The 144,179-nt window shown below is 44.6% G+C and overlaps 2 protein-coding genes across 3 annotated transcripts in view; one reads left to right on the top strand and one right to left on the bottom strand.

The window, feature by feature from the left end:
• The window catches only part of MARCHF4 (membrane associated ring-CH-type finger 4), a 133,897-nt gene extending 125,220 nt beyond the window's left edge, over positions 1-8,677 (bottom strand). Inside the window, exon 1 of the mRNA XM_077449649.1 lies at positions 7,621-8,677. Within this exon, the coding sequence (XP_077305775.1) occupies positions 7,621-8,055 (435 nt within the window). The 5' untranslated portion in view covers positions 8,056-8,677. The remainder of the gene's footprint in view (positions 1-7,620) is intronic.
• Positions 8,678-49,826: 41,149 nt separating this feature from the next.
• SMARCAL1 (SNF2 related chromatin remodeling annealing helicase 1) lies at positions 49,827-143,340 on the top strand. Of its 2 annotated transcripts, none has more exons than XM_077449647.1 (17): positions 49,827-49,915; positions 55,573-56,409; positions 61,578-61,628; positions 66,678-66,938; positions 74,477-74,527; positions 92,737-92,920; positions 106,001-106,151; positions 114,040-114,198; positions 114,763-114,828; positions 124,631-124,771; positions 126,940-127,158; positions 130,032-130,102; positions 132,327-132,429; positions 136,754-136,936; positions 139,229-139,329; positions 141,507-141,603; positions 143,059-143,340. In XM_077449647.1, the coding sequence occupies exons 2-17, from the start codon at positions 55,617-55,619 to the stop codon at positions 143,224-143,226; spliced, it is 2,799 nt and encodes a 932-aa protein (XP_077305773.1). In that variant the 5' UTR covers positions 49,827-49,915; positions 55,573-55,616; the 3' UTR covers positions 143,227-143,340. The 2 variants fall into 2 exon arrangements, with proteins under 2 accessions (XP_077305773.1, XP_077305774.1); XM_077449648.1 differs by having other exon boundaries at positions 49,853-49,939.
• Positions 143,341-144,179: the final 839 nt, after the last annotated feature.

The raw sequence follows: 144,179 nt of genomic DNA, 5'->3' as shown, positions 1-144,179 counted from the left end.
GTGGTAATCTGTAAAAATTTGTAAAGCATCACCTATGGAGATTTTGAGGTATCGTAGCTTGTCACCTTTCCACGAGTGTGCGTAATTTTAACGCATTACATTTTAGGTATCTATTTATTCGGCATCACATCCTGCGAAGATGTGGTGCCATTCCTGCCTGAATCGCATGCGATTTCCCTCACCGCTGCTGTGTGTGTGTATGGAAAGGGAAAAGCACCATCTAGTGGGCAGTTCACTAAATATGTTAGAACTCACATTAAAGGAGAAGTCTAGCTTGAGCTCATTTGGCTGGGCTTCTCCTAGGGGTCACAGGAGTCTAATTCGTTTTGCACTTCTGGGACTTGTTTTCAGCAGAGAGCAGAATGAAGTCCACTCTCTGCTGACGTCACTGGAATCAGTCATACCGACAATAAAGTCTGGATCCTCCAGGTGCCTGGACTGCCCCCTGGCTCAGGCTCTCAGCGAGCTGCTGAAAGCCTGAGACGGCCGCCCCCCTCCCCTCCACAGCTCAGCGCTCCAGTGAGCGTGGAAGAGCAGAGAGGAGAGCTGCTGACTGAAGGCAGCAGCAACCTGCTCGAGGAGCTGTGAGAGCTGAGCCATCGGCGGTGTTCGATCACTGGGTTCTCAGTATACAGGCGGCATCGGACAGATGCAGCATCCACCTAGATAAGCATGATGGGTAAAAAAAAAAACATACTTCTCTTTTAAGTACAATGCAAAATGCAAAATCTGCATAGGTGTCCCGGTCCCACCAACGATAGCAAATCACGGCCGCTGGAGGTGCTCACAGGGCTGGAGGAGATGTAGAGGCGGGCTTCCCCCAAGCTGACATCACTTCCGCCCTATACCCATGGGGTCCTGGAACTTCTCCACCCCGGTGAGCACCTCCAGCGGCCGGGATTTTCTATAATCTGTGGGATCGGGACACCTAATCAAATTTTGCATTTGACCAGATGATGTATTAACATGAGTTCTAACATTTAACTGCGTGCTGACCGTATACTGTATATATACGGCGGCAAGGTAGCTCTGCTGCGCAGGATCACATACCTAGTATCCTCAGCAGCTTTATACTAAGTAAGATATACAAAGGATATAGAAAAACATTTTAATTTAATGTAATCTATCGATCTATGTCACTACAATTATCACTACTAATATCACTAATATATGTGTATATTCATATATTACCATTCATTAATGCTTTTTACTTAATGTTGTACAGACATAGCACTGGATCTATCTATTTACATATCTATCTATCTTGACTGTGTCTATCTATCTATCTATCTATCTATCTATCTATCTATCTATCTAGTTGGCTCTATCTATCTATCTATCTAGTTGGCTCTATCTATCTATCTATCTATCTATCTATCTAGTTGGCTCTATCTATCTATCTATCTTGACTTAGGCCGCGTACACACGGGCGGACTGTTCGCCCAACTTAGTTCGTCAAACAATCCGACAAACAGTCCGCTCAAATTTTGCATGAACGGACTTGACCACACACGATGAACGAACAGTCCGCTGAAAACGAGCGTGATGACGTGTACAGCACGTACGACGGGACTAGAAAAACGACGTCCTATACACTGCAATGCAACCTTCGGCCGTGTAAACCCTTTCTGAGTATGCGCCATACTTAGTCCGTCCAACTTGCCTACACATGAGCGGACTGTCCGCTGAAACCAAGTTTGGACGGACAAAACCAAGTTTCAGCGGACTGTCTTACGGAAATTCCGTAAAACTTTGTTCGTCAGACTGTCCTCTGAAACTGTCCGCTGAAGCCCACACACGAGCGGACTGTCCGCTGAAACACTGTTCAGCGGACTAAGTTGGGTGAACAGTCCGCCCGTGTGTACGCGGCCTTACTCTATTTATCCATCTGCCAGTGTCTATCTATCTATCTATTACGACTCTATCTTGACTGTGTCTATGTATGCATGTATGTATCTATCGATTTATCTATTTATCTTGACTGTGTCTGTCTATCTATCTATCTATCTATCTTGACTGTGTCTATCTATCTATCTCGACTCACGTTATCTATTTATCCATCTATCTATCTAGTTAATTGCATCTATATATCTATCTAGTTGACTGTGTCTATCTATCTATCTATCTATCTATCTTGACTGCGTCTATCTGTCTATCTATCTATCTATCTATCTATCTATCTATCTATCTATCTATCTATCAATATATTTATCTTGACTGTGTCTGTCTGTCTGTTTGTCTATCTATCTATCTATCTATCTATCTATCTATCTATCTATCTATCCATCTACAGTATTTATCTATCTTCCGCTCACTATATTTCCCCTAAACATCTGTTAGAGATAAACAGCACATTATTATGCACTCCAGACAGAAAATTCTGCAGCGGTCTCCATTCAGTTAATAAAAAAAGCCCCTGGAGGGAAGTAAACTTGCTCTCGCTGGAACGCATCGTGAAGCAGCCAGCAAAGTTCCAAACTCACAACCCTCAACACTCACCTTCTGCTTGCTACAGCGAAGATCTATTTTTGTAAGAGGCAGCCTGTCCGCATGGAGCAAACACAAGCCAGCATGAAATATTTAGGCAGCAGAGAAAACTATGAATTAGAAATTAGCCGGGTTTATGGAACGAGCGGAGGAAGGAGCCCCTCACTTGCCCATCTACATTCTTGAGATCTCTATGCTGGTTTTGCTATTTTTACGTGCATTAGATATTATGGAGGGACAAAGCATTGATGGTTTGGAATGACAAGGCATAGCCTGCACAGTAACCAATGGGGGAGTTTTTGCTTACTTGATATAAAGATGTTGCAGAACAGTCAATCCTTTTTTTAGGCTTTTGGTGTATACTATTCAACTTTGGTGTTTCAGCAGACTGTAAGGCTGGGTTAACGTTATTGCTGCATGCGCTTCACAGCAGGAGTCCGCTGCGTCTCCCATTCACTGTTTCAGGTCTGATTTTATGATGGAACCAGTGTGGTGGTCATGATGGAACCAGTGTGGTGGTCATGATGGAACCAGTAGATGCTCCACGGATGGAGGGCTGGTTGGATGGCAAGGCCGGCTTGAACATGTGGTACCTCTGTATGTCTAGGCACCAGTGGATCCTCCAAGGATGGAGGGTTGACTGGCTGGCAAGGCCCACTGATGCATGTGGTACCTCCATAGATGTGCGCAGCCCATTGCATTACGGTGTGCACCCCAAAGCGCCAACACACATGCATTTAACATATTTACCGGCCTCTTCCCTGCTCTCCATCCTGAAACAATGGGAGGAAGTGGGGGCAAGGGAGCACATGAGGGACCCGGGCAACAGAAGGAAGAGGAACAGGGAATGGGGTTGTGGCATATACTAGTATTGATCCCCTATATTTTCCTCCTGTGGCAGCTAAATGTTCACAAAAATGAAAGGAGGAGAAGCCTACTTTCAGCTGCTGTAGGAGGAAACTACAGATCGCTTCCACTATATTCAACCCCCGCCTGGTTCTGAGGGTCAGCAAGGAAGGATTTCGGTTTACCTGTCACCTGCCCACCATTGACAGGTTGCCAATCACAGGATTAGGGTGTGCCCAGGCATCCCTGGCACACCCCTTGCGGGCAGCTATGTGTACCTCCGAATGTCAAGGCACCAGTAGATCCTCAACGGATGGAGGGCTGGTTGGCTGGCAAGGCCCCCTAGGGCATGTGGTACCTTTGTATGTCAAGGAGCCAGTAGATCCTCCACAGATGGAGGGTTGGTGTGTTGGCAATTTCCCCTGAGGCTCTGGGAAAGAAGGTATCCCTTCAAAACATATCAGCCAGCAGTGGTCCTTAAGTCCTGGGGAGCTGGTGCTCCCTCTTTTCTTTATTCTCTCTCTTGATTGCTAGGATACACCTATCCTGAAGGGCAGCAAGGCCAGAGGAATTATCCTTTGAACATTAGATCACCTGGACATTACGCTTATGCGCAAGAGTATTTGTTTGCTGATACCTCTGTATGTCAAAGCACCAGTAGATCCTCCACAGATGGAGGTTTGGTTGTCTGGCAAGATCCACTGGGTCTGTATGTCAAATCTCTAGGATTTGTAGTGCTTTACAGCTGTACAATGGTTGAAGAGTACCCTCAAGCACCCAAAGGACCCAACTTAAAGACTCAATCCACACAAAGCATATCTTGTGGTTATAGAAAGAGGTTGTTGGGTCTAATGCCGCTTACACACGATTCCAGCAGAATAGGTCAGACGGAATCATTCCGTCGGATAGTTTGATCGTGTGTGGAATAGTCCAATCATGTGTGGAAAATTCAGGCGGACCTAGAAATAGAACATGTTTCAAATCTGTCCGACGGACTCAATTCCTATCAGGAAAACCGTTCGTCTGTATCCTGGTCCGACAGACCAAATTACGACGCAAGGGCAGCTATTGGCTACTGGCTATTGAACTTCCTTTTCTAGTCCCGTTGTACGTCATCACGTTCAAAACGAAGGGACTTTCGAACGGACTTTAGTCCGATTGTGTGTGGACAAGTTCGTTCGTTCGGAAGTCCATCGTAACTCAGTTGAAAGTCTGCCGAAAAGACCGGTCGTGTGTACGCGGCATAACGTTTGGGTCTCTAAGCCCTTGTACACACGGTCGGAGATTCCAAAAACCAAATCCGTCGGAGTAATTCCGACGGATTAATTCCGGAAGAGGTCCGGAAGTGATGTTGCATACACACGGTCGGACTAAGTTGTCGGTAAATCCGATTGTACATAACGTGATGACGTTATTTCGTTACGACGGGACTATGTTCAGGCTAGTAGCCAATAGCTTTGGTCTAGGAATTTGATCTGAGCATGCGTGGCACTTTGTCTGTCGGAGTAGGCTACACATGATCAGAGTATGTCTGATAGGAGCATTTTGTCAGAAAATTTTACCGGCAAGTTGGAAAAATTGGTCCATCGGATATTCCGACTGAAACGGTCCGATGCAGACCACACACAGTCGGAATATCCTACAAAACGGTTCGATAGGAAACGTTCCGACGGAATCTCCGACCGTGTGTACAAGGGCTAACATGTGAAGACCCCATTGACAAGGTTTCATCACCACCAGATTTAGCCATTTGTCTCACTCCTCCTTCTGCATTCAAAGCCAAATGTGGAGACATAATTCTGTTATAATGCCTACAGTAGGAGCTAGGAAATTAGAGGTCTCAGAAATGGAGTCCCTGAAAGATAATGGATAATTCTCCATGCCCGCCATAACTGAAATTTCAATGTGGGGGGAACAAATCCATTAATGGAGGTTATTTGGCATTATTGATGAATGTTACTATAATGTATCCCTGAAATATATTTTGTACTGCGACTTTCACATTAAGGCTCAGTTCACGCCATGCAAGTGCGATGGAGAGTGCGATCATTCCTGCGTGTCGCATGTAGGGCAGTCCATTCATTTCAGTGGGCTGCCCTATGCGTGAGAAAGGAGGAAAAGAACTCCCTGACCTTTTTTTTTTTTGCAAATTGCGCACGAAAATGCACATGTTAGCAGATGTGCGGGGGGTGCCCATAAGAATGAATGGCGCCATCACGCATCTGCTAAATGGCAGCGCACGTAGGCTAATACTTGTTTGCTGTTCTATAGTTTCATTAAGCTACTTCCATTAGTTTTATGCAGACTAGTGTCTAACTTTATATATCGACACCGGAAAATATGACTGCTGAGACAAAGTCAGTTAAAAGAAAAGCCAATGTATTGCTTTAGAGGCCTTGTTCACACTGGTGTGTTGCAGTAACCGCAAAGGCACAGCAGTGCATGAACTTCGGCGTGGTACGTCACCGTTCATTTTTGAATAGCACCCCAATGCGTTGACACAACGCACTGCAGCGCATGTGTGTTTAACGTGCCAGAGCGCAACGGATGTGAATGGTCTGTGTTTTGCGGTGCATTGCGTTAAGAAAAGTATGGTATGCGGCTTCTGAGGTTTCATGCGGCCCATTCAAAGTGAAAAGGCTTCTTAATGCTACACAGGTAAAAAAATAAAAAATAAAATAAAAAACGTGCATTCAGCACAACGCACCAGTGCGAACAGACCATTAATGAGTAATTATGGGTTTGGGATGACTCATAGACTTGCACTGAGATGAGCAGAATAGAAAAAAAAAATCACTGTGCTGCACTATTTAGCAGGAAGCACAGCAGGCATAGGTAATGAGGAAACCTTCCTACCCGAGATACTTTGATTGTTACAAAGTATACCAGGTGACAAGGATTTAAATGAATATATTGTTTGTATTCATTAATTAAATATATATATATATATATATATATATATATATATATATATATATATATTAAAAAAGTATATCTATGTAAAAAGAACATTTTTAAAAATAAATAAAAAATATGTCTACAGATGTTAAAAAGGCTATAAACTCTTTTAGACCAGGGGTCTCCAAACTGCAGCCCTTTGCTTGCCCATATCCAGCCCTTGGGGCACTATTCCATCCACTGACACCAACAATCAGGAAGCATTCTTGCTCTTGACACCAACAATGGGGCTTTATTCCTCCAACTGAAACCAAAGATATGGTATTGTTTACTTCCGACTGGACAGCTGGGCATTTTCTACTCCCAATGGCCCTAGTCCAGCCCTTCTAAAGTCTGAAGGACAGTAAACTGGCCCTTTGTTTAGATAGTTTGGAGAACCCCTGCCAGGAATGCATGCAAAATCACACCGTTTCCCCGACATGATAAGAAACGCGTCGGCATTTAGCAGACATGCTGCTATTATTTGCTAATGCCGCCCCTAGGCATCTGCAACCGTGCGCAGTTTCGCGTGCACCACTGTGCATGGTGCTCATTTTTCTGGAAAATAGTCAGGGACTACTTTTCTGCATTTCTTGCCTGTAGGGGATCCCGCTGAAATAAATGGGCTGTCCTACACGCAAAGTGGGGAAATGCGCCCATGCTTGGTCACACCCAAGGCTACTGTTAGAAACCACGTGGCCCCCGTACAGGGCCCGCCCCCCCCCAAAAAAAAAACTGTTTATTGTGCTTCAGTTATGAATGAACACAGGGAGTGATTGGTCACTCATTGTGTTCTTTCAGGAAAAGAAGGGGCTGGAAAATGTGACATATTTACCCGAGCCTTCCCCTACTCTCCATCCTGAAGCTGCCGGTGGGAAGGAGAGGAGGGAAGCCAATAGCACTGCAGGGGTAGAGGGGGTCCTGGGCAGCAGGAGGAAATGTATGGTGCACATGGAGGGTGATCGGTGTGGGCGGGAGGGGGGGGGATTACTGGAACCCATCCGCTCTATGGCTCTCTCTGCAGCGGCTGAGGAGTAGAAGCCAGCTTTCAGTTGCTGCAGAGAGAGTCATATAGGGGATGGGTTCCGGTATTTGCCCCCCCCCCCCGCCATGACGATCACACTCCCTGCCCACATCCGATTCACCCAGCTGCCTGGGCCCCCCTGCTGGCCTGGGCCCCGTACAGGATGACCGGTGGTACCCTCTTATCTACGGCCCTGGTCACACCTGTAGCTGTGAAGCAAGTCTTACACTCAATGTTAACTTAGCAAACCATCACTGTCCTCAACGACCAACAGGCAAATTATTATCTTTTTTTTTTACAATTACATCCACACAAATGGGACCCACCTGTTCAGGTCCTTGGAAGCAAATCCTGCAGAGAGGTGTCCTCATGCCACTGTCCAAGCTTCCCAGAGAGTACCTGTCCTCATTTTTTCCTTTGCAAAACTCGTCCGAGGAAGTACTACTGACCACCGACGTGGGCTGGTGCTGAAGTCCCGGGGCCGTCGCAGGATAGCACCAATCCTCCTCAGGAGTCGCCCCGCCTCCCGGTACCCTCCAAGCTCGCCCCAAGGCGGTCAACGTGTTATTGTTGGCTGCCAAACCCAGATCTGTGCTGTTCATGGGCAAACTGGGCGTCTGCGGTGGGCGCCGGAGCAGGAGGACCTTCAAGTCATTGAAAAGCATGCGGCATCGGCACTTGAGGAGACCCTGATGGCGAAACATCTGTCTTGGACTCAGTAATCCACAGCACCATAAAAGCAAGACGGTTCTCAAGAACATGTGAGGGCCTTTCACTCCAAAAAAAAAAAGATAAGGGGGGAAAAAAAAGTGCCGGGGCTGGGGGGGGGGAGGAGAGGGGGCCCCCGGTCAGCACCTAAGACTGTGCAATGTAATATCCCTCAAACTTGTGCTCTGTAGGCCTTGACCCCCTCCCCCCTGACCTGGCCTAACTTTTTCGACTATCGATCAATGAAAAATGGGGTTAATCTGCCCGACAAAGAGGGTTTTTAGTTTTAAGTGTATAAAACAGAACATAAACTGCAAAAAAAAAAAAAAGGCTGTCTACCTCGTTCCTCCCCTCTAAATCTTATTCAAACCCAATAAAAAGTAGACCCCGGAGATTAAAAACGTCTTATCAAAAGGAAAATTACCGGCTGACACCTTATAGGATTTTAAGTCTAAAAAAAATTTTGTAATGGTCCCGGCGGTCCCTCCTGAAAAAAACGGGGGCGACCCTTGCATGTCGTGGATAAATACCTTAATATATATACAAAACCAAGAGGGTCAGGGGTGTGCCATCAACAAAAAAAAAAAAGATCACAACCTCTGTGGGAAATTAGGATGAGATTTCGCCTCACGTCTCCTCCATTCAACAACGTCAACCGGGAGCCAAAATTTCCGGGGGGGGGGGGGGGGGGGAATGTTAAAAAAAAATTAAATAATAAAGATGGTTCTTCTTCTTTTCGGGAGCTGTCAAGCCGGCTGCATACCTCGCGCCTTCTTCACCCCACCTCGATGCCCAGGAGCCCGTTGCCCACCGAATGCTCATGAGCCTTTCCTGTGCTGCTGTTTGTGCTCCTTCGCCTTGGCATGGCATGCGACCATCGCCTTACCGGTCTCCGAATGCGGGCAGCCCCCTTGGGTCGAGCCAGCCAGACGCTCCAGCGTCTCTCTCCCCCCCCCCCCCCCCCTAAGTCCCAGCAAGGCTCCTATCAGCACGCTGGTCCAGCTGGCGATGATGAGGACGGTGTGGATACTGCTGTTGGTTGAGCTCGCTGCTGCTGTTGCTACCTCCCTGGGATGCAAGAGGAAGAATTTCTTCCTTGCAATGTAGACGGGGCTCTGTCTCTTTTTTTTTTTTTTTTTTTCTCCCTCTCTCTTTAGAGAAGGTCTGACAGGAGCATCTCTTGGATCCCCTGGCCGCTGGCCTTCTTCTTGGGTGTAGGTATTGCAGCAAGGTGGGGGTTGGTGGAGAAAAGGGGGTATGGACTGGGCAAGGTGCTGGCAGTTTAGGCTGCTGCTGCAGTTTCAGCACTCTGTGCTGTGGACAGCTCCCTCCCAGTCTGACAACGTCACGCTGCTGGGGGGACTGACGCAGGCGGTTGGGGAGGGAGGAGGCGGTGGTAGATGAAGAGGTGGGGGGGGGGGGGGGGAGGAATGCTGGATTACTTTCCAGACAAGGGAAAGTCTTATTGACAAGAAGATCCTCTTACTATCAGCCTTCTAAGCAGCTCAATGCCAATGTAGATAATGAACAGGGAGGCAAGCTGGGCTTTTGTCTCTTTTTGCAAAAAATAAAAAAAAAAATGTTATAAAATAATAATTTAAAAAAATGTTTATGCAACAAAAAAGAATTAAAAAAAAAAGTGATAAAATAATAAAACCAAATAAATAAAACGTTTATGCAACATAATATAATAAAAAAAAAATAGTGATAAAATAATAAAAGCATAAATAAAACGTTGATGCAAAAAAATTGAATAAAATTGCGATAAAATAATAAAAACGTACAAATAAAACGTTTATGCAACAAAAAAGAATAAAAAGAAAAGTGATAAAATAATAAAAGCATATAAATAAAATGTTGATGCAAAAAAAATTTAATAAAATTGTGATAAAATAATAAAAACGTATAAATAAAACGTTTATGCAACTAAATATAATAAAAAAAAAAATTGTGATAAAATAATAAAAGCATATAAATAAAACGTTGATGCAAAAAAATTAAATAAAATTGTGATAAAATAATAAAAACGTATAAATAAAACGTTTATGCAACAAAATATAATTTAAAAAAATTGTGATTAAATAATAAAAGCATATAAATAAAACATTGATGCAAAAAAAAATTAAATAAAATTGTGATAAAATAATAAAAAAACTTATAAATAAAACGTTTATGCAACAAAAAAAATAAAAAATAAATTGTGATGAAATAATAAAACCAAATAAATAAAACGTTTATGCAACAAAATATAATTTAAAAAAATTGTGAAAAAATAATAAAAACATAAATAAAACGTTGATGCAAAAAAAATGTGCTAAAATAATAAAAACAAATAAAACATTTATGCAACTAAAATGTTTTTTTTTAAAATGTGATAAAATAATAAAACCAAATTAATAAAACATTTATGCAAAAAAAAAAAAAAAAGTGAGGGCCATCTTGCAGAAATTTAAATAAGCTACTTCACCATAGACGCAGATCCCACTAGCATAACACAAATGTGACAGCAATAATATTAATCACATCTTGAAGGACGGTATGTCGGCAGCATAGAAATTGTTTATATTTGCCTTAAAGTGTAATATTACACATACCATTATGAAAGCGTTTAAATACTTTGGACTTCTGTTCTACTATGGAAAATGTGAAAACTTGAAATAAAAACCATTGAAACAAAAAAATTTGATAAAATAATAAAACCAAATAAATAAAACGTTTATGCAACAAAAAAGAATAAAAAAAATTGTGCTAAAATATTAAAAACATATAAATAAAATGTTTATGCAAAAAAAAAAAAAAAAAAAAAGAGTTGTGCTAAAATAATAAAACCAAATAATGAAAACGTTTATACAAAAAAAAAAAAAAAAATATTGTGCTAAAATAATAAAAACAAATAAATAAAACGTTTATGAAAAAATAAAAAATAAAAAAGCAGAACACATACAGTAAATGCTTATTTAGGCAAAGAGCATATAGAAGAGCATAAATTAAAGCCACGGTTGCTACGAGTTATGGCAGCCTGTGTATCGACGCAGCAGGTCCTGGTGCTGCCACCTTAGTAAACGAACAGAACGGTTGGGTGAGGGGGGGTGGGGGGGGAATGTTTTCATGGTTGGACAGATGGCTGTCTAGAAATGACATTGCGGAAGAGCGCAAGCTGTCTGACTGAATTGCCGCTGTTCGCGGTGGCGTCGTACAGGGATGGCTCGGGAACTGCTATTCTCCCAGAAATAAGGTTATTAAAAACTGGAGATGTAACTATACTCACTAACAGTTAGCCCTTGTACACACGGTCGGACATTCCGACAACAAAATCCGTCGGATTTTTTCTGAAACTGGTGTTGCATACACACAGTCGGACAAAGTTGTCGGAAAATCCGATCGTACGTAGCGTGATGACGTTATTTTGTTAGAACGGGACTACGTTCAGGCTAGTAGCCAATAGCTTTGGTCTAGGAATTTGATCTGAGCATGTGTGGCACTTTGTCCGATTGGAATTCTCTACACACAATCAGACAAAGTCCGATCGGATCATGTTGTCGGGAAGTTTTATAGCCCAGCTCTAAAACTTTGTCCGTCGGAAACAGTCCGATGGAGCCCACACACTGTCGGATTATCCGACAACACGGTCCGATCGGACTTACATAGAAAAAGCCTTTTCTGGCACTTTTGTTTACACATTTAAATCAGTATTTTTTGCTAGAAAATTACTTATAACTCCTATATATATATATATATATATATATATATATATATATATATATATATATATATATATATATATATATATATATATTTATTTATTTATTTATTTTAGCAGAGACCCTAAGGAATAAAATGGAGATTGTTGGAATTTTTTATGTCATATGGTATTTGCATATTTGGTATTTTCGCGAGTGTAATTGTTTTGGAAAAATGGCACATAATTGTGAAGTGGAAGTAAAATTATACTTTATAAATGATTTTACAAATAAATATCTGAAAAGTGTGGGGTACATTTGTATTCAGCCCCCTTTGCTCTGATACCCCTAACTAAAATCTAGTGGAACCAATTGCCTTCAGAAGTCACTTAATTAGTAAATAGAGTCCACCTGTGTGTAATTTAATCTCAGTATAAATACAGTTGTTCTGTGAAGCCCTCAGAGGTTTGTTAGAGAACCTTAGTGAACAAACATTATCGCGAAGGCCAAGGAACACACCAGACAGGTCAGGGATAAAGTTGTGGAGAAGTATAAAGCAGGGTTAGGTTATAAAAAAATATCCCAAGCTTTGAACATCTCACGGAGCTCTGTTCAATCCATCATCGGAAAATGGAAAGAGTATGGCACAACTGCAAACCTACCGAGACATGGCCGTCCACCTAAACTGACCAGCCGGGCAAGGAGAGCATTCATCAGAGAAGCAGCCAAGAGGCCCATGGTAACTCTGGAGGAGCTGCAGAGATCCACAGCTCAGGTGGGAGAATCTGTCCACAGGACAACTATAAGCCCCTGTACACACGGTCGGACATTCTGCCAACCAAATCCGTTGGATTTTGTCCGACGGATTGTGTCCGACACTGTTGCATACACACGGTCGGACCAAGTTGTCGGAAAATCCGATAATTCAGAACGCGGTGACGTTATTTCGTTACGATGGGACTACATTCAGGCTAGTAGCCAATAGCTTTGGTGTAGGAATTTGATCTGAGCATGCGTGGCACTTTGTCCGATCGGAATTCTCTACACATGATCGGAGTATGTCCGATCGGACCAGTTTGTCGGAAAATATTTCCAACAAGTTGGAAAATTGGGTCCGACGGATATTCCGATAGTCCGATGCAGACCACACACAGTCGGATTATCCGACAACACGGTCCGATAGGACACATTCCGACGGATTCTCTGACCGTGTGTACAAGGGCTTAGACGTGCTCTCCAAAAATCTGACCTTTATGGAGGAGTGACAAGAAGAAAGACATTGTTGAAAGTCAAGAAGTCCTGTTTGCAGTTTGTGAGAAGCCATGTGGGGGACACAGCAAACATGTGAAAGAAGATTCTCTGGTCAGATGAGACCAAAATATGAACTTTTGGCCTTAAAGCGGAGCTCCACCTGAATTTCAACCGTTATGCCCTTAAGATTGTAATAGGGTGTAATTTCAATATATCCCCCATTACCTTGCTGCTACCATCTTCTGTGTTTGTTTATTTTTCTATTTCCTGTTCCTGGAGTCTCCGGATATGGGCGGTTCGGCTGCGGCTAGGGGCGGGGTTTCAGCGGCAGGTCTGCACTTCCTTTTGGCCGCACTGTCTCCTGGGATCCTTTTTTCAAGTTCCCAGGAGTCTGTGCAGCGCCCAGTTATTGTCAGCGCTCAGATTTGTTTGATCTGTGCATGAGCGAGATCGGCGCTTGAACGGGCGGTGCATGCTGGGACATCAGCAGCATAGTGTCCCGGAAGAGAATGCCTGTGGGCTTCACATGCCCACAGGCAAGATGGAAACCGTTAGGAGACAATTTTATAAAGTCTGAACACACCATCAGAATCATGTGGTGGGGATGTTTTTCTTCAGCAGGGACAGGGAAGCTGGTCAGAGTTGATGGGAAGATGGATGGAGCCAAATACAGGACAACCTTAGAAGAAAACCTGTAATGATGCGTACACACGATAGGACTATCCAGCGGACTTGGTCCGGCGGACCAGAGTCTACCAGACAATCCGCCCGGCGGACTTAGAAAGAAGTCTTGACTCAAAATTGACTCAAAATCCACCCGTCTGTGTGCTAGTCCGCTGGACTTTTGAAATGAATGGACTTGCACACACACGAGTAAAGTCCGTTCATTTTGAACGTGGCTCCATCGGCGAGATTGACACCTCACTAGCCCCTTCACCTGGTATGGATTTAAAGGGGAACCCCTACGCCGAAAAATGGCCATACCAGACCCTTATCTGAGCATGCAGCCCGGCCGGTCAGGAAAGGGGGGTGCTTTGGGGAAGGGGGCCCCCCACCCCAAAGCACCTTGTCCCCATGTTGATGAGGACAAGGGCCTCTTCCCGACAATCTTGGCTGTTGGTTGTCAGGGTCTGGGGTGGGGGGCTTATTGGAATCCGGGAGCCCCTTTAATAAGGGGCCCCCAGATTCCGGCCCCCCACCATATGTGAATGAGTATGGGGTACGATGTACCCCTACCCATTCACCTGGGGGAAAAAGTGTCAATAAAAAAACAAAGCACATGCTTTTAAAGTACTTTATTAGACAGCTCCGGGGGTCTTCTTCCATCTTCGGTGGTTTTCTCGCCGGGCTCCTCCGCTATCTTCTGCTCTTTTGCCTCTCTTTTGCTAGTGGCTTTCTTCTTCGTTGTTGCCGCTGTCCCGAGGTCTTCTTCTGACTTTGGGGGTCTTGTCCCTCTCTTCGGTTCTTCTTGCCTCTGCTATCTTCTTACAGCTCTTTTACTAGCGTTGGCCCAGTCTTGTCACTGTCGCCTTCTTCTTCTTCCTTCTTCTTCTTCTTCCTTCCGATGTTGACATGATGCTCTATTCGGCCGTAATGGCAGGGATGCGTTGTGCAGCGACTTATATAGGCATAAGGGGCGGGGTCATCGGGTGATGTCATATGGTGACCCCGCTTCTTATGATGTCACAGTCCCAGCATCCTCTGGCGGATTTTCTCCTGGACCTAGTCCGCGGAAAAGTCCGGTCGTGTGTGGGCAAGTCCGCTCGTTCGGAAACTCAGGCGGACCTCCGCTGCAAAGTCCGGTTGTCCGCCGGACTAAGTCCGCCAGATAGTCTGATCACACAACGACCCTAAACATACAGCCAGAGCTACAATGGAATGGTTTAGATCAAAGCATATTCATGTGTTAGAATGGCCCTGTCACAGTCCAGACCTAAATCACATTGAGAATCTGTGGCAAGACTTGAAAATTGCCGTTAACAGACGCTCTCCATCCAATTTGACAGAGCTTGAGCTATTTTGCAAAGAAGAATGTGCAAAAATGTCCCTCTCTAGATGTGCAAAGCTGGTAGAGACATCCCCAAAAAGACTTGCAGCTGTAATTGCAGAGAAAGGAGGATCTACAAAGTATTGACTCCGGGGGGCGCCATACAAATGTACCCCCCACACTTTTCACATATTTATTTGTAAAAAAAATTGAAAACCATTTATAATTTTCCTTCCAGTTCACAATTATGTGCCACTTTGTGTTGGTCTATCACATAAAATCCCAATAAAATACATTTACATTTTTGGTTGTAACATGACAAAATTTGGAAAATTTCAAGGGGTATGAATACTTCTTGAAGCCCCTGTAAGTGAACAAAAAAAAAAATGAAAGGGCAGTGTAAAATCAAAAAGTAAAATGAATAACAAAAAATAATAAAAAATGTAATGCGCCCCCATCCCTCCGCGCTCGCGTGCAGAAGCGAACGCATACATATGCAGACAGTATTCGAACCACACATGTGAGGTATTGTCGCAAGTGTTATACCCTGTACACACGGTTGGACTTTCCAACGGGAAATGTGCGATCGGATAGCGTTGTCAGAAAATCCCATCGTGTGTGGGCTTCATCGGACTTTTTCCGTCGGAATTTCCAACACACAAAGTTTGAGAGCTGGATATAAAATTTTCCCACAACAAAATCAGATCGTTTAAATTCCAATCGTGTGTAGACAATTCCGACGGACAAAGTTCCCCGCATGCTCAGAATAAATTACGAGACGAAAGCTATTGGCTAATGGCCTCTTTATAGTCCTGTCGTACGCGTTCTACGTCACTTCATTCTGAACGATCGCATTTTCCGACAACTTTGTGCGACCGTATGTATGCAAGACAAGTTTGGGCCAAAATCCATCTTCAAAAAATCGACAGATTTTGTCGTTGGAATGTCCGACCGTGTGTACAGGGCATTAGAGTGAGAGCAATAATTCTAGCACTAGACCTCCTCTGTAACTCTAACCAGCTAACTTGTAAAAGCATTTAAAGCGTCACCTATGGAGATTTTTAGACCCCTTTCACACTGAGCTCTCACCAGCGTCAGAGGTAAAGTATTACTATTCTTAGCTCCGCTTTACCATAATTTTAGCGGCGCTATTCAGCCGCTAGCGGGGGCGTTTTTAACCCCCTGCTAGCGGCCAAAAAGGGGTTAAATAGCCGGTGGTATTGCAGCGCTGCCCCATTGATTTCAATGGGGAGCAGCGGTGGAGGAGCGGTGAGTTTACCGCTCCAAAGAAGCTGCTGGCAGGATTTTTTCTGACGTCCTGCCAGTGCACCGCTCAAGTGTGAAAGCCCTCGGGCTTTCACACTGCAGTGAATGCAGCAGCTGTTTTAGGGCGTTTTGCAGGCGCTATTTTTAATGCTATAGCGCCTGCAAAACGCCCCCAGTGTGAAAGGGGTCTTAGACCCCTTTCACACTGGGGCATTTTTCAGGCGTTTTTCAGGTGCTTTAGCGTTAAAAAAAAGCGCTTGTAAAGCGCCTGAAAGAAGCCGCAACTGCAATCCCAATGTAAGAACCTGAGTGCTTTCACACTGAGGCGCTGCGTTGGCAGGGCGCCAAAAAAAGTCCTGCAAGCAGCTTGTTTACAGTGCTTTTGGAGTGGTGAATACACCGCTCCTAAAGCGCCCCCTCCCATTGAAATCAATGGGAAGCGCCTGCAAAGCGCCTGAAAAGCGCTTTTGGCAGCAGCATTTTGTGGGCATCTTTAACCCTTTATTTGGCCACTAGCAGGGGTTAAAAGCGCCCCAATAGCGCTCGAAAAACGCTGGTAAAGAACTGCTAGTTTAAGCGCCGCTTTACGAGCTTTTTTCGGGCGCTGACATTGTGAAAGGGCTCTTAAAGCACTCCGGCTTTCACATTGGGATTGCAGATGAGGCTTCTTTCAAGCACTTCACAGGCGCTTTTTTTAATGCTAAAGCGCCTGAAAAATGCCTGAAAAATGCCCCAGTGTGAAAGGGGTCTTAAGAAGCGCAATTTGTCGCCATTCCACGAGTGTGCGCAAATTTTAAAGCGTGACATGTTAGGTATCTATTTACTCAGCGTAACATCATTTTTCATATTTTATAAAAAAATTGGGTATATATAATGTTTTCTTTTTTAATTCTTTAAAAAAATATATTTTTTTTTAAATGTACTTTTGAAAAACGTAAATAAGCAGATACTGTGTGACATAAAAATTGCAACAATTGCCATTTTTTTCCCTAGAGTCTCTGCTTAAAAAAAAAAATAAACGTATAATGTTTGGGGGTTATAAGTAGGGATGAGCCGAACACCCCCCGGTTCGGTTCGCACCAGAACTTGCGAACGACCCCCGCGTTCGGTACGAACGTTAGAACCCCATTGAAGTCTATGGGACTCGAACGTTCGAATTGGAAAGTGCTCATTTTAACGGCTAATATGCAAGATAGTGTCCTAAAAAGGGTTTGGCGACCTGCCTCCTGCCTCAGGGGACATGGGTCACTGCAAAAAAAAGTTTTAAAAACTACCGTTTTGGCGGGAGCACTGATTTTAATGACGATTAAAGTGAAAAAAAAAAAGTGAAATATTCCTTTAAATATGGTGCCTGGGGGGTGTCTGTAGTATGCCTGTGAAGTGCCACGTGTTTCCCGTGTTTAGAACAGTCCCTGCACAAAATGACATTAAACGGAAATAACACCATTTAAAACTGCTTGCGGTTTTAATGTTATATCTGGTTCCTGCAATATGGTTGAAAATCATTGAGAAACATGGCATGGGTAGCCCTCCCTGCCCATTACCAGCCTATTTGGGTCTTGTACGCATATTAAGGGGAACCCCGTACCCATATTAAAAAAAGGAAATGCGTGTGGCCCCCAGGCCCTATATACTCAGAACAGCAGTATACAGGCGGTGCAAACAAGACAGGGACTGTGTAGGTTTGTTGTGTTAAGTTGAATCTGTTTGTCATTTTCAACCGGTACATTTTTAAAGTGTAGCTCCAGTCAAAAAAACTATCTTTAAGCTTTTTGGAAAACATAGGGAAGGGTTATCACCCCTGTATAATTTGTTTTGTCGTCCATCTTTTTTCATCTCACTTGCTGTTGTCTCCTTCCGTTTGCAAGTAGGAGATGTTTGTAAGTTGGATGTTTGAAAGTAGGGGCCTGCCCTATATTATAGCGGTATGTACTGGGTACAGAGCACGCAGACAGCACGCACTATCTCCTAACACTACTGACTGCAAGCTCTATTATTAACCACTTGTTAGCCCAATGTTTGCATAAAGTGAAAGATGAAGTTATGCTGAGTAAATAGATATCAAACATGTCACTCTTCAAAATTGCACATGCCCGTTGAATGGCGCCAAACGTCGCTACTTAAAAAATCCCCATAGGCGACGCTTTAAATATTTTTTTACTGGTTACATGTTTTGAGTTGCAGAGGAGGTCTAGGACTAGAATTATTGCTCTTGCTCTAACATTCTCGGCGATACCTCACATGTGTGGCACATGCGAGCACATGGGGACATGGGCGCTTTAATTTTTATTTTATTTTTTTATTGTTCATTTTACTTTATTTATTTTAGTTTGACATTTTTTTTCCCAAAAATATATTTTTGATCACTTTTATTCCTATTACAAGAAATGTAAACATCCCTTGTAATAGGAATATGGGGTGACAGGTCCTCTTTACAGTGAAATCTGGGGGGTCAATATGACCCCACATCTCACCTCTAGGCTGGGAAGCCTGAAATAAAAAATAAAAAAAAGATTCTGGCTTTGATCGTACTGGCGAGTTGGTAGAAGCACCGGAGGGCGGTGAGGGGTGGGGGGCGTCTATGGCTGGGTATTTCAGGGTATCACCGAGTATGGCTGGGTATCTCTGAGTATGGCTGGGTATGGCAATTTATGGCAGGGTATTACAGAGTATTGGCGGGGTATTGGCGGGGTACTACAGAGTAATAGCAGGGTACTGCACTGCAGAGTAATGGCAGGGTACTGCACTGCAGAGTAATGGCGGGGTACTGCACTGCAGAGTAATGGCAGGGTACTGCACTGCAGAGTAATGGCGGGGTACTGCAGAGTAATGGCGGGGTACTGCACTGCAGAGTAATGGCAGGGTACTGCACTGCAGAGTAATGGCGGGGTACTGCAGAGTAATGGCGGGGTACTGCACTGCAGAGTAATGGCGGGGTACTGCACTGCAGAGTAATGGCGGGGTACTGCACTGCAGAGTAATGGCGGGGTACTGCACTGCAGAGTAATGGCAGGGTACTGCACTGCAGAGTAATGGCGGGGTACTGCAGAGTAATGGCGGGGTACTGCACTGCAGAGTAATGGCAGGGTACTGCACTGCAGAGTAATGGCAGGGTACTGCACTGCAGAGTAATGGCGGGGTACTGCAGAGTAATGGTGGGGTACTGCAGAGTAATGGCGGGGTACTGCACTGCAGAGTAATGGCAGGGTACTGCACTGCAGAGTAATGGCGGGGTACTGCACTGCAGAGTAATGGCAGGGTACTGCACTGCAGAGTAATGGCGGGGTACTGCACTGCAGAGTAATGGCGGGGTACTGCACTGCAGAGTAATGGCGGGGTACTACAGAGTAATGGCAGGGTACTGCACTGCAGAGTAATGGCGGGGTACTGCAGAGTAATGGCGGGGTACTGCACTGCAGAGTAATGGCAGGGTACTGCACTGCAGAGTAATGGCGGGGTACTGCAGAGTAATGGCGGGGTACTGCAGAGTAATGGCGGGGTACTGCACTGCAGAGTAATGGCAGGGTACTGCACTGCAGAGTAATGGCGGGGTACTGCACTGCAGAGTAATGGCAGGGTACTGCACTGCAGAGTAATGGCAGGGTACTGCACTGCAGAGTAATGGCGGGGTACTGCAGAGTAATGGCGGGGTACTGCACTGCAGAGTAATGGCAGGGTACTGCACTGCAGAGTAATGGCAGGGTACTGCACTGCAGAGTAATGGCGGGGTACTGCAGAGTAATGGCGGGGTACTGCAGAGTAATGGCGGGGTACTGCAGAGTAATGGCGGGGTACTGCACTGCAGAGTAATGGCGGGGTACTGCACTGCAGAGTAATGGCGGGGTACTGCACTGCAGAGTAATGGCGGGGTACTGCACTGCAGAGTAATGGCGGGGTACTGCACTGCAGAGTAATGGCGGGGTACTACAGAGTAATGGCAGGGTACTGCACTGCAGAGTAATGGCAGCGTACTGCACTGCAGAGTAATGGCGGGGTACTGCACTGCAGAGTAATGGCGGGGTACTGCAGAGTAATGGTGGGGTACTGCAGAGTAATGGCGGGGTACTGCAGAGTAATGGCGGGGTACTGCAGAGTAATGGCAGGGTACTGCAGAGTATGCACTGGTATTGCAGAGTATTGGCAGGGAATTGAGGGGTTAAATTCGGTGAGCAGCGATGTGGGCACTGCAGATGCAGCCCACATCGCTGCTGACACCGATCTCTTTCCCCTCCGCTGTACCGATCGGTACAGAAAGGGGAGGGAGGAACAGGCGTCATAACATGACGCCGGTTTGTTTCCAAGTGATCACTCCGTCATTTGACGGAGCAATCACATGGTAAACGGCCGCTATGAGCGGCCGTTTACCGTGATGCGCCGGGTCCTATGGACCCGGCGGTCACGGATGCTCTCGAGTGCGCACACCTCGGGGCACGCGAGAGCAGAATTCTGGGAGGCCGTTAATTAATGGCCTCTCTGAGTTAAACAACCGCCCTGAAGCCGTTAATCGGCAATGGGCAGTTGTTAAGTGGTTAAAGCTAGATCACTAGCTATATAGGTGAGGTGAATATAGTGGTGTATACTGCAGTCAGGGCACAGACAACAACCACTACACAGCAGCAAGATAGGAAATCAGCCAAAAACGATTGGTGTGTACTGTGTTGAAGGTACACAGAACACCCACTGCTTCAGATGCAAAGTAACACACTACAGGAGGCCGCCTTAAAGGCGGCCTTATATAGTGTGGGGCGTGCACTACACAGCCTGAGCTATGATTGGCCACAGGCAGGATGCCTGTGGCCAATCATGGCTCTCCTCGCTGCCGGCGCTGCAATTGGCCAAGCATGCGGGGTCACAGTGCATGCTTGGCCAATCATCGGGCAGCAATGCACTGCGCCAACGCAGTGCATTGTGGTCCGCGCGCGCGTCACTCGAATTTTGACGCGAACGGCCAAAACGTTCGGAATTCGCCGAACGCCGAACGGCCAATGTTCGAGTCGAACGTACGTTCGACTCGAACACGAAGCTCATCCCTAGTTATAAGTAATTTTCTAGCATAAAATACTGATTTAGGCCAGGTTTACACGCCCGGGGTCCGGGGCGTACCTGGTCAACCGGTTCAGGTGCGAATCAGGTCCGAATTTTTGGCCTGAATTTGCACCTGAATCATACCCAAATACAATAGGACCCTTTTTAGAATGCAGACTGCAGCCGCCCCAGATGTGTGTCATGCGAATTGAATGCATTCCCTGCATTCAATGCGCATATATGTGAATCCAGCCTGAGACTTGTAAGCAAAAAGTGCCAGAAAAAGCCCGGTCTTCATGTAAACGCATGCTGTAGAATGGGCTTACTGCCCTGTGTCCATTCTCTGCCCCCACCTTGCTCCACTGTGCCCTGGGCAGCTGCCCCTCGTGCCCTGGGCAGCTGACCCTCCTGCCCATCCCTTGTCCCGGCCCTGGTCATGGGATAAAGAGGCTACAATGACAGGTACTCTTTAAAAAACGGCTTCCTGTGGTCGAAGTTTTCTGTTATTTGGCCATGCATTTACCGCTCTCCTCTCCCCACCTCCACGTTTATCTACAGACCCCGTTCCTGGAATGCCGAGCCTGGCGGTGGAAGGGAGGTTTCTTTGTTTTATAACAGGCCGGTATGGGGGCTCTGCGGGGAACATGGAGTTGTGTAACGCAGTCTGCAGACCGCTTTCATTATTCATTCATCTTCCTTCATTAATGAAAGCCTGCTGAGCCCGAGTGTGAAAACCTTGTATCATTTTCCAAAATCTCTTCCATTTATTTTAATTTTTTTTCTGCCAAGCGCATAAAAAATAATAATAATAACAAATAATAATACTCAGCGATTAGAGAAGCGCGTTTATTTCCTTTTCAATGTGGCGAAAACATATTTTTGTTCTCAGTGTCTGGGCAACGTTTGCAGTGAGTACAAAGTAAACGCACGTTCTCTGAATTAAAATGTATTTTAAAACACTGAATTAAATTGAATTCAAATTTATTTTCAACAGAGGTCCGACTCCGAACAGGCCCTTTCTTTCCATATGACAATCCATTAATTCAGAGTTCTCAGTCCCCCTCCCCCCCCACACATCACAGTTCCCCACTTACATCAGTTTCCCCTTCACAATAATGTTTTTAGGCCCCCTGCACATCACCCCCCACCCTTTACAGTAGTGTACTGAACCCCCTTCACATCACACACCCCATTTATTCACAGCAGTCCTCAACCCCACCCCCCTTCAAATAACCACCCCCGCTGCACAGTACTGTCCTCTGACGATTTCACATCACCCCCCCCCCCCAGCAGAACTGTGCCTCCTTCTCACACCCTCCGCCCTGTACTGTTCTTTGCCCCTTTACATTCCCCCCTCCCCCCACAGCACTGCTCCCCCTTTACATCTCCCCCCACAGCACTGCCCACCCCTTTACATCTCCCCCCACAGTACTACCCACCCATTTACATCTCCCCCCACAGCACTGCCCACCCCTTTACATCTCCCCCCACAGAAATGCCCCCCTTTAAATCTCCCCCAACAGCACTGCCCCCCTTTACATCTCCCCCCCACAGAACTTCCCCCCTTTAAATCTCCCCCCACAGCACTACCCCCTTTACATCTTCCCCCACAGAACTGCCCCCCTTTAAATCTCCCCCCACAGCACTGCCCCCCTTTACATCTCCCCCCACAGAACTGTCCCCCCCTTTACATCTCCCCATATCCCCCCACAGCACTGCCCCCTTTACATCTCCCCCACTGCACTGCCCCCCCTTTACATCTCCCCCCACAGCACTGCCCCACCTTTACATCTCCCCCAATAGCACTGCCCCCCTTTACATATGCTCCCACAGAACTGCCCCCCTTTACATCTCCCCCCACAGCACTGCCCCCCTTTCCACAGCACTGCCCACCCTTTACATCTCCCCCACAGAACTGCCCCCCTTTACATCTCCCCCCACAGAACTGCCCCCCTTTACATCTCCTCCCAAAGTACTGCCCCCCTTTACATCTCCCTCACAGAACTGCCCCCTTTACATCTCCCCCACAGCATGGCTCATCCCTTTACATCTCCCCCCACAGAACTGCCCCCCTTTACATCCACCCACAGCACTGCCCACCCTTTAGATCTCCCCCACAGAACTGCCCCCCTTTACATCTCCCCCACAGCACTGCCCCCCTTTACATCTCCCCCCACAGAACTGCCCCCTTTACATCCCCCCACAGAACTGCCCCTCTTTACATCTCCCCCCACAGCACTGCCCCCTTTAAATCTCCCCCCCCCACAGAACTGCCCCCCTTTACACCCCCCATAGAACTGCCCACCTTTACACCCCCCCACAGAACTGCCCCCCCTTTACATCTCCCCTACAGCACTACCCCCCTTTACATCTCCCCCCCCACAGAACTGCCCCCCCCTTACATCTCCCCCCGCAGAACTGTGTGTTTTGGTCAACCTCCCTCAACAAAACCTAAAAACAAAGTGCAAGGATTGCTTTGTGTCTCTGGACGAATGACAGTTGTGTGCCTGGCTGGGACAGGGTGACAGATGGACCACAATACTCAGCAGCTCCTACGGGGGTACCGCTACAGATAAATGATTTTAATTTTTTTTTTTACACATAAATATGTGTGGCGTGCATTTGTATTCAGCCCCCTTTACTCTGATATCCCTAACTAAAGTCTAGTGGAACCAATTGCCTTCAGAAGTCACCTAATTAGTAAATAGAGTCCACCTGTGTGTAATTTAATCTCATTATAAATACAGCTGTTCTGTGAAGCCCTCCGAGCTTTGTTAGAGAAGCTTAGTGAACAAACAGCATCCTGAAAGCCAAGGAACACACCAGACAGGTCAGGGATAAAATTGAGGAAAAGTTTAAAGCAGGGTTAAGTTATAAGAAAATATCCCAAGCTTTGAACATCTCACGGAGCTCTGTTCAATCCATCATCCGAAAATGGAAAGAGTATGTCATAACTGCAAACCTACCAAGACATGGCTGTCCACCTAAACTGACCGGCCGGGCAAGGAGAGCATTCATCAAAGAAGCAGCCAAGAGGCCCATGGTAACTCTGGAGGAGCTGCAGAGATCCACAGCTCAGGGGGGAGAATCTGTCCACAGGACAACTATTAGTCGTCTCTCCACAAATCTGCCCTTTATGGAAGAGTGACAAGAAGAAAGACATTGGTGAAGAAAACCATAAGAAGTTCCATTCACAGTTTGTGAGAGGCCATGTGGGGGACACAGCAAACATGTGGAAAAAGGTGCTCTGATCAGATGGGACCAAAATATGAACTTTTTGGCCTAAAAGCAAAACGCTATGTGTGGCGGAAAACGAACACTGCCCATCCCCCTGAACACACCATTCCCACTGTGAAACATGGTGGTGGCAGCATCATATTGTGGAGATTCTTTTCTGGGAAGATGGATGGCGCTCTCCATCCAATCTGACAGAGCTTGAGATATTTTGAAAAAGCAGAATGTTCAAAAATGTCCCTCTCTAGATGTGCAAAGCTGGTAGAGACATCCCCAAAAAGACTTGCAGCTGTAATTGCAGTGAAAGGCGGTTCTACACAGTATTGACTCCGGGGGGCGCCATACAAATGTACCCCCACACCTTTCACATATTTATTTGTATAAAAAATGTAAAACCATTTATCATTTTCCTTCCACTTCACAATTATGAGCCACTTTGTGTAGGTCTATCACATAAAATCCCAATAAAATACATTTACGTTCTTCGGTTGGAACATGACAAAATGTGGTAGCATGACTCCGTGCCCCTGGTCGTCGTGCACTTTTCCAACATGACAATGATCCAAAGCACGCATCTAATGCCGCGTACACAGGACCGGACTTTTCGACAGCAAAGGTCCGACGTAACGAATCCGTCGGACAATTCGATCGTGTGTGGGCTCCATCGGACCTTTTGTTGTCCAAAAATCTGACGGACTTTAGAAATAGAACATGTTTCAAATTTTTCCGCCGAACCCAGTTCCTATGGAGCAATCCTCTCGTCTGTATGCTAGTTCAACAGACGAAAACCGACGCTAGGGCAGCTATTGGCTACCAGCTATGAACTTCGTTATTCTAGCCCAGCCGTACCTCATCACGTTCGAATCGATTGGACCCGGGGCAAAACATTTCTTGGGGGTCCCCCCCCCCATGCAGTTTCGCTCTCCACCTGCTCTGAGACATACAATAAATAGCAGCTGGACTCAAAATCAGTTTACTGAATCAGACCAGGCAGCAATTGCGATTGGTTGCCAGAGGTTACAGTGTATCATTACCGCTCACTGACTGGTTGCTAGAGGTTACAGAACACATTAAAGCTCACTGGTTAGTTGATAGAGGTTACAGCACATGATTTCTGTGTGTTGATTGGTTGCTAGAGATTACTGTGGATATGACCTCAGGTGGGCATGATATACATATCAATGCCGCCGGCCGCCTTTATTTACATATGAATGCCGGTAATTTACATGTCAACACAGGGTCTGCAGGTGAGTCATCTGTACACAACAATAGGGCAGAGCTGGGCAGCATTAGTAGCAGCACTTCACACTGAGATATTGGGACACAGCACGGGACTAAAACCTCAAGGGTCGGAGGAATTTAAACTGGGATAGTTGGTAAGTATGAAGCAGCTGCTTTGGGCCCCACAACAATGACAGGGCTCAGGGCAGCTGCCCCTTTTGCCCTGCCTTAAAAACGGCCCTGGGTATGATTGTGTGTGGCCGTTAATGTGGAAAGTCCGTCAGAACTCCGCCCGAAAGTCCGTCGGGAAGACCGTCGGACCTAGCCTGCCGGAAAGTCCGGTCGCGTGTACGTGGCATAAGGCCGCTGTTGCATTTCTGAAGAACGGTGTGAAAGTGATCCAGTGGCCAAGTATTATAGACAGTGTAGTACCTCATAAATATTGGGATTAGGGTTTGTAAATTGGTATCCTCATCCTCATTAATTGGAATGAAAGAGAAAAAATGGGTTAACATGGGCTACTCCAGATAGGTTACCATGTAACACCAGTGGAATTGAGGACTGTCTTGATACCCAGAAATTAGGCAAAGTAAAATAAAAGTTACATACATTTTATTCAAAAAAAGTTAATTCATTAAAAACATTTGTTGGTAACCAACCATTCTACGGGTTTAACCCTTTCATGACTAAGCCTATTTTTGGCATTTGAAGTTAAAATCCATATTTTTTGCTAGAAAATTACTTGGAACCCCCAAACATTATATATATATATATATATATATTTTTAGCAGAGACTCTAGAGAATAAAATGGCGATTGTTGCAATATTTTATGTCACACGGTATTTGCGCAGCGGTGTTTTAAACGCAACTTTTTGGGAAAAGGGACACTTTCATGAATTTAAAAAAAACGAAACAGTAAAATTAGCCCAATTTTTTTGCATAATGTGAAAGATCATGTTACGCCGAGTAAATAGATACCAGACATGTCACACTTTATAATTGCACGCACTCGTGGAATGACGACAAAGTACGGTACCTAAAAATCTCAATAGGCGACGCTTTAAAATTTTTTTTACGGTTACCAGGTTAGCGTTACAGAGGAGGTCTAGTGCTAGAATTATTGCTCTCGCTCCGGCAATTGCGGCGATACCTCACATGTGTGATTTGAACACCGTTTGGGCGCGACTTCCGTATGCGTTTTCTTTGCTTCGCGAGCTCGCGGGGACGGTGGGGGCTTTAAAAAAATTTTTTTTTAATTTATTTTAAAATGAATAAATTGTTTAAAAAAAAAAAATAATTGATCACTTTTATTGCTGTCACAAGGAATGTAAACATCCCTTGTGACAGTAATAGGTGCTCTGTATGGAGGGATCGGGGGTCTAAAAGATCCCTCCTTTACACTTCAATGTATTCAGATCGCTGAAAACAGCGATTCTGAATACTGTATATTTTTTTAAAACCGGCGCCATTGGCAGCCGAGTAAACGGGAAGTGACGTCATGACGTCGCTTCCGTGTTTACTATTAGGAGGCTGAAACGAAGCCAATTACGGCTTCGTTCCAGTTCCTCCCCAGCACCGGAGGCATCAGACAGTGCATCGGTGCTCCCGATTGAACGGGAGCACCGGTAACAGCGGCAGGAGGTGGCGGGAGGGGGGGACATCCCCTCCCACTCCTCCAGCATAACAGCCGAGCGGCTTTTAGCCGCTTCGGTTGTTATGGCTGGATAGCCAATCGCCCGCTGTAAAAAACGGTACCGGGATGATGCCTGCAGGTGCGGGCATCATCCCGGTATACCCCCCGGAAGCCGAGTACGCACATCTGCATATGCTCGGCGGGAAGGGGTTATACCATCATAGCACAACCAATGTTACAATGAAGTAATGCCCTGCCCCCCATTTCAAGGAGCCAGGGATACAACAGCTTATGCTCAAGTTGATGATGTTTCTCTACTAGTTTCGCGCCAAAGTCGCTTCTTCAGGAGATCTCTTGGCGCATCTAAGGTTAAATAAATACAATCTCATGATTAAGGTTATACAAAACTAAACTTAATACAATAAGACATATTGTGGCCTTACAGAGTTGAAAACATGGAGTAATGTTACAATCATAACAGAGGGGGTAATAGCACGGCTTACCATCGAGTTCCCCAAGAGAAGCCTATAAATGGGCACGGGTGGCTCCCTAATAGGGGTCTGCCACCCCCGGGGCGGACACGGGAGGCACGTTAGGCTGTGGATAGCAATTTAAAAAGAGAATATATATAAATGCGATTAATATCTCATTTTTGCCAACACATGTGGCAAACAAATAGTTAAAATCATGAATATTAGTTAGGGTAATGAAAGGAGAGATCACCAGAAATAGGAACAGAGAAAGGGAAGGGAAGAAGAGGGGAAAAGAGGAGAAAGGGAGAGAGAAGGGGGGGGGTAGGGGGGAGGGTTAGTAGAGAGGGGGGGCGGGGGGAGGGAGGAGAAGGGAAGAAGAAGAGGAAAGAAAAAGGGGGAGGGAAAGGGGATGGTGAGGGGAGTGTAGCGTAAGGGGAATAAAACTCACTTTTGTCAAGATTTTTGGAAATTGTTCTTGTGTTCATTGAGACGTTGATTAAAATTTTACTTTTTGGTTTCAATGGTTTTTATTTCAAGTTTTCAGATTTTCCATAGCAAAACAGAAGTACAAAACAAGTAAACAATATTGTAGTGGTATTTACAGCATCATAATCTATAACAAATATAAACTTTCTATATTATGGTACTGACATTTTGCCTCCTGAGATATCATTTTTGATATTACTGCTACATTTATGTTTTTCGAGTGGGGTCTACGCCTAGGCTAAATTGGCATGCCTTCATTTCAGCATTAGGAAAAGATAATTGTACCTAAACACAGAGATAGGGATCTCCTGTTAACCACTTTCCAACCGCCGCATGTATATATACGTCAGCAGAATGGCGCGGCTGGGCAAATGGGCGTACAGGTACGTCCCTTTTGAATTTTGCCGCCGTGTGGTCACCTAAGCGCTGCCGGCGGCGTGAGCGCGCGACCCTGCCAGGAGCTTCATGAGTAGGATCATCGGTCCCGTGGACTCGATCACCGCGGGGATACCCGCGATCGTCTCACAGAGCTGAAGAATGGGGAGATGCTAATGTAAACAAGCATCTCCCCGTTCTGCCTAGTGACACTGTCACTGATCTCTGCTCCCTGTGACCGGGAGCTATGATCAGTGAAGTGTCATTCATAGCCACGCCCCCTAACAATTAGAATCACTCCCCAGGACACACTTAGCCCCTCTCTAGCCCCCTAGTGGTTAACCCCTTCACTGTCAGTAATCAATGCAATTTTACTTTCAAAATATTTTATTTTATATTAAAGGCACTTACATACGTAAAACAGTACATAAACTAGCAGCAGCAGGGAGGGCCTGCTGTCACAATGTAAGTAGAGAAAACATGAGACATTAGTGAAAAACAGACAATATCAAAAGTGTACAGTCGGCAAGCCCTTCCTTATCGAGGGGCTACATTAAAAAGAGGTAAACGGAGGGTGTCCCCCCCCGGGAGAGCCCACCAGGTAGAACTATTAGGGGAACTCCCAGGAGCCCCCATCCCGACACCCCTAATAGGGAACTTGCTGTGCCAGGATGAGGGAGTGTCCTCCCAGGCCCCTCCCTCGCAGAGGGAAAAAACAGTCGGAGGATCGTCTGCAGTGGGTACCGCAACATTAAATTGGACTGTATGGTGAACCTGTCAATTACAGCTCTGTTGAGCAAACCAAAATCTTAGAACGACTAGAAGGACCGAGAAGAGAAGAAAGGAGGAGAAGAGGAGAACAGAGGGGTCGGGGGAGGTAAGCTATGTCCTGAAAGGGTGGAAGGATATAGCGAGGGAATGTTTCGCATTCAATGTAAGAATGGGCGCTTTAGGGGTGAGGTCTGGTTCCTAGGGGAGGGCCTGGGGGTACCCCAGGCAGCAGAGAGATTCCTATGTAACGGGCCCAAGGGTCCCACACCTTTCGGAATTTAGGTGTGGTGTCTGACAGAATACCTGATAGTTTTTCTTGGGACATTATCCACGATATCTTCCTCTTAACTGCGAGGAAGGAGGGTTTGGGTTGCTTCCATGCGGAGGCAATCGCAATTTTGGCTCCTAATAGAATAAAATAAGTTAGTTTCTGAATGTTACCAGACATCAAAGGAATCGGGGTATTGAGTAACGCAACCTCTGGAGTTCTCGAAACCCGGCAGCCTGTGACTAAGTAAATCAAGTTGAAGATTTTAGTCCAGAACGAACGGAGTCTAGGGCATTCCCACCAGATGTGGATCATGGAGCCACGAAGTTGGCACCCCCTGAAACATAAGGGATTAGCCGTGGGATATATTCTGGCTAGCCTTACTGGAGTGAGGTACCACCTGGTTATCAATTTGATGCTAGCCTCCATTAGTGAGGTGTTCTGGATCCCACGAAAGGATCTGGCTAAGGCCAGCTGCCAGGATTCGAGACTCCCAGAGGTCTGGAGATCAGATTCCCAAGCCGTCATATAGGGGGATTTACCCGTTGGGGAAGTGAGAGCCGCGTAGATCACTGAAATACCACCCCTCTGCTCCCCGACTCCACCACACCAGGCTTCATATTCAGTAAAGGGAGGAGGAAGGGGTTTGTTTTTCCAAAGTGAGTTCAAGTAGTGAGATATTTGTTGGAAGCGGAACCTCTCTGTGTTTGGTAGCTCTAAGTGTTCGATACAATAAGCTAGGGAAATCAGACCCCTGGAATTAAAAAAGTGACCTATCCGGTATAGTCCCTTGTCCAACCACCATCTGAAGGCCTCAATGTTCAGACCGGGGGGGAAGTCATGATTACGGAACATGTGAGCAAGGGGTCTTATAGTGGAGACTAGGGAAGGCTCTTTGCGAAGGCCGTCCCATAGGGCACATGAGTGAGAAAGGGATGGGGACATGATGGGCGGCCTGGCTTTGGGCGGGCACCATAATAAAAAATCTAGTGTATAGGAGGGTACCGAACAGCGTTCTATGGACTGCCAGTCCGGTTTCTCATATTTGGAGTAGATCGAGGAGAGTTGGGCTAGGCGAGCTGCAAGGTAGTATTTGTGGAGGTTAGGCAGACCCAGCCCCCCTCTGCGTCTATGCAGGAAGAGCGTGTTTTGCGGTAGACGGTATCCCTTATTACCCCAAATATATTTCAGTATTTTGCTTTGCAGAGAGCAAAGGTGGTCCTTTCGAACTGGTATTGGCAGGGCTCGAAAGTAGTAAAGGATTTTGGGGAGAAGGGTCATTTTTATGGAGTTAATCCGGCCAAGCCAGGATAATTCATGTTTAGACCATGAGGAGAGGTCAGTTTCCAGCTGTCTGTATAATTTGGGGTAATTGTGGGCATATAACATCTCTATTTTAGGTGTGAGGGAGATACCCAAGTATTGAATGGCAGTGTCACTCCATTGGAACGGAAAGGATTGTTTGAGTGAGAGGACTTGGTGAGTGGGGAGAGAAACATTCAACGCCACAGACTTGGAGTAATTAACCCTCAAGCCTGAGACCTTGGCAAAGTCGTCCAATACCCGGGATAAGTTGGGTAGGGTTGTGAGGGGGGAAGTGAGGAACAACAGTATGTCGTCCGCGAAGAGTCCACATTTGTGCGTTTGACTACCGCATTGGACACCTCTAATGTCCATATTGTGGCGGACTGCGATCGCCAGTGTTTCAATGGCTATTGCAAATATGAGGGGGGACAGGGGGCACCCCTGTCTGGTCCCCCTGGTGATGGGAATTGGCTCAGAAAGGTATCCCTGCATTCGAATTTGGGCCCTCGGCTGGGAGTATAAGGCCTGTAATAAGCCAAGGAAGCGAGCCCCAAATCCCCACCTGTCAAAGAGCTGGAAGATGTACTGCCATGAGACCGAGTCGAAAGCCTTTTGAATATCTAAGGAAAGGAGGAAGCCAGATTGTCCGGATCCCCCTTCCCAATTAGACTGCAAAATGGAGATAATATCGATCGCCCTCCGAATTTGATCAGGTCCCTGTCTGCCGGGAATAAAACCAACTTGATCCTTGTGGACATAGCGTCCAATAAAGGAGGCTAACCTATTGGCCATAACTTTCGTAAGAATTTTGAGATCATTATTAATAAGGGAAATCGGTCTGTAGTTGCTGACATCTTCCAAGTTCTTGCCAGGTTTGGGGATGACCGTGATATACGCCGTGTTAAGGTGGGGATCCAGGGGGTCTCCATTAGCTTTATGGTTACCGAGATTGGCCAGGTGGGGGGCTAGTGTGTTGGCAAAGGCTTTATAGTAAGGGATCGAAAGGCCGTCGGGACCAGGGGCGGAGCTTTTTTTAAGAGTCTTAATGACTTCCAGTATCTCCTCTGTCTGGAAGGGGGCTTCCATAACTTGTTTGTGAACGTCCGATAAGGCCGGGATGGGAAGACCCTCCAAAAACTTTGGGAGGAGGTTATCTTTGGGGGGTGGGGAGCTACTGTAGAGAGAGGTGTAGAATTTCTGAAAGGCATTCAGAACTGTGACCGGATTAGACGTGGGCGGGAGTCCTGCGCTTCTGATCCGAGGGAGGGTGCTCAGCTTGGTTCTAGGGGAGAGTCTATTGGCCAGGAGAGTGCCTATTTTATCCGCCTGTGAGTAAAATTTGTGGCCAGACCACCTAACTGATTTTTCAGCTTTCGTGGTGAGGGCGAGATTTAGTTCTAAGCGAGTCCTGTCTAGTATGGCAGTGGGGGTACGGAGGGGGTCCTTTTTGTGAAGAGCTCTGAGTTTAGAGTATTCCTCTTCTAGCTTCAGGATGGTTGATTGCCTTTCCCGTTTTATTTGAGAACCCAATTGCATGAATTTTCCCCTAATATAAGCTTTGTGCGCCGCCCACAGGGTCTCGGGGGAGACATCAGGAGTCGCATTAATAGAAAAATATTCCTTCAATGCTTTGTCGAGATCTATAACTCGTGATGGCTCCGAAAGGAGGGATTCATTTAACCTCCAATGCCTAGGATGTCTCCCACTCGAGCCCCCCAGGGCCGTCACAATTACAAGTGAGTGATCCGAGATCACTGTGTCAGTGATGGAGGCTTTGAGCATCCTGGGAAGGAGCGAGGAGGGGACAAGTATGTGGTCTATGCGTGCATATGATTGGTGAGGCGCTGAGAAGTGAGTGTAGTCTCTCTTTGTGGGGTTTAATTCCCGCCAGACATCGGATAACCCATGAGCGTGTAGCAATTTGGCAATCCGTAAGCTTGCCTTTGTGGGCCTGGTTAAGCGGGGACGTGAGGGGGAGGATTTATCAAGTCCTTGATCAAAGGCGACGTTAGAGTCTCCTCCGACAATAACCGTCCCCTCTAAAAGAGGTGCTAAGGTACGTAGCATGGATTCGAAGAATTTGGCCTGACCCGTGTTCGGGGCATAGTAGGAGACCAAGGAGTAAAGTTGGTCCCCCACAGTGCCCTTTACAAGTAAAAATCTGCCCTCCGGATCCGCTTTTTCAAAACTCTTATTGAATTTGCATGTTTTGGCAATCAAAATGGCCACCCCCTTGGTCTTGGATTCCGCGTTGGCTAAGAAGAACTGAGGGAAGTGGGCATGTAGGTACTTGGGACTATACCGGATAGGAAAGTGGGTTTCCTGAAGCAGAATTATATCTAGTTTCAGGGATTTGTAGTAATCGAGGGCTTTTCTCCGTTTGATGGGGGAATTAAGACCCTGAATGTTGTGGGAGGCTATCTTAAGCCTAGCAGCCTGTGGATCAGCCATGGAGCAGAGGGGGAGCCCAGCATCTGAAGGCGACCTCACTTACCCAATCTATAGCTGGGTCCTTGGTAAGGGCATTGAGATCGGTGGCCCGAGGATGTCTCCCAGGATACCATGTCGACTGGGTTGGCTCAGCCCAACCTGAGGAGAAAAAAAATAGTGTCATGCAAACATTCAACGGGGGAAGCTTACCATCAAGGGGGAAGAGAAGGGGAGAAAGGGCAAGGAAAGAAAGGGTTCCTGAGAAGAGAAAGAGGAGATCAGGGCAGGAGACACCCCCCGAAATCCCAAGCAAACACAATGAAGACAACCGACCCATAAGGTCAGGAGTCCCGACCCTCAGACGCCTGGGAAAGGCCGAGGGAGGGAGAGTTACACATGTGGTCCCTCGCGGAACTGGGGACCCCTAGTCGGGTAACTACCCGAGCTGTGAAATCAACTTTAAATAGCAATAACATAAAAGCTGCAATATACATAAAAAGGAACTTTTCTTTTGAGGCACGGCTAAACATATTGCCTAGAAGACACTGGGGCTAAAAAATGAACGCTGTTCTTAAGGCATAAGGAAGGATGGTACATCCAGAGGGGGTGCTGAGGAATGCAGCCCCCTGGGAAATCCTCAAAGCAACCTTAGGGCCCATTTCGAGGGGATGTAAACAAAAAAAATATGCGGGGTTACGGGCAGTCCAGTAGATGGACAAAGTACTGCATAGCGTCCCGGATTATTGGAGGCAATGGGGATAAGGGTAGAACAAGGGTAGCACAAGTCCTAGGCAAGGGGAGGGCAAAAAGGGTTGGAGGGCCAAACTTTCCATGTTTGGGGAGCAGTCCTCCGGCCCTCTCCAGGACCTCGGACGGTCAGTCACAAAATGTAGAGGCTGAGAATGGGATTGGAAGTTGCTCAGGTGGGTGCATTATCCTTGACCTTCTTGGCTCTTCCGGAGGTCCACAACGGGGATTGTGGGCTGTTAGGAGTGGGTCGTTTGTTAGATCCCTGGCTAGGGTTAGAAGTGTCCATGTCAGCTTCTTGAGAGATGATTTTCAGCTTGGTGAGGAGCTTTTCCCCCTCGGGAAAAGTGGAGAAGGCAAAAGACTTCCCTTTGTCCGTGAACCTGACCGCAAAAGGGAATGCCCATTTGTATTTTATGTCTTTGTGGGACATTGCAAGCAAGAGGGGTTTTAGAGCTCTTCGTCTCTGTATCGTGGAGGGGGAGAGGTCCGCAAAGATCTGAACCTGGTGACCCTGGTAATTGACGTGTTGCAGGGATCTGGCTCTCTTCATGAATTCTTCTTTCACCGAGAAGTGATGTGGCTTGGCCAGAACATCTCGCGGGGTGCCATCCTTCCTAGGGGGGCCGAGGGTTCTATGGACCCGGTCAAGTTCAAGCTTAGTAGCTGGGATGTCAGGGATTAGCTGTTGAATGAGGTCTTGCACCGCCCTGGACACATCAGTTATTGATTCTGGAAGCCCGCGAATTCTGACGTTATATCTGCGTGACCTATTTTCGAGGTCATCTATACGGGCCATGGCTATGTCCAATTGCTCCTGTACTGAGTAAATGTGTCTGGAGTTTTGGATGGATCTGGCTATGGTATCCTCCATTTTATGTTCGATCGTTTCGATCCGGGAGCCTAGGTTAATAAAATCAGCTTTCAATTCCCCCGTGATTTGCAAGGCAGTTTGGGAGAGGCCCCTCTCTAATAATTCAGAGAATTTGCCAAACAGGGCATCCATGTGGGAGACTGGGTCTGCATGAGCAGCCTCGTGGGGGGCCATGGCGGTCTGGGTAACTCTGTAGGTCCCCGCTGGGGAGGGAGAGAACTCCTGGATGGTGCGTTCCAGCAGAGAGACCGTGGAGGCCGGGGACGGTGTGGCTTCCTTGGGGAGACCCCTGGGGTTGCCTGGGGTGGCGTGGAGAGGAGGAAAGTCTGTATCTGACCTGAAATCCACTGTGCCTGCGGATCTGTGATCCTGAGACAGGAGCTGTGCTGCGGTGGCCATCTTGGATTTCTCCCTCACGTCCAATGAAGCGAACAGCGGGCCGAGATTGCGTTTAGCCAGTCCACCGGTCATTCAGAAATGTGCCCCAACACTTCGGGATTCCGCCCCTATAGCTCGGGAAGCGGAAGGGTAGCCGTGCCGTGCGGTAGGGGTTCCGTTGTTCCGCGAGGCAGCGGAGCTTTAGATGATCGCGGCCATCTTGGAAGCCTCGCGCATGCGCACTCTCTCAATGCAATTTTATAGCACTGATCGCTGTAAAAATGACAATGGTCCCAAAAATGTGTCAAAATTGTCCGCCATAATGTCACACTCATGATAAAAATCGCAGACCACCACCATTACTAGTAAAAAAAAAAAAAATATTAACAAAAATGCCATAAAACGAACCCCTATTTTGTAGACGCTATAACTTTTGCTCAAACCAACCGCTTATTGCGATTTATTTTTACCAAAATATGTAGAAGAATATGTATCGGCATAAACTGAGGGGAAATTTTTCTTTTATATATGTTTTTGGGGGATATTTATTATAGCAAAATGTAAAAAATAATGCGTTGTTTTTTTTTTCAAAACTTTCGCATTTTTTTTGTTTATAGCGCAAAAAATTAAAACCGCAGGGGTGATCAAATACCACCAAAAGAAAGCTCTACTTGTGGGAAAAAAGGGGCATCAATTTTGTTTGGGAGCCACGTCGCACGACCGCACAATTGTCTGTTAAAGCGACACAGCGCCGAATCGCAAAAAGTGCTCTGGTCTTTGGCCAGCAAAATGGTCCAGGGGTTACGTGGTTAGGTACCGAGTCCAGGGGCTCCATATTTTTTTTTCGAACTGTTGCATTTTATCATGTAGGATCGCAGTCATTTTTTTTTTTTTTTTTTAGATATATGTTTTTATTGATTTTTCAGAAACACAACAACAATAATAATAAAAAAAAAAGAAAGACAATTACAAAAATAATATACATACAAAACAGGGTAAAAAAGAAATAAAAATAAAGAAAAAAACCCCACATACATACATACATTAGTCATACATGGTATTTATGGCAGCTTAATTTAAAAAAATAATACAGCCATTCGTTCGTTTAGCATTATCCAGGAGAGCTTGTGTTTGAGCTGATCGAATGGCACCACTGCAGATTTCCATGATTTAGCTATTGTAATTTCTACTGCTGTAAATACAAGTCTTGTAAGACGCTTTTGAGATTTCGAAGCTGAATCTATCGCGGCACCTAGCAGTGCCCGTCTTGGGGACTTAAAGTGGGGTACCCCCTAAAAAAAAAAAAAAAAAAAAAAAAAGTCAGCAGCTACAAATACTGCAGCTGTTGACTTTTAATAATCGGACACTTACCTGTCCCAGGGTCCAGCGATGCGGGGGAAAGAAGTCCCCCCCCGTTCCGTTCATGGCGACGGCATTCTTACTGTGGGCACCCAGCTGTGGCTTCACAGCCGGGTACCCACTGCGCATGCGCGCGTGGCGCCGCACGCCGTGATACGCTGCACAGTCATCTGGGACACGTGACAGGTCCCAGATGACTGTGCTTTCGCCGAGGGGAAGTGATTTCACCAGCCCGGGCACTGAAGGAGGCAGAGTACGAGGGACCCCCTAGCAACCGGCATTTAGAGGTGTGTAAAACATTTTTTTTTTTCCCAATTATTTTTTATTTATTTTTTTAATGAATTTTAAGCAATTTTTTTTTTTTGCTGGTAAATTAAGTTTACCTGGGTGAGGGTCCAGACTCATATAAATATAAATAATTACCGCTCTAAGGTAATGACTTCTCCCAAAACAGCTGTCTCCACAATCCCACAGGGTGCTGCCTCTGTTTGCAACAGGAACTGAAGTAGAAAAGATGTAGCTGGATAGCCGCACTCCGAATTATTCAACTTTATTTCAAAAATGTAATTAAAATCATAGCATCTAGGCTGGTAAACAGACTAACTGCACAGTCGCTATGACTAAGCACCGTGTTCGGTGTGAAACGGCTGTGCAGTTAGTCTGTTTACCAGCCTAGATGCTATGATTTTAATTACATTTTTTAACTAAAGTTGAATAATTCGGAGTGCGGCTATCCAGCTACATCTTTTCTACCTGGGTGAGGGTGTATATAAAATTGTATACCCTGATCCAGTAGCGTCTCCCCTTAGGGCACTGCCACCATATGTGGTACATCGTCCCCAGTTAAAATTGTACTTTTTAAAAGGGGTGTACTCATTTATGCTGAGCATTGTATGCATTGCAGTCGGCAAGTGGTTCAAAAAAAGAAAAATGTATCATCTTTAAAACATGGACTCCCCGCAAATGCACTGTAGTTTCCCTTATTGAGTAATTGGTGGTATCTGATGGGCAGAGTAGAGGTGGTAAGTCACATGTCTACTACCCACCGAACATAAAAGCCTTCTTGGTGTAGAAGATAAGACTCTCTATGAGCGGATATAATTTTCCATCTTATATATCTATGCTGTATTTGACATTTTACACATCACTAGTCATCTCTTACCACGGCATTGATCACCGGCCTGCGATCAATATTATCTCCATCAGCCGTCCGCTCCTCTGCACTGCGGGGTCACCGGGGAGCCGTCCCAGAGGGTCTGTATAACAAAATGTTCCATCTGCGTCAATGGACAGACCCTTCGTCTCTATATCACGGGTGACAGACTGACATGAAAGGCAGCGGACTGGATCTTTTTTTGATGTGATCAGCTTGTTATTGGTGAGGGTTCTAATGGGACAGAATGTGTTTGTCTGTGACTTGATAGATGCCCTAATGTACAAATCTGACATTATCATAAAATGTGGACTGAAAAAAACATTAGTTTACATCAAGCCTCTGGAATTTAAAGGACCGTTCCACTTTAGCAGTCATATTTGAGAGACTTTAGGTTTTTTTATTCACACAGAAAACTTAAAATAATTTTGTTAATTATTATTTTTATATTATTATTTTTTTTTTTTTTATTATTATTAACTTTTTAACCACTAGCCGACCAGCCTTATACCGCGGCCGTTTGGCTCGGCTGGGCAAATGGCCGTAGCTGTACGTCGCTCCTTGAAGACGTCACAGCAGGCGCCGCGTGTCCCCCGGCAGCCGATGCATGTGCCCCGCGCGGGCGAGATGTCCGCCGGGCACCCACGATCGCTCGTGACAGAGCGAGAACCGGGATCTGTGTGTGTAAACACGCAAATTCTGGTTCTCCCAGGGGAGAGGAGACAGATTGTGTGTTCATTCTAAGTCTCCTCCCCCAGTCAGTCCCATCCCCCCCCTAAAGTTAGAACACACCCAGGGAACGCAGTTAACCTCTTGACCCCAAAGATCCCCAAAGAAGCCCCAAAGATCCGATGAAGCCCACAAATAATCGAATTGTCTGACGGATTCGTTCCGTTGGACCTTTGCTGTCGAAAAAGTCCGGCCGTGTGTATGCGGCATAGCAGGTTTTCTTCTAATGCCGCGTACACACAATCGGACTTTCCGGCAGACTTGGTGTGTGGACTCCAACGGACTTTTTTTCCCCAAAAGTCAGACGGACCTAGAAATAAAACATGTTTCAAATCTATCCGACGGACTAAAAATCGGGAAAACCGTTCGTCTGTGTGCTAGTCCGATGGACCAAATACGACGCAAGGGCAGCTATTGGCTACTGGCTATTGAACTTCCTTGTTTAGTCCCGTTTATATTTTCACGTTCAAAATGAATGGACTTTCGGAAGGACTTAGTCTGGTCATGTGTGGCCAAGTCCGTTTCGTTCAGAAAGTCCATCGGACCTCTGCCGAAAGTCCGTCAGGGAGACTGTCGGACCTAGTCTGTCGAAAAGTCTGGTCGTGTGTACACGGCATCAGATTGCCCTATATTTGGCTCCATCCATCTTCCCATCAACTCTGACCAGCTTCCCTGTCCCTGCTGAAGAAAAGCATCCCCCTCCACGTGATGCTGCCACCACCATGTTTCACGGTGGGGATGGTGTGTTCAGGGTGATGTGCAGTGTTAGTTTTCCGCCACACATATCGGTTTGCTTTAAGGCCAAAATGTTCATATTTTGGTCTCATCTGACCAGAGCACCTTCTTCCACATGTTTGCTGTGTCCTCCACATGGCTTCTCACAAACTGCAAACAGGACTTCTTATGACTTTCTTTCCCCAATGTCTTTCTTCTTGTCACTCTTCCATAAAGGTGAGATTTGTGGAGAGACGACTAATAGTTGTCCTGTGGACAGATTCTCCCCCCTGAGCTGTGGATCTCTGCAGCTCCTCCAGAGTTACCATGGACCTCTTGGCTCTTCTCTGATGAATGCTCTCCTTGCCCGGCCTGTCGGTTTAGGTGGACGGCCATGTCTTGATAAATTTTCAGTTGTGCCATACTCTTTCCATTTTCAGATGATGGATTGAACAGAGCTCCGTGAGATGTTCAAAGCTTGGGATATTTTTTTTAAAACCTAACCCTGCTTTAAACTTCTCCACAACGTTATCTCTGACCTGTCTGGTGGGTTCCTTGGCCTTCATGATAATGTTTGTTCATTAAGGTTCTCTAACAAACCTCTGAGGGCTTCACAGAATAGCTGCATTTATACTGAGAATAAATTACACACAGGTGGACTCTATTTACTAATTAGGTGACTTCTGAAGGCAATTGGTTCCACTAGATTTTAGTTAGGGGTATCAGGGTAAAGGGGACTGAATACAAATGTACCCCACACTTTTCAGATATTTATTTGTAAAAACAATTGAAAACCATTTATCATTTTCCTTCCACTTCACAATTATGTGACACTTTGTGTTGGTCTATCACATAAAATCCCAATAAAATACATTTACCTTTTTGGGTGTAACATGACAATATGTGGAAAATTTCAAGGTGTATGACTACTTTTTCAAGGCACTGTAAATCTATCCCCTATCTACCCCTGTTGTAGATGCTATAACTTTTGCGCAAACCAATCAATAAACGCTTATTGCAATTAGTTTTTACCAAAAATATGTAGAAGAATACATATCGGCCTAAACTGAGGGAAAAATTTGTTTTTGTTTTTTACATTTTTATGGGATATTTATTATAGGAAAAACTACAAAATATTGTGTTTCTTGCAAAATTGTTGCTATTTTTTTGTTTATAGCGCAAAAAATAAAAAACCACGGAGGTGATCAAATACCACCAAAAGAAAGCTCTATTTGTGGGGAAAAAAAAGGGACATAAATTTTGTTTGGGTACGATTGTCAGTTAAAGCGACTCAGTGCCGTATATCAAAAAATGGCCTGGTCAGGAAGGGGGCAAATCCTTTTTCGGGCTGAAGTGGTTAAAATTGTTTTTCATTTATTATTTTTATTTATTACATTTTATTATTTCTTTGTAATATCTATATTTTATACATTTTTTTGTTTTTTTTTGTTTGTTTTTTTGGAGTCTTTTTATTTGGTGTCTATTTTATTTATTACATTTTATTATTTCTTTGTAATATTTATATTTTATTAATTTTTTTTGTTTCTTTTTTTTTTTTTTTTTTTTTGGAGTCTTTTTATTTGGCGTCTATTTGGCAGATCTCTGACATCCCTATTTCTATTACAAGGAATGCTTACATTTCTTGTAATAGGAATAAAAGTGATCCAAAAATAAATAAATAAAAAAAATTCAAAGGACAGTGAAAAAGTAAAATAAATAATAATAATAATAATAATAAATAAAAGTAAAGCGCCTCCATCCCTCTGTGCTCACGCAGAAGTGAATGCATACATAGGTCGCACACGCATATGTAAACGGTGTTCGCACCACACATGTGAGGTATTGTCGCAAACGTCAGAAGGAGAGCAATAATCCTAGCACTACACCTCTTCTGCAACTCTAAACAGGTAGCCTGTAAAGAAGTTTAAATAGTTGCCTATGGAGATTTTTAAGTACCGTAGTGTTTTTAAAAAAATAATTAAAGTGTTTTTTTTTTCCAAAAAATTGTGTTTGCAAAACCGTTGCACAAATATCGCGTGACATTAAAAAAATTGCAAGAAATTACATTTTATTCCCTAGGGTCTCTACTAAAAAAAAAAATGTATGTATATATATATATATATATATATATATATATATTATATTATATATTTGGGGGTTCAATGTAATTTTCAAGAAAAAGATACGATTTAAACAAACAGTGCCAGAAAAAGCCTGGTCGGCAAGTAAGTGATTGGCCAAGGACAGTCAGGCTGGAGAGGAAAGGGCTAGATCAGGGGGTCTCCAAACTTTCTAAACAAAGGGGCAGTTTATTGTCCTTCAGACTTTTGGGGGACCGGACTACAGCCATTGGGCATACCTCCCAACATTATGAGATGGGAATGAGGGACACCTACTAGCAAATGTATGCAGGCATAGGACACGCCCCCTGCCACACCCCCTTAAAGGAGAATTAACCCCCAAAAAAGGTTAATTAAATCCACAAGGGCTTTTTTTTTAACCACTGCTATTCCTTTGTATTGGCTTTTAACATTTACAAATGCAGCAATTTAGAATTTGAATGAAAGGTTTAGCGCTGGGAAACACTTTTTGAAAGATAAAAAGTGTATTTTATATACAGCTATATAGATCAGACCAAAATGAGGGACAAATGAGGAGGAATGAGGGAGAGAGGGACATTGCTCCAAATAAGGGACAGTCCCTCGAAATCAGGGACAGTTGGGAGTAAAAAAAAAAAACAGATGTCAGTGGGCAAAAACAATGCCCCATCTTTGGTGTCAGTGGGAGGAGTTTTTCTCCATTATTGGTGTCATGGTGAGGAATGGTACCTCTTCCTTGGGGTCAGTGGGGGGTGGGGGGGGCAGTTATACCCCATTGTTCTATTGTTGGTATCAGTGGATGAAATAGTGCCCCAAGGGCCAGATAAAAACAAGCAATAGTGCCCACCGGGCCGCAGTTTGGAGACCACTGGGCTAGATGATGCTGGCTAGCCTCCACACAGGAAATGAGATGGGGCCTTATCTGACTTGCTGCAACTTTCTAAGGCACATTGTGAGAAGCTCACAGTGTGCAGTGAAATCACAAAAGCAAATATCAGTAGGAGAGAGGAGCCGATACAACTGTGCGAGACTGAAGAGCATTTGTTCATGTTTCCAGCGCAGGGATCTCATGTCCTGGATGGGTTATATGGAGCAGCACATTAATTATGGCAGAGCCGTGCGCTCTTCTACTAATTACCCCGGTGGTTTCTGTTTCTCTGGTTCATGTTGCAATACGCAGAGAGATACAATTAGTCCTGAAAGGCCGCTTATGTAAACTTTGACGTACAGGAAAACCTATTTAGTATCAGCCCTGTTATGGCCGTCATTAGTGAACATCAATAGAACATTATCTGTGTTACATTGGAGAAAAAGTCATCAACCAAAATCCACCAACTGAGTGACTGACTCTGTCTGGAGAGGTGCGGACGGACGGTGACTCTTCATTACATTTACCAGCTCTGGCCTTCAAACTGTTGGAGCTCTACTGGCCTCCTACACTTAAAGTGGACTTTACATATGGATAGCCATATTGGGCTTCCCCTCTACATGTATATGGTACTAGTGCCTGGTTCAGAGTTCCCTAGTTTGGCTGTTGAGGATATGGTGATGACCCCCCCCCCCCCCCCCCCCCCAGTCCCATACAATTTATAAGGACCTTTCGAGCTCTACATTGCTTAACCGCTTGCTTACCGGGCACTTACAACCCCCTCCTGCCCAGACCAATTTTCAGCTTTCAGCGCTGATGCACTTTGAATGACAATTGCGCGGTCATACAACACTGTACCCAAATGAAATTTTTATAATTTTTTTCACACAAACAGAGCTTTATTTTGGTGGTATTTAATCACAGCTGTGATTTTTATTTTTTGCTAAAACAAAAAAAGATGGAAAATTTAGAAAAAAAATATATATATGTTTCATAGTTTTTTATAAAATTTTGCAAACAGGTAATTTTTCTTCTTCATTGATGTGCGCTGATGAGGCGGCACTGGTGGGCACTGATAGGCTGCAATGATAGGCACAGTTAAGGCAGCACTGATGGGGACAGATGAGGCGGTACTGATGGGCACAGATAAGGCGGCACTGATGGCCACTGATAAGATGGCACTGATGGGCCCTGATGAGTGGCAATGATGGGCACTAATAGGTACCACTGATAGATACAGCTGATCGGCACTGATAGGTGGCACTGATTGGCAGCATTGATGGGCACTGGTAGGTGACACTGATGGGCACTGATAGGCACAGTTAAAGCAGCACTGATGGGCACAGATAAGGTGGCACTGATGGGGACAGATAAGGCTGCACTGATGGGCACAGATAAGGTGGCATTGATGGCTGCTGATAAGATGGCAATGGGTGGCACTGAAAGGTACCGCTGATAGATACAGCTGACGGGCACTGATAGGTGGCACTTATGGGCACTGGTAGGTGATACTGATGGGTACTGATAGTTGGCACTGATGTGCAGCACTGTTGATGAGGTATTGAATGTAGGCACTGATAGGTGGCACTGATGGGTGGCTCTATGGGCACCGATGGGTGGCGCTGGTGGGCACTGGAAGGCGGCGCTGTTGTCTTATGTTAGGTGGCACTGGCTGGTGGCACAGGTGGGCACTGAGGCTGGCAGCAGCTCTCCGTGATCGGGACTAATGTCCCTCTCACGGCCGCCGGTGATCGCCTTTTTGCTTTCTCCTCACAGTATCAGCTTAAGGAAAAAAAATTGCCGATTACCGGCTCTGTTTACATCATGTGATCACCTGTCATTGGCTGACAGCTGATCACATGGTAAGGGGTCGGGATCGACCCCTTAGTCAGATTTGTGACCCAGCGAGTCTCATAGACTCCCTGATCACAGAAAAGTTCCAGAGAGTCCACAGAGAGTGCCGCTTGCGCCCTGCAGGGGACGGACAGGCCGCTCGGGCATGGGAGGACGTCAATAGACATACTCCCAGCAAAGCAGGGCCGCGCTGTAGCCCTCATTTGGCTATAGCGCGGATCTGAAGACATTAAGGCATTAGAAACTGTTGATTGGGGGATGATCTCGCCAGGTTTGCCTGCGTATACGGTTTCATATATCATGCACTACTGCAAGCTCCTGAAGAAGTGCATAAGGGTGCGTAACGTGTAGAGTTTTCTTCACTACGTCTCTTCCACCAGCCAGCTGCTCCTTCTATTGATATCACTTCATTTGAATCATTATTGATCGATCCGTTTCAATGTGGTAATAATTGGTTGTTTTAGGTGGTGTGAGCATCGTATAGATCAAACGCCATGTTTTGTTTTTAACATGTTATGCCAATAATGCGAATTTCAAACAAAGATAAAAGTTTATTTTGCACTTCAATACTATGGATGTGCCTCTAAAATCCATATTTCTTTCTCTTGAATAAATTTTGAGTGAATACAGTGCCTTGAAAAAGTATTCACACCCCTTGAAATGTTCCACATTTTTTCATGTTACAACCTAAAACATAAATATATTTTATTGGGATTTTATGTGATAGACCAACACAAAGTGGCACATAATTGTGAAGTGGAAGAAAAATATTAAATGGTTGTCAATTTTTTTTACAAATAAATATGTGAAAAGTGTGGGGGGCATTTTTATTCTTCCCCCTTTACTCTGATATCCCTAACTAAAATCTGGTGGAACCAATTGCCTTCAGAAGTCACCTAATTAGTAAATAGAGCCCACCTGTGTGTAATTTAATCTCAGTATAAATACAGCTGTTCTGTGAAGACCTCAGAGCTTTGTTAGAGAACCTTAGTGAACAAACAGCATCCTGAAAGCCAAGGAACACACCAGACAGGTCAGGGATAAAATTGAGGAGAAGTATAAAGCAGGGTTTGCTTATAAGAAAATCTCCCAAGCTTTGAACATCTCACAGAGCTCTATTCAATCCATCATCCGAAAATGGAAAGAGTATGGCACAACTGCAAACCTACCAAGACATGGCTGTCCACCTAAACTGACCGGCCGGGCAAGGAGAGCATTCATCAGAGAAGCAGCCAAGAGGCCCATGGTAACTCTGGAGGAGCTGCAGAGATCCACAGCTCAGGTGGGAGAATCTGTCCACAGGACAACTATTAGTCGTCTCTCCACAAATCTGCCCTTTATAGAAGAGTGACAAGAAGAAAGACATTGGGGAAAGAAAGTCATAAGAAGTCCAATTTGTAGTTTGTGAGAAGCCATGTGGGGGACACAGCAAACATGTGGAAGAAGGTGCTCTGATCAGATGAGACCAAAATTGAACTTTTTGTCCTAAAAGCAAAACGCTATGTGTGGTGGAAAACTAACACTGCACATCACCCAGAACACACCATCCCTACCGTGAAACATGGTGGTGGCAGCATCATGTTGTGAGGATGCTTTTTTTCAGCTGGGAAGCTGGTCAGAGTTGATGGGAAGATGGATGGAGCCAAATACAGGGCAATCTTAGAAGAAAACCTGTTAGAGTCTGCAAAAGACTTGAGACTGTGGCAGAAGTTCACCTTCCAGCAGGACAACGACACTAAACATACAGCCAGAGCTACAATGGATTGGTTTAGATCAAAGCATATTCATGTGTTAGAATGGCCCAATCAAAGTCCAGACCTAAATCCAATTGAGAATCTGTGGCAAGAGTTGAAAATTGCTGTTTACGAGCAGTTGCACTACGACTAAGAGTGGAAACTTTATAGCAATGATTAACCACTTGCTGACCAGGTCTTTTCTGGAACTTTTTGTTTCCAAGTTTAAATTAGTATGTTTTGCTCGAAAATTACTTAGAGCCCCCAAACATTATATATGTATATCATTTTTAGCAGAGACCCTAGAGAATAAAATGCAATATTTTATAACACTGTTTTTGCCCAGCTGTCTTTCAAATGCAATTTTCTGGGACAAAATACACTTTAATTATAAAAAAAAAAAAAAAAACAAGACACAATAGTTACCCCAATTTTTTGTATAATGTGAAAGATGATGTTACACCGAGTAAATAGATATGAAACATGTCAGGCTTTAAAATTGCATAGGCTCATGGAATGGTGACAAACTACGATACTTAAAAAATCTCCATAGGAGAGGGTTTAAAATTTGCTACAGGTAACCTGTTTAGAGTTACAGAGGAGACCCAGTGCTAGAATTATTGCTCTCGCTCTAACGATCATGGTGATACCTCACATGTGTGGTTTTTGAACATCGTTTACATATGCACATATATCGACTTACGTATGCATTTTTTTTTCTTGTTTATTTTACTTTTAAATTTTTTACACTATCCCTTTAGTTATTTATTGTTTTAATCTCCTTTATTCCTAATACAAGGAATGTAAACATTCCTTGTAATAGACAAAAGCATGACAGGACCTCTTTATTGAGAGATCTGGGGTTAAACAGACCCCAGATCTCTCATCTACCCTTAAAAGCAAAAGATTATTTTTGTTTTTGATACTTTGAAAGAAAAAAAAAAAATATATATATATATATATATATATAATAATTTCTTTAAGCCTGAGAACCAGAAGTAATGTTGGAGGTGGCTCCAGTCCTCCCAGGGCATAGAGCAGAGTGGGGGCCATCTTGCCCTGACCCGAGTTCATGCCTAGCCATCAGCCATATTGGATCGCTTCTGGGTTTACCAACGGCTCCAGTAAACCTTTTAAACGACCGGAAAGTGGTGGGTGGGGGGTTCGCCTCTCCCGGCGCCTCTAAAAGCAATCCGCCGCCGAGATCACTTTTAGCAGACACCAAATTGCCCACACAAAGAAATTATAGCGGGGTTATGGTGGCCAAGTGCCAAAGTAATGACGTCTATATACTGTGGGCAAGTGTTACCAAACACCCATAACAGTAAAATCAGTCTGTATATGCAGGAAAGCATGCTTGTTATACACACTGTGGAACGTAAGGGGTTAATCCTCCACATTCTGTAAAAAGACTGTTTTGATCAGGGGCGTAACTATAGGGGGTGCAGCAGTCGCGACCGCAACTGGGCCCTGTGATGCAGGGGGCCCATGCAGCCCCCTCTACATATGGCCGGCAGCAGCATAGGAAGCTAGCACACACTATTACATAGCCCTCCATATCCCCCTGGAGACAGGGACCCCCACCTCCCCTGGGGACAGGGACCCCTTCTCACCTGGGGGCAGTAACTTCATCTGCCCTGGAGAAAAGGACTTCATCTCTTCTGGGGACGGGGACCCAATCCTGCCTAGGGACAGTCCCCCAATGGGGCACCTAAAAATGTAAAAAAAAAAACTACTACTGATACTAGTGGTGGAGCTACAGGGCTCACAAAGGTCATACCTGTGACCACGCCCTGGAGTTCCACCGCCGGACTTGGAGGGAAGGGCCCTGGCTAGGGTTCAGGGGGGCCCTTCATGGTTTCTTGCATCAGGGCCCTGAAGGTTCTAGTTACGCCACTGGTTTTGATCTTACAGTCTCTGATCCTCCCCTTCTTCCACAGTCCCCAATCCATCTCCTGATAAGACAGAGCCTTTAGAGTCAATCTGCTCTTTCTTTCTTCCTCTCTCTCCCTCCCTTCATCCCTCTTTCTTTCTCTCTCCCTCGCTTTCTTTCTTTCTCTCTCCCTCTCTTTTTCTTTCTCTCTCCCTCCTTCTTTCTTTCTTCCTTACTCTCCCGCCTTCTCTTTCTCCCTCTATCACTCTTTCTTTCCTTCCCTCCCTCTTTTTCTTTCTTTCTTCCCATCTCTCCCTCCATCTCTTTCTTTCTCTTTCCCTCCCTCTCTTTATCTTTCTTTCCCTTCCCCCATCTTTCTCCCTCCCTCTTTCTCTCACTCTCTTTTTCTTTCTCTTCTCCCCCTGTTTCTCTCTCCATCCCTCTTCCCTCCCTCTCTTATTCTTTCTTCCTCTGTCTCCCTCCATCCCTCTTTCTTTCTTTCTCTCTCCTTCCCTCTCTCTCTTTTTCTTTCTTTCTTACTCTCACTCCCTCTTTCTTTCTCCCTCTTTCTCTAACCCTCTCACTTCCTTACTCTCTCCCCTCTCTTTTTCTTTCTTCCTCTCTCTCCCTCCCCTTTACTCTCTCCTTCCCTCCCTCTTTTTCTTTATTTCTCCCTCACTCTTTCTTCCTCTCTCTCACTCCCTCTCTCTCCCTTCATACCTCTTTCCTTCTCTCTCCCTCTCTTTCTTTCTCTCTTCCCTTCTCTTTTTCTTTCTTTCCCTCCTTCCCTCTTTCTTTCTCCCTCCTTCTTTCTCTCTATTACCCTCCTTTTTTCTTCCTCTTTCTGTCTTCCTCCATCCCTCTTTCTCTCTCCCTCCTTCTATACTTCTTTCTTTCTCCCTCCGTCTCTTTTTCTTTCTTCCTCTGTCTCCCTCCCTCCCTCTTTCTTTCTTTCTCTCCCTCCTTCTCTTTCTTCCTCTGTCTCCCTCCCTCTTTCCCTCCCCCCTTTTTCTCTCCTTCCCTTCCTCTTTTTCTTTCTTCCTTCCTCACTCTCCCCAGCCTTCCCTCCCTTTTTTTTCTCTCTTCATCCCTCCCGCTTTTTTATTCCCCTTTATATTACCACATTCTCCACTATGTAAGGCATCTCTGACTCTATGTAACCACACCCCCTTTAAGCTGCACCTAATATTAAGCGTAATTGAAACCACGCCCATCTTTCGCCTGCAACGCACTTCACGCTCCACATTTTTCTCTCCTGCTAGGCCACGCCTACAAATGAATGTCCCTGCCACTAATTAAAATAATACCCCACCTACATCAAAAAAAGTGTCCATAAAAATGTTCTGAGCCTGTTGGCAACTCGGAACAAGCATGCAGCCAGCAAAGTCAGAGCATACCTCCCAACTTTCTGAAATGGGAATGAGGGACACCAATTAGCAAAAGTATGCAGGCATAGGACACACCCTTTGCCACGCCCCCCCCCCCCCCCCCCCTTAAAGGAGAATTGTACAAAAAACCCACAAGTGCTTTTTACCACTAGTATTCCTTTATATTGACTTTTAGCATTTACAAATGCAGCAATTTAGAAATTGGATGAAAGGCTTAGCTCTGGGAAACACTTTATGATAGATAAAAAGTGCATTTTATATACAACTATATGGATCAGACCAAAATGAGGGACAGATGAGGAGGAAAAAGGGACAGAGGGACTTTGCTCCAAATCAGGGACAGTTGGGAGCTATGTCAGAGTAAAACAAGTACACCTGGTCCACACACTGGCTCCAATCAGCATGAAAACCAGACAACCAGCATTTATTGGACCTGTTTCAAGGTAAACACAGCAAGAGAAGCAGAATACACTGAGACTGGACCTCTCCATACACAGCCCCCCTCAGCTGAGGCTTCTACAGGGGGCAGGAAATCCCCTCCCACACGGACATACTCCATGCTGCTCTACACAACACAACACTGAGAAGTCCAGGCTCATACATTCTTGCCAGGAGTCAAGATGGCGGCGGCTAGGCTGCCCGGGTGGGCGGGGACATCAATGCCGTCCGTCGCCCGGTGATGACGTGATGTGTTAGCAGCAGCAGAGGGCTGCCCTGAGCTGTCATGGATCCAGGCGGGTAAATATGAAGCTGGCTGGTCAGGTACTAGTTATGAGGACTGGTTAGTGGTCAGTGGCGGGCCCTGGAATGTGTATGCGGCGCGGGGCTCACCTTGTGATGTGATTGGCTGGGACTGTCCTCCCAGGGAAGCAGAGTTGTGTAATTTCATGGAAACATTGGGGACATGGGGGGCTCCTTAAAGGGGGACTCCACTCTCATACAGTCAGGGCAGCAATATAATAGACTGCCCAAGCCATGGCCTGTGGGGGGCGCTGAAGTCTCAGAGCACGGGATATACAGATGTGGGAGCAATGTACTGCGGTTGCTATGGGAACGTTCAGGTATCAGGGAAGCTGCCTTCGTATTGGGGCGGACACCCCTAAAAGTCTCTTGTCTGCCCTACCGTCCTCAGAGAATTCCACCCCCTCCCCCTTCTAGGGCCACACAGGGCCCCCTAAATTCACTGTACCCCAAAGTACCCCTCACCCCCACACCAACCTCCCTGCTTTCCTCCCACTGACACCAACACAGCGACCGTCCGTCCTCCCGCTGACACCAACACAGCGACCGTCCGTCCTCCCACTGACACCAACACAGCGACCGTCCGTCCTCCCACTGACACCAACACAGCGACCGTCCGTCCTCCCACTGACACCAACACAGCGACCTTCCGTCCTCCCACTGACACCAACACAGCGACCTTCCATCCCCCACTGACACCAACACAGCGACCGTCCGTCCTCCACTGACACCAACACACCGACCGTCCGTCCCCCCACTGACACCAACACAGCGACCTTCCGTCCTCCACTGACACCAACACAGCGACCTTCCGTCCCCCCACTGACACCAACACAGCGACCTTCCGTCCCCCCACTGACACCAACACAGCGACCTTCCGTCCCCCCACTGACACCAACACAGCGACCTTCCGTCCTCCACTGACGCCAACACAGCGACCTTCCGTCCCCCCACTGACGCCAACACAGCGACCTTCCGTCCCCCCACTGACGCCAACACAGCGACCTTCCGTCCCCCCACTGACGCCAACACAGCGACCTTCCGTCCCCCCACTGACGCCAACACAGCGACCTTCCGTCCCCCCACTGACGCCAACACAGCGACCTTCCGTCCTCCACTGACGCCAACACAGCGACCGTCCGTCCCCCCACTGACGCCAGCACATCGACCTTCCGTCCCCCCACTGACGCCAGCACAGCGACCTTCGGTCCCCCCACTGACGCCAGCACAGCGACCTTCGGTCCCCCCACTGACGCCAGCACAGCGACCTTCGGTCCCCCCACTGACGCCAGCACAGCGACCTTCGGTCCCCCCACTGACGCCAGCACAGCGACCTTCGGTCCCCCCACTGACGCCAGCACAGCGACCTTCGGTCCCCCCACGGACGCCAGCACAGCGACCTTCGGTCCCCCCACTGACGCCAGCACAGCGACCTTCGGTCCCCCCACTGACGCCAGCACAGCGACCTTCGGTCCCCCCACTGACGCCAGCACAGCGACCTTCGGTCCCCCCACTGACGCCAGCACAGCGACCTTCGGTCCCCCCACTGACGCCAGCACAGCGACCTTCGGTCCCCCCACTGACGCCAGCACAGCGACCTTCGGTCCCCCCACTGACGCCAGCACAGCGACCTTCGGTCCCCCCACTGACGCCAGCACCGCGACCTTCGGTCCCCCCACTGACGCCAGCACCGCGACCTTCGGTCCCCCCACTGACCCCAACACAAGTCAAGTAATTTAAAAATACAATATGCATATTGTGAAAAATATAAAATTTAAACCCGTGCTGAATGGTGAAAAAGAAAACAAACACATTTCCATAATTTTATTGTATATCTGTTTGCAGGGTGTGCGGTTCATCAATAATTTTCATTGAATAGGTTTTATCCCCACAATGAGCGGCCCCTAAATATCAATACAAATCACAATTTTGTGCAGGTTGGGAATATCGTCCAGGGACTCCGCTACTTACACATTAAAAAATACACTTTGGAATTTTAATGCAAAAAACACATAATACATAACCCGATTGTTTTACACGTTTTTTTTTTCACTTTTATTGCTGTCAGAAGGAATTTTCAACATCCTTGTGACAGCAATAGGCACGTGACAGGTCCACTTTATGGAGAGATCTGGGGTCTATAAGACCCCAAATCCCTCCTCTGCCCTTAAATGCATTCAGTAAACCAAGATCGGTGTTTTCGAATGCTTTTTGTTTTTTGTTCTAAATGGTGCCGTTGGCATCCGGGTACATCAGAAGTGATGTCAGGTCATGACATCCGGGTACATCCGGGAGATGTTACTTGGGCTTCCCAGTGGGACGGGAGAGCCCAAGTAAGCCGTAGAAGGCGGTGGGAAGGGGGGTGTCCCCTCCCACTGCTTGTAAAAGCAGTCAAGTGGCCAGTTAGCTGCTAGGATTGCTTTTACAAGCAGACTGACCGATCTAAAAAACTACCAGGGTGATGCAGCTGCAGGCATCATCCCGGTATAACTACTTGAAGTCCAGCAAAGTGCGGGTGCTTCCATGGCCAGCACAGGGTTGTAAAGGCTGGATATTTTAACTGGGATCTGTCAGTTTAAACAAACAGATCCCCTTTCTGTCAGAGGAATATAGTGAGATCTGCTGTTTATAGTGATTAGGAACAGCGATCTCTCTCCTCCTCCAGTCAGCCCAGCCCCCATACAGTTAGAAACACAAGCGAGGGAACACTTAAAGTGGTTGTAAACCCATTACAACCACTTTAACATACAGGTGAGCCTAGATTAAGGCTTACCTGTAGATGCAAGAAATATATAATTAGCGGACCTCCAGCTGTTGCTAAACTACAAGTCCCATCATGCCTCTGCCTCTAGCTGTCATGTTTGTGGCTGCCAGAGTCTCGCTATGCCTCATGGGAATTTGTAGTTCTTCAACAGCTGGAGGTCCGCTAATTGCATATCCCTGGCCTAGAGTATCACACCTGCCAGCAAGACCCACAGTATAGTATAATCAAAAAGGAAAAGTTTTCGGGACTTTAAATGAGGCTAGCACTAAAGGAATGCCTGCCTCCATCCCTATCAATAGTATGTAGAAGGAGGGAACAGAATTGGGACTTTGAATGAAGCACACATCAGTAAGAGAATAAGTCAAGTGGCTATAATATTTATTTTGTATAGTCCATGATATGTTATACAAACATTTTGGGCATCAACCTCTAAAATGCTCTGGGCATACAGCCTCCACACAATAAATCATGGACTAATGTTGCATAGTAAATTACAATCCAATACACATTCACATACAACACAAAGATCAGTAAATGCATGTATATATGTTTCCTGCTGTGTTTGTACCCAAAATGGCCAGGATAACCATGGTAAATAAATAATAAATTAAAAAAATCGATTAAAAATGCCTAAATAATAAATTATGAATCGGAGAGGATCATATGAATCTTGATATTCCATGATTGAGATAAAAGATAATGGCTAAAGGCTCTACGCGTTTCGCGGTATTCCAACCGCTCATCAGGAGCATACATCATGGAACAATTCTACAAATTATATACCGTATTTATCGGCGTATAACACGCACCCCAAGTTTAGGAGGGAATTTTAAGGAAAAAAACTTTTAGGAGGGAAGTTTAAGAGAAAAAAAAAACTTACATTTATATGCCCATCAGTGTCATCTGCAGCCTTGCCCACCATTGCAGCCTTGTCCACCAGTGCAGTCTTGTCCCCCATTGTAGTCTTATGCAGTCTTGTCCCCCATTGCAGCCGTGTCCCCCATTGCAGCCGTGTCCCCCATTGCAGCCGTGTCTATTTAATTTTTCAAAAATGCCGCCGCCGAGATACAGAGCCGGATGTGTATCTCGGCGGCATGCGGTAGTTCTCGGCGGGACTTCGGCTCTTCTCGGGCAGCTTTCGACCGTTCTCGGAAGCTTTCGGCCGCCCAAAAGAGCCGAAGGCGGCCGAAAGCTTCAGAGAACGGCCGAAAGCTTCCGAGAAGAGCTGAAGGCGGCCGAAAGTCGCCTTGAAGAGCCGAAGGCGGCTGAAAGCCGCCCAGAGGCTCAGAATCTCGGGGGATCTGCTTTTAAGGGGAAAAAAGTGCGTATTATACGCCGATAAATATAAAAAAAACATATCATGAACTATACAAAATAAATATTATAGCCACTTGACTTATTCTCTTACTGATTTTTTTTTTTTTTTTGAAAAAGCCCATGGCGTGCAAACACACCCAAAAAACTTCCACCCGGTGCATAAAAAAAGTGCACACACATAAAGAGTGAAACACTAAAAAGTGCAGACGGGTGCCTGATGTCCTCCAAAAGAAGGACCATACCCTGATCCCCCGGGGCGTTAGGCTCCAGACGGGGACTGAGGTACCAGACTCAACAAGTGGTCCCCGGACGAAACCGGAAGACCTCCTTTCCCCGGGAGGACTGCCGAAACAGAACCTCCTAGGTACTTGGTACTGTGGGGGCTTCCCCGAAGGTAGGCCCCCCCTCATGGAGATTGGACCAAGCCAGAAGGCCTATGTCCGCTCTCCCACAAGACGTTCAGGATTGGTCCGAGGACCGACACCCTACTAATCAAAACGTGAAGTGACAAACAGTGACAAAACACACACAAATAAAATAAAGGGATAGTGGAGAGGAGAGTGAAAAGTGGCCATTGTTCCGGCCAGGAATCAAAAATTCCTCTGGTCCTAGCCAAAAGGCCGGGCCCTAGAGGCAGGTGTAAAAAAAGCGTGTAATGGTGACGTGACCTAGGTGCCAAAATCAAAGTGCTTATTCTCTTACTGATGTGTGCTTCATTCAAAGTCCCAATTCTGTTCTCTCCTTCTACACCCACAGTATAGTGTTCCATGCAGTCATAGAGGGCAGAGAAATGCTTATTGAGATTTTTTTTTTTCACCAAAAATATGTAGCAGAATAAATATTGGCCTAAACTAACTAAACCTTTTATATATATATATATATATATATATATATATATTTTATATATATATATATATATATAAATTATTTTTCTTTTTTTTTAATTGTCGCTCTTTTCTTGTTTATAGCACAAAAAATAAAAACTGCAGAGGTGATCAAATGCCATGAAAAGAAAGCTCTATTTTTGGGGAAAAAGGGGACATACATTTTGTTTGGCTACAGCGTCCCACGACCGCGCAATTGTCAGTTAAAGTGATGCAGTGCCGTATCGCAAAAAAATGGCCTGGTCATTAATGGGGTAAATCCTTCCAGTCCTTAAGTGGTTAATTAAAAATACAAAACCATTTTTTACAAACACTTTAAACCTTTTATTCACCCAGGAGTGAATTTGTAGGCATCACACGGCCTCTGCTGAGATACATTCGTATAGTAACGACTTCCTCATTTACCGTTTGCACAGTTTATTATTAATCAATGTAAATGGCGGAGACGTGACAGAGCGGCTTATACCGGCTACGTCGCCTCTTCAGAGGTAAAACATGAAATACGGCACTGTCTGTGAACATAGTTCTTGGAAATGAGGTATACAGCTGTCCCCGGAGGGGAACATCCGCCTAATTGATTTCTTCACCGCATCCTAAAACGGTTCGATGTTTAGATTAATAGAGCGTAACACCTCTTATCCATTTTAAAAAAGCGCGTCCCCTGTGCACTAACACTCCTTGTTTTCCAGATTCTGACGGGTCATTTCGCAAGTTTGAAACTCATCCTGGAAAGATGTCAGTCTGCCTGACGGAGGAGCAGAAGAGGAAGATTGAGGAGAACCGGCAGAAGGCTCTGGCGAGGAGAGCCGAGAGACTCGCGGCGCAGAAGAATGGAATTAACCAGACCGCTCCCGTCTCTTCCAACGTCCAAGCGTCAATCCCGCAACAGTTTGGAGGGAGCGTGCAGCAAAACAAGCAGGGAGGCTTTAATGTCCCTCCTACTGCCAAAGAACTGGGACAAAATCACACTGTTACGTTGAACCCTTCAAAAACAGGCAGTTTTAATTTTTACTCCGTAGGTGGCGCTAACAGGGGGGTACCTGCCCAGGCTTCTGTTGGCTCCGCCCAAAATTACTCGTCTCCTGCAAAGACAGAGGCACAGTCGTCTTGTCAAAATGCTCCGATATCTTTACCGGTGGCACCTGTACAGAATTTTCAGCCTCAGAAATTTGGCGCTACGGCGGTCCCAAACCAAAACCACGAGCCGTCCAAACCAAACTCCCACAAGCCTGTGGACGCACCCCCTGGTGCTGGGAAAGATGGCTCGGGGCCTGTAAAGAGTACAAGTAACGTGTCTCAGTTTTACAGCAATAGCTCCAAATATGTTTCTGCCCCTGGGAACAAGACAGCTACAGATGGCAGAGAGAAGGCAGGCGGCAGCGTCTTGGATACGGGTCAGGCTAAGAAACCGGGGACGGCTACGAAAGGAAGGTGCGTTAAACATGCCGAAGATCGTTTCCGGGTTGAAGTGGGTTACAACGCAGAGCTCATTGCTTTCTTTAAAACAATCCCCAGCAAAAATTATGGTGAGTTGATATGGTGACAGGGATTGCTTCTAATGATCCAGATAAAAGGGAGAAAAAAAAAAACGTCTTCATGTAACATTTTATATTAAAGCAGAAGTTTATTACATTTTGATAACAATGAATGTTCTTTAACAAAAGAACATTCATTCCACATTAATAATTATGCTAGAAAAATCAGTGTGTGCTGTAAATTGCCTCAAGCACTGTTCCTGTTTCTTCTTGCTGGATGCCACCATTTTGTTGAAGCCCAGAGCAATCACTTCCTTATTGGAAACTCTCCCCCTCTTCTTGGTCTAATAAAATGTAAATTTTGTAGTTAAACTGTAAATGTTTCTAGCTTTAATTGTATGTCTTAGCTCACTTAGAGAGAAAGGCTGACAGAAGCTTTATGGTGCTGAAGTTGGCTGCCATTTTGTTGAAGCCCGGAGCAGTCTCTTCCTTATTGGAAACTCTCCCCCTCTCCTTGGTCTCAAAAATGATATGTGACTTCTGTAATTAAAATATGAATGTTTCTCGCCTTGATTGTATATCTTAGCTCAGAGAGAAAGGCGGACTGAAGCTTTATAGTGCTAAAGTAATCCACCATTTCGTTGAAGCCCAGAGCAGTGCCTTTCTTATTGGAAACTTTCTCCCTCTCCTGGGTCTCAAAAACGATGTCACGTCTGAAATTAAAATATGTACATTTAAAGCCATGAATGTATGTCTTGGCTCAGATAGAGAGAAAGGCTGACAGAAGCTTTACAGTGCTGAAGTAGGCCGCCATTTTGTTGAAGCCTGGAGTAGTCACTTCCTTATTGGAACCCCCCCTCCCCTTTCCCTTGGTCTCAAAAACTATATGTTATTTCTGAAAACAAATATGTACATTTCCAGAGTTGAATGTATGTCTTGGTTCAGAAAGGGAGGCTGACAGAGGCTTTACAATGTTGAAGTAGGCTGCCATTTTTTTTATTTTTTTTAGGTCTAGGTGCCTAGTGCAGTCACTTCCTTATTGGAAACTCTCCTTGGTCTCAAAAACTATGGGATTGATTTACTAACAGTGATAGAGAGATTGCTCCCTCTGTACAGAGTCCTGTGTTGTTTGTCAACACAGGGCTCTGGGCTGTGATTGCACACATCAGCATTGATGATAATCATAATTGCACCCATTAAAGCTGTAGTATCTGCAGTTAAAGAAAAATAAATAAATAAATTGCCCTGCAAGGCATTGTCATAATGTGCTAGTATGCATCGCATTGTCTTCCAGGTTTTATTGTCAAAGCTTAAAGTGTTTGTAAGCTCTATAAAGCAAGGCACTGCCTGCCCCTCTCCTTACCAGTGATAATGTACTGTATATTAAGAACAATACTTCTAAATGCCGGTCACGTGACTCCCAGCCGCTCTGCTACTACGATCCCTGGGCTACAGAAGGAGGGGCCAAGATCTCCCTCTTTCTGCAGCCGGGAGGTCACGTGACCGCTGTGCTGGCTGCTCAGCCCCTCCTGCTGTAGCCCAGGGAATCGTAGTAGCAGAGCAGCCGGGAGTCACATGACCAGCGGCCTGAAGATCTCGAATAAAGGTATTTAGAAGCTTTGTTTTCAATATACACCTATACAATGCATTCAATTTAAATGTGCTATGAATATCGGCGGGGGAGGGGGTTGGAGACAGCTCACACAGACACACGGAGCTGACAGGCAGGGATGGGAGGGGGGAGAGGACAGAGTGGGACAGAGGAGAGCTGCGGATGATGGAGGGACATACGCTGACCACTGTAGTCAGGGCTCAGCAGCCCTGATTATCGTGGTCAGCTCACAGAGGGGGACACAGGAAGTGGCAGGATCAGCCAGGTTTTTTTTACAGTTTAGAGAGGGGCAGGTTCACAATTCTGGCTAAAATGAGAATCACAATTTTTTTTTTGCTTAGAATAAAGATTGCGATTCTCTCACGATACTCACAACGTAACATCATCTTTCACATTATGCAAAAAAATTGGGCTAACTTTACAGTTTAGATTTTTTTTTAATTCATTAACCACTTACGGATCGCCGCAAGCCAGTATACATCCTAACTTTGAAGAGGATTATCGTTATTATGGTAGCAGCTAGCAGCCATAACCCCACTATGCTCTTCTTCAGCCGGCGGTCCGCTTTCCAGTAATAGTGGTCTCTGCAGCGAATTCGTAGCGCGGTCACTTTTATCGGTGGCAGAAGAGGGGCTCCCGCTGCGCCCTGGTGCCCTCCGTGGCTTACCGGAGCCATCGACAGCGGCGAAAGCGATTGGACCCTCTCACGTCGGTGGCATGGAGACGAGTGAGAGGAAGATGGCCCCCACCTGTCTCCATACCATTGGATGACAAATTATTGGTGTTCAAACCACACACGTGAGGTATCGCCGCCATCGTTAGAGTGAGAGCAATAATTCTAGCCCTAGACCTCCTCTGTAAAACGAAACATTTTTAAACGTCGCCTATAGAGGTTTTTAAGGGTAAAAGTTTGTCTCCATTCCACGAGCGGGTGCAATTTTGAAGCGCGACATGTTGGGTATGAATTTACTCAGCGTAACATCTTTCACAATATAACAAAAAAAAAATAAAAAAAAATTGGGCTAACTTTACTGTTGTCTTATTTTTTTAATTAAAAAAAGTGTATTTTTTCCCAAAAAACAGTGCTCTTGTAAGACCGCTGCGTAAATCCGCTGTGACAGAAAGTATTGCAACGACCGTCATTTTTATTCTCTAGGGTGTTATACATTTTTTTTTCTAATGTTTGGGGGTTCTAAGTAATTTCCTATCAAAAAAAACGTTTTTAACTTGTAAACAACAAATCTCAAAAAAGAGGCTCGGTCCTTAACCACTTCCCGACCGGCGCGCAACGATGTACGTCGGCAGAATGGCACGGGCAGGCAAATTGGCGTACAGGTACGTCCATTTGAAATTGCCGCCGCGCCATCGCGTGCGCGTCGCTGGTTGGGACCCCCGTGAGTCCGTTTGTGAGTCCCGTGGACTCGATCGCCGTGGGTATACCCGCGATCGTCTCACAGGGAGTCTGAAGGGGGAAATGCGGAAGTAAACAACATCTCCCCGTTCTGCCTAGCAACGAGTGACCCTGATCTCTGCTCCCTGTGATTGGTGCAGAGATCATTGTTCAGTAACACACAGCCACGCCCCCCACAGTTAGTAACATGCCCCTATGACACACTTAAGCCCTACACTGCCACCCCCTGGTTAACCCCTTCACTGTCAGTGTCACTTACACAGGAATCAATGCATTTGTATAGCACTGATTGCTGTATAAATGACAATGGTCCCAAAAATGTTCGATGTGTCCGCCATAATGTCGCAGTCACAATAAAAATCGCTGATCGCCGCCATTACTAGTAAAAAAAAATTATTAATAAAAATGCCATAAAACTATCCCCTATTTTGTAAACGCTATACATTTTGCACAAACCAATCAATAATTGCTTATTGTGATATTTTTTTTTTTTTTTTTTTTACCAAATATGTAGAAGAATACATATCAACCTAAACTGAGAAAAAAAATTTTTTATATATTTTTGGGGAATATTTATTATAGCAAAAAGTAAAAAATAATGCGTTTTTTTTTTTTTCTTCAAAATTGTCGCTTTTTTTTTGTTTATAGCGCAAAAAATTAAAACCGCAGAGATGATCAAATACCACCAAAAGAAAGCTCTATTTGTGGGAAAAAAAGGACGTCAATTTTGTATGGGAGCCACGTTGCACGACAGCGCAGTTGTCAGTTAAAGCGACGCAGTGTCGAATCGCATAAAGTGGTCTGGTCTTAAGCCAGCAAAATGGTCCGGTCTGGAAGTGGTTAAGTGGATAAAGTGTATTTAAAAAAAGAAAAAATGCGTTTGAAAGACCAATGCGCAAATAGCGTGTGACATAAAATATTGCAACAACCACCATTTTATTCTCTGGTGTCTCTGCTAAAAAAAAAAAAAAAAATATATAGATCTCTCTCTTTCGAGATATATATATTATATAATGTTTGGGGGTTCCAAGTAATTTTCTAGCAAACATTTTAAAAAAGTTTTTAAATTGTAAGCAACAAGTGCCAAAAAAGTTTAGTCCTTTAAATGGTTAAACTGACCTCATTTACTGACCAAGTTCATTCCTTTTATCTAAAAGAACAGTGTTACAATGTTTCTCTTTATCTCTTTCTAAGCAATGTTGTGAGAAAATTGGCAGGCTGCCTATTTTTTTTTTTTTTTTTTTTTGACAGCTGTGGGCAGTACTCTGTACTGAATGGAGGAAATGCTTTTTTTTTTTTAAGATCAGGAGGGGGGTAAAATCGCGATGTCTCGATTCTTTAACGATTAATCGTGCAGCTCTAGGGCAGGTTACACAGCACAAGCAGTGTGCTGTTTAATCTGCTGTAACACCCTTTTCACACCAAGGGCATTTTTCAGGTGCTATAGCGTTAGAAATAGCGCGTGCAATCTGCCCATAAACTGCTGCACCTTTTGTCTCCAGTGTGAAAGCCCTCGGAGCGGTGCACTGGCAGGACGTCGGGACGTCAGGAAAAGTCCAGCCAGCAGCTTATTTGGAGAAGTGAAGGAGCGGTGTGTTTACCGCTCCTCCACCGCTGCTCCCCATTGAAATCAATGGGGCAGCGCTGTGTTACCGCCGGCAAAATGCCGCTATTGCGGCGTATTGCGGGCGGTTTTAACCCTTTCTTTGCCGCTAGCGGGGGTAAAAGCGCCCCGCCAGCGGCCGAAATGCGCTGCAGATCCGACGGTAAAACGCCGCTAGTTTTACCGCAGACGCTATAGGCTTGGCGGTGTGAAAGGGGTCTTAGGGAACAGGATCCATTTTTTTACAATTTTTTTTTTTTTTTTAGGTTAACAAATGCTTTAATTGAACAAGCTGAAGTTAGAAGCTGATTGGCTGCCATGCACAGCTGCACCAGATTTTGCACTCTCCAGTTTTAGTAAATCACCCCCTTTGTGACGGCGTTGCTTCATACCCTAATCATTATAGGCTTGGAAAATTAGCTGTGTCGTCTTGTATAATGCAGCAATTGGTTTGAGTTGTAGATCTATAAATGTACAAATTGAGATTTATAGGACTGGGTGAATGCACTCCATTGATTTTCTGCTGACCTATAGCAGAGGGGCTTGTTCTGCTTTATGGCTGACACTGTGTTTTTGTTTTGTGTGTTTTCTAGATCCCGCAACCAAGATGTGGAACTTCAGCCTGGAAGATTACACCGGCCTCAGTAAGTCAAGGGTGCCCTGCACAGATCATTGTCTTTTCTTCAAGTAACGGGGGTGTCTGTGTTTCAAATTAGAAGAGGATGATGAGGAAAGCGCAAAGGAACCGTGATTGTTTAACAAGCTTTGTCTTCCTTCACCCTCCCCGGTTCACACTGATGCGATGCAGGATTCGCAGCGATTCTTGTGCAATCCCCCACTGCATAGCAAGCACGTTCCATTCATGCGATCCGATGCGGGTGTCAATGTTAACCAATAGCCCTCTGGAAGATTTACTCCCCAGGCTATTTTTTGCGATACGGCACTGCGTTACTTTAACCACTTGCCGCCCGCCCTATAGGGAATTGACGGCGGCAAAGTGGTTTCATAATCCTAACCGGACGTCATATGATGTGATTAGGATTATGAGCCGCTGCACGCCCCCGGGGGCGCGCATCGCGGCGATCGTTGTTGCGGGGTGTCAGTCTGACACCCGGCAACTACGATCTCGGTAAAGAGTCTCCGACGGAGACTCTTTACCATGTGATCAGCCGTGTCCAATCACGGCTGATCACAGTGTAAATGGGAAGAGCCGGTGATCGGCTTTCCCTCACTCGCGTCTGAGTAGAGGAGAGCCGATCGGCTGCTCCTCTGACAGGGGGGGTCTGTGCTGATCGATTATCAGCACAGCCCCCCCGAGGATGCCCACACTGGACCACCAGGGACACCACTAGACCACCAGGGAAAAGGTAATAAAATCCATAATCCTCCCTAGACCACCAGGGATGCCAGTCAGCACAATGGGTGCCAATCGGTGCCCATAATGGATGCCAATCAGTGCCCACAATGGGCATCACTGATTGGCATGCATTATTGTTTGGCACTGATTGGCATCCATTACTATAACACCGATGCCGCCTATGAGTGCCCACCTGTGCTGCCTATGAGTGCCCACCTGTGCTGCCTATGAGTGCCCACCTGTGCTGCCTATGAGTGCCCACCTGTGCCGCCTATGAGTGCCCACCTGTGCCGCCTATGAGTGCCCACCTGTGCCGCCTATGAGTGCCCACCTGTGCCGCCTATGAGTGCCCACCTGTGCCGCCTATGAGTGCCCACCTGTGCCGCCTATGAGTGCCCACCTGTGCCGCCTATGAGTGCCCACCTGTGCCGCCTATGAGTGCCCACCTGTGCCGCCTATGAGTGCCCACCTGTGCCGCCTATGAGTGCCCACCTGTGCCGCCTATGAGTGCCCACCTGTGCCGCCTATGAGTGCCCACCTGTGCCGCCTATGAGTGCCCACCTGTGCCGCCTATGAGTGCCCACCTGTGCCGCCTATGAGTGCCCACCTGTGCCGCCTATGAGTGCCCACCTGTGCCGCCTATGAGTGCCCACCTGTGCCGCCTATGAGTGCCCACCTGTGCCGCCTATGAGTGCCCACCTGTGCCGCCTATGAGTGCCCACCTGTGCCGCCTATGAGTGCCCACCTGTGCCGCCTATGAGTGCCCACCTGTGCCGCCTATGAGTGCCCACCTGTGCCGCCTATGAGTGCCCACCTGTGCCGCCTATGAGTGCCCACCTGTGCCGCCTATGAGTGCCCACCTGTGCCGCCTATGAGTGCCCACCTGTGCCGCCTATGAGTGCCCACCTGTGCCGCCTATGAGTGCCCACCTGTGCCGCCTATGAGTGCCCACCTGTGCCGCCTATGAGTGCCCACCTGTGCCGCCTATGAGTGCCCACCTGTGCCGCCTATGAGTGCCCACCTGTGCCGCCTATGAGTGCCCACCTGTGCCGCCTATGAGTGCCCACCTGTGCCGCCTATGAGTGCCCACCTGTGCCGCCTATGAGTGCCCAGCTGTGCCGCCTATGAGTGCCCAGCTGTGCCGCCTATGAGTGCCCAGCTGTGCCGCCTATGAGTGCCCAGCTGTGCCGCCTATGAGTGCCCAGCTGTGCCGCCTATGAGTGCCCAGCTGTGCCGCCTATGAGTGCCCAGCTGTGCCGCCTATGAGTGCCCAGCTGTGCCGCCTATGAGTGCCCAGCTGTGCCGCCTATCTGTGCCCAGCTGTGCCGCCTATCTGTGCCCAGCTGTGCCGCCTATCTGTGCCCAGCTGTGCCGCCTATCTGTGCCCAGCTGTGCCGCCTATCTGTGCCCAGCTGTGCCGCCTATCCGTGCCCAGCTGTGCCGCCTATCCGTGCCCACCTGTGCCGCCTATCCATGCCCATCCGTGCCAGCTATCAGTGCCAATTTGTGCCACCTATCAGTGTCCGTCCGTGTTGCCCGTCCGTGTTGCCCATCCGTGTCGCCCATCCGTGTCGCCCATCTGTGCCACTTCATTGGTGCCACATTGGTGCCCATCAGTGCCACCTTATCAGTGCCCATCAGTGTAGCCCCATCAGTGCCCATCAGTGAAGGAGAAAACGTACTTATTTACAAAGTTTTGAAACTGAAACAAAAAAAAACATATTTTTTTTCAAAATTTTCGGTATTTTTTTATTTGTAGCGCAAAAAATAAAAACCGTAGAGGTGATCAAATACCACCAAAAGAAAGCTCTATTTGTGGGAAAAAAATGATAAAAATTTCATTTGGGTACAGTGTAGCATGACCGCGCAATTGTCATTCAAAGTGCGACAGCGCTGAAAGCTCAAAATTGGTCTGGGCAGGAAGGTGTTTAAGTGCCCTGTATTGAAGTGGTTAACTGACAGTTGCGTGACCGTGCGACGCTGTACCCAAATAAAATCGGCGTTCCCCCCCCCCCACTAATAGAGTTTTCTTTTGGTGGTATTTGGTCACCTCTGCGGTTTTTATTTTTTGCGCTATAAACTATAAATAAAACTATTTTTTTTTTTTTACTTTTACTATAAAACATATCTAGTAAAAAAATTGAAAAAAATCGAATTTCTTCATAAATTTAGGCCAATATGTATTTTGCTACACATTTCTGGTAAAAAAACAAAAAAAATCCCAATAAGCGGCACTGCGATTATTGTGGCAGATAAATTGGCGCTAGCTGACACTTTTGACACTTTTTTTGTGCACTGGTGTGCAGTCATGTTGGAACAGGAAGGGGCCATCACCAAACTGTTCCCACAAAGTTGGGAGCATGAAATTGTCCAAAATGTCTTGGTATGCTGACGCCTTAAGTGTCGGTTCACACTGAGGCAGAACGACTTGCAGCGCGACTGCCTCTGGCGACCTGGACACGACCGCTGCGGCGCCTTGCAAAACGGCTTCTCTATAGAAGTCAATGCAAGTCGCCTGAAGGCGCCCCCAAAGTCGTACAGGAACCGTTTTCTAAGTCGGAGCGAATTGTGTCGCTCCGGTTAGAACGGTTCCATTGTACAGAACGGGTTGCGACTTGTCAGGCGGTAAAGTCGCCTGACAAGTCGTCCCAATGTGAACTGACCCTAAAAGTTCCCTTCACTGGAATAAAGGGGCCAAGCCCAACCCCTGAAAAGCAACACCCACACCATAATCCCCCCCCATCCACCAAATGATTGGGACCAGTGCACAAAGCAAGGTCCATAAAGACATGGATGAGTGAGTTTGGGGTGGAGGACCTTGACTGGCCTCAACCCCCAATAGAACACCTTTGAGATTAATTAAAGCGGAGACTGCAAGCCAGGCCTTCTTGTCCACATCAGTGCCTGACCTCACAAATGAGCTTCTAGAAGAATGATCAAACATTACCATAGACACACCCCTAAACCTTGTGGACAGCCTTCCCAGAAGAGTTGAAGCTGTTATAGCTGCAAAAGGTGGGCCAACTCAATATTGAACCCTACAGGCTAAGACTGGGATACCATTAAAGTTCATGTGCGTGTAAAGGCAGGCGTCCCGGTATCCTGTATCTAGCAAAACTCATTGATCAAATGTAGACACAAATCCAATAAATGTCTCCCAGGGATCTCAAGAACTATTTCTGGACCAAACTCTCAGGCTGCCACACCACATCCATAAGGGGCCATGCAATTGAAAAGAAGCACACTAATAGCCTCTGCTTCTGGTCTGGATGAAATGCAGCAGATCCTGCCTTGAAGGCCATGGGGCTCAATTCTGTCACTACTTACTGGAAACTCCCTTTTGTAAGATGCCACAGTGCTCCAATCGGGGTTTCTGAGCCAGCTAGCAGGGGCAAGAAGTACTTGTCTGTCACAGTGCCACCTCGGCACTCTTACCTGTCCCCGATTTCTCTTGACTCACCGCTGTGCTCTCTGGTGCCCCCCCCTCAGATCTAGCAGATCCCTCCTGTCTGCCCCCCTTAATCTGCATAAACTACTGATCTGTTGCCTCCTTTCAAGTCCTCCTAATTTCTGTTGTGTTTTTCACAAATGTACATCACTCTGTTATACACCATTTACCCCGGGTTCACACCAGTGCGATCCGGGAACCATGGCAAATTCTTCACCGGTTCCCGCATCGCTCCTGTCCCACAGGCAGTTCACACTGCCTACTACAAACTGATGCGGGTGTAGTGGTCTGTGGATTTTAACACCCCGCTCTTCTTCCACTTCTTCCTGTAGGGCTTCCAGAACTGATCAGCTTGACTCTGATTGGTCAGCACTGGCACGTGACCACTTTGACCAATCCAAATCGCTCTGATCAATCCCAGAAGCCCTAAGGAAAGAAGGAGAAGAAGAGCGGGGGAATCTCAAATCACTGACCCGCTACACCCGCTAAGTGGGCACCCCGGCAGCTGAAAAGGTGAACTAACCCTTTCACCTCTTCACTTGATCCACAAGGAGGATTTAGCAGTTGACACCCCCAGTTTAGTTCAGATCGCAGTGCAAACTTGCACAGGAATCGGATTGCATAGGTGAGAACACCCAATGCGATCCGATTCTAGTGCAGGGAAAAAACAAGTCCCTGCACTGTTTTGTGTGCGAATCCAATGCGAGTTCAGCCATACAAGTGTATGGCTGAATTTGCATCTCACAGACATCGCATACGCGGGTCCAAATCATATGCGGTCTCTGAGATCGAAACAGTGTGAACCCAGGCTCAAGGCTGGGTTGAAGACTCAGCGGGTATATCGGGGGCACATCTGACCGTGTTTCCTTTTTTTTTCTTTTTTTGCAGTGAGTGAAGTCCAACGACTCCAGAATGTGTCTTTAAAACCCTTAGAGGGGATGGAAGATGTGGAGATCCCGCCAGTTTCTAAGTCCTCCGGCGGGGGAACTGTCATTAACGCCGTTCTCGCCATGTGCAGCAACTGGCAGAGGCCGTCTGCCATTGTAAAAGGCCATTGCCTGCTCATCTCCCGCTCGCGGTTTGAAGTGGAAATCGGATACCATGTGGAAGTCATCGGCCTCTTCAAACAGATGAACTCTCGTAATTACGGTAAGAAGCAGCTTCCCGTTCCTTCACAAAGAACAACGAAAAATATTCTAATGTAGTAAATGCTACAAACTGCTAAATCCTCTTTGTGGATCAAGTGAAGAGGTGAAAGGGTTAGTTCACCTTTTCAGCTGCCAGTGCCCACTTAGCGGGTGTAGCGGGTCAGTGATTTGAGATTCCCCCGCTCTTTTTCCCCTTCTTTCCTTAGGGCTTCTGGGATTGATCAGAGCGATTTCGATTGGTCAAAGTGGTCACGTGCCAGTGCTGACCAATCCAGAGTCAAGCTGATCAGTTCTAGAAGCCCTACAGGAAAAAGTGAAGAAGAGCGGGGTGTTCAAATCCACAGACCACTACACCCGCTGCATGTGCACTGACAGCTCATCACCCATGGAGGTAAGTACAGTGGGGATCGGGGAGGGTGTTGGTTCACCTTTTTCAGTTTTTCACAAAAGGAGGACAGAAAAGACAGGGAAAGAAAGGGAAAGGAAAGAGAAAAGGAAGGGAAAGCAAAGAGAAGGGAGTGGAATTGAACAGGAAAGGGACAGGAAAAGGAAGAGAAGGGAAAGGAAAGGGACAGGAAAGTGAAAAGGAAGGGAAAGGAAAGGAAAGGAAAGGAAAATTGAAACAGGAAAGAGAAAAGGAAGGGTAAGGAAAGAGAAGGAAAGGAAGACGAAATAGACAGGAAAGAGAAAATGAAGTGAAAAGAAAGGGAAGGGAATGGAACAAGAAAGAAGAAAAGGGAAAAAGAATGGAAAGGGAAATAAAATAGACAGGAAAGAGAAAAGGGAGAGAATGGAAAGGAACAGGAAAGAGAAGAAAAGGGAAAGGAAAGGAAAATGAAATAGACAGTAAAGAGAAAAGGAAGAGAAATGGAAGGAAAGTGAAGAGAAGGGAAAGGAACAGGAAAGGAAAGGAAAGGGGGAAAAAGAATGGAAAGGAAAGGGAAAGAGAAGGAAAGGGAAATGAAATAGGAAAGAGAAAAGGAAGAGAAGGGAAAGAAAGGAAAAAGAGAAGGGAAAGAAAAGGGAAAGAGAAGGAAAGGAAAATAAAATAAACATTAAAGAGAAAGAAAAGGAACAGGAAAGAGAAAGGGAAAGACAGGAAAGAGAAGGGAAAGGAGCAGGAAAGAGAAGAGAAGGGAAGGGAAAGAAAAGAGAAGGGAAAGAGAAGGAAATTAAATAGACAGTAAAGAGGAAGAGAAAGGGAATGGAAGAGAAGGGAAAGGAACAGGAAAGAAGAAAGGGAAGAGAAGAGAAGGGAAAGAAGTTCCTCAATGTCCTTTGTAGTGAATGAAGCCAGAAGGATAATGATTTAATCACTTCCAGTTTCAGAGCTGTCATCCCCTAGTTGATGAAGCCAGGGACGCTGCGGAAGGGCAGGGGAGTTATTGGGGTTCTAATAGACCCCTGATGTTTCCTTTTAAGAGTATATCATCTTCCCAATGCTATAAAATGCTTATAAAAAAAAAACCTGTAACGTCCCTTGCCATGCACACACACGTAAATGCAAGCACAGCCTGAGCACATGTAAGTAAACTGCATTTTCATCATGCATGTAAGGTATTGCCGCAAATGTTGGCGTGAGAGCAATGATTAAAGCACCAGAGCTCACAGTTAACTGTAAACGGATGAGCTCATTCATTAGAGTGAGAGCAATAATTTTAGGGCCATCATTCATGGTTAAAGGGTAACTCCACTTTTGCAGGGAAAATAAAATGGCGCACCCGCACCCGCTGTGATTGTACACAATGGGATCCTGTCATCAAGTCCCAGGCCAAATATTCATGGCTGTGACATGCTAATTGGCTGTGTCCAATCACAGCCTAGAGCCCTGTGTTGACAATCAACACAGAGCTCTGTACACAGGAAACAATCTCTCTGTTTCTTATCCCAAAGCAGTGTTAAGAAAGAAAGTGATCTTTAGTAAAAAAAAAGCAGCACATAATACACACATTACACATTGTTAGACACACGCTTAACCCCTTGATCGCCCTAGATGTTAACCCCTTACCAGTCAGTGTCATTAGTACAGTGACCGTGTATAGCAGGGATATGCAATTAGTGGACCTCCAGCTGTTGCATAGCTAGAAATCCCATGACACATAGCAAGACTCTGACAGCCACAAGCATGACACCCAGAGGCATGATGGGACTTTTAGTTTTGCAACAGCTGGAGGTCCGTTAATTGCATATCCCTGGTGTATAGTATTATCACTGTATTGTCACTGGAGTTGTCGGTGGCAGTCAGTTTGCACTATTGCAGTCCCATTATAAGTCGCTGACAACTGCCATCAGTAGTATAAAAAAAAGTATGTATGTATGTGTATATATATATATATATATATATATATATATATATCTCCCATGGTTTGTAGATGCTATAATCTTCATGTTAACCGCTTCCCTGCCAGTGACATTTACACAGTAATCAGTGGCTATTTTTAGCTCTGATCGCTGTATAAATGTCAATGGTCCCAATAAAATATCAAAAGCATCCGATCTGTCCGCCGCAATGTTGCAGCCCCGCTAAAAATCACTGATTGCCGCCATTACTAATACAAAATAAAATAAAAATGGCATAAAACTATCCGTTATTTTGTAAACGCTATAACTTTTGTGCAAATCAACCAATATACGCTTATTGCAATTTTTTTTTTTTTTTTTACACAAAATATCTAGAAGAATTCATATTGGCCTGAATTGATGAAGAAATTTGTTTAAAAAAAAAAATGGGATATTTATTATAGCAAAAAAATTATATATATATATATATATATATATATATATATATATATATATATATATATATATATATATACATATATACATTTTTGATTGTTGGTCTTCTTTTGGTTATAGCACAAAACATGAAAAAAACAGAGATGGTCAAATGCCACCAAAAGAAATCTATGTTCGTGGGGGGTAAAAAAAAAAGGACGGTCATTTTTTTGGGTACAGCGTCACACGACTGTGCAATTGTTAAACGTTGCAATGCCGTATCGCAAAAAATGGCCTGGTCATTAGGGGGGAAAATCTTCTGGTTCCTAAAGGCGAAGGCACTTTGCTGTTGCTCCAGAGCTTAGTTAATAAGGTAAAGCTCTGCTGACTCCCATTATCCAATCACATGCAAACAAAAATGCATTTTTTTTTTATTTATTTACCTTGAACCGGATTGGGTATTCTTTGCAAAGTGAAGCTTTACCTCACTTAGCTCTGGAGCAACTGTCCTTGCAGAGGGCAAATTGCACTCAGTCTATTTGCCTTTAGTAAATCAACCCCCATAATGTTCTGGGGGATTTAAATCCTTCTATAGCTGAAAAAATAATCCTTGAGTGCAAAAAAAATAAATAAAAACTAGCTGTAGAGGGGAAGTGGTTAGAAGGATTCCTCGATTTGAATAATATTGTTTTTAGGGTACCTGAAGCATTTATTGCTGTACCCCATGGGATTGCACTTTGATCAAAGCCATTGTATTGCTTTGTGGCGCATGGGCCGTGTGTGACAGCTTCTCCTGTCCGTGATCTACGTCCGCTCCGAGTTTTACTGACTTTAATAGCTCGGGGGAAAAAATGGTTTATCCATTTAAAAGCCTTGTCAGGCCTGAGCAATAATGTATGAGGAAAGGAGTCGGTGTTCCCAGTGAGGATTTGCAATCTGTGCATAAAGAGAGATCTCCAGAGATGGAGGTAAACAGCCCAGACCTGACCTGAGGAGGGAGGTGAAGTGTTTGGACATGACGTGATTTGCATTTTGCCTGCGTGGTTAAAATGTGAAGAAAAAAAAAAAATCTCCTTCCTAAGGTTTGAATAAGAGTGGTATTGCAGTAAGGGGCTCTGAGGTCTTGCAGCGTTGGGATCCTGGCTTCAACCCTCTTCCAGGAACGTGTGTCTAGGTGGAGTTCCTCCGCTTTCCTCTTCTAAGCCAAAAGCAAGTAAAACGCCACACACACACCCAAAGCCATATATCCATTTTGATCGAAGCTAGTGGGGATAAATCACTGGTGTAATGTGGTATAGTTATGATAAGTTTACACTCGCAGTTTTGGAAGGGGGAGAAGCGCTAAAAACACGCATTCGAACCGGGTTTTTACCTCCCCCATTGCTCTCTCTTAACCACTTCTGGACCACCCACCGTCGTTATATGTTCACTGTTTGAAGGAGGATATCGTTGTTATGGCAGCAGGTAGCTACCATAACTCCGGTATCATCTTCTTCAGTGAGCAGTCCGGTTTAAGATAAAAGTGGTCTCGGTGGCGGATTCGCCACAAGATCACTTTTATCACCCCCTCCCCCACTCTCGCCGTACGGTTACCGGGGCCATCGGCAGCTGCAGAGGAGATCAGGTCCTGACATGGAGATGAGTGAGGGGAAGATGGCCCCCCACCCATCTCCATATCATTGCAGGGCAGAAGCGACGTCAAAACGTCACTTCCACCCATAGCTCTTAAAGAGCCTTTTTTTTTTTTTTTTTTTTTTTTTTTTTTTAAATGACAAAATTTATTTATTTTTTCTTATTGCATTTTACTGTAAATATGAGATGTGAGGTCTTTTTGAGACCCTAGTTCTCATATTTAAGAGGACCTGTCATGCTTTTTTCTATTACAAGGGGTGTTTACATTCCTTGTAATAGGAATAAAAGTGACACAATCTAAAAAAAGAGAAAAAAAAAGTGTAAAAAAAAAAAAAGGTTAAAAAAATGTGTTTTTTTAAACGCGCCCTGTCCCGGTGAGCTTGTGTGCAGAAGCGAACGCATATTTGACTAGCGCCCGCATATGAAAACGATGTTCAAACCACACATTGAGAGCAATAATTCTAGCCCTAGACCTCCTCTGTAACTTAAAACGTGCAACCTGTAGAATTTTTTTAAACGTCGCCTATGGAGTTTTTTAAGGGTAAAAGTTTTTCGCCATTCCACGAGCGGGTACAATGTTGATGCGTGACATGTTGGGTATCAATTTACTCGGCATAACATTATCTTTCACAATATAAAATAAATTAGGCTAACATTACTGTTTTATTTTCTAATTAAAAAAGTGTATTTTTTCCCCCCAAAAAAGTGCGATTGTAAGACCGCTGCGCAAATACGGTGTGACAGAAAGTATTGCAACGACCGTCATTTTATTCTCTAGGGTGTTAGAAAAAAAAAAAGTATAATGTTTGGGAGTTCTAAGTAATTTTCTAGCAAAAAAAAAACTGTATTTAACTTGTAAACAACAAATCTCAGAAAGAGGCCCGGTCCTTAAGTGATTAAAGCAATACTAAAACACACTGTTTAACTGCTTCAATACCGGACACTTTCACTTCCTTCCTGCCCAGGCCAATTTTCAGCTTTAACACCTTGAATGGCAATTGCCCGGTCATGCAACGCTGTACCCATATGACATTTTTATAGTTTTTTTTTTCTTTTTTGAGACAGATAGAGCTTTCTTCTGGTTTTTAATCACCACTGGGGTTTTTATTTTTTGCTAAATACATTTTGAGAATTTTTTATATTCATTAGTTTCTGTTATAAACGTTTGAAAATAAGTAATATTTCTTCATTGATGGGCACTGGTGGGCACATATGAGGCTGCACTCGTGGACACAGAAGAGGCGGCGCTGGTGAGGCTGTACTGGTGGGCACAGATGAGGTTGCACTCATGGACACAGATGAGGCTGCACTGATGGGCGCTGGTGAGGCTGCACTGGTGGGCACAGATGAGGCTGCAATGATGGGCGCTGTTGAGGCTGCACTAATGAGCAAGAAGGGAGGGAGAGATGAGGGCGCTCTGGTCAGACTGGGTATTTCGGTCTTTAGTAGCAGTGGAGAGATGGCACTGAAGGCAGCACTTTGTAGAGAAGAAGGAGCTCTGGAGGGTCATAAAGGAAAAAGAAAGGCGCCTCTAAGTGCAGTGGTTAAAAGATTTATTACAGGCACAATGTGATTAAAAACACATCGGCTGGGTGCGTTACAGCTTGGTTCCAGAACCTGGGCCGCCTCATCGCATCTTCGCCTCCTCGCCAATACAGCTGCGGGACGGCTCTCTCTACCCTAGACAGACGAGGATTACAGCGATCCGCATGAGGACAAATCATTACATGCCTATGACCTCTTACTATATTGTAAGTGTTTTTAATCCCATTGTGCCTCTAATAAATATTTTAACCATTGCACTTAGAGGCGCCTTTTTCTTTCCTTTATGCACTGATCCTTTGTGGGCGCAGGTGAGGCTGCACTGATGGGGGCGCAGGTGAGGCTGCGCTGATGGGCACAGGTGAGGCTGCGCTGATGGGCACTGATAATCAGTGCCCTGTCTATCAGTGTGAACAGTGTACTGACAGCTTTTCTAGTTATTGGCTTTCATTTCTTCACTCAGACAGAGGAGGAAGGGAATGCCGTTAACCGACAAGTCTGTTTACAGCCTGTGATTGGTCCTTTACTGCATTCTGTGATCAGCTGTGATACACTGGTCACAGAGCGCACCCGATGCAGGGTTCTGGGAGGACATCCATGGATGCACTCCCAGAACTAAATAGCCGTGCTGTACCTGGCTAAAGTGCAGTAATGAGGTGGGTAATTTACATTGTCCCTTATATTTCTGTATGCGGATGATGGCACTGTAGTTTTTTAATAAAAAAACATCTAAGTACCCTTTTCCTAATCTCTATACAGCTGTCCCATGACCCAGCTCTCTCCCAGCCTGTCCGCAGGGAAACCTAAGCAGGAGGAGATTTTAGTGCTCTGCTGCTGGTCACATGTTCAGAATAAAAAAAACAGCCTTTGGAATACAGTAAAAATAAATAATTAATATCAACAAACTGTTTTAAATTGTCATACAAATATATACTTGAAATCAAATCTTTATTATCTTTTGGCAATAACATCTCTTTAATGACCAAAGCCCTGAGGAAGGGGGATTTAGAAGCCCCCAGAACGTGTTGGCTTGTACCAGATGAGGAAATATACATATTTTGGATGGTTAGCCAGTAGCGTGGCACGCCATCCTTCTGCTTTGTTTTTTTTTTGTTTTTTTTAAAAGGAGCAGACTACAGGGCTGTTATCCTGAGCCTGGCCTCACTACCAATGGAGTCACTGAAAAAAGCATGTAGATCGTGTGAAAATTTTAAACACTTGTCTTGCATACTTGCTCTAAGTCAGTGGTCTCCAAACTGTGGCTTTGGGGGCTGAATGTGGCCCTTTATCTGTCTTTATCTGGCCCTTGGGGCACTTTACCTCCCACTAATACACAACCTTATTCTTCCCACTAACACCAACAATGGGTCTAAATTCCTGCTACTGACAACAACGTGCCACTATTTCCCCCATTGACACCGATGGCGAGGAACTATTTCCATTGACGCCAATGGCGAGGCACTATTTCCATTGACGCCAATGGCGAGGCACTATTTCCATTGACGCCAATGGCGAGGCACTATTTCCATTGACTCCTGCAGCACTTTAATACTAGAGATTACTGGACACTGGAGGTTTGCAGAAGTTGTTTATTAATTACAGCAATATCTTTTTTTATTTTTATTTTTTTATTTTTTTTTTACTTTACAGACACAAAGACCAGAAAATGGAGCTTTCTGTTGGAAGACTACCAAAAACTGAGTGAGTTACTTTTCTTATATTTTAGTATTTCACGTCAAAAGTATTGATTATTAAACATTTGCTTTGGCGCCTGCACCTGAAGCCCATTGAAGAATCGGCTCGGATGTGGAAATCGCTGGATCCCGGGACAGGTGAGTGTCCTAATATATTAACCTCCCTGACGGCGATCCCGATTGCGGCTCGGGGGTTAACTTTCAGTACCAAAAGCGGTAACTCCGAGCCACACTCTACCCTCTACTGTTACTTACCTTGTCCCTGTGTGAAATTTCTCACTTTGGAAGATTTCCTATAACTTCCTGTTGCGTCTCTGGGACAGAAAGTGGAAAGGAATTTCTTCAGTGGTGCACAAACTGTGTTTTTAAGCTGTGATCAAAAAGTGAATGAAAAGGTTAAAATGGGGGTACTTATTCCGGTCTCTGTGGAGGGTCACGTGTCAGTCTCAAAAGATCCTCGGGCAGGTGACCAATGCCATGGCAGAGGTCATGTGATCAAGTGCTGCTCTAAATCCATAGTCTGTTGTTTACTGGGTACTTCTACCCAGAGAGTAATGCCAGAATTGGGCTTGGGTGGCAAGTGGCTAAAGCGTGACATGTTCTCTATTTTCTTGGTGTAACATCATCTTTTATACTTTACCAAAAAATGGGGCTATATTTTGTGTTTTTTTTTTTTTTTTTTGCATTAAAATTCATTAACCACTTCCCGCCCGCCATATAGTAAAGTGACGGTGGGCGGGATGCGCTCTCGTAATGGTACAATGCCGTATGACGGCGCCCCAGAACCGCCACTCTAACGCGTTGTCCCAGGATCCCGATCTCGGTAAAGAGTTGATGATGCTCTTTACCCATGTGATCAGCTGTGTCCAATCACAGCCAGTCACGTGTAAATAAGGAAGTGCCGTTTATCGATCAGCGGCATCTCCTCGCAGGGGAGACCTATACAGGTAATCGGGCCACTGATCACCCATGCCCTGATTACAGTACAGCCCCAGCAGTGCCCTTTAGTGATGCCAGTCAGTGCTGCCTTGCAGTGCCCATCAGTGCTGCTTCATCAGTGCAGCCTATGAGTGGCATCTCATCAGCGCAATTAAGTGAAGGAGAAAAATTACCGTATTTTCCGGCGTATAAGACGACCTTTTACATGTAAAAAAATTGGCCAAAAAGCAGGGGTCGTCTTATACGCCGGGTCAGCTCCTCGGATGCCGGCTGGGTGTTCGGTAATACTGTATGTAGCTTCGGCTACATACAGTATATATACCGCTGAGCCAATCCTGGTGAGCGATGTATTCAAATGAATACAAAGCCTGCTCGGATTGGAGTAACGACCTCTGCCAATCCGAGCAGGCTACTCTGTAGCCTGCTCTGATTGGCTTGGAGAGTCAGAGCGGCGTGGGCTGATGATGTTACAGCCTCTGCCAATCCAAGCAGGCTTTGTATTCATTAATAGAATACATCGCTCGCCGTGATTGGCTCCAGCAAATGCAGGAAGAAGGAAGAAATATGAAGCCTCGAAAGCCGGGTCGTCTTATACGGTAAGTACAGATTTAAAAGCATTTTTGTCCTGTAAGATTAGGGGGTCGTCTTGTATGCCGGGTCGCCTTATACACCGGCAAATACGGTACATATTTACAAAATGTAATGACAGAAAAACGTTGTGGTTTTTTTTTTTTTTCAAAAAAACCCAGCAGTGATTAAATACCACCAAAAGAAAGCTCTATTTGTGTTAAATTATAAAAATGTCATTTGGGCACAGTGTTGCATGACCGCGCAATTGTCATTCAAAGTGGGACAGCGCTGAAAACTGGCCTGGGAGGGAAGGGAGTGAAAGTGCCCAGTAGGCAAGTGGTAAAGTGTATTTTATCGCCCAAAAAATTGCATTTGAAAAATCACTGCGTGAATAGTGTGCGACATTAAAATATTGCATCATCAACTATTTTATTCTCTAGGGCCTCTGCTTAAAAAAAATATATATATAATGTTTGGGGGTTCTAAGTAATATAAGGAATACATTGCGTTGAATCCCAGCACAGCGGCTGTGGCGGCCTCGCGGTACGGGTGCTGTAGAGCCGGTCTATGTGTGCGCAGACACAGCTGGATTTTGCTGCGGGAAATGTACATATTTACTCTGCTAAATGGAGCTCGTGAAAAAGAAGGTTTTATCTCCGGAATGAGTCTATTTTGCAAATAATTGTTTATGAAGCTTAACGTTCCTCTCCACCCCCTGCTCGGCGCGGGCCCAGCGCTCCGTCAGACTCGGATGAAAAGGTTGTTTTAGGCGATGCTGTGATTCACGCCGGCCAGCACTGTTCTGAAATCACGGCTGTAAAAAAAAGAAAGAAGAAAAGAGGAGCACATTGTAATAAGCCAGGAAATTGCAGCAATTATTTATCACCTAATTTCATTTGAACCGTATTCACTGCAATGTCATAAACGCGCCTCGCTTTTATTTTCTCCACCGTTGTATGTGCGCTTAACCCCACGTTCCCCGGCGGTCGTAGTTAGCTGATCTCCCTCCTCTGATGAAGATGTAATAGAGAGCTGTGGGGGAGCAGCAGATCGTTTGTCGGTGGAAGGATTAGTGGATGGGTCAGTTGCAGCAATTGTGTTTCTTTCTCGTTTGAGGGACACAGGATTCAGAGGCTGTTGAGTTATACTGCCGCCTGCTGGAGGATATGGACACTGGCAAAGGAAAAAAAAAACAGTGACCAGCCCGGTATGCCCCTCCTACTCCCAACATGTCTCAGGTTTTTGTTCTAGAAGGATGGACACCCTTTTCTCTACTGCTAGCCATTTTTTTTTTTTTTTTTTTTTTTTTACATTCAGGGTGACCATATATATATTTTTTTTTTTCAAACAAGATTCTCCTACACACTGCTTGAGTTGGTTTCTATGTGCCGCTATCTGGATTGGCGTATCCTCAACAATATCTTTGAATGAAAGGGGATCGGTACTGATCACTAACTGTGTCCATTGGTAACTGAAGGCTAGTAAACGGTTTACTAGGCTTCAGTTTGAGAGTTAACAAGAAGCCGCTCAGCACATAGCCCTTCCCATTCGTTCAATGAGGCTGCAAATAAAGGGACCGGGAATTTCTGTTCTCAGTTCTTTTATCTGTCTCAAATGTGAGACATTAGGGGTCTCTTTAGACCCCTGATATTTCACCAAATTGCAGCATGTTTTCGTATTAAATTTAGCGCCGCCAACATAAGCCGAGCCGGGTGTACTCGGCTACGCTCGCAGTAGCGCCCCCGTCCCGCCCCTTGCCCCGGCTCCTATGATGGACGCAAAACAGGTCCAATGGCAGGACGTAAAGGCTAGGAGGCGGGACTGGGCATGACTGCGAGCGGAGCCGAGTACACAGTACACTCAGCTTGGCTCGGCTCAGTAAATGTCAACGGCGCTCCACAGACAGCGCAGATCAGCAGGGGATCGGCGTATAACACGCACCCGCGATTTCCCCCTGATTTTAAGGGGAAAAGAGTGTGTGTTATACGCCGATAAATACGGTATATGTATTGTGTGTGTGTGTGTGTGTGTGTATGTGTGTGTGTATATATATATATATATATATATATATATATCTCTATATCTATATCTATATCTATATCTATATATATATCTATATATATATATATATATATATAATTTTAGATTAGGTGTTTGGGGTTGCTGTGTATTATTTGCATTACTTGCTTGTTCATGGTTTGCTGTGTTTGGTTTTGCACGTGTCTTTATCTTTAATAAATATATATATTTTCACTTACCTTTGTGCCTGATTCCTTTAGTGCAGCCCACTGATCTGTTTACTCTGTGTTGGATGCCTGTGTTATGACACCTAAACTGGTAACCTGTAAAAAAATTTAAAACGTTGCCTATGGAGATTCATGTAAAAAAAATTATTTAAAGTGTAGTTTTTCCCAAAAAATTGGTGTTTGAAAAACTGCTGCAAAAATACAGTGTGACCTAAAAAAAATTGCAACACCCACCATTTTATTCTCTAGGGCCTCTGCCTAAAAGATATATATGTTTGGGGGGGGGGGCTTCTAGGCAATTTTCCAGGAAAAAATGATGATTTTTACATATACGTAAGAAGTGTTAGTATAGGCTTGGTCTTAAAGTAAAGAAGGCAATGGATCTACAGATTGCATTGCTCCCCATGTATGGTTACATTTATCTTCCAAGTAAAACAATAAACCATTTTAGACTTGTCGGTAAACTGCAGCTCTTTAATGTTTATCCTGGAGTCGCTCTATGGGAAGAATGGCGGTCCGTTGTAGACGCAGCGTTTTACAGGAGGTCATTGTTAACCAGCTACATTGTCACTACCACTAAAGAGGTGAAACGCCTCAATTCTATATCCATTTTATACTTAATTCTCAGAATTTCTCTTCATGTGCAGAGATAAAAGAACACATCAGATCCATTGTCCTTGTCTGTACGCTCTGTCGAGCGGCTGAGGGCGACTCAATGTTCTATCATTTTTAAAAAGAACACACATTAAACGAAACACCGAGTGCGACTCCTCGAAAATAGCGAGCGTTTTCGCCATTTAGCCTTGGTGCGGAGACACACACCGGCTTCCTGGAAAACAAAATCGGCAGGAAAATCTCCGCGCACAAAAGCATTAGTGGAAATAATTGCACTTTCTTGGAACTGGATAGCAGGGAGGATCTTTTACGGAATTTCCCTTTTGTGGCACGGGTAGGTGGTTATTTTCAGCAAGCGGGAAAGTGCAGGTAATTGGAACATGGACTTTATTATTAGGCTTAGCACTGCATTAACTCCTGTAAACATCACTCCAATCCTCCCTTTGTTTGGTGCGCTTTGCTATTTCAAAGCAAAGACTTTCTCGTTTTTATGTACACCAGATTTTTTTTTTTTTTTTTTTTTTTTTACTTTTTTAATACGGAGCTTTATAATTATCCATCATTCATGTGAAATTTAATCAAGGAATAAATTACAGGATGCAGCCACCTTTAATAAAACACAGCAGAGCTGGGATTCCGTGTTCGCTGTGCGCAAAACTGCAGAGACACGCAGAATTGGGAGAAGTCATTCGCTTTTTTTTTTTTTTTTTTTTGCAAGTGATAAAAGCTTTTCTTTTTTCTTTATTTTTTTTTATGTTTCTATTAACAGGACTCTGGTCTAATTAGAGAGCAAAATAATGACTAAAAGGGAAAATGTAGTTACATAGTCGGGTTGAAAGTTGAAGTTCAACCACAAAAAAAAAAAAAAATCGTACAATCCCATATACCCAATTCTATATCCACAGTTGATCCAGAGGAAGGTGAAAACCCCAGCAGAGCATGATCCAATTTGATAAAGCAGGGGAAAAATTTCCTTCCTGATCCCCAGAGAGGCAATCGGATTTTCCCCGGATCAACTTTACCTATAAGAGCCCTTTCACACTGCCGAGCCCATAGCGTCGACAGCAAAGCGCCGCTATTTTTTAGCGCCGTTTTACCGTTGGATTTTCAGCGCATTTCGGACGCTATCAGGGTGCTTTTAACCCCCGCTAGCGGCCGAGAGGGTTAAAACCGCCCGCAATACGCCGCAATAGAAAGGGTTAAAACCGCCCGCAATAGCGGCGTTTTGCCTGCGGTAATACAGCGCTGCCCCATTGATTTCAATGGGGAGCAGCGGTGGAGGAGCGGTAAACACACCGCTCCAAAGAAGCTGCTGGCAGGACTTTTCCTGACGTCCTGCCAGCGCACCGCTCCGGTGCGAAAGCCCTCGGGGCTTTCACACTGGAGACAAAGGAGCAGCAGTTTGAGGGTGGATTGCAGGCACTATTTATAACACTTTAGCGCCTTAAAAAAGCCCTCGGTGTGAAAGGGGTCTAAATGTGAGTATTCAGTTATATTATGTAGATTTAGGAAATAATCCAGGCCTTTCTTAAAGCAATCTACTGAGCTGGCCAGAACTACCTCTGCAGAGAGTCTATTCCACATTTTCACAGCTCTTACTGTGAAGAAACCTTTCCGTATTTGGAGATGAAATCTCTATTCCTCTAGACGTAAAGAGTGCCCCCTTGTCCTCTGTGTTGACTTTAAAGTGAATAACTCAACACCAAGTTCACTATATGGACCCCTTATATATTTGTACATGGTGATCATATCCCCCCTTAATCTCCTCTTCTCAAGAGAGAATAAATTCAGTTCCTCTAATCTGAGCTCCTCCATGCCTCTTATCAGTTTGGTTGCCCTTCTCTGCACTTTCTCCAGTTCCCCGATATCCTTTTTGAGAACTGGTGCCCAAAACTGAACTGCATATTCCAGATGACGTCTTACTAATGATTTGTACAGGGGGGCAAAACTATATCTCTCTCTCTCTGGAGTCCATACCTCTCCTAATACAAGAAAGGACTTTGCTCGCTTTGGAAACCGCAGCTTGGCATTGCACGCTATTATTGAGCTTATGAGCTACCAAAACCCCCAGATCCTTCTCCACTATGGATCCCCCCAGATCCTTCTCCACTATGGATCCCCCCAGATCCTTCTCCACTATGGATCCCCCCAGTTGTACTCCCCCGTAGTGTTTTCTCATTGAGCACATGTGTTGGGTAACCACTTCAATAATGGGCACTTTAACTAGTTGCTGACCGCCGGCTGTCAAATGACGGCCAAGTGGCGCAGCTATTGTGGTGGGAGGCCGTCATATGATGGCCTCCCGTTTAAACAGGGAATGCGCGCGATCGTGCGAGCGCATCCCTGTTTCTTCGGTGGCGGCATGTCACGGAGACACGGCTCGCCACCGAAGGGGGTGAGCAGCCATTGGCAGTGGCGGAATTATAGGGGTCGCTGAGATCGCCAAGGCGACCGGGCCCCGTGCTGCAGGGGGGCCTCGAGGGCCCCCCTGTATATCTGAAGGAGCGGGCGGCTGAGACCGAGCTCCCCGATCTTCAGCCGAAGTGTAATCGGCACTGTGCGGGGAGCTCAGAGTCATCACACTGCTTGTAACTAAAGTGAAAGCAGTGTGTGCTCTTTGTCTCCCCCTACAGTGCAGTACCCGGCAGGAAGAGGTAAGATAAAGCACTGCCGTTTTTGAAAAGACTTTATGTGTGTGTATTTGTGTGTGTGTATGCGTGTATGTGTGTGTATGTGTGCGTATGTGTGCGTATGTGTATGTGCATGTGTGTAGCTGGCGAGCGGGCAGGGGGGGCACACTGGCGGCATTCAAGGGCACACTAGCAGCATTTGATGACACACTGGCAGCGTTTAATGGCACAGTGGCTGCAATTGATGGCACAGTTGTAGCATTTGAGGGCACACTGGCAGCGTTTGGCACAGTGGCAGCGTTTGGCACAGTGGCTGCAATTGATAGCACAGTGATAGCGTTTGATGGCACAGTGGCAGTGTTTGAGGGCACAGTGGCAGCGTTAAATGGGCACAGTGGCTGCAGTTGATGGCACAGTGGCAATGTTTGATGGCACAGTGACAGCTTTTGATGGCACAGTGGCAGCGTTAAATTGGCACAATGGCAGCGTTAAATGGGCACAGTGGCAGCGTTAAATGGGCACAGTGGCAGCGTTAAATGGGCACAGTGGCAGTGTTAAATTGGCACGGTGGCAGTGTTTGATGGCACAATGGCAGCGTTTGGGTACAGTGGCTGCGATTGATTGCACAGTGGCTGCATTTGAGGGTACAGTGGCTGCATTTGATGATTTGGTTTATAAAAATTTTTGTGCCCCCCAAAAATTTTGAGCACCAGCCACCGCTGTTTAGATGTAGGTATGCACATTTTATGTATCTGCGTTTAATCCTGCCCCCCCTTCCCATATTAGAGCTGGGCGATTTTCAAAAAAAAAAAAATGTTGTCATTTAAAAAAAAAAACTCAATTCACAAATCGAATCCAGTTTTTTTTTTTATGGACACTGCGCCAGTCCTGAGGAGCTGCGGGCAGGAGTTTAGGTGAGGCCGTGGCTTCGTACTAGTCCGCAGGTCCGGCCTCGCGGGCTACTAAAAACTCCTGCACGCAGCTCCTCAGGACCGGTGCATTGTCAGCACTGATCCTGGTGAAAAAATAAATATCTAAAAAAAACTATTTGCTGAAAATTTTAATCGATTTGACCTCTCAATTCAAGATTCAAATCGATTTTTTTCCCCAGCCCTACCCCATATGTGTACAATCAGAACAGTTTTTTTTTTCTTGCTTGTTCAAAGTAGCAGCAAAAAAATGCTATTACTCTGAAAAGCGATCTGTGCTCAGATCGCTTTTCAGAGGCATTTGACAGCTGGTAAAGGGGCAATATGTTGCCTCCTGACCACCTGTTTTAATCCCTTAATGTGATTGTAAAGGTTTGCTTATTTTTATTTTTTTTTTATTTTTTTTATAACAAACGTTATACTTACCTTCACTGTGCAGCTTATTTTGCACAGAGTGGCCCCGAACCTTGTATTCTGGGGTCCCTCGGTGGCTCTCATGGCTACTCCTCTTATCAGACAACCCCCTAGGAGAAGCGCTCTCCCGGGGGGGGGGGGGGGTTACCCTGCAGGAGCCCCCGCTGCCTGCCTCATTGAATTTTATTAACAGCAGTGGGAGCCAATGGCTGAGCTGCTATTAATATATCCAATCAGGAGCCGAGAACCCCGGGCAAAGGAAGAGCCCATCTCCACCTGGTGAAGTTCCAGGGCTCAGGTAAGTAAAAAGGTGGGGGCTGGGGTTCCGGTGACTGCCAGGTGTTTTTTCACCTTAATGCATAGGATGGATTAAGGTGAAAAAAACAACCCCTTAAATGCATCATCACTATGCTGAAACTGCATGCAATGCACACAGTTGCAGGGGGGTTGCAGTGCAGCCCCATTCACATAGGGATGTACTTAAAGGGTGTCCTGACTGGAAAAAGATTGAGAAACACCGACATAGAGGAACCCGTCTCTCCATTTTCCTCCTGCAGCCGCTGAATGCCTGTGGAAGGGAGAGGTGGAGAAGCGGCGGCAAATGGAGAAATTGGTTCCTTTACATGTAGCCACCCACTTGCAACCGGGTCCTGTTGTTCCGCCACCAAACTCGGAGTAAAGGGCCCTGTCAGGGGGGCCCTTCATGGTTTCTTGCATCGGGGCCCTGAAGGTTCTAGTTACGCCACTGGCCATTGGTTATGGCTGTTTACCACATGATCGGCCGTGATGAAGTCACGGCCGATCACAGATGGTCACACCCGACTGTGCACGGCGCGATCGTGAGCGCGCTGCGTGTGCACGTCGGTGGGGGCGTGTTCCCCGGGAACACTGCTCGTCACCGACGCTGGTAAACAGCCATTGGCTGGCTGTTTACCCACATGATCGGCTGTGATCCTTTCACAGCCGATCACTAAAATGTAAACAAACCGCGGTAACGAGATGTTACCGGGTTCTCCTCCTCACACACCGATCGTGTGTGAGGAGGAGATTGCGGTAACATCTCGTTACCGCCTACAGTACACATCAAGCACACTGATAGCCCCCCCCACCCAATAAAGAGGACCTGTCACCACCCCTCATAGTACCTGTCAATCACAGTCCATCAGAGTACCTGTCACAGCCTATCAGAGCACCCGAGTACCTGTCACAGTTCATCTGAGTACCCGAGTACCAGTCCCGGCCCATCAGAGTACCCGAGTACCAGTCCCGGCCCATCAGAGTACCCGAGTACCAGTCCCGGCCCATCAGAGTACCCGAGTACCAGTCCCGGCCCATCAGAGTACCCGAGTACCAGTCCCGGCCCATCAGGGTACCCGAGTACCAGTCCCGGCCCATCAGGGTACCCGAGTACCAGTCCCGGCCCATCAGGGTACCCGAGTACCAGTCCCGGCCCATCAGGGTACCCGAGTACCTGTCCCGGCCCATCAGGGTACCCGAGTACCTGTCCCGGCCCATCAGGGTACCAGAGTACCTGTCCCGGCCCATCAGGGTACCAGAGTACCTGTCCCGGCCCATCAGGGTACCAGAGTACCTGTCCCGGCCCATCAGGGTACCAGAGTACCTGTCCCGGCCCATCAGGGTACCAGAGTACCTGTCCCGGCCCATCAGGGTACCCGAGTACCTGTCCCGGCCCATCAGGGTACCTATCTCCAGCCCATCAGAGTACCCGAGTACCTATTTGCAGCCCATGTCTCATAGAATATACGTTGGGGTGTTTGCTTTCCAAAATGGGGTCATTTTGTGGGTAATTTCACTGTCCTGGTGGTCCAGGACCTTCAAAAGTGTGATGGGTAGGAATGAAATGAGATGTGTCATTTATGCTCCTAGAACGCCTGAACGTACTACTTCAATGTTCAGCCTCTCTATGTGACCAGACTGTGTAAAAGTCTCACACATGTGGTATCGCCATACTTGGGAGGAGTAGCAGAATGTATTTTGGGGTGTAATTTTTGCTATATACATGCTATGTGTTAGAAATATCTTATAAATTGACAATTTTGTGTAAAAAAAAATGCGTTTTAATTTTTTTCCACATATTCCAAAAACTTCTGGAAAAAAATTAACCGTTCAAAAGACTCATTATGCCTCACAGATTATACGTTGGGGTGTTTGCTTTCCAAAATGGGGTCATTTTATGGGAAATTCCATTGTCCTGGGCCTTCAAAAGTGTAATAGGTGGTTGGGAAATGAGATGCGTCATTTTTGCTCGTAGAACGTCTGAAGGTACTACATCAATGTTGGGCCTCTGTATGTGGCCAGGCTGTGTAAAAGTCTCACACATGTGGTATCGCCGTACTCGGGAAGAGTAGCAGAATGTATTTTGGGGTGTAATTTGTTGTATGCATATGCTGTGTGTGAGAAATAACCTGATAATATGACAATTTTGTAAAAATAATAATAATAAAAAAAAAATCTTCATTTTGCAAAGAATTGTGGGAAAAAATGACAACTTAAAAAAACTCATCATGCTGCTTACTTAATACCTTGGAATGTCTACTTTGTAAAAAGGGGTCATTTGGGGGGACTTTGTACTTTCCTGACTTGTTAGGCCTCATGCACACGGACGTTTTTACAGCCGCTTTTTTGAGCTTTTTTTGCAGCTTAAAAAGGCCTGTCCATGTTAGTCTATGGCTTCATGCCCACCTAGGCGTTTTTGAGCTGCAAATGGCATAGGCGTTTTTAAGCTGTAAAAAAAACCCAGGACCAGTGCGTTCCGTGGCGTGGAGCTAGAGCTGTAATAACGCGAATCGTGGGAAAACGCGCAAAAACGCGCAACATATTTTCTTTGTTTTCTGAGTCCTATAGCCAAGAGATGTGTTTCTTAAAAAAAGCTACTTAACGCTAATGCTAAAAAACGCGCAAAAACGTGCAAAAACGCCAATGCAAAACGTGGTAAAAATCACAACGATTTTTCCAGGCGTCGGAGCTAGCTTTGCAGCCAGTTTTTTAAAACGTCCGTGTGCATGAGCACTTAGTGTCTCAAGAAATGAGATACACCTGATGTACTGAAGGCCTGATCAGATGTGATCAATTTTCAGTGATTGGCACCATAGTTTGTAGACTCTATAACTTTCACAAAGACCAAATAATATCCACTAATGTGGGTTATTTTTACCAAAGATATGTAGCAGTATAAATTTTGGCCAAAATGTATGAAGAAAAATTACTAATTAGCAAAAATTTATGACAGAAACAAAGAAAAAGATATTTTTTTCACAAAATTTACATTTAATTTTATTTATAGCACAAAAAATAAAAAACCCACTAGTGATTAAATACCACTAAAAGAAAGCTCTATTTGTGTGGAAAAAAGGACGCAAGTTTCATATGGGTACAGTGTTGGATGACTGAGTAATTGTCTTTCAAACTGTGAGAGCGCTGAAAGCTGAAAATTGGTCTGGTCAGGAAGGGGGTGTAAGTGCTCTGTATTGAGGTGGTTAAGAACGTTAAGCTTCGTAAACAATTATTTGCAAAATAGACTCATTCCGGAGATAAACCTTCTTTTTCATGAGCTCCATTTAGCAGAGTAAATATGTACATTTCCCGCAGCAAAATCCAGCTGTGTCTGCACACACATAGACCGGCTCTACAGCACCCGTACCGCGAGGCCGCCACAGCCGCTGTGCTGGAATTCAACGCAGTTTATTACTTACATTACTTACAACACCCAAACATTGTATATCTTTTTAAGCAGAGGCCCTAGAGAATAAAATAGTTGGTGTTGCAATCTTTTAATGTCGCACACTATTCACGCAGTCATTTTTCAAATTTTCAAATGAAATTTTTTTTGGGGGAAAAAATACAGTTTAACCACTTGTTTACCCGTGCACTTTCACACCCTTCCTGCCCAGGCTAATTTTCACCTTTCAGCGCTCTCACATTTTGAATGACAATTGCGTGGTCATGTAACACTGTACCCATATGACATTTTTATCTTTTCTTTTTTTTTCTTTTTTTTTTTAGACGGTGCTTTCTTATGTTTTTTTTTTTTTTTTTTTTTCTTTCTTTTGGTGCTATTTATTCACCACTGGGGTTTTTATTTTTTGCTGAATAAACATTTTCTTACTTTCTGTTACAAAGATTTGGAAATAATACATTTTCTTCTGCACTGATGTTACATAGTAGGTGAGGTTGAAAAGACACAAGTCCCTCCAGTCCGACCCATGTGTGTGATTATATGTCAGTATTACATTGTATATCCCTGTATGTTGCGGTTGTCCAGGTGCTTCTCTAATAGTTTCTTGAAACCACCGATGCCCCCCGCTGAGACCACCGCTCTTAGACCCCTTTCACACCACACCGCACCTTGCGTCGGCGGTAAAACGCCGCTATTTTTAGCTGCGTTTTACCGCCGGATTTGCGGCGCATTTCGGCCGCTAGCGGGACGCTTTTACCCCCGCTAGCGGCAGCGAAAGGGTTAAAACCGCCGGCAATACGCCGCAATAGCGGCGTTTTGCCGGCGGCATTACAGCGCTGCCCCATTGATTTCAATGGGCAGCAGCGGTGGAGGAGCGGTAAACGCACCGCTCCTTCACCGCTCCAAAGAAGCTGCTGGCAGGACTTTTTTCTGACGTCCTGCCAGCGCACCGCTGCAGTGTGAAAGCCCTCGGGGCTTTCACACTGCACACAATGGTGCAGCTTCTTTAGGGCGTTTTGCAGGCGCTATTTCTAACGCTATAGCGCCTGCAAAACGCCCTGGTGTGAAAGAGGTCTTACTGTAAACAACCCTCTACGTAGTTTAAGGTTAAACCTCTTTTCTTCTAATTTTAATGAGTGGCCACGAGTCTTGTTAAACTCCCTTCCGCGAATAAAGTTTTCTCCCTATTGTGGGGTCACCAGTACGGTATTTATAAATTGAAATCATATCCCCTCTCAAGCTCCTCTTCTCCAGAGAGAATAAACTTTCCTCATAACTAATATCCTCCAGACCCTTTATTAGCTTTGTTGCCCTTCTTTGTACTCGCTCCATTTCCAGTACATCCTTCCTGAGTACTGGTGCCCAGAACCGGACAGCATAGTCCAGGTGCGGCCGGACCAGAGTCTTGTAGAGCAGGAGAATTATCGCTTTATCTCTTTTAATGCCAATATTCTGTTTGCTTTGCCTGCCATTGCTGAGCTTATCATCTACTAGGACCCCCAGGTCCTTTTCCATCCTAAATTCCCCCCAGAGGTTCTCCCCCCAGTGTATACATTGCATTCAGGTTTTTGCCACCCAAATGCATGAATGAATGGAATGATGGGCGCTGATGAGGCTGCACAGATGGGCGCTGATGAGGCTGCTCTAATGAGGCTGCACTGGTATGCGTTGATGCGGCTGCACTGTTGGGCACTGACGACGAGGTACTGACTATGACACTGAGTTTCTGTTACAAAGATTTGCAAATAAGTAATTTTTCTTCTGCGCTGATGAGGCTGCACTGATGTGCGCTCATGGGGCTGCACTGATGATCAGTGTAAATGCTGTACTCGCTGTACCCTGGCAAATCGGCACTCTCCAGACCAGGCAACATTTTTTTCCAATCTTCTATTGTCCAATTTTGGTGATCCTGTGCAAATCGTAGCCTCAGTTTCCTGTTCTTAGCTGACAGGAGTGGCACCTGGTGTGGTCTTCTGCTGTTGTAGCCCATCTGCCTATTCACCTCTGACCTCTACAGGGCATTTTCCTCCTCACAACTACCGTTAAACTGTTTTTTTTTTTTTTTTTCCCTGCCATTCTCTGTAAACTCAAGAGATGGTTGTGTGTGAAAATGCCAGTAGATCAGCAGTTTTGAAATACTCAGACCAGCCGTCCGGCACCAATAAACATGCCATCTTCAGAGTCTCTTAAATGCCCTTACTTCCCCATTCTGATGCTCAGTTTGAATGTCAGCAAGTCGTCTTCACCACGTCTAGATGCCTAAATACATTGGGTTGCTGCGAAGTAAATAAAGTGGCTGGTGAGTGTGTATATATAGTGTATGCTATAAAAAAAATCACCAAATTATCCATAGCAACACAATAATAAACACAAATATATTTCAGCGGAATGAATCTACCTGTAAGAGATGACTGAAGGGATAAGCAGGCCTCTATTATCCTGCCAGGCACCCTCTGGGAGATCTGCCAATCCTGTTTGCCACAAGGGTTTAGTTTAGAGTGAGTTGTTTGGTGTTAGAATGTTTAGGTCTGGACTAATACTGTATAGACACGTGCAATTTGTTTAGTTCCAAATTTTGTTTTTTAACGAATTTAGACAAATTCGTTAATTCCAAATTTCCAAATTTTTCAATTTCTGAATCTCAAAATTTGTGAAGTTAGGAATTTCCGAAATTCCGAATTTTCGGAAATTCGAAATTCAGAAAAACAGAAAGAAAATCTGTTTAATTCTAAATAATAACTAACTATTAAATTTATAGGTATTGGAATTCCTTTTCAAATTTGGCTGTTAGTGAACGTAACGAGTACGAATTTATCCGAAGTTACGAATTATCTGAACAAACGAATGCCGCATCTAAACAAATGGAACGTAACAATCTAATAATAATAATTATAATTTTTATTATTATTAATTATTAATTCATAATTTAAATTCAGAAAATTCGAAAATTCAGAAATCCCTAAAACTGAAAATTTGTAAATCCGAAAATTCGTAAATCTGAAAGTCGGAAATCCGAAAATTCAAAATTCGTAAATCCAAAATTCGGAAAATTCAAAATTCGTAAATTCGAAATGAGAAATTTTTTACGAATTTTCGATTTTACGAATTTCTGAAAAAAAAATTTCTGAATTTTTACATTTTAGATTTTTTTGAATTTTCTCATTTCGAATTTACGAATTTTGAATTTTCAGAATTTTGGATTTACGAATTTTGAATTTTCGGATTTCCGACTTTCAGATTTACGAATTTTCGGATTTACAAATTTTCAGTTTTAGGAATTTACGAATTTTCGATTTTCTGAATTTAAATTATTAATTAATAATTAATAATTATAAAAATCAAACAAACGAAAATGAACAAATGTTTTGTCAGTGCACATGTCTAATACTGTATGTGAAAAACAGACCCAAGCTTCTGTAAAAGAGAAGTCTGGGCTTTTAAGAGAACAAACCTACATCAGTGAATCTGGAAAGTATTCACAGCACTTCACTTTTTCCATTGTCATTTATACAACAATCAGTGCTATACAAATGTACTGATTCCTGTATAAATGACACTGGCAGTGAAAGGATTAACCACTAGGTGGCAGTGTAGGAAGTGTATTCTATGGGCCTGTTACTAACTGTGGGGGGCATGGCTGTGTTTTACAGATCACTGATCTCTGCTCCAATCACACCTCTTAAAGGGCAATGTACAGGTACGTGATTCTGCCTGTACGTGCCCTTCTGCCGACGTATATCGGCGTGAGGTGGTCGGGAAGCGGGTAAAAGGCTAATGCCCCGTACACACGGTCGGAAATTCCGACGGAAAAAGTCAGATCGGATTATGTTGTCAGAAAATCCAATCCTGTGTGGGCTCTATCGGACTTTGTTGTTGTTGGAAATTGTTGTCGGAAATTGTTATCGGAAGTAACGATGGAAAAAGTTTGAGAGCTGGATCTAAAATTTTCCGACAGCAAAATCCGATCGGACTTTTTCCGATCGTATGTAGAGAATTTAGAGCTGCACGATTCTGGCTAAAATGAGAATCACGATTTTTTTTGCTTAGAAGATAGATCACGATTCTCTCACGATTCTCGCGGCATAACATCATCTTTCACATTGAACCAAAAAAAAAAATTGTGCTAACTTTAGGTTCGGTTCACACAGGGGGCGACACGAGGCGACAAGACTTGCCGTGCCGCGACCTGACAAGTCGCCCCCGTTCTGTACTACGGAACTGTTCTAAGAGGAGCGACTCGAGTCGCTCCGACTTAGAAAAAAGGTTCCTGTACTACTTTTGGGCGACCTCGGGGCGACTTGCATTGACTTCTATACAGAAATCATTTGCAAGTCGCCGCTGAGGTCGCGGCAGGTCGCGGCGAGGCAAGTCGTGTCGCCTCGCATCGCCCCCTGTGTGAACCGAGCCTAATGTTTCGTTTTTTATTTATTTATTGAAGTGTATTTTTCCCAAACAATTGCATTTGAAAGACTGCTGGGCAAACACAGTGTGACATAAAATATTGCAGCAATTGCCATTTTATTCCCTAGGGTCTCTGCTACAATTATATATATATAATATTTGGGGGTTCCAAGTAATTTTCTAGCAAAAAAATATTGATTTTAACATAAGAAAGAAGTGTCAGAAAAAGATTTAGACTTCAAGTGGTTAAACTTCCTGCATTTACACGTGGCTGAAAGCTTGGCAGACTGCCCAGATTATTTGTTTACACAAGAAGTTCTTTCCCTTTGATCTAAGAAGTAAGTTCGTTACAATGTTTCAAGTTCTAAATTTGGCAGATTGCCCGGGATGCTTTCTTTTGACAGCTGAGTGAGCAGATAATCTCTCCACTTCTTTATATGAAAGAATCGCCTACTCTCAGCGGCAGAGATCGTCAGGGAAGTGAATCGAGATTGCGTTTTTTTTAATGATTAATCGTGCAGCTCTAAGAGAATTCCGAAGCACAAAGTGCCGCGCGTGGTCAGAAAAAATTTGGAGACGAAAGCTATTGGCTACTGGCCTCTATGTAGTTCCGTCATACGTGTATAACGTCACCTCGTTCCGAACGATCGGATTTTCCGACAACTTTGTGCGACTGTGTGTATGCAAGACAAGTTTCGTCCAAAATCCGTCTGAAAAAAGCAAAACGGGTTTTGTGGTAAGAATGTTCGACCGTGTGTATGGATAAGAGATTTAAAAAAAACAAAAAACTCAAACATGTTATGCCTACCTTTATACTGTTGCACAGAGTGGCCCCTGAACCTCCTCTTCTGAGGTCCCCCCTGCCGACACTCTTGGATCCTCCTCTTCTGTGTGCCACCATTGAAATCCGCTTCCTATGAGGGGTGCTCATGTCGGCTCGCTCCCAAGCTGGGCTGTGTGTGTCCATGGACACACACAGCCTGGATCAGTCCTGCCTCTGCTCACAGAATTTGATTGACAGTGGCAGGAGCCAGTGGCTCCCGCTGCTGACTCTTTTTCCTGTGAATACAGGGAGAGAGCTGCTGCAGACGGCAGGTCGCTGGATCGAGTGAGGACTCGAGTAAGTTTAGGGTGAGGGGGCGATAAATCTACTGGGACATTTATTACCTTAAAGCAGTTGTATAGTTGAATTTTTAACTTTGACCTACAGGTAAGCCTATAATAAGGCCTATAATAAGGCTTTCCTGTAGGTAAAAAGAAAATCTCCTAAACCTGTACGCTTTAGGAGATATTCCCCTCGCAATGAGCCGCTGACTTCAGCGGCGCATGCGCTCCGGGGATTCTCGGCTGAAAATCCGGCAGATGCCAGACCCTGCCAGGGAGAAAACTCCTGCGCGCGGGAGTGACAACATCGCAGCTCCAGCCACTCACAGCCCCGGAACCACGATACCCGGAAGACACGCCAAGGGAACATGCGGTGCATACTAGCTCATTATGCCTTTTCCCTTACAGGTGTAAAAAAAAAAAAAAAAAGTCAGCGGGTTTACTCTCGCTTTAATGCATTAAAGGTTAAAAAAAATCCTGGTTTTAGTACAACGTTAAATGTTTCAGTCATGTCCTCCCTTTCTCTTTGCCCCTTGAAGCTTCCTGAGATGCGTTATCCCTCATACCTCTCACCATTGTGTTTCCCGTCTCTGGTCTCATCCTGTCTTATCAATCTCTTTTTGTAAGCGAGGTCTCCATATTGCTAATGAACCTTCTGGCTTGTTTTGCAGTGGAAGCCATTTTCCGCATCCAGCAGGTGGAAGTGGAGCCTCTCCCCAGGTGGGTAGCGCAGGCCTTCGCGGCTCAGTTTGAGAAGACATCTTTAAGTCGTGCCGAGATCCCGGATGTGGATTTGTCTTCTGTGGATTCAAAACTTGTCAGCAGCTTGATGCCGTTCCAGAGGGAAGGTGTCAGGTAGGTACCAGTTTGATGCAGGGCTTTATTTGTCATTTTTTTTTTTTTTTTATGTCTGGTCTCTCTGGGATTGCTATTTATAGGGACCCGTTCAGGACAAAGAGACCACATTATAACTCACTCCTTCATCACTCCTTCATCGAACCCTTGCAGTTCCTTCCTCTGTCATAGGTACTACTAAAATACTAGGTGTTGGCTAATGTTGGATCTCACATGGAGTGGTGACCTCCCTCATTGTAACAGTGCTCATGCCTAGCAATTGGCTCTTAGGCCCCAGCACTGCGTTGTGGCAGAAGGTCACATATTCCCCCATAGATGGAACCACTGGGTATTTTGCAGAAGAGGTGAGTGGTCGGGGGTGCGCTTTGTACAGACTTGCTCTGTAGAGTGACAGCGTTTGTTTAAAGGGATACTAAATACGCGCTGTTTAACTACCTCAATACAGGGCACTTACACTCCCCTTCCTGCCCAAGCCAATTTTCAGCTTTCAGCGATGTCGCTGTTTGTTCCCACGGATAGAGCTTTCTTTTGGTGGTATTTGATCACCTCTGCGTTTTTTTTTATTTTTTGCTAAACAAAAAAAAAGACCTAAAATTTTGAAAAAAATAAAAATAAAACTTTTTCTTTTGTTTCTGTTATAAAATTTTGTAAACCAAGTTTTCTCCTTCACTGATGGGCACTGATAAGGCGGCACTGGTGGGCACTGATAAGGCGACCCTGATGGGCACTGGTAGGCAGCACTGATGGGTGGTACTGATATGCAGTTGGGCATTGATAGGTGGCACTGGTGGGCACTGATAGGTGATACTGATGAGCACTGAAAGGCTGCACTGATGCATACCTATGGGTGGCACTGATGCGTGGCACTGATAGATGGCATTGTTTGCCATCACTGATGGCACTGGCAGGCATTGGGGATGGGTACTTTTTGGTAGCTGCCTGGCACTGATTGGCATTTCCCTGGTCCTCTAGGGTGGCATACCTGGTGGTCCAGTGTGGTGGTCCTGGGTGGGTATACGCGGGGGGGCTGCGCTGATAAACAATCAGCACAGCCCCCTCAGTCAGGAGAGCAGCCGATTGGCTCTCCTCTACCCGTGTCTGTCAGACACAAGTGAGGAAAAGCCGATCAACGCCTCTTCCTGTTTAAATCGTGATCAGTCGTGATTGGACACCGCTGATCACGTGGTAAAGCGCCTCCGTCAGAGCCTCTTTACCGAGATCGGTGTAACGTTGTGTCAGACTGACACGCCGCATCACGAATCGCTACGATGTGCACGCGAGAGCGGTTGTTCTGGGAATCCACCCAGAACGAGAGCCTCACCACCCCGTCCAGCCGCCATTTGACGGTCGGGGGGCGGAAAGCGGTTAATGAACATTGTCCCTTGTATTTCTGGATGGGGATGTTGGCACTGTAATTATTTTTTATAAAAGAAACACCTTTTTCCTAATCAATATACAGCTGTCATATGACCAAGATCTTGCCCAGCATGTCTGCAGGAAAACATAAGTAGGAGGAGCTGCCAGTCACATGTTAAAAAAAAAACAGCCTTTGGGGTACAGATTAAAAATAATTAATCTCAATAAACTATTTTAAATAATCATACATATATATATATTTGAAATTGAATCCAGGCTTTGTCTTAGAATGACAGGGAGATGAAGCCTCCATCAATCTACATTTAATATCCCACCTCCCCATTATGTTTAGCTGGTTAGAGGTCATGGAGGAGAAGGAAGGAGGGAGTGGGCTGTCATTTACCACTATGTATGCGCCCACATGTGCGACTCTATAGTCACATGGGCTGCTCAGATGTGATTGGGAGGAAATTCTCAGCATAAAAATTCACTGAAAACTGAGCATGTGCAGAGCTGCCAACACTGCCCTGCAAAATCCAAAACCGTAGTGGGGACATGTACAGAAGGCAGAAAAATAGAGAGCAGCAGGATCAACCAGGATTTTGGCAGAATGCAGGAAACAAATCTCATAGTGACTGAGTGAGTATGAACAGCATGTAATACACCATTTATTGAATGTAAGGAATGTAAACACCCCTTGTAATAGAAATAAGGATGACAGGTCCTCTCTATGAAGAAATCTGGGGTTAAAAAGAGCCCAAATCTTTACCTTTTAAAAGCAGAAGATGGGGAATTTTTTTTTTTTGATCTTTCACTTAAAAAAAAAAAAAAAAAAAAGCTTTCTTCCAGCCTATATGGAAAGTGATGTCATGATGTTGCTCTGGTCCTCGAAGGCCATAGAGCCGATCAAAGAATGTCAACTTTACAAAAGCCTGTGGGAGCAGCCGGCCGCACCGATGGATTGTTTCTTGGGCGAACTGGTGGAAACGGTAAGCCCGAGAAACACCAGAGAGCATCAGGAGGGGGGTGTGCGATTTCACCCCCTACCCCGCCCCCCCGTTTGCTGGTGTTTCTCTGAAACTTTTTGGGTCGGCTTTCTCATCAGCCGCCTGGACCGGAAAGACAGCCGCCTGCAGACAAAAACGGTACAGAGTTATGGCTGATAGCTTCAGCCATAATCCTGGTAAACCACTTGCAATCCGCAACATATATATATATATATATATATATATATATATATATATATATATACGTAATGCAGTCGGCGAGTCGTTAATAATTATTTAAAAAACATAATAAAAAGAATATAACAATATAATTTATATAATAATAAAATACTCACAGCAGTTTTTTTTATGATACAAAGTGTTTAGTAAACTGCATGTTATAAAGTTAGTTTAAATGTGCTGTAAATCTGAACCCCAGGCAGATTTAAGAGATGCAAATGAATGCAGCTCTGTATTTATTTATACATCATTAAATTTATTTTTCACAAATGCTAGCAGTATATTATACAGAATTTATACAGCACAAACAGTCTGCACCGTACTTTACAATATAGAAGGCGCTGGTGTAGAAAGGAGGCTTTCGGGTTCCTGGTGAACTGGGCTGAGTTCTCAGTTGGTTACCGTCTCTTTAGCAGGGACGGACTGCATCTAAATGGGGAGGGTGCAGCTCGGATGGGAGAGAAGAAAGCCGAAAAGTTAGAGGGGCTTTTAAACTAGGCAATGGGAGGGGGGACATGGGAGGATCCAGATGTAGAGTTAGCCAGCGTGGAACCAATTTCAGGGGGTAGTATTGGGGGCATTAGTGGTAAGTTGACTAAAGTACCTAAACTTCAGGTAAGTAAATTAACAAGTACAAATTTCAGCCTCAGAACAACCAACAAGGAGATAGTATGCGACCGGGCAAAACTATGAGGCTTGTTCACTAATGCCAGGAGTCTGGCGGACAAGATGGGAGAACTAGAGCTGCTGTTTTATAAGGAGGATTTTGATTTTGTGGGAATTTCAGAGACATGGATCAAACAGCACTCTTGATTGGCTGCCTGACAACCATTCAAGCATATTCCCTATATCTCAGAGATAGGGAGGGTAATTAGGAGGGGGGGAGGGTGCCTATATATTAAGAATGATGTACAAGTGATTGTGAGGGACAACATCACTAATGGAGCATGGGAGGAGGTGGAATTTTTATGGGTAGAGGAAACCATGGGGAAAGTAAGCTGTAGGCCCCCTAACCAGAGGGAGGAGGGGGAGGCGGACCTCCTATCACAGTTTGTAATGGCGGCAAGGATGGGAAATGTCATTATAATGGGAGATTTTAATTATCATTAAAAGCTCGCCATTTCCTAAATGTCTTGCAGAACAATTTCATGGGTCAGATGGTAAATGCACCAACAAGAAACAAAGTGTTACTAGACCTACTGATTACCAACAATGCAGACCTGATCGCAGATGTGGAAATACGGGGAAATTTAGGAAAGAGCGATCACTGGTCAATTTTTTTCAGCATAAATCACACAAATAGGAAACATAAGGGTAATACTAAGACACTGAATTTCAAAAGAGCCAACTTCCCTAAACTGCGTTGCTTGCTAGAAGGTATTTAATAAAGGTATTGGACAGTGCATCCCAATAGGAAATACATTTAAAAGAGCTAGCAAAAGTCCTGGGTGGCTTAACTCAAGCGTAAAAAAGCACGTAAAAGCAAAGGAGAAGGCCTTCAAATAGTACAAGGCTGAGGGGTTATCTCAGCATTCCAACTTTACAAATAATGCAATAATAAATGTAACGGTGCAATCAGGGCGGCTAAGATAGAACACAAAAAGGCACATAGCGGATGAGAGTAAAAAAAAACAAGAAATTCCTTAAGTATATAAATAGTACGAAAGGGAGGTCAGAACATATTTGCCCCATAAAGGATGATGAAGGGAATTTGGTTACAAAAGGTTTTGAATTTATTCTTCTCCTCAGTCTTCACGAGGGAACCGGGGGGGGTTCAGTAACCAAGACTGCAATGTTTATATCCTCATGACCCGTCACAGGAAGCACCCTCATGGCTAACAGAGGATAGAAATAGACTTGAAAAACGTAAAGTTAATAAGTCACTGGGACTAGATGGCTTACACTCAAGGGTCCTTAAAGTGATTGTAAACCCTCTGTTATTTTCACAAAAAAAAAATGTCATACATACTTCTGGGGTCCCCCAAAGGCTCTCGTGGCTCCTCCTCACATCAGATGACTCCCTAGGAGAAGCGATCTCCCAGGGGGGTTAGCTCAGGGGCGCGTCCGAGTCCAGCGTTTGCGTCCATAGACACGAATGCTGGACTCACCCCCGGTGCTGTGTCATTGGATTTGATTGACAGCCACGGGAGCCAGTGGCTTCGCTATCAACCTATCCAGTCAAGAGCCGGGACCCCGTGGAGAGAGGGAGAACGTTTCTCCGCCCACGGAAGTTCGAAGCTCAGGTAAGTAAAATGGGTGGGGAGGGGGCTGGGGGGCCAGTCACTGCCAGGTGTTTTTTCACCTTAATGCGTAGGATGCATATTTTATTTACTTAAAACCAGTTAACACATCGGCGTTGTGTATAAAAATCTGTGTAAACTAAGAATCTTCTGCAGTAGCGCATGAATGCGCTGTGGCATCACAACTTCCAGCTCCCTCCAACGCGTTTCGTCTCAAATTACGTCAACGGGTGCATGAAAGTGTGAATACAAACTGATTCATTCGCAAAAAATGTGCTACATCTAACTACATGGTGCTGCAGCACATTACAATCTGTCACACGTGGAAAGTCATGGGTTTGCAGATGCCTGGGGGGGTGGCATTATCTATTAAAGGTACCACTGCGCATCTGCTAAGGGTGCACCCCTTTTTTCTACGCGTGAGGAAAGCGTGTGATTTTTTTATTTTTATTTGCGCACGTTCTCAACGTGCACAGATGTGAACTTATTTACACATGTGCCTACCATACTCCTGAGAATAGAATTTGTACGGAGTCAGTTGCGCTGAACTACCCTATCCTCTCCCCCGCCCTTCTGTAGGGTCTGTGAGCTATGAATAGAGCCAGTGACACATCAGCGCTCGCTGTCTGCAGTGCCCGGAGTTAATGCAGCGTAATTAGTCCTGGTCATACCAGAGAACTATTGATTTTATGCACTGCAGGAGAAACATTTACAGCCAAAGGGGTAAATGAGCTGGAAGAGGAAAGGGCCATTTAATGCATAAAACATGCTGGGAGGACGCGCCGAGCTGTGAAAATAGACATGCATGGGCAAACACCGGAACGCTGGTTTTCGGTGAACTAAAAGCCCCAGCATGCTTTACCCAGGAGTCAAGGTGGAGAGGTGCGCACCACATGGCCGAAAATCATCAGTATTTATTTTTCTCTTGTTGTCGGTAGCTGATCGCTCGTAGCGGGGGAGGGGGTGAACGGACATTGGGAAATGATATCAGGTCTAAAAATATTTTGTTACCTAATTCTTGTATAACTTTCACGCTTGTATGAATATGAACGTGCTGCCAGCGCTGACAGCTGCATAGTAATAGCCGAAATCAGCTAGCCGACCCGTCCTGCATGTTTATCAGCAGAGGTCTCCTGAGGATATACTGGACCGCCATTGTTAAAGTAGACTGATACTACAATAGCGAAGCAACACGTATTCTGACCATCCAGTCCAGACTGCTGATAGATCTGCTTAAATAGACCCTGTCACCAACTTATAACATTGCAAGTAAAAAAACACAAAAAAAAAATCAAACGTTGTAGTACATGCTTGTAAAAGAAGTTCTCAAGGACTGCACCACATCCCCAAAGAATACATCAGGAAAGCAGAAAAGATGGGATTTTGAGGGTGCAAATCTCAGGAATGGACCACACACAGCAGATAAAATAAGTATTGAACACGTCACCATTATTTTAGGTAAATATATTTCTAAAGGTGACATTAACATGAAATGTTCCCCACATCTCGGGAACAATCCATACATACAAAGACACCAAAACTAATCAGTTCAGAAATGAAGTTCTGTGTAATAAAATGGAATGGCACAGGGATAAAGTATTGAACAAGCAAACTGAAATGTATTTAATACATGGTACAAAATCCTTTGTTGGTAATGACGGCTTCAAGACCCTTAGAGCCGGTTCACACAGGGGCGACTCAGATCCGACTTCAGGTCACCCCAAGTCACCTCAGGTCGCACAACATGTAGAAATCAATGGAAGTAAGGCTCGGTTCACACAGTAGGCGGCACGACTTGCAGCGCCGCGACCTGCCGCGACCTCAGCGGCGACTTGCAAAACGACTTCTGTATAGAAGTCAATGCAAGTCGCCCGAAGTCGCCGCAAAAGTAGCACAGGAACCTTTTTTCTAAGTCGGAGCGACTTGAGTCGCTCCTATTAGAACGGTTCCGTAGTACAGAATGGGGCGCGACATGTCAGGCGGCGAAGTCGCCTGGACAAGTCGCCCCTGTGTGAACCGAGCCTGAATGAGAGCCGTCTTAATGCACACTACTGAAGTCGCTCCGACTTCAGAAAAGGTTCCTGTACTACTTCAATCCGACTTGTAGGCGACCGGTACCCATTGATTTCAATGGAGGTCGCCTCCAAGTCGGATCTCTGTCTATACGGAGGCGACTCTCAGAGAATTATCAGCTCTCAAAAGGAGTTCCCCCCTGAGAGCTCATTCTCTGATTTGGCCACAGCAAGTCGCCTGGCCTGGGGCGACTTAAAGTAGTGGTCCAAGTCACGTCCAAGTTGCCTCCAAAAGTCGTGTTGCCCCTGTGTGAACCGAGCCTTACTGTATGGAGACACGAGTCGCATGCATTGCTCAGGTCCATTCTTCCACTCGGTCTTCAAATCTTGAAGGTTTCGTGGGCCTCTTCTATGAACTCCAATCTTTAGTTCTTTCCATAGATTTTCTATTGGATTCAAGTCAGACGATTGGCTGGGCCATTCTAGCAGCTTTATTTTCTTTCTTTGAGCTGGTGGACAATGATCCCAACAGACCTGGGGTCTCAAACTGGTGGCCCTCCAGCTGTTGCGAAACTACAAGTCCCAACATGCCTCTGCAGGGCCGCTGTTAGAAATCATGGGGCCCCATACAGCCTACCTGACGGGGCCCCATTGACCCCCGGCCCACAACCCATCCTGGCTCCGCCCATAACCCCACCCCTGCCTCCACGCTGTCAGGGCAGGAGGCAGGAGCTGGAACATTTAACATTTACAGCGCCCCACCAATCATAACTGCATCTGAATGGGAGAGATGTCAGTGTTGTGACATCTGTGCCCATTCAGTTTGTGTCTTCATACGGAGCTTTCAATCAGGTCTGCATGAAAAAGGACCTAATTGCAAAGCTTGGGTGAAAGGTTATGAAAGGAGAGTGGTTTGGGGGTGGTAAAAATGCAGCTTGGCTATGTATTTTTACTGTCCCTTCCCCCATCACATGTGTAAAAGTAGCATCTCACTATGTGCACATGGTCATTATCATTATGATGATCAGTGCACAGCAGGTGCTGTGTGGCTCTGTCAGTGTAACATGACTGTGTGATGCTGACTTTGTTATGGCTGTGCTGAGTTATAGTCTGTAACACACAGTACAGTCATATATCAGGAAAGTCAGCACCACACAGTCATGTTACACTGACAGAGCCATACAGCACCTACTGTGCCCTGACCATCATAATGATAATAACCATGAGCACACAGAGTCTAGGGACTGCACATGCTACAATAGTGTGACCTGTCAGTGTGTGTGTGTGTGCAGGGGACTGCTTGCCTGTGCACCACTGCCATTGTCCAGATTACTCCTGCTGCTCTGTCTGTCTCAGCCGTCCCAGTGATAAGTCCCTCAAGCTGCAGCACTTACTGGATGAAGGGAGCCGTATAACAGTAATATCCATCCGCCGGAGAGGCATACAGTGAGCAGGAAGAACTTTAGTTTGTGCAGGTATACTGAGAACAGCATGCGGCACAGCATTGTATCCCTGCACCCGAAAATAGAAAAAAAGTCCCTCTTTTGCTTTCACCTCCTGGGCCCCTCTGGTAACCTGATGGGGCCCAGGAAATGAATATAGATTCCTTATATATGTTAGTAATCAAGTGGGTGCAGGTTAATATAGTTATTTCATTTTTTTTTTTTTTTTTTTTTTTTAGCTAGAAGTTAAAAGCTGCTCGGGCCCCCCCTGCTGGCCAGGCCCGGTACAACAGGGCTGGTTGTACTGCCCTATCAGCGGCCCTGTGCCTCTGCCTGTGGGAGTCAGACTTGTAACTGTCAGCCTTGCAGTGCCTCATGGGACTTGTAGTTTTGCAACAGCTGGAGGGCCACCAGTTTGCGACCCCACGTCTGTTGGGATCATTGTCTTGCTGAAATGTGCCCCCTCATTTCATCTTCATTATCCTGGTCGATGGCAGCAGATTTTTATCAAGAATGTCTTGGTACATTTTTCCATTCATCCTTCCTTCCATCATATGAAGTTTGCCCCACACCATGATGTTCCCACCTCCAAACCTCACTGTTGGTATGGGGGGGGTTTTTGGGGTGATGGGCCATTTGACCTCCAAGCATGGTGTGTATTATGGCATCCAAAGAGGTCAATTTTGGTCTCATCTGACCAGACTATATTCTCCCCGTATTTCACAGACTTGTCTAAATGTCTTTAAAACTTAAAAATGAGCTTCAACATGCTTTTTCTTCAATGAAGTCTTGTGGGGTGAGCGTGCATACAGGCCATGGCGGGTGACTGCATTACTTATTGTTTTCTTTGAAACAATTGTACCTGCTAATTCCAGATCTTTCTGAAGCTCTCCACAATTGGTCCTTGGCTCTTGGGCAACTCTTCTGATAATTCTTTTCACTCCTCTGTCTGAAATCTTGCAAAGAGCACAGCTGGTCGTGGCCGGTTTATGGTGAAATTATGTTCTTTCCACTTCAGGATTATGGCCCCAACAGTGCTCACCGGAACATACAGTAGTTTAGAAATCTTTCTGTAACCAATGCCATCAGTATGTTTTGCAACAATTAGGTTGTGAATGTCTTGAGAGAGCACTACCCATCATGAGATGTTTCTTGTGTGACACCTTGGTAATGAGACACCTTTTTATAGGCCATCAGTTGAGACTGAACCAGCTGATATTAATTTGCACTGACAAGGGGCAGGATTGCTTTCTAATTACTGATAGATTTCAGCTGGTGTCTTGGCTTTTCATGCCTTTTTGCACCTCCCTTTCTTCATGGGTTCAGTACTTTTTCCCCTGTGTCATTCCATTTTATTACACAGAACTTAATTTCTGAACTTATTCATTTTGGTGTCTTTGTATGTATGGATTGCATGGGTTGTTACCGACACGTGGTGATAATTTCATGTCAATAGCACCTTTAGAAACATATTTACCTAGAAAAATGGTGATGTGTTCAATACTTATTTTAAATGCTCTATAGCTGAAAATGTATCAATCCTGATGTACTCTAATTTCTTGAGACCCAAAATTGCCAGGATAGTACGAATAACCTTCCCCCCCCCCCATAACCCCTTTTTGGAAGAGAGAGGCATTGCAAGTTTTTTGTCAAAAAAAGTTGTAATTGTTTTTTTTTGTCACAATTATTTGGAAAGTGGAGAAATTGGAAATAAAACATTTTTTTTTTCTCACAATTTAAACATTTTTTTTTGTATATACTGTAACCAGTGCAGTAGAGCTTTATCATATAGCTGGTGTGCCGGTGAGCAGGGACACTGACTGGTGACAGTATGTAAAAAATGTAAATAAATAATAATTCTAAGTTGTATCCCGTAAAGGCTTTTAGGCTGGGTTCACACTGCTGCGGGGGGAGATCCGGATGTGATTCGCACCGCAAATCACATCCGATCTCCGTAGCGATGCGAGTTCAGCCATACAGATAGTATGGCTGAATTCGCATCGCTCCCGCAGCAAACTCGCACGGGACCCTTTTTTTGGTCCGTAACAGAATCGGATCGCATGGGGGTTCACACCATGCGATCCGATTCCTGTGCGAGTCGGCAGATCGCACTGCGATATGCGGACGGATCTGGGGGTGTCATTAACATATCATTGACACTCCCAGCCGTCCGCATAGGGCAGTGTGAACTGCCGGCGGGAGTAATGCGATGCGGGAAAACGCAGCGGATTCGCGGCGTTCCCGCATCGCAGCGGTGTGAACCCGGCCTTAAAGTGTTGTCTATGGATAGTAAAGTTTACGCTGTTTGTCGCCGCTGTACGGGCGTGTGCAATTTTAAAGCTTCACATGTTTGGTATCTATTTACTCAGCCTAACATCATCTTTTGTATTTAAAAAAAAAATTGGGTTATGTATTGTATTTTATTATTTTTTTTTGCATTAAAATTCAGTAAGCTGGATTACTTTGCACAGGAGAGGAAGGACCCATTTCTACCTCCTGTAAATCGGGGAGCCCAGTAAGGATATGACCAGATGTTGTTCCTCCTCCTGTGTGATGTCAGAAACCAGAAGCAATGAGGATTTAGTCACTAGCGGTTTCGGGCTCATGTAAACAAGCTTGAACAAGCATCAGATCAAACCGAATCTCAGTTTTATCAGATGCTTTGCAGGCCAGAGGAGAGATCTGGGGTCTAATAGACCCCAGATCTCTATATAAAGAAGACCTGTCATGGCCCATGCTGTCACAAGGGATGTTGTTCATCCCTTTTGATAGCAATAAACTTGAAAACATTTAAATAAAATTAAAGATGCATTGTAAGGAAGAAATCCACCGGTGGTGGCAGTTTTTTACTATAGAGAATACCTCAGACTAGATGTTCCCCTGCAGTCTCTATGGCCTTCGGAGGTCGGATGTGACGTTATGACATCACGTCCAGATGTAAATACTGCCGTGTAAATGGCTGGAAAGGTTGAGATCATTTAATTTTATTTTTTTTATCTCAGACTTTCCAGCCTAGAGGAGAGATGTGGGGTCTTAGCACAACGTAACTCACAAAATTCCTGCAAAATCTAAATGTTACAACTGTATTGCATTAATAAATAATGCTTTGTGTGTGAATGAGGTCCTGGGGCTCATTCACGTGGGTGCTGTGGCCTCTCTAGTGTGAATCAGTGGGTGTTTATTTTTTACGCTCTGGGAATGCAGCAGCTGTACGAACACAGCCACAGGTCCTAATGTGACGTGTGTGGGGACAGGTATACCGCCTCGAACATTGACAGTGTGCATTCGGGGGCCACTCGCCCACACCCACACAAAATAGGACTTGCCGCTGTGTTCATACCGCCACTGCATCCCCATAGAATAGGCCGCTCCGGCTGCACAAACTAACCGCTCATTCATACTGTATGACCCATGTGAAAGAGCCCTTCATTTTTGTTTATCTTCTTTTTTTATCTTTTTTATTATTATTGTCTTTTTTTTAATTATTTTATTTTATTATTTGTATTATTTGTTACAATTTTTTATACAGTGCTTTTTTTTTTTGGGTGGGGGTCTTTGGTAAAATATCAGGGGTCTAAACAGACCTCCAAAGTCCTACATATGTGCAAATTGGATGCCGTTTTCTTTGCATCCAATTCGCATGACTGTGGCCGGCTCACAATGGAGCTGTTTCGCACGGGTCCGGGGCGGCCACGGAATGTTTTGCAAGTGGGTCCTTTTGTGTGTGTTTTTTGGTCTGATTCAAGTGTGAATTCAGGCAAAAATTCTGACCTGAATCGCAACCTGAACCAGTGAACCGGCACGCCCTGGACGCCAGGCACGAACCAGTGGCCGCACATACAGTGGATATAAAAAAGTCTACACACCCCAGTTAAAATGTCAGGTTTCTGTGATGTAAAAAAATGAGACAAAGATAAATCATTTCAGAACTTTTCCCACCTTTAATGTGACCTATAAACTGTACTATAAACTTGGTTGAACAACAAACTGAAATCTTTTAGGTGGAGGGAAGTAAAAATAAAATAATATGGCTGCATAAGTGTGCACACCCTTACACTAATACTTTGTACACCTTTTGAGTTTATTACATCACTCAGTCTTTTTGGGTACGAGTCTATCAGCATGGCACATCTTGACTTTGCAATATTCCCACGGGGGTCGTTTGTTCTTTCTACTTATCCTGGGATGTGGTGACCTAGAACTTATGACTCCATGGATCTTGGTACTCTTTTCTCATTTTGACTTAGAAATATTTGCCCGCTCTTTGCAAAAACACTCCTGTCAGATTGGGAGGGCATCTCCTGTGCACAGCCCTCTTCAGATCACCCCACAGATTTTCAATGGGATTCAGGTTTGGGCTCCGGCTGGGCCATTACAAAACGTTAATCTTCTTCTGGTGAAGCCATTCCTTTGTGGATTTGGATGTATGCTTTGGGTCATTGCCATGCTGAAAGATGAAGTTCCTCTTCATGTTCAACTTTTTAGCAGAAGCCTGAAGGTTTTGTGCCAATATTGACTGGTATTTGGAACTGTTCATAATTGCCTCTACCTTGACTAAGGTCCCTGTTCCAGCTGAAGAAAAATAGCCCCAAAGCTCGATGCTGCCACCACCATGCTTCACAGTGGGTATGGTGTTCTTTTGGTGATGTGCAGTGTTTTGTTTTTTTCATTTCCTCTGAAAAAGGTGAACTAATCCTTGAATCTTTAATCTCTATAGAGTAGAATTTGCTTTCACTGTGCCTTGTCTGCTGCCCTTAGACTCTATAATATGGTGAAGCCTTCTTCCTCTCTTCTGATCTTGCAGCTTTGCCATTTCCCGGGAAGGCCGCCTGCTGCTGGCCGATGACATGGGCTTGGGGAAGACAATACAAGCCATCTGTATCGCAGCTTATTACAGGACGGAGTGGCCGCTGCTGGTGGTGGCGCCATCGTCCGTCAGATTCACCTGGGCTGAGGTAAGTTTTCTCTCCATCACCGTCACCCTATATATGGGCTGTTTATTGCAATGTGCTTTCAAAATGTATCTAAAATTCTAAACCTTTGCTTTAGTATGGATAAAGTGTTGGAAGGGTTACAACCTCTTTCTGGGTTTTTATTGCTGAGCAAAAATGGACGACCGCATCCCGATGGGGTTAGAATGCCAACATTCTTATCCTAGAATCAAAACTTTATTATTCTGGACAAAGCACACTGCAGCCTTGCCTAGGACCGCCCACACTGACGCATTTCCCCCTTGTGCGGGTTTAGTCCCAGGTCACACTGATGCGGTGCGGGGAACCGCATGTGATTCATGCATGCGATTTAAGCCCATTCATTTGGTGTGGCTCAAATCGCACCACGCCCACATGAAAAAAGTACATGCACTTTTTTTTGCCGCACTGGAATTGGATTGCATAGGTTTTTACACCCACGCAATCTGATTCAGCCAATCACACTGCGTTTTATGAACCGTTTTGGAGTGTTATTAACATTGACACCCACAGCTGTTCACATGAATTGAGTGCGATTGTGATGAGGTGCGGGAAATGCACAGGAATTGCTGTGAATCCAGCACCTGATCAGTGTGAGCCGGGACTTAAAGCACAGCTCCACCCAAAAGGGAAGTTCTGTTTTAGACCCCTTTCACACTGGGGCGTTTTTCAGGCGATTTAGCGTTAAAAAAAGCACCTGTAAAGTGCTTGAAAGAAGCCTCATCTGCAATCCCAATGTGAAAGCCCAAGTGCTTTAAGAGCCCTTTCACACTGCCAGTGCCCGAAAAACGCTAGTAAAGCGACGCTTAAACTAGCGGCACTTTACCAGCGTTTTTTGAGCACTAGTGGGGCGCTTTTAACCCCTGCTAGTGGCCAAATAAAGGGTTAAAAGCGCCCACAAAACGCCGCTGCCAAAGGCGCTTTTCAAGCGTTTTGCAGGCTCTTCCAATTGATTTCAATGGGAAGGGGCGCTTTAGGAGCGGTGTATTCACCGCTGCAAAGAAGCTGGTTGCAGGACTTTTTTTGACGCCCTGCCAGCGCAGCGCCTCAGTGTGAAAGCACTCGGGCTTTCACATTGGGATTGCAGTTGCGACTTCTTTCAGGCGCTTTTTTTTTTTGTTTGTTTGTTTTTTTTGTTTTTTTAGCTAAAACGCCCCAGTGTGAAAGGGATCTCAGCGTGAAAGCACTCGGGCTTTTACATTGGGATTGCAGATGAGGCTTCTTTCAAGCGCTTTACAGGTGCTTTTTTAACGCTAAAGCGCCTGAAAAACGCATGAAAAATGCCCCAGTGTGAAAGGGGTCTTAAGGTCTCCTCATTCAGTAATGACACTTTTGGGGGGGGGGGGGGTATCCGATTATGACAGGTACCCGCTCCCACTTCCAATCAGAGGCATGCGTGAGTGTGCTGTCCATTGACTGTGCAGTGACTTCACCGGCTGATACACATTGGAATATCTCCTAAATGGTGCATGATATTTACTGTACCTTATAGGATTACCTGCAGGTACAAGATGGAAAGCGGAGATTACTACCTCTTTAAGGGTCAGTTCACACCACATGCAGTCCAATGTGTTTTTTTTCTGCATCAAAAAGGCATGGAAAGTAGGTTATATGGTTTTTAATGACACCAGTTCACACCAGTGCTTGCAGTTCCAGTGCATTCCAGTTCAAGAAAAAAAAAAAAAGTAGAACATGCTGCATTTTTCCTGCACTGGACTGTACTGGAACGCTGTAAAAAGCATCAAAAACACACTGGAGCACACATGTCCTTATTTATGGTTAAAGCGGTTCTGCACTGCTGAAAAAAAAAAATTTTTATGGTTATGCTTTAACATTGATGTTTTTATATAAAAAGGCTTACTTGTCTTAGTTTTCTGACTGCTGCATGTCCGTTTTTGTGCAAAATGTTCATTTATATTCACACTGTTCGGCCGTTGTCATTTTTGTTGTGGGCAAGTGAAGCCCACAAGCAAAAACGTCCTCCTTATTTCCTGGGTTTCTAACCAGCATGCTTTGCCGGTTCTCGCACATGCTCTGTAGCTGCAGAGCAGAGCTGTGTCATGTTTACCAGATTGCCCTGGAGAACAATGGCGAAATTCAAATCGCCCTCCAAACGTGGCCGGCGTGATGACGTCACGTTCTCGAAATCTCGCGAGATTTCGGCTGTATTAGCCGCAATGTCTCCTGGGATTACTTGGACGAGATCCCAGGAGACAGTGCGGGGTTCAGCAGGAAGTGATGCTGATCCCCTGCAAGAGACCGCCCATCGGGATGAAAATCAAAGACTACTAATTACAAAAGGTAGATTAATCAAAAAAAAAAAAACTGTGGCATTATCAAATGCACGGTCTGGAGGGAACAGAATGGGAAAATGATATTAATATGTGTGCAGAACCGCTTTAAGAAAAAAAAAAAGGCGGAAAAAATGCACTGGATTGCACCAAAAATGCACCAAAAATAAATCAAAAAACTTGTCCAAATGCGCATGCAGAAAAGCATCTGGAACGCATCCGGACTGCATTTCTGTGGTGTGAACTGGCCCTAAAAGTAACTTCACTTTTGTTGAGAAAAAAAAAACACATTCCCCTCTGGGTGATCTGACCAAAATCCCGCACCCAGAAGTAGCCATGGAGAAAATAATGGTCGGCGAGGGATGTAACCACCGCATCGCTGGAAGGTGGAGGTGAGTATTTCTGGGGGTTTTACTCTACTTTTATGGCAGTGCATCGTATCGACGCACCTAACATGCATTAATGTCTTACTGAACCCACAACAGTAAAATCAGTCTGTATAGGCATTAAAGCATGCTTGTTATACTCGCTGTGCAAACTAAGGGGTTAATCCTCTGCATTGTGTAAAAAGGCTGCTCGATCTGGTATGCACAGATCCTCCCCCACCCTGCACTGTCCCCCTTAGACAAGTCTGGATAAAATTTTCCAGTTTCCGAAATTTTCCAATTTTTTTTTAATTTTCAAATTTCCAAAATTTTCAGAATTTCAAATTTTCCAGTTTCTGAAATTTCCAATTTCCAAAAATTAAAAATTCTGAAATTTACAATTTTTGGACATTTCGGAATTAACGAATTTCTCAAAATTCGTTAAAGAATTTAATTTGGAGCTAAACGAATTGCACATGTCTAATAGAAACCTCCTCAATAGGACGCAGACAGAAAAAAAAATAAAAGTGATAAGCGTTTTACTGAAACTGTTCCATACACTCCAAAAAAATCTATTTAGATATACTTAGCCTAGGTTCACACCCAGGCGTTGCAGTAAACGCTGCGATCCCTGTGCGTTTCTGACACCGCGTTGTAATCGCACAGCGTTTATCCACTGCTGGTGTCAATAAAAAGTTAACAACACCTCAAAATGCATGACAAACGCAGTGCGGTGTGTCTGCACTGGATCGCGTGGTACTGAACAACACTATAGTGAACTTGGTGTTGAGTTATTGATTTTAAGTTTATCACAGAGGACAAGGGGGCACTCTTTACGCCTAGAGGAAAAGAGATTTCATCTCCAAATACGGAAAGGTTTCTTCACAGTAAGAGCTGCGAAAATGTGGAATAGACTCCCTGGAGAGGTGGCTCTGGGCAGCTCAGTAGATTGCTTTAAAAAGGCCTGGATTATTTCCTAAATGTACAGAATATAACTGGGTATTGACATTTATCGGTAAAGTCGATCTCGGGGGGGTTAAAGTGGTTGTATACTCAATTTTTTAACTTTTACCTACAGGAAAGCCTATAATAAGGTTTACCTGTAGGTAAAAAAAATATCTCCTAAACCTGTACGGTTTAGGAGATATTCCCCTCGGTATGCGCCGCTGACTGCAGCGGCGCATGCGCACAAGGGGATTCTCGGCCTGAAAATCCGGCAGTGGCCGGCCGGCCGGAATGAAATCTCCCGCGCGCATGCGCGGGAGTGACGATATTGCGGCTCCGGCCACTCACAGCGCGAACCCAGGAGAAACGCCGAGGGAGCATATCGGCTCCCTCGGCGTGGATCGGCGTGGATACTAAGGTAAGTATTTCATAATGAGCTAGTATGCGGTGCATACTAGCTCATTATGCTTTTTGCTTTGCAGGTGTTAAAAAAAAAAAAAAAAAAAAAATTGCGGGTTTACTACCGCTTTAAGGAAGCAATTTTTTTCCCCTACTTTAGCAAATTAGATCATGCTTTGCTTGGGTTTTCTGCCTTCCTCTGGATCAACTGTGGGTGAAGGATTGTGTATATGGGATTGTTTTTTTTTTTTTTTGGTTTTTTTGGTTGAACTAGATGGACTTTTTAAAACCTGGCTAACTATGTAACTTTGTGATCTGGTTGTGAGTCGGCTCCAAAAGAGGTGCCTGCACTTCTCTGGTGCGATTTGAGCCTAATAAAAATGAATGGGTTCAAATCACACAGCACTGAACCATATGTGAATGGCACAGGAATTCTATGATGTTCCTATGCGATTCACATGCCGATTACAGTGTGCACCAGGGCCTAAGTGAGAAAATATTTTATGTTAAAGTATTGTACGTTTGGAAGTTATATGTTCGTTTGCTTCCTTTCTGTGCAGCTTTCTATGAATATATATTATATATGTTGTGTTACATCTCCCTCTAGTGGATGTCGGACAAGTATAGTTAGCAGCCTATTGGTGTGCTGTCGCTAGAAGACCAGTAGAACCTTGTTAAAACAGACTTTATCCCATTTCCTATATATATATATATATATATATATATATATATATATATATATATATATATATATTATATGTATAATAATCCTTTTTTTTTTTTAATTACATTTTTATTTTTTTACAATTTATTTAACACACTGACCAGAGCAATACAACGTAACAAAGTGATCACAAGGTTTTTATTTATTTTTTGTTATTTTTTTTTACACATTATGATTGCTTATACCAGTGCGTTTCACTGTTATAAGCAACCATTTTTACTGAATGAAACTGATTCATTGTGTATTGATGTGATTAGCTGTGATTGGCCACAGCTAATCACATGGTTTACAGGTGGGCTGTGATTGGCCCAGTCTGTACCATGTGATCATTGTGGCCAATCACAGCTAGCAACACAATTGCACACAACAAATGGCATAAATCAAAGTCATGCAATGTTTAAAATTGCCATGTGATCTGCTGTGATTTGTCACAGTAATCACATGAGACTGGCAGCGAGCCTGGGAAGGCCGTCCACAAGGTTTAGGAGTGTGTCTATGGGAATGTTTGACCATTCTTCCAGAAGCGCATTTGTGAGGTCAGGCACTGATGTTGGACAAAAGGGCCTGGCTCAGTCTTCGCTCTAATTCATCCCAAAGGTGTTCTATCAGGATGAGGTCAGGACTCTGTGCAGGTCAGTCAAGTTCCTCCACCCCAAACTCGCTCATCCATGTCTTTATGGACCTTGCTATGTGCACTGGTGCGCAGTCATGTTGGAACAGGAAGGGGCCGTCCCCAAACTGTTCCCACAAAGTTGGGGGCATGAAATTGTCCAAAATGTCTTGGTATGTTGACGCCTTAAGAGTTCCCTTCACTGGAACTAAGGGGCCAAGCCCAACCCCAGAAAAACAGCCCCACATCATAATCCCCCCTCCACCAAATGATTTGAACCAGTGCACAGAGCAAGGTCCATAAAGACATGGATGAGCAAGTTTGGGTTGGAGGCCTGCACAGAGTCCTGGTAAAAGTAGGTATTCCCGCACTACTGTGTAGTATAGCAATTTCTCTGGTGCTGCAACCACCGTATGGGTCAAACACTGCCCACAATGTAATATATAATGATAATTAAAGATTGGTGTTGCACTCCAAAGCCAAAAAAACAAAAACAAAATTACTTTATCTTAGCACCCCATATTTATTTGGTTTTGGAGCGCAACACCAATCTTTGATTATCATTTTACTGCACAGAGTCCTGACCTCAACCCCATAGAACACCTTTGGGGTGAATTAGAGTGAAGACAGTGAGCCAGGCCTTCTCGTCCAACGTCAGTGCCTGACCTCACAAATGCGCTTCTGGAAGAATGGTCAAACATTCCCATAGACACCCTCCTAAACCTTGTGGACGGCCTTCCCAGAAGAGTTGAAGCGGTTATAGCTGCAAAGGGCGGAGCCAACTCAATATTGAACCCTCCGGACTAAGACTGGGATACCATTAAAGATCACGTTATGACAGGTGTCCCAATACTTTTGACATTATAGTATGTCACCGAGTGTGCTGGGGTGGCTGACATCACATCCAGGATGGCGGTGACCAGCAGCACTCTCTGGGATTTTGGATGCCTGCACAAGGGAGGCTTTTACATGTAAATAACATGAAGGAAATACATTAAAGGGCTTGTAAAGGCAGAAGGTGCATTCTATGCATTAAGATAAAAAACCTTCTGTGTGCAGCAGTGTGCAGCAGCCCCCCTAATACTTACTTGAGCCCGTCTTTATCCAGCGATGTTACAGGAGTGTCTAAGCTGCCCGGGACTCCCCTCCTCATTGGCTCCCGCTGCTGTCGCTCAAAATCAGTCAGCCAATCAGGAGAGGGGGATGGGGCCGGGTCACGGTTCCATGTCTGAATGGACACAGAGAGCTGTGACTCGGCTCGGGTGCCCCCATAGCAAGCTGCTTGCTGTGGGGGGTACTGAGCAGAAGGGAGGGGCCCAGAGCACTGGTGAGGGATCCAAGAAGAGGAGGATTCGGGGCTGCTCTGTACAAAACCATTACACAGAGCAGGTCAGTATAACATGTTCGTATAGAGGAGCGTAGAGAACGGGACTTTGTAGGTGCGGAGTCAAATGGAGAAAACCAATATAAAAAAATATTCTTTTATTAGAATAATAGAATAAAAATACATCTATTCCATAAAACCAAATAGACAAAGGAAAGAAGGTACAAATTATGGCTAATGCCCAATATTTTACAGCTCAAACAACACAGCAGTAGATGACAAGCTTCCCAACATGTTTCGCCCTTGAAACGGACTTCCTCAGGGGCTCCCGGTCGTTCGCGATATACACCGCCTTCTAATAAGAAAATACACGACAAATCCACAAATGAAATAACGTCATAAAAGTACAGTAATTATGTCAACAAAATATAATAGTTGACATGCAATTGCGTCTCCACTATGAGAATGTCAGTGCCTACCCGTGTTTCTAAGAGACCAGAAACTGCTGGGATATCTAGATGTGCCGCTACGTCAGACAAGCCGTGTGCCAGAGGTGGCCATAGAGGGTATAGAAAAGACCAGCTGAAAAAAAGAGGAAAAAAATAAATATATATATATATATATATATATATATACACCCCAATAAACCAAACCCTAAACTAAAGGGATGATGTTCTATCCCTTGAATAAAGGGAGTACTAAAAACAAGTTAGTATGCTCATGGTCACAATATCCTTATATATATATATATATATATATATATATATATATATATATAATCTCATGTTCGTGTTTTTTTTTTTTTTTTTTTTTTTTAATTAGACTTTACAATCACTTTCAATGCACATATAATCTTATTGGGAAATTGTTATGGAAATGGGTTGTCTGGTGACGAATGGTATCTGTAGCATGCACCCGTACCCACCCGGACATTACTTTGGGATGCAGCAGCTGTGTCCATGCAGCCTCGTGCCCCAATAGACATCTATGGGGCTGCCAGCACAGGGATGTATGCAACACCTCTGCATCCCCCCTGCCAGTGGATGCACAGGTAAAAACAAGTAATGGCCCATATGATCAAGGCCTGACCTGCTGCCATTGATGAGCTTATCCTCAGCCAATGCTTTTCCTCCATTCATTGCTGACTAGAGACTGGGATTCGTTGGCATCCCATTGTGGTTTTGTGTTCTGATCGGTCCCGTGTGTGTGTTTTAGGCTTTCCACAGGTGGCTGCCGTGTGTCAGACCAGATAGCATCAATGTCATTGTGACCGGGCGGGACAGCCAATCGGCCAGCCTCATCAATATTGTCAGCTATGACCTTCTCGGGAAGATGGACAAACACATCACTGCTAACTTCAAAGTCATTATTATCGTAAGTGTATAAAGCGGAGAGGTGGGGGGGGAGGGGACACAGTTTGATTGGTGGGATCTGGTGGTGAGCTGTTTTCGAGGGGGGGACACAACCTCTGCACATCTGTCTAGGTTGCTTAGATGGGTGTTCAGTGAACTCCATGGCATTGATTGGTGGGATCTGGTGGCGGACTGTTTTCGGGGGGGGGAGACACACAAACTCTGCACACCTGTCTCGGTTGCTTAAATGGGTGTTCAGTGAACTCCATGGCATTCTGTGTCACTGTTCCATACACTGGGGGCTCATCATACACTTTAATTCAGCAGTAGGCAACCTGGGGCCCTCCAGCTGTTGCAGAACTACAAGTCCCATCATGCCTCTGGGAGGAATTGTAACTGCCAGCCTTGCAATGTCTCATGGGACATGTAGTTCCACAATAGCTAGAGGGCCCCAGGTTGTCTACCCCTGATATAGAGCCTAGCAAGAGCTGGAGATATTTTTTTTTTTTTTTTAATGAATATATCCTGCAGTGTGTGGGAAGAACACCCTAATAATGTGTATTTTCTGTTTGTTTTTTTTCACAAGGATGAATCCCATTTCCTGAAGAACGTGAAGACAGCGCGGTGTAAGTCTGCAATGCCTCTGCTCAAGGTACAAGATCAGCCGCACACAGAAAGTGTACAGTATGTGTAGATGGGGCAGGGATGGATTTATAAGGGGGTAGAAGGGGAAATTTCCCGCAGGCCCCCTGACAGAAGGGTCTCCTCTCTATACAAAAACGATATAAAAAAATGATATATAAAATAAATAACGTATAATTCTCTATACAAAAACGATATAAAAAAATGATATATAAAATAAATAATAACATGTATAATTCTCTATACAAAAAACGATATCAAATAAATAATAACATGTATAATTCTCTATAACAAAATGTCATATAAAATAAATAATAACATGTATAATTCTCTATACAAAAACGATATAAAAGAAATGATATATAAAATGAATAATAACATGTATAATTCTCTCTAAAAAAAAGATATAAAAAAATTATATATAGAAATAAATAATAACGTGTATAATTCTCTATCCAAAAACGATATTATTAGAGAATTATACATGTTATTTATTTTATATATAATTTTTTATATCGTTTTTGGATAGAGAATTATACACGTTATTATTTATTTCTATATATAATTTTTTTATATCTTTTTTTTTATAGAGAATTATACATGTTGTTATTCATTTTATATATCTTTTTTTATAACATGTATAATTCTCTATACAAAAACGATATAAAAAAATTATATATAAAATAATAACATGTATAATTCTCTATAAAAAAAAAAGATATAAAAAAATTATATATAGAAATAAATAATAACATGTACAGTGCCTTGCGAAAGTATTCGGCCCCCTTGAACTTTTCAAACTTTTGCCACATTTTCAGGCTTCAAACATAAAGATATAAAATTTAAATTTTTTGTGAAGAATCACCAACAAGTGGGACACAATTGTGAAGTGGAACGAAATCTATTGGATATTTTAAACTTTTTTAGCAAATAAAAAACTGAAAAGTGGTGCGTGCAAAATTATTCGGCCCCCTTTACTTTCAGTGCAGCAAACTCACTCCAGAAGTTCAGCGAGGATCTCTGAATGATCCAATGTTGTCCTAAATGACTGATGGTGATAAATAGAATCCACCTGTGTGTAATCAAGTCTCTGTATAAATGCACCTGCTCTGTGATAGTCTCAGGGTTCTGTTGAAAGCGCAGAGACCATCATGAAGACCAAGGAACACACCAGGCAGGTCCGTAATACTGTTGTGGAGAAGTTTAAAGCCGGATTTGGATACAAAAAGATTTCCCAAGCTTTAAACATCCCAAGGAGCACTGTGCAAGCGATCATTTTGAAATGGAAGGAGTATCAGACCACTGCAAATCTACCAAGACCTGGCCGTCCCTCTAAACTTTCAGCTCAGACAAGGAGAAGACTGATCAGAGATGCAGCCAAGAGGCCCATGATAACTCTGGATGAACTGCAGAGAACTACAGCTGAGGTGGGAGAGTCTGTCCATAGGACAACAATCAGTCGTACACTGCACAAATCTGGCCTTTATGGAAGAGTGGCAAGAAGAAAGCCATTTCTCAAAGATATCCATAAAAAGTCTCGTCTAAAGTTTGCCACAAGCCACCTGGGAGACACACCAAACATGTGGAAGAAGGTGCTCTGGTCAGATGAAACCAAAATCCAACTTTTTGCCCACAATGCAAAACGATATGTTTGGCGTAAAAGCAACACAGCTCATCACCCTCAACACACCATCCCCACTGTCACACATGGTGGTGGCAGCATCATGGTTTGGGCCTGCTTTTCTTCAGCAGGGACAGGGAAGATGGTTAAAATTGAGGGGAAGATGGATGCAGCCAAATACAGGACCATTCTGGATGAAAACCTGTTGGAGTCTGCAAAAGACCTGAAACTGGGACGGAGATTTATCTTCCAACAAGACAATGATCCCAAACATACAGCAAAATCTACAAAGGAATGGTTCACAAATAAACGTATCCAGGTGTTAGAATGGCCAAGTCAAAGTCCAGACCTGAATCCAATCGAGAATCTGTGGAAAGAGCTGAAAACTGCTGTTCACAAACGCTCTCCATCCAACCTCACTGAGCTCCAGCTGTTTTGCAAGGAAGAATGGGCAAGAATTTCAGTCTCTCGATGTGCAAAACTGATAGAGACACCCCAAGCGACTTGCAGCTGTAATCGCAGCAAAAGGTGGCTCTACAAAGTATTAACACAAGGGGGCCGAATCATTTTGCACGCCCCAATTTTCATTTTTTTATTAGTTAAAAAAGTTTAAATTATCCAATAGATTTCATTCCACTTCACAATTGTGTCCCACTTGTTGGTGATTCTTCACAAAAAATAAACATTTTATATCTTTATGTTTGAAGCCTGAAATGTGGCAAAAGGTTGAAAAGTTCAAGGGGGCCGAATACTTTTGCAAGGCACTGTATAATTCTCTATACAAAAACGATATAAAAAAATTATATATAGAAATAAATAATAACATGTATAATTAAAATCCTTTAATTATACATGTTATTATTTATTTTATATATCATTTTTTTTTATATCGTTTTTGTATAGAGAGGGGGGCCCTTCTGTCAGGGGCCCTGAGGGAAATTCTTTGAATTAAATGTATCTTGGGAAGTAATATTTCGCTGTTCATCATCCGTAAAACTGTGGACTGGTTATATTGTATTGTTTTTGTTTTTTTTAACCACTTCCAGACCGGCCACCGTCTTTATACTTCAGCAATTTGAAGCCATAACCCCAGTATCCTCTTCTTCAGTGGGCGGTCCGCTTCAAGCTTAAAAGTGGTCTCTGCGGCAGATTCGCCGCCAATTCACTTTTATCGGCGGCGGAAGAGGGGCCTCCCGCTGCCCTCTGCTGCTTACCGGAGCTGACGGCAGTAGCGGAGGCGATTGGATGTTCTCCCCGTGTGACATGGAGACGAGTGAGGGGAAGATGCCCACCCCACCCATCTCCATATCATTGCAGGGCGGAAGCTATGTCAAAATGTCACATCCACCCATAGCTCTTAAAGGGCCTTTTTTTTTTATTTTTATTTTTTTTATTGCATTTTAGTGTAAATATGAGATGTGAGGTTTTTTGACACCAGATCTCATATTTAAGAGGTCCTGTCGTGCTTTTTTTTTTTTCTATCACAAGGCATGTTTACATCCCTTGTAATAGGAATAAAAGTGACACAATTCTTTAAAAAAAAAAAAATAATAATTAGTGTAAAAATAAAAGGTAAAATAAATGAGAAAAAATAAGTTTTCAAACGCGTCCCATCTGCCAAGCTCGCATGCAGAAGTGAACACATACGTGAGTAGCGCCCGCATATGAAAACGGTGTTCAAACCACACATGTGAGGTATCGCCGTGATCAGAGCGAGAGCGATAATTATAGCCCTAGACCTCCTCTGTAACTCAAAACATGCAACCTGTAGAATGTTTTTAATGGGGCTGCAACTAACGATTATTTTCATAATCGATTAGTTGGTCGATTATTGTTTCGATTAATCGGTTAATAACCTTTAAAAAAAAAAAAAGTAATTTTGCTGCAATTTGCATTTTTACATATTTTTTTGGCCAATTTGTTGTTGGGCAGATTAAAAAACACAAATTGTGTTATTGCATGCTTTTCTGCAGCTTCTCCATTGAAGTCTATTGAACCAAAAACACAAAATAGCACCATCTTGCGTTAAAAAAAAAAGTCCTTGTCTTTTCCAAATACGCAACAGCTGAAAAAAATCATGGATGTGAACATGTCCCATAGGAAACCATGTAAATGAACTGTGTTTCTGCAAAAAGCACCAAAAAACACAGAGGTGTGACCCAGGCCTAACATAATAGGGTTAAAAAAAAACAAAAATTTGTACAAAAAGAGCAAACAATCGCAACTGTAAAGCCGCGTACACACGATCGGAATTCCGGCCAGAAAAAGACTGATGAGAGCTTTTCATTGGAAAATGCGACCGTGTGTACGCTCCAGTAGAATTTAGCTGTCCGAATTTCCGCCAGCCAAAAATTGATAGCATGTTCTCAATTTCCCCGACGGAAAAACTTTCTATCGGTAATTCCGATCGCGTGTAATGCAATTCCGACACGCCAAAAATCAAGCATGCTCAGATTCAACTACGAGCCAGAAGCTATTGGCTACTGGGTATTGAACTTCCTTTTTCTAGTCCCGTCGTACGTGTTGTAAGTCACTGCATTATAAACGATCGGAATTTGATGTGACCGTGTGTAGGCAAGACAGCTTGAGCGGAATTCCGTCGGAATTCCATCGGGAAAACCATCAGAGCTTTTTCCGACGAGAATTCTGATCGTGTGTACGCGGCATAAGGGGTTCATTTTTTACTATGGGACAGTGAAAGTAATATTTACAGTAGCGATTTGCTCTTTTTGTACTATAAAGGGCTAATTTTAGTTTTTTTTTAACCCCATTATGTTAGTGCCCGATTACTTGATTATGAAAATAGTCATCGATTATTTTCATAATCGATTAGTTGTCGATTAATCGATTAGTTGTTTCGGCCCTAGTTTTTAAACATCGTCTATGGAGATTTTTAAGGGTAAAAGTTTGTCGCCATTCCACGAGCGGGCGCAATTTTGAAGCGTGACATGTTGGGTATCAATTTACTTGGCGTAAACATTATCTTTCACAATATAAAAAAAAAAATGGGCTAACTTTACTGTTGTCTTATTTTTTAATTTTAAAAAAAAAACATATTTTTTCCAAAAAAAAAAAAGAGCGCATGTAGGACCGCTGCGTGGGACAGAAAGTATTGCAACGACCGCCATTTTATTCTCTAGGGTGTTAGAAATTTTTTTATTTTTTTTTTATAATGTTTGGGGGTTCCAAGTAATTTTCTAGCAAAAAAAATGTTTTCAACTTGTAAACAACAAATCGCAGAAAGAGGCTCTGTCCTTAAGTGGTTAAAAATGTTGGCGGCAAACCACACAGATAGCGCTATGACTGCGCGTGTGTGACTTCAGAATGATGTTGTATCGTCAGGATGTATTTGATTGAAATCACTAGTGATAAGGCTCGATTTAACCCAAATTGATTTAAATCATAATTTTTAAAGAGCAACGGTCATCTCTGTCCCGCAGTGGCTCCTCCTCTGACCCGCTGTTGACTCACCCACAGTCCCATTCACTTTAATAGGACGGCTGGGGATGAGGCAGTGAGGGGAGGGACGTGGCGGCAGAGGGTGAGAGGATGCCCGCTAACAGGCGCTGCCATGATGGGTCTGAAATGACAGGTGCTCTTTAAATGTAAAGGACTTATTCTTGCTGGTAGTTAGAATCTTTAATATTTGCAAACAAAATGAAGGTTTTCTATTTAGAATAATAAGCTGTCAGGATAGTAAAACAGCGATATCAGAACCGATTCAATCATACAGTTTGTAATGTACATAGATTTGCAAAACAATGGAATAAAGAAATATTCCTGAACTTTGGTTTATCTCATGGTTACTGTGATATTGTGTGAATGCATCAATGCAGTGCATGTTATCTCAGCTTGGATTCATTGAATGAGTTTACCAAAAAATGTAAATATTGCAGAATATACAGCCTTGTGCTACATAACTAAGCTCCATTTCATGCTGAATAAACACAATTATTAATGTATCTTAAATGGGAAACTATCTTTAGATACATTTTTACTCCAAACGCATTTTATTAAAATAAATTTGATAAAAATCGAAAAAATCTGATTTAAAAAAACAAAAAAAACTAACTCCTAGTTATCTAAAGCCATCTTAAAAAATATCACGTCCTAGTACTAAGTGATTTAAATCAAACATATCTGATTTTTTTATTTTATTTTATTTTTTTAAATCATTGATTTTTATCCACCCTGTCTGTCATGCATTTTAAAAAATGTGTGACTGTCATTGACAATGTAAACCAACTCCATGTATAGGGACCCCCCTCCACGAACCTGAAGTGCCCTGGGCCACCCCCCCCCCCCCCCCAAGTCTAAATCTGGCTCTGAGTAGGGGACACTTTTTGTTGGATGGATCTATATCACTTGCTGCTTAACATTATTTCTGTCAATGAACTTTGGCTTTGTGTAGATTAGTGACATCCATCCGAGATCATTGAGAATTAATTGAAAGGTGCCTTAGACCCAGATCCCTCCATAAAGAGTACCTGTTACATGACTATTGCTGTTATAAGGATGTTTATATTCCCTGTGACAGCAATAAAAGTGGCAAAAAAAAAAAAATTAAAACATAAATTAATAAATAAATACATTAACCACTTCAGCCCCGGACCATTTTGCTGGTCAAAGACCAGACCACTTTTTGCGATTCGGCACTGCGTCGCTTTAACTGACAATTGCGCGGTCGTGCGACGTGGCTCCCAAACAAAATTGGCGCCCTTTTTTTCCCCACAAATAGAGCTTTCTTTTGGTGGTATTTGATCACCCCTGCGGTTTTTATTTTTTGCGCTATAAACAAAAATAGAGCGACAATTTTGAAAAAAACGCATTCTTTTTTACTTTTTGTTATAATAAATATCCCCCGAAAATATCTAAAAAAAAAAAAAAAACATTTTTTTTCCCTCAGTTTAGGCCGATACGTATTCTTCTATATATTTTTGGTAAAACAAAAATGCAATAAGCGATTATTGATTGGTTTGCGCAAAAGTTATAGCGTTTACAAAATAGGGGATAATTTTATGGCATTTTTATTAATAATTTTTTTTTACTAGTGATGGCGGAGATCAGCAATTTTTTTTTGTGACTGCGACATTGTGGGGGACACATCGGACATTTTTGACACATTTTTGGGACCATTGTCATTTATACAGCAATCACTGCTATATAAATGCAGTGATTCCTGTGTAAATGACACTGGCAGTGAAGGGGTTAACCAGTGGGTGGCAGTATAGGGGTTAAGTGTTCCTAGGGGCGTGTTACTAACTGTGGGGGGGTTGGGTTTTCATTTAGTGAACACTGATCTCTGCTCCAATCACATGGAGCAGAGATCAGCGTCACTTGTCTACAACGGCATTTCTCCGTTCAGCCGCTCCGCGACCGGACTCACGGGGGTCCGGACCGCCACGCGAGCAAGCCGGCATTAAAGATTGGACGTACCTGTACACCAATATGCCTACCCATGCCATTCTGCCCACGTACATTGGCGTCCGCCGGTCGGGAACCGGTTAAAGTGCCCCTGTCCGCCCGTGCAAAGGCCAATGCGTGCGTGTGACAGCCTGGCAGAGATCTGGGTCGTGTGACAGCTGTATATCAATTAGGAAAAATCTTTTTTATTTATTTTTTATTAAAATAATTAGTGACATCATCCATATACAGAAATGGAAGGGACAATGTAGCTTAAACAAGGTGTTTTTTTTTTTTTTTTTTTTTTTTTAGCATCACTTTAATTGTTTTATTTAAACTGTTAAATTGATGGGTTTAGTTCTGCTTTAACCTCTCCAGCGTTAATGTCAGAGGGAGGAGCCTGAGAAGACAATGCTTTGACTAATAAAGTTTTGCAGGATCGTGATTTTGCTTACAGCTTCTTCTCTTGTTGACTCTATGGGGAGGAATTAAAGCCAAGCTGGCCCAAACAAACTATTTACTACTCTAACAGGTGCCCTTGCTGGGGGGCGCTGTATTACCGGTATGTCATTTTCAGCTATATACAGTATACAGCGCTGTGTTCCGGCAGTGGGGCAGGAACTTCCTCTTCCACTCTGGTGCTGCTCAGACATTCACGAAAAGATTTGTAGTGAATGCAAAGCTTCCTCTGATTGGCTAAGGCAGAGATTTGGGTGGATGACATCATGATCTCCACCTCAGCCAATCAAAGTAATCTTTATATTCGTTCATAGAATGCAAGGCTTCCTGTGAATGGTTGAGCAACGTTCAGCCCGACTCTATTTTATTCCTGCAGTGAGATGGGAAGTTCTTGTCCCGTTGCTGGAACACAGCGCTGTATTCTGTATATAGCTGAGGCTAGTTAATGCAGCGTGCCCAGCAAACGTACATGTTGTTGCAGCAAATAGGCCCAAACAAAGGGACATTGAACGTGGAGTTAGGTTTTAAAATGGGACTGCAGTCTGCTCACATAATTTGTAATAAAAACATCTTTGCCATTCTGAAGCTTCCCTCCAACCACTTTGCATATTATTTTATATATACTGTGATTCTGTACTTGCCAAATATGCTGCAGAAATCTCCCTCCACTGAGTCTGGCTGCAGCCATTTGAAGCTGCTGCCTGTTCACTTCCTGTATTTACACAGAGGCACACCTCCAGCTCTGCAGCCCTCATTGGCCCTCTTATGACTCCTCCCTTCCTGACAAACTCTCACAAGAGTGAGACAGCTGTGCATGATGTCATAAGCCTAGGTTAATGACCAGACAAGAAACAGGAAGTGGGCTGTATAAGGGATTAACTGGCAGAAAAAAAAAATGTTTTACTATTCAAAGTTAAAACAACAACAAGGGCAGAAGAATTAATAGATGGAAGGATAAAACAAAAATGACTGAAGGTCCGCTTTAAGAAAGCTTCCTGTGCCAATAGGAAACTGGCATAAGTGGTGCGTGGTGCATTAACCTCTTCCCGGCAACGTGGTCCATATGTGCGGCCTCTCGGAGGGTGGGCTTTAATGCTGAGAGGCCACATATGTGCAGCCTTATGTAAGCACCTCTCTGTGCGGAGAGCGTGCGCTCTCAGCACGGTCACCGGCTGCGACTGGAAAGCGTCAGCCAATCACATCGGCTGCATGACTCGAATTCCTGCCTCCACCTCCCGGCATTTAGAAGCTTTTAAAGAGCCAGGAGGCTGCGGTACGAAGCAGACCTTTATTTTTTCAGGTCTATTTATGCCTCCTGCAACAGTTAACAAAACGATTACAGTGGGTTTCAATAAAGAAAACTACTGCAGATCCCCACCAGCTTGGACTGTGCATATGGGAAGTGAACTTTCTGCCAGGCTACAGCTCACATGCCCATGAAGGGAACTTCCGAGGCAGAGCCCTGCGTATAGGCAGGGAAAGCTCCCATCCTGCAGGGTTATCCGCTTTCCTGTGAGCTAAACGGGATTAGAAGTTGCCGAAACCAACAGCTCCAACTCTGCTGCTCTCTATGCAGGGCTGGTACAAGGATTATTGACACCCTAGGTGAAACCTCATTTTGCTGCCCCCCCCCCGGTTCCACCCCTGACTCCACCCCCTTTGCCATGCCCATGTATACCCCACCTTTTTAATGAAGTGCCCATGAAAGGCAGCCCACCAGCGCCCATGAAAGGCAGCCCACCAGCGCCCATGAAAGGCAGCCCACCAGCGCCCATGAAAGGCAGCCCACCAGCGCCCATCAATTCAGCCTCACCAGCGCCCATCAATTCAGCCTCACCAGTGCCCATCAATACAGCTTACCAGTGCCCATCAATAAATGTTTGCTTGCTTCCATTCATTCAGGAGTCAGGACACAGACACAGTCCTCCACCGCCACTGCGCCTCTTACACTATGTGTGAACAGTGCGGTTGCTGCCTGCTGATGCTGGGACTTAGTTGCTTGCTGCAGAGAGAAGAGAGTAGGAACACCAGTGGCCGCGCACCCTAGGCAGCATTGCGCCCTAGGCGGCTGCCTAGTTTGCCTAGTGGTAGCATCGACCCCAGTTTCTATGCCTTGTCTGTAGGATCTGCTTTGCTTTCTCAGGCTCAGTGAGTGGGATCACTGTCCTATGGGGTGACCTATGCTAAATGCCACAGGACATCCCAAAGATGGATGGCCTCTCCATAGGAATGAATTGGATAAACAAGGGACCATGTATAAGATATAAATCACACTGGGACTCTGCATTGGACCGTTGTTGCCTTATGAATTCTTTTGCTTTGTCTGCAGAGTGCAAAGAGAGTGATCTTACTGTCTGGTACCCCCGCCATGTCCAGACCCGCAGAACTCTACACACAGATCGCGGCGGTCAGACCCAACTTCTTCTCACGCTTCCATGACTTTGGTCTCCGCTATTGCGATGCCAAACAGGTGGGTAACATTTATTGTACATAGTTATCAATGACATCACTTGTTCTTACGGGTTCTAAAAAAAAAAAGTATACATTAGTAGAATTTGTTTGACATTTTTTTGCTGTAAAGAATGTTCGTTTTTCTAATCATTAGTGGCTGAAATTGATGTTCATTTGCAACCGCGTTGATGAGAAATTTCAAAAGAGCAGGATGGAAAATTTTCTCTTAAATGCAACAGTCTATTGGTCAATGCGGTTTTCATTTTTTTAAGACTGTTCTCTCCTTCCAAAATCAAATGGTAGCCTCCCTGGCAGTATGATTATGTCAGATTTTTGCTTCTCAAAGCGGTACAATTGTTTTGCATAGAAATTAGGCGTTTTATATTGTAGGCCTGTACCTCTTAGTAATAACACACTTAAATCTGTCCAAACAAGAGTCTAGTAGATATCCCGGGTATGATAAAGTTTGAAATATGAAATCATAAATTATAATATAATAAATAACTATAAATAATTATAATAATAATAAAATGAATTTCCACGCGATTCACTATCGCTCAATTCTGCAAGTGTTCTAATTTACTATCGCTGTTTTCTAGCTGGTCTAAAAACACTTTTGACATAAAGGGACACTTTTTGGTTGCTATGGACAATCTCCAGTTTCCAGGCAGAAAGAACAGTATATATCATATAAAACTGCATGCAGGGCATTGGACAAAGCACTAGGGACAAAAGGGATTTGAAATGATTTCATACAGTAATGTAATCTGTAAGATTACAGTGTACTGTATGTGTTATCAATTTTTAATTTGCTGATGGGCTCCGCCCCCTGTGCGTTGCGACACTTGCAGTGAACGAAGACGACACAGAGGGGCATCAGGCAGAGGACACAGCCGGTGGGGGACATCACAGGATCCTGGGGACAAGGTAAGTCACCTGCACCAGGATCCTGAAATGCAGTCCCGAGTGTGGCTCGGGGTTACCGCTAATGGTACTGAAATGTAACCCTGAGCCACACTTGGGAAAACCGCCAGGGAGGTTAAAAGGAAAACTCTTGAATTACCTTAATGCATTAGAGTGGTTGTAAAGGTAAATGAAAAAATATGTATAAAATAACAAACATCTCTATACTTACCTGCTCTGTGCAATAGGATTGCACAGAACGGTGCCGAGCCTCCTCCTCCCTGTCCAGGGCCCCCGTGGGGAAAACGCTTCCCATGGGAGCTCTAGTGTGTGCTCGCTCCTGAGCCCTGCTACTGCATCCATTGATGCAGACAGCGGGACTCGGACCCGCCCTCTGCTCCCTCATCACTAGCTTTTATTGACAGCAGTGGGAGCCAATGGCTCCATGAGACACAGAAGTGAGCTGATAGAAGAGCTGCAGACTTGCACAGTGCTGAATCAAATGAGGGCTCAAGCAAGTAAAAAAAAAAGGTTTGGGGTGAGGAGAGATACAGATGTCTACACATTTTTTTACTTTAATGCAAGGAATGTATTAAGGCAAACAAGGGTTTAGGCCAGAGATATGCAATTAGCAGACCTCCAGCTGTTGCAGAACTACAAGTCCCATGAGGCATGGCAAGACTCTGACAGTTACAAGTATGACACCCAGAGGCAGAGGCACGATGGGACTTGTAGTTTTGCAACAGCTGGAGGTCCACTAATTGCAGATCCCTGGTTTAGGCTTTAGAACCACTTTAAGAGAAAAGGCTTCTTTTTCCAGGTTCCCCCAGACCAATGTCAAGGGCTGTTTTTGCAGCCACTGACACCAATATCAAGGGCTATTTTTGCATCCACTGGCACCAATGCCAATGGCTATTATTGCATCTGTTCCGCTCTCTCCCTCCTCACAGGGCAGATTGATAGCGGTGGGAGCCATTGGCTCCTCCTGCTTATAATCAAATCCTATGACAAGGAAGCAGGAGCGGGACAAAGCCCCTCTGTCTGTATCTATGGGAGCAGGCAGTGGGGTTTGGGAGCAAGTGGGCACCAGAACCCCCCCGGAAGCAGCTTTCTGAGGCTGGTACTCGAAAGGCTAGAGGAGCCAGGAGTGCCAGCGGGGGGACCCGAGAAGAGGAGGATCTGGGCAGCTAAGTATAGCTGCCCAGAACAGGTAAGTATAACATGTTTGTTATTTAAAAAAAAAAATAAAGATTTAGAATCTCTTTAAGTGCTTTCATTTTTCAGATGCCATGGGGATGGGATTACTCCGGATCCTGCAATCTGGGAGAATTAAAGCTTCTGCTGGAGGAGTCATTAATGGTCAGAAGGCTGAAGTCAGATGTTCTGTCCCAGCTGCCGGCCAAACAGCGCAAAATGGTCGTTATTGCACCTGAAGGCATCAATGCCAAGACTAAGGCTGCACTCGCTGCAGCAGCTAAAGAGATGGCACAAGGCTTCAAGAGTGTAAGTTATGTAATGTCATGTAATATATACCTGAACAGCCACAAAGGATATAATAACCAATGGTCTTTGCAAAACCTGCTATCACCTTGTAAAAGTTGCAGTAATGTCATCACAGTGCTGTCCATAGCCTGTGCAGAGAGCAGAGCTGTGGGAGGGACCCAGCAGGCCCCACCCACTTCAGGCTGCCTGCAGAAAACTAGAGGGGGGGGGGGGCGGAGACAAGACCGGTCACCCTACAAAAGGAGAGAGAGCGCAGCAGTGAGCGGTCTTCATTACAGGCAGCGTCACACTGGATTTAGCACCAATATTTATATAAGAATGCACATTCTGCTTGTAGTTAGACACTGTTGGCTTATCCTGGAATCCAGCTGTAAAGGAAATCTGTACCGACAAAATAATGGAGGTTGCCAATACTGAAAATACGTGTTGCCTGGCTGTCGTACTGGTCTGCTAGCTCCAACGATTTGAGTCACTGATCAGGAAAAAAATTTCAGTGTTCTTACTATACTCTGACCTAACTTGTTGCTTGGATGAGTCTGACTATATTAAAGCTAAAGTCAGACAGCCAGGCAAATTGCATTTTCAACAGATTAGCAAAAGCATCCCATGTATTTTTGTCAGTACAGGTTTCCTGTAAAAGACATAAAATGTCATTCTAGATCAGGCATCACCAAAATTGGCGGCGGTGGTCCGGACCTGGCCTGAGCTACTGTCCCATCTAGACCGTGGTTTTGCTATATAGGAGCCTTTCTTCCTCCTGGCCTCCACCGCTATCTCAAGGCAGCACGGAGAGCGCTACGCAGAGAAAACGGAGGGCAGGAGCTGCATGAGTTAACTTTTAACTAGCAGGTGATTGCTTGCTAGGATGCCAGGCAGTCCTAGCAACCAATCACCAGCTTGTTAATGTGAAAAGTTAACCCTGGCAGCCTCTGCTCCCACCCTCCATCCACTGCTGCTGCGCCTCCCGCTTTCTGCCCTGTGTAAGGAAGCAGAGCATGGGCAAGCGGCCATGGCTATGAAGGGGGCAGTGCTGCGTGTGTGTTTTTTGGGGCAGGGGGGTGCAGAGCACATTATTGTGGTGGGAGCGAGGGTGTTGTGAAACAGAAGCAGTGCTGTGGTGGGAGAGTGATATGAAGGGGGAGGTGTAAAGGGAAACAGTGCTATGGGGGGGGGGATGATGATGTGAAGTGGGGCAAATGCTGGTGGGGAGAGGAGATGGGAGGGGGGGGGGGGCTTTGCTGTGGGGGGAGATCTAAAAGGGTGGCAAGTACTGTGGTGGAGAGAAATGTAAGGGGGGTGCAAATTTATTGTGTGGGAGGAGGGAGAGATGTAGAGGAGGGCAAGTACTGTGGGGGGAGAAGTGAAGGGGGCAGTGCTGTGGGTGGAGGGATCTGTATGGGGGAAGATGTGATTGGAAGTGGGGCAAGTGCTGTGGGGGAGATAAATGTAGGGGGGGGGGTGCAAACTTTGTTTGGGGGGGGGGGTGTAGAGGAGGGAAAGTACTGTGGGGGTGATAAGTGAAGGGGGGCAGTGCTGTGGGGAAGGGATCTGTATGAGGGAAGATGTGATCGGAAGTGGGGCAAGTGCTGTGGGGGAGATAAATGTAGGGGGGTGCAAACTTTGTGTGGGGGGGGGGGGTTGTAGAGAAGGGAAAGTACTGTGGGGGTGATAAGTGAAGGGGGGCAGTGCTGTGGGGGAAGGGATCTAAAAGGGGCAGCACTTTGAGGGAAGATATGATTGGAAATTGGAAGGGGGGGCAAGTGCTGTGGGGAGAAGTTGTTGTAAAGGAAGGCAAGTGCTGGTGGGGTGTAAAGGGGAGCAGTGCTGTGGGAGGGGGGAATCTGAAAGAGGGCTGTGGGGGGGGGTGACGTGAAGAGGGGGCAGTGCTGTGGGTGAGGGGGTCATGTAAAGGGGGCAAGTGCTGTGGGGGGGAGATACAGATGGGGTGGTGTGGGGGGGGGGATCGATGTGAAGTGGGGGGCTGTGATGTGTGGGGGACTGAGGACACTGATGTAAGAACAGGATTGTCATATAAAATGAGGGGGTATGATGAGAAGGATCTGAGACATCACAAAAACATGCATTTCGGTCCTCTGCTAGAAGAACATTTTTATTATCGGACCTCCATGAATTTATATTCAGTACCCCTGATCTAGACCAAACTTTTTTCTTTTAGTTTTGGATCTAGTAGGGAAGACCTTTGGAAAGATTTTTCCTTCCTGTCCCGTGGACAACATTATCACCCCGATAGAATGGAGATGCGGTCAAACTTCTGTCTCTGTCACTCTTGGAGATTTCCTCTTCCTGTTCTGGTGACATATTAAGCAATAAAAACTGATAGAGTTTCCAACACTCCCCCACTCTGTCTGTGTACTTCCGAGTGAGGGCTGTTTTCCCACACAGGTCTGCAGGATTCATGTCAGTTGGGAATCAGTGGGGTTGGTTTACTAAATGAAAATGGACTGTGCACTTTGCAATGTGAAGTTGCTCCAGAGCTTAGTAAATGAGGGAGAGCTCTGCTGACTTCCATCGTTCCAATCATGTGAAAGCAAAAATGTTTTTTGTTTTTTTGTTTTTTTTCCTTGCACATGATTGGATACTCTTTTTAAAGTAAAGCTTTACCTCATTTACTAAGCTCTGGAGCAACTGAACTTGCAGAGTGCACAGTCCATTTGCCTTTAGTAAATCAACCCCAGTGACTACACACAGTGAGTGCTCCCAATTTGACATCAGCGTGGGCACGGGTGGATGGCTCCAAACATAGCCAATGTGATTGGAGGTACCTTGAAGGTTTGACGTTCTATATACTGCATATTTATTTTAGTGCAAAAGTAATGTATTTGACCTTTTATACTTCTTTTTATCACCTACAGAAAGTACAAGAGAAAGAAGCTCTCCTCCTATTCTACAACAGAACGGCAGAAGCCAAAATCCGCTGTGTCATGTGGGTACCAGCACATTGCAGAGTCGTCCCGCACATATGTGGCTGTAAATTCAGCTTCTTCTGAACAATTGCAGCACACTTCCTTTGTTTGGTCATTTCTGTTTCGTAATCTCATAGCTGTATATCTACAGTGTGAGATCATCCCATCCCTGCTGCCTCTGACTGCTAGTCTCACCAGATTTGGAGTGGGGTTTGGTGATGTCAGTACTGTGCTGTTCACTGTTCTCCTTGCTGGAGAGGAAGCTGTACCTGAGGAGCTGCAGTGCAAGGATCTTCCTGCTTAATCTTCATTTTATTCTTTGGGTCTTTACTTCCTCCACCACTTTTGCTGCTTTTTGATTATGAGCACACCAGTCATCAGATCACCAGTCATAGGCAGGGCACTTCTGTCATGAGGAAGCAAAGCCCTGCCTCTCTACCAAGTTAGTTGTCCTAACACAGAGACAGGGTACATAACAAGGCATGCAGGGAGACTACAGGCAATACTGATGACTAGTCCTCTGTCCTATGCTTGCCGTTTTGTTTTTTTTTGGGGGGGGGGGGGTTTAACAAAGCTTGCACAGTTCAGGTCCTCTTTACCACTTGCCAACCAGTCACCGCAGTTCTACTATGGCAAGGCGGCTCAATTGCGCGAATCGCCGCACCGGTACAGCGCTTATTTTTAATAGATACAGCGGGCGCAGTGCCGGAGGCGTTAAGCGTGGCTGGTGGCCGCGATGTCCGCCGGCTACCTGCGATCGCTCCACAAAGAGGCAGAATGGAGATCTGTCAATGTAAACAGAGCAGATCCCCGTTCTGTCAGGGAAGTACAGTGTGATCGTCTGTTCCTACAGTGTGTTTCGTCTGATTAGGAACAGTGATCAATCTACTCCCAGTCAGTCAGTCCCCCCCCCCCCCCACAGTTAGAAACACCTCCCTAGGACACACTTAACCCCTAATCGCCCCCTAGTGTTAACCCCTTCCCTGCCAGTGTCATTTCTAAATTAATCAGTGCATTTTTATAGCACTGATCGCTGTAAAAATGTCACCAGTCCCAAAAAGTGTCCGATAAGTCCGCCGTAAACTTTACAGTCCCGCTAAAAAGTAACAAAAAAGTAGTAAAAAAAATAATAATATTATTAAAAATTCCATAAATCTATCCCCTATTTTGTAGACGCTATAACTTTTGCGCAAACCAATCAATAAACGGTTATTGCGATTTTTTTTTTTTTTTTTTTTTTATTTTACCAAAAATATGTAGAAGAATACATATTGGCCTACACTGATGAAGGAATTTGTTTTTTATAAGAACATTTGGGATATTTATTATAGCAAAAATTAAAAAAACATAAAAAAAAATATCAAAGTAATAAGTCCTGCGCAAATCGTGCCACTGAAAAAATGGATGATAAATATAAATGTGAAAAACAAAAGTCAATGAAAAAATCATATAAGTAAACACCCCAATAAGTGTAGGCGTATGGTGAAAGAACAGGACCAAGTGTTCCAAAAAATCAGGCTCCCAGAACTCTCACCTCAAAGATGGAATAATCAGGCAAAATGAAGATAATTCCAATAAACTTCTCCTTCACTTCTCTGTGCACAATGACCAAGTAGTATGAACTTCTGCCACTAGAGGGCCAATTCAACCTCTTGTATGTAATACTGCAGCACTTGTATTTTCCTTTTTTTCAAAATTTGTTCATAGCGCAAAAAATAGTAACCGCAGAGGTGATCAAATACCACCAAAAGAAAGCTCTATTTTTGGGTAAAAAAGGACATCAATTTTGTTTGGGTACGGCATCACACGACCACGCAATTGTCAGTTAAAGCGACGCAGTGCCGTATCGCTAAAAATGGCCTGGTCAGGAAGGGGGGGTAAATCCTTTCGGGGCTGAAGTGGTTAAATTATGACTTTAGGCAACAGAATTGGTGAGATAGCGGGAACAAGCGGAAATGATTCCTAATAAAATGCAGCTTTACTTTAAAAGTCTTTGCACCCAAACATTGTGTGTGGTGCAATAAAGTATTTTGCCCTTTACAGTATTACTGTAGAACATTCCTATAGGATATTTTTGTGCCGTATCAACAATTCATTTATGGGGAGGACTTACTGTTTCACCTTCGCAGCTAATCAGATTTGGGGATTGCTGAGTTACTAAAAGGAACAAATTAGCTGTGTGCCCTGCTGGGGTCCTTGAATGGTTTAATAAGCTAGCATCTGATTGGTCATTGTCTTTTCCAGAGAATACATCATGGATCTTCTAGAAAGCGGGAGAGAAAAGTTCTTGGTGTTCGCTCATCATAAGCTGATCCTGGACAGTGTTTGCGATGAACTGGGGAAAAAGGTAACAATTAAAGATCCACATTCAGAATGCTTAGGGCTGTACTGGCCGTAAAGCTGAACTCCAGGTTAAAGTGGAGGGCCACCCTGAAAAACAAAAATACATAAAAATTTAGCAAAAAATCAGAAAAAAAAAAATGAATTTTTTTTTTTTTTTTGAAAACTTACCAGAAATGCCTGTTGCTAGGCATATCGTCCTAATCTGCCTCTTCCTCCTCCGCGGTGATCTTCGGTCTTCTCTCCTCCTTGCGGCGTCTTCTGGGTAATGGGTCGCGCTGTGTGTTCTGGGAACTGTGTGTCCCGGGAAAAACAGCGCGCCCCATTCACAAAGCCCTGCTAGGCTCCACTGCCTGTTTCCCTTAGGCCGCGTACACACGGGCGGACTGTCTGACGGACTTGGTCCGCTGAAACGCGTTTCAGCGGACCAAGTCCGTCAGACAATCCGCTCGTGTGTGGGCTTCAGCGGACTTTTTCGGCGGACAGTCTGGCGGACTAAGTCTTTCGGAATTTCCGTAATATTGTCCGTCCAAACTTGGTTTCAGCGGACAGTCCGCTCGTGAGTAGGCAAGTTGGACGGACTAAGTATGGCGCATGCTCAGAAAGGATTTACACGGCGAAAGGTTGCATTGCAGTGTATTGAACATCGTATTTCTAGTCCCGTCGTACGTGCTGTACACGTCATCGCGCAAGCTTTCGGCGGACTGTCTGTTCATCGTGTGTGGTCAAGTCCGTTCATTCTAAAGTAGGACGGACTGTCTGTCAGATTGTCAGACGGACTTAGTTGGGCGGACAATCCTCTCGTGTGTACGCGGCCTTAGTTAAAATGGTGGCGCCGGGACCAGAGAGCCGAGGGACGGGTCAGCCTCGCGGGTGCCCCGGACAAGTAATTCAGCTTATTAAAAGTCAGCAGCTACAGTGTTTGCAGCTGCTGACTTTTAAAAAATTTTTTTTAAAGCTGGCCCTCCTCTTTAAGAACACAGATCATTTATATATAATGCCGGCCATACACGGTTCGAATTTCGAAAATCTTATCTAAGAATTTTCATACGAATTTCGCACCATTAGTGGGGCTGCAGCAACAGCCGATTTTCATGCGGAAATAAAATGTGAGGAATCGGACATGTTGGAAATTTTTTGAAAAACAAACGATTTTCTAATCAATGATGGGAGAATCGTGCGAGAAATGTAGTAAGAAAAGAAAATTTACGGAGATAAAAGAAAATTTAATGACAGAAAAGAAGATTCCCGGCCAAGAAAATTATTTTCTGTAACAACATGGAGGTGAAATTGAAGGTTTGGTCGGAAGAATTTCGAAAATCAATGGTGGCATCATCGGATCACAAAAAAAAAACCGAATTTTCTGATTTTGAAAAGAGAATTCTTTCGAAATTCGACCATGTATGGCCTGCATTAGTGAGCAGATTTATTTAGAATTTGGATTTCTGTCCATTCAGGACAAATTTTTTATTTATTTTTTTACTGCTGCAGTTCAGTAGCACCTACAGATCTTGTCCCTCCCCAGCCAGTGACTGGACAGTAAAAGGAGAAGCAGAACTCATCTCCCCTCCTATATCAGTATGTTGGCAACTGATCGGCTCCTTGTGCTGCTTCTCCCTCCCGTGTTCTGAGCTCTTCTGTACAGGGCATTGAAAAAGACCAATACCAGGACAAATTCGGGTGCTTATGGTGCTTGCATTTATACAATACTCTTATGCCCCATACACACACGCACAGAAAATGTGAGATCGGATCTTGTTGTCAGAAAATCCTATTGTGTGTGGACTCCATCTGACTTTTTCCAATCGGATTTTCCGACGCACAATGTTTGAGAGCTGGATCTAAAATTTTCCGACAACAAAATCCGATCGTTTAAATTCCGATCGTGTGTAGACAATTCCGACGGACAAAGTGCCACGCACGCTCAGAATAGACTAAGAGACGAAAGCTATTGGCTACTGGCCTCTTTATAGTCCCATCGTACGTGTTATACGTCGCTGCGTTCTGAACGATCGGATTTTCCGACAACTTTGTGAGACCGTATGTATGCAAGACAAGTTTGGGCCAAAATCCGTCAGAAAAAATACGACGGATTTTGTTTTCTGAATGTCCAACCGTGTGTATGGGGCATAAGTGATGCATTTATGAATACAGAGCTACATTAATTTTTTAAGTCTTTTTTTGATGTGCCTTGAGTTTATGTTTAAATACACGATCGGTTCTAAATCTATATATCTTAAATTCAGTATTCACTTTACACTTTTATCTGTTACCGTTTCAAAATTTTTTGTTAAATTGGATATTTCACCCCATATGGGTCTGCTGCCAGAATTTTACTTTTGAACCCTTGCCTAAAAGGGCACTGACGGGTTTTTTTTATATATATTTTTTTTTTTTTTTTTTTACCTTTCCTTTCTTTTTCCTTTTCTTTTCTTGTCCTTTTCTGATTCTTTTCTTATTCTTATTTTTTTTTCTTTCCTTTCCTTTCCCTTTCTCTTTTGTTTTTCTTTTCCTTTCTATTCCGTTTCTTTTACCTTTCTTTTCTTTTCTTGTTCTTCTCGTACTATTATTTTTTATTTTCAGAAAATTTAAAACACGTGCTAAATGTCACATAGAATGCTAATCTGCCCTACATCCCTTAAATCTAGAAATGGAATGGTGGATTTCCTCCTGGAGGGGGACTTTAAATTAGAGCAGATAGCTAATGCAAGGTGAAAAGAGTATAAAAAAATGTAAACCTTTAATGTAGATTATTTAAAATATACAGCACGTTCAAAATGATAAATTAAATACAAAAATGTCATAGAATGAATTATCTAGAAGCTTGATTAATACAAGTACAGCTACAGTGTACAGGTACAGACAATTGCAGAGAATCTGTTGAGGCTAAATTGAGCAACAGCGGTACCCAACGCGTTTCGAGATTAGCACAAATGAATTTCTCTTCATCAGGGGTATATGTGATTCATCACAAAAAACAAGTCTGCAAGTCAAAAGGTATACATAAATACAGTAATATAGACCATATAAGATCCAAAATACAATTGACTATAGAGCACTTGAAATAAAGTACTTCAAAAACTGACCGTACAAACTGTATAGGCCAGTGATGGCGAACCTTGGCACCCCAGATGTTTCTGAACTACATTTCCCATGATGCTCAACTACACTGCAGAATGCATGAGCATCATGGGGAAATGTAGTTCCCAAAACATCTGGGGTGCCAAGGTTCGCCATCACTGGTATAGGCTGTGCGCATTGTCATTTTTCTTCCTTTCCTTTTTCTTTTCTTATTTCCTTTCTTTTCTTGTTCTTTTCTGATTATTATTATTTTTTTTTTCTTTTTGTTCCTTTTTCCCCCCCTTTTCTTTTATTTTTTTCCCCTTTCTTTTCTTCTTCTTTTTATTTCCTTTTTATTTTACTTTTCCTTTCCCTTTTCCCTTCTCGTTCCCTTTTTCCTTTTTCTTTTTTCCTTTTTCCTTTTCCTGAGCCCTTTCCTTCCATAACTAGTGACAAACTTGAAGTTCATGTCAGTTGTTATAAAAAAAAATTTTTTAAAAGAGAAGTATTTTTTTTTTGTTTTGTTTTTATTCATATTTACCTAGGTGGATGCTACCCCGGCACCTCTACACTGAAAACCGAGCAATCGAACACTGCCGATCGCTCGGTTCTCATAGCTCCCCGAGCAGAGAGATGGTGACTATCAGTCACAGCTCTCTGCTCTGCACCCTCCTCGCTCACTTGAGCGCTGGGTTGTGGAGGGGGCAGGGGCGGCTGGCTCAGGCTCTCCCAGCCGGGTGTCGGTCCAGGCATATGGGCGGATCCCAACTCTGTGGTCGTGATGACGCCGAGCCTGGACCGACTCTGTGATGTCAGCAGAGAGTGGACTGCTGAAAACAGCTCACGGGAGTGCAAAACGCAAACTGCACTCCTGTGATCCATAGAAGTACATCCAACAGTGCTACCTTAGGAAGCAACTTCCGAAGGGGGGGCTCTCGCTAGAGAGGAGGAGCTAGAAGCACCAACAGGGGACCCCAGAAGAGGAGGTTCGGGTCCGCTCAGTGCAATTCCACCTGTTTGGGTTTTTTTTTTAAACATTTTTGCATGCACAATCACGTTAGGGTTAATACAGGCCCTGAAGAGGCCACATATTGCTTCCCAACTGCCTGTCAACCACTCTCTGCAAAACTATCTACTGCGGATTGCCTTTCAGAGGGGTGGCAATGGCTACTGCCAATGTAAACTAGGCCTAAGCCATAGTGACTATTCTGGAATTCTAGTTTCCTTCAGCTTTATTTTATAAACATGTAAATGTATTTCTCATCTTACAGAATGTGGGTTTCATTCGCATTGATGGTAACACCGCATCGGCCGACCGCCAGTCACTCTGCCAGAAGTTCCAGTTCTCTGACAAGTTGAGTGTTGCTGTTTTATCCATTACGGCTGCCAACATGGGCCTGACCCTGTCCTCTGCTGACCTGGTGGTGTTTGCTGAGTTATTCTGGAACCCAGGGGTAAGTAACCTGTGTTTATTTTTTAATTTTTTTTTTTAAAGCAAAATATTTGCCAAAACTAAAAAAAAAACTCATTAAAAGATATAATTAAAAAAAAAAACACTTTTTTTGCAATAGTCCACCTTAAAGGGGTTGTAAAGGTTGGTGTTTTTTCACCTTTATGCATCCTATGCATTTTTATTTGTAAAACTTTATGATTTGCAAAAAATTTAAAAACCATTTTATCATTTTCCTTCCACTTCACAATTATGTGCCATTTTGTGTTGGTCTATCACAGGAGTCTCCAAACTTTCTAAACAAAGGGCTATTTTTTTGGTCCGTCAGACTTTGGGGGGGAGTGGGGGGGGGGGGGTTGTTGAGGGTGGACGGGGGGGGTTATTGGTGGACTACGGTGGTGGAAATTTTCCTGCCATCAGCGGGAGTAAAAATCACCACTTTTGTTATTAGGGGGAGGAATTATGCCCCATTGTTGATGTCAGTTGGCAGAAAAGTGTCTCATATCAGTGGGAGGAGTAGTGTCCCAAGGGCTGGATAAAGGCAAAGGACCACATCTGGCCCCGGGCCGCAGTTTGGAGACCACTGGTCTATCACATAAAATCCCAATAAAATACATTAATGTTTTTGGTTGTAACATGACAAAAATGTGGAAAATGTCAAGGGGTATGAATACTTTTTAAGGCACTGCAGTGGGGGTGGTGTAAAGGTGGCAGAGGACACTGGTGTGTGTGTGGTGGGGGGGGGGGGTGATGTAAATTGGTCAAAGGACACTTCTGTGTGTGTGTGTGGGGGGGGGGGGGGGTGGATGATGTGAAGAGGGCAGAGGACACTGCTTTGAGGGGGTGTGAAGGGGGCAGAGGACACTGCTGTGAGGGGGTGTGAAGGGGGCAGAGGACACTGCTGTGAAGGGGGCAGAGGACACTGCTGGGGAGGGGTGATGATATAAAGAGGGCAGAGGACACTGCTGTGTGGGGGGTGATGATGTGAAGAGGGCAGAGGACACTGCTGTGTGGGGGGGGTGATGATATAAAGAGGGCAGAGGACACTTGTGTGGGGGGGGGTGATGATGTGAAGAGGGCAGAGGATGTTGCTGTGGGGATGGGGAGGGTGATGTAAAAGGGGCAGGGGACGCTGCTTGGGGGGGGGGAGAGGGGGGCAAGGGAGGACTGTGGGGAGTGATGTGGAATGGGGCACTGGAAGAGGACAGTGCTGTGGGGGTGGTGATGTGAAGAGGTTGGTTATGTGAAGAGGTTGGTGATGTGAAGGGGTTCCGACCATTACTGTGAAGGTGCAGAGGACACTGATGTAAGAACGGGATTGCGATATATTGCGATATAAGGGGGGGGGGGGGGGGCTGTGATGTGAAGGACCTGAGTGATTGTAGGAACATGAGATTCGGGCCTCCGTGAATTTTAATTCATTACTCCCATTTCTAATAGGTTTACACTCACTTTAATACGATAATTAAAATGTAGCGAAATGGGAAACTTTTGTATTATAATTCCTAGTGTGTACTTACAGAATACAGGATGTACTTTTCCTTGAGTTTGTGTTCTCTGAATTGCTGTAAGATTGCACATATGTCAGGGGTGGAGGAATATGGCAAATCGGTGTGGAGGCTTCTTGTTTATTACAGGTACTTCTTCCTTCCAGGAATCTTTTCTGTTCTGAATGTCTAAATCTATCCTTGTACGTTCTGAGCTTAGTGCTCAATCAGCCTCATGGCGCTGAAAATTAGGACTTGCGGCTCTTAATCTTCTCTTGAGGTGCTCAGATTGTTATGAAGTGCCGGGCTCCTGGAAATCTGGTCTGAATTGCCATTAAGCATCAAGTAGCTTTCAAAGAATAGCCGCTTTCAGACCGTCCTGCAGTTCTTAAAATTCAACTCGGATTTTTAAGAAGAAAAAAATCAGCATACGCATGATTGCAGTGATTATGTAGTGTAACATTTTAATCGCTTGGCTCCATTCAAACTTCTCAATTCTTAAACCGCGGGCAGAATCGCCACAATTCCAAATCACGTGCCAATCGCTGCACAACAAGCTTCAGAATCGCATTCCATTTGGGGTGCCATTAAAGGATGGTCACCCTAAACATAATGCGATTCTGCCACGATTGTCACATGGCAATCACTGAAAACCACACCTTTAAAAATTGCATGAAGCTTGAGGCCTGAAAAGGAGCAGGAGCTTCATTTCATTTTTTTTGATTAATTTTATTGTTGTTTCTTCCATCAATGGTAATAGTTGTGTTTTGAGTTCTGATCTTAGGCTGGTGTGCCACGACTCTTTCCAGGTTCTTATTCAAGCAGAAGATCGCGTCCACCGAATAGGACAGACAAGCTCGGTGAACATTCACTACCTGGTGGCTAAAGGAACAGCCGATGACTATTTGTGGTAAGAGATACCTACCTGTGTGGATGAGTCCTTCAAACACTTGAATTTCTAAATGTAAAGAGTGTACCTGTAACCTATGTACCAGAGGAGAGCCAATTTTGTTCTGATCTAGTGACACCATTGCAGCATGAATGCTAAAAATGAGCCCATTTGTTTTACTTGACCACTTGCCGACTGCTATACGTGTGTGTGTGTGCGCGTGTGTGTGTATGTGTGTGTATATGTATATATATATATATATATATATATATATATATATATAGCAGTTTACCAGGGTTCGGGCTGAAGCTATCAGCCCTAACCCCAGTATATATTTTTTTCAACTGCCGGCTGGCTTTCTCATGAAAGAGGTACAAACAGTGGCGGCCCGTGCACTGTGAGCGCCGCCCCCCCCCCATCCATGCGCCGGCCCCTTTCAGGGCGCCAGACGCATGGATTCCTATGGCGGGGGTGGTACTTTTTGAAGCATCTGATTAGAGCTAAATCCTTTAATAAGCTTCAAAATTAAATGGGGTAGACCTGGGGGGGGGGGGGGGGTGCGGGGGCACAAGTGGCTGCGTTTGATGGGCACAAGTGGCTGCGTTTGATGGGCACAGTGGCTGCGTTTGATGGGCACAGTGGCTGCGTTTGATGGGCACAGTGGCTGCATATGATGGGCACAAGTGGCTGCATTTGATGGGCTCAGTGAGGCTGCAATTGATGGGGGGGGGGGGGGGGGTCAGTATTTTTCAGTTTGCGACCCCCCCCCCCCCCCCCCCCCCGCAAAAAAAAATTTGAGCACCAGCCGCTACTTGGTACAAGTAGCTCATTAGCTGCTGGATCTCTTTCAGAAGAAGCGGGAGGGGACATTCATTCCCTCCCGCCATTTACCGGTGTCTGTCTGGCTTATCGTTTTTACCGGCGTGCCCGAGAAACACTCCAACAGTGCAGTCGGCTAGTCACAGAGGCGAACAGAGACCAGAGTATCTCTGATCGCCTCTATGGCCTTGGAGGACCGGACCAACGTCATGGCGTCACTACCGGTCTAGGGCAAAAGTAAACACTTATTATTATTTTTATTTTATTTTACAAAATATGTAATAAAAGGTGAAAAATATATATATATTATTTAATCTTTTGTTTTAAAAGGTAAAGAAGAGATTTGTGGTCTTTTTGACCCCAGATCTCTCCCTAAAGATCACCTGTCATCCTCATTTCTATTTACATTCCTTGTAATATGAATAAAAGTGGTAAAAAAAAAGAGGGACAGTGTAAATATTTAAAAAAATAAGAAAAAATATAAGGCACTACCATCCCTCCGTGCACAACTTACGTGTGCGTTTGCTTCTGCTAGCGTGCACGCATATGTAAACTGTGTTTGCACCGTACTTGCAAGGTATCGCAGCGATCGTTAAAGCAAGAGCAGTAATTCTAGCACTGGACCTCCTCTGTAGCTCTAAACATGTAACCTGTAAACATTTTTAAAGCATTGCCTATGGGGATTTTTAAGTAGTTTGTCATCATTCCACAAGTTTGCGCTTTTTTTAAAGTGAGACATGTTGGGTACAGTATCTATTTAATCAGAATAACATCATCTTTCATATTTTACAAATAATTTGGGTATATATTGTGTTTTATTTTTTTCTAATTCATTAAATTGAATTTTTCCCCAAAAATTGCGTTTAAAAGACTGCTGCGCGATTACAGTGTGACATAAAAATTGCAATAAACGCCATTTGATTCCCTAGGGCAGTGATGGCGAACCTTGGCACCCCAGATGTTTTGGAACTACATTTCCCATGATGCTCCACTACACTGCAGAGTGCATGAGCATCATGGGAAATGTAGTTCCAAAACATCTGGGGTGCCAAGGTTCGCCATCACTGCCCTAGGGTCTCTGCTAAAAAAAAAAAAATATATATATATATATATATATATATATATATATATATATATATATATATATATATATATATAGTAATCATTTTCTAGCAAAAAAAATACTGATTTAAATGTAAACTTGTAAACATAAAGTAATTGGTTAATTTCTAGATGTAAAGTGTACCTGTAACCTATGTATGTACTGGGAGGGAACCCAATCTATTCTGATTTTGTGACATCACTGCTGCATGAATACTTAAAATGAGCCCAATTGACTTGCAAAAAAGAAAAACTGAATTTATGTTCCTCTCTATCAGGCCGATGATTCAGGAGAAGATCCGGATTCTGGGCCAGGCCGGGCTGTCTGAGGCCAACTTTTCCGAAACGACGGAATCTGCTAACTATATTTATAAGGTGAGATGTCATCTGTGAAATGTGACAATTTATAGGTCATGGCTGTAAGCAAGAATTTCCTTTCCATTATTGGCAGCAATATTACCTTTATGGAGTGGCTGTAAACCTCTGAAATAAAAGTGTATCCTTCTGTAGGGGGTACTTGCTTCAATCCAAAGCACATAGTGTGGATCCTATCTGCTCTCTCCTCCCTCTGCTATCTGCATGAGTCCAAGGTTATGGCCACACCACAGAATCCCTGGGGATGACCTTGCCCCCTCCTCATGCACACAGCATGTGATTGACAGCCTCGGCTGTGCGTGTTTCTCTGAGACTTAGTACCGGAGGGGTGGGGGGGGGGGGGTTTCATTCCTTCAACTCAGGTCTCAGATTACACTTGGGTCTCTACTGTATGCTGTGCAGTGTTTGGCATCAGATCCCTACCCCCTGCCTTCTGGAGCTCAGAAATGCTGTGGAAATTTGTGCTGGGGCTGCAGATAAACAGCAGACAAGACTAGCAGGTGAGGATGGAGTTTATTATTTAAAAAAAATGTTAGTAACCCTTTAAAATAAAAATTATCCCATGAGTAAGCTCTGATAGGAGTGAAACGTGTTAGGGATTGCACATATCAGGTGTAATTTTCTGTACTATGGAAAGTCTAAATAAACTGGACTGAAGGCTTTTTCCTATGGTGAGCGGCATCCTTTTTCTTTGGAAAATTAGAGTGTAAAATAAAATAAAAAAAGTTCTTGCTGCAATACTCACCTTATCTCTGGGGTAGTACTTCTTTTCCATCACTAGGTATCACCATTCCTCCAGGTTGAATAACTCCAAAGGCCCATACTCACGATCGGACTTTTTGACAACAAACATGCAAATTAGCTATTTTAAGGCAACATCCGACCGTGTGCACGCTCCATCGGACAAACTTTTTCGGTTTTCATCTGACTTTTGTTGGCTGTGCGAACGGACAAACTTTTCGACAACATAAGTCCGATGGAGCAAAGTCCAATCGTGCGTACAGAAAACCATCGGTCTTTACAAACGCGCATGCTCAGAACCAATGCAAAAGATCAGACAACAATACAGAAGTTGACCAAAGGTGGCGGTAAAGAGCAGAAAAACCACGTGACTTGGTGAAAGTTGGCTGAAAAAGTGCGATCGTGCGTATGCAATACAAGTTCAGGGCCAACGCCCTTTGTACAAAGTTTGTATAAAGTCCGATCGTGTGTATGAGGCTTCAGCCTAATTTAACCCACTTCTGTGAGTCTATGGTGCCATAGACCCTCCCCATGGCCTGGGGGGGGGGGGTTAGATTTGTCATCAACCTTTCCAGTCTAGGCTCAAAGGAAGTGGTGTTGGGCTTTAAAGTGGACCTGTTGCTTTGCACAGCCCAGATTCCAGAAGGAAAAAGGAGAACATTGAGAAGATAGAACTTATCGGAGTTTGTTGAGCTTTATTTTTCTCTTGCACAGGACCCGAAGCAGCAGACCATCTACGACCTGTTCCAGCGCTCTTTCTCGCAGGACGGAGGGACGGACGATTTGGACGAGTCGCTCTTACTGGAGGCGTGTGAGGAAGTGGATTCGGAAGGCCAGTGTGAAAGTGCGCCCAAAAAAAGGAAGATTGAAGATGACTTCTGATGCCGTCTGAGCTCAGCTGTAATATTCCTGTACAGTATTGTTTGTAAGAATGTTTTTTTATTATAGAATATTTTTCTAATATGTTAGAATTAAAGCTGAAGTTTCCTCCGCTTATACTTTGCCTTCCCTGGTTCCTTCTTTTCTCCTTAACAACATACTAATGAGATTTTTAAAATAAAACCTTTACGTTTTTATTACATATCTTATTATAGACCCAGTGATGACATCATCTCTGTGCTTCCCTATGCAATGCTGGAAGATCATGGGGGGGGGGGTTCTGGCAGGGTGCTGTACATCGCGTCCTGAAAATATCACAGCTTCCTGCCTCAGTACTTCTCCCATGAGTCCTCAGTCCTCATGCAAGCAGTGGGCTGGCTTTTGGGAGCAGTTATCCAAATATCAAAATACCTTGATGGGTGGATAGCAGTCTGGAGAAGTGAAACAAACAGGAGAACTGTTTGAGGACCATTCACACTAATGTGGATAAAAGGATAGTTATGCACTGCCATCTAGTGGTAAGTGAATAGAAACGCACACAATGATTGTGACACTAATGATGTGCAAATTAACCACTTGCTTACTGGGCACTTAAACCCCCCTCAGTCCCAGACCAATTTTCAGCTTTCAGCGCTGATGCACTTTGAATGACAATTGCGCGGGCATACAACACTGTACCCAAATGAAATTTCTATCATTTTTTTCCCACAAATAGAACTTTCTTTTGGTGGTATTTAGTTACAGCTCGGAGTTTTATTTTTTGCTAAACAAACAAAAAAAGATGCAAAAAAAAAAAAAAAAAAATCATGTTTTAATAGTTTGTTATAAAATTTTGCAAACAGGTCATTTTTCTCCTTCATTGAAGTGCGCTGATAAGGCGGCACTGATAGGCTGCATTGGTGGGCACTGATAGGCTGCATTGGTGGGCACTGATGGGCTGCATTGGTGGGCACTGA

The sequence above is a fragment of the Lithobates pipiens genome, unplaced genomic scaffold, assembly GCF_037356315.1.
Source record: "Lithobates pipiens isolate NorthernLeopardFrog02 unplaced genomic scaffold, aLitPip1_a1.2 Scaffold_22, whole genome shotgun sequence".
NCBI lineage: Eukaryota > Metazoa > Chordata > Amphibia > Anura > Ranidae > Lithobates > Lithobates pipiens.
The sequence above is the reverse complement of the archived record's forward strand: the minus strand, read 5'-3'. Positions and strand labels throughout refer to the sequence as shown.

Excerpts from the sequence above, each read along its gene's own strand:
- SMARCAL1 (XM_077449647.1), top strand. The coding sequence starts at position 55,617 with ATGTCAGTCTGCCTGACGGAGGAGCAGAAGAGGAAGATTGAGGAGAAC. Across the intron at positions 124,772-126,939 it reads GCTATTGCGATGCCAAACAG|ATGCCATGGGGATGGGATTA; the intron begins GTGGGTAACATT and ends TTCATTTTTCAG. Across the intron at positions 132,430-136,753 it reads GCGATGAACTGGGGAAAAAG|AATGTGGGTTTCATTCGCAT; the intron begins GTAACAATTAAA and ends CTCATCTTACAG.